The sequence below is a fragment of the Asterias rubens genome, chromosome 11, assembly GCF_902459465.1.
Source record: "Asterias rubens chromosome 11, eAstRub1.3, whole genome shotgun sequence".
NCBI classification, from domain to species: Eukaryota; Metazoa; Echinodermata; class Asteroidea; order Forcipulatida; family Asteriidae; genus Asterias; species Asterias rubens.
Window position 1 is genome coordinate 13,726,116 of NC_047072.1, and position 133,960 is coordinate 13,860,075.

At 36.9% G+C, this 133,960-nt stretch overlaps 4 protein-coding genes and 2 long non-coding RNA genes across 8 annotated transcripts; 2 read left to right on the forward strand and 4 right to left on the reverse strand.

The window, feature by feature from the left end:
- Positions 1–2,609: 2,609 nt before the first annotated feature.
- LOC117296762 lies at positions 2,610–4,469 on the reverse strand. The gene is made up of 3 exons (XM_033779806.1): positions 4,403–4,469; positions 3,680–4,102; positions 2,610–3,551 (listed from the first exon to the last, which is right to left on the reverse strand). Exons 2-3 carry the CDS (start codon positions 4,095–4,097, stop codon positions 2,971–2,973), a joined length of 999 nt encoding a protein of 332 aa, XP_033635697.1. The 5' UTR covers positions 4,098–4,102; positions 4,403–4,469; the 3' UTR covers positions 2,610–2,970.
- A 322-nt stretch (positions 4,470–4,791) lies between these two features.
- On the forward strand, positions 4,792–48,202 carry LOC117296435 (putative glutamate synthase [NADPH]). Its single transcript, XM_033779358.1, has 37 exons — positions 4,792–5,036; positions 6,071–6,251; positions 6,568–6,698; positions 7,042–7,168; positions 9,980–10,105; positions 10,631–10,726; positions 16,339–16,475; positions 17,085–17,289; positions 18,795–18,906; positions 19,201–19,355; positions 20,390–20,667; positions 21,599–21,749; positions 23,317–23,451; positions 24,051–24,211; positions 24,891–25,200; positions 26,328–26,438; positions 27,138–27,335; positions 27,762–27,934; positions 28,265–28,478; positions 28,989–29,189; positions 30,303–30,483; positions 31,835–31,968; positions 32,156–32,440; positions 33,149–33,273; positions 34,343–34,481; positions 35,007–35,192; positions 35,683–35,798; positions 36,892–37,069; positions 37,658–37,899; positions 39,307–39,429; positions 40,387–40,564; positions 41,003–41,278; positions 42,066–42,225; positions 42,821–42,984; positions 43,737–43,904; positions 44,410–44,680; positions 45,439–48,202. The coding sequence occupies exons 2-37, from the start codon at positions 6,111–6,113 to the stop codon at positions 45,639–45,641; spliced, it is 6,291 nt and encodes a 2,096-aa protein (XP_033635249.1). The 5' UTR covers positions 4,792–5,036; positions 6,071–6,110; the 3' UTR covers positions 45,642–48,202.
- A 1,029-nt stretch (positions 48,203–49,231) lies between these two features.
- On the forward strand, positions 49,232–54,971 carry LOC117296934. The gene is made up of 5 exons (XR_004519824.1): positions 49,232–49,375; positions 52,102–52,178; positions 52,827–52,914; positions 53,563–53,644; positions 54,208–54,971. It is a non-coding gene; the product is annotated as an uncharacterized LOC117296934 (long non-coding RNA).
- Positions 54,972–56,933: 1,962 nt separating this feature from the next.
- On the reverse strand, positions 56,934–66,114 carry LOC117296676. The gene is made up of 7 exons (XR_004519786.1): positions 65,412–66,114; positions 64,261–64,381; positions 63,368–63,518; positions 62,785–62,865; positions 62,062–62,123; positions 61,649–61,695; positions 56,934–58,262 (listed from the first exon to the last, which is right to left on the reverse strand). It is a non-coding gene; the product is annotated as an uncharacterized LOC117296676 (long non-coding RNA).
- Positions 66,115–66,161: 47 nt separating this feature from the next.
- On the reverse strand, positions 66,162–91,094 carry LOC117296675. Its single transcript, XM_033779705.1, has 26 exons — positions 91,049–91,094; positions 86,816–87,485; positions 85,844–86,040; positions 84,999–85,392; positions 84,288–84,406; positions 83,805–83,959; positions 82,844–82,944; positions 82,273–82,354; positions 81,806–81,914; positions 80,758–80,912; positions 79,859–80,121; positions 79,361–79,560; positions 78,913–79,057; positions 78,216–78,459; positions 77,562–77,639; positions 76,653–76,830; positions 76,131–76,282; positions 75,244–75,382; positions 74,672–74,823; positions 73,866–73,958; positions 72,751–72,993; positions 72,090–72,272; positions 71,474–71,624; positions 70,458–70,587; positions 69,689–69,905; positions 66,162–68,888 (listed from the first exon to the last, which is right to left on the reverse strand). The coding sequence occupies exons 2-26, from the start codon at positions 87,349–87,351 to the stop codon at positions 68,211–68,213; spliced, it is 5,094 nt and encodes a 1,697-aa protein (XP_033635596.1). The 5' UTR covers positions 87,352–87,485; positions 91,049–91,094; the 3' UTR covers positions 66,162–68,210.
- Positions 91,095–94,261: 3,167 nt separating this feature from the next.
- Positions 94,262–120,615, reverse strand: LOC117296432 (four and a half LIM domains protein 2-like). 3 transcript variants are annotated; one of them, XM_033779352.1, is made up of 7 exons: positions 120,345–120,615; positions 103,511–103,711; positions 101,504–101,690; positions 100,893–101,062; positions 99,943–100,129; positions 98,231–98,263; positions 94,262–95,616 (listed from the first exon to the last, which is right to left on the reverse strand). In XM_033779352.1, exons 2-7 carry the CDS (start codon positions 103,679–103,681, stop codon positions 95,468–95,470), a joined length of 897 nt encoding a protein of 298 aa, XP_033635243.1. In that variant the 5' UTR covers positions 103,682–103,711; positions 120,345–120,615; the 3' UTR covers positions 94,262–95,467. The 3 variants fall into 3 exon arrangements, with proteins under 3 accessions (XP_033635243.1, XP_033635244.1, XP_033635245.1); XM_033779353.1 differs by lacking the exon at positions 120,345–120,615 and adding an exon at positions 115,679–115,928; XM_033779354.1 differs by lacking the exon at positions 98,231–98,263.
- Positions 120,616–133,960: the final 13,345 nt, after the last annotated feature.

A 133,960-nucleotide genomic window follows, 5' to 3' on the forward strand; every position in this document is an offset into this window, starting at 1 on the left:
CATCCATAATTTAAAGGAACACGTTGCCTGATCGGTCGAGTTGGTCTTTGAAAAGCGTTTGTAATCGTTTGTGATATAATGCATGTGGTAAGAAAGATGTTTTAAAAGTAGAATGCAATGATCCACACAAATTTGCCTCGAAATTGCGTGGTTTTCCTTTTACTTTGCGAACTAACCCATCGGCCATATATGGGAGTCAATGGCACGAAAACTACGCAATTTCGAGTGATACTTGTGTGGATCATTGTATTCTTCTTTTAAAATATCTTTCTAATCATGCATTTTATAACAAATGGTTTAAAATCATTAAAATTAAATTACCGTCTCATTTTAACCATTCATTTAAAAAGGTAAATAAATCCATACAGAGGGCGCTATATACTTTCACCGTCGGATTCAGGGGTACATGTAAGGCACTATAATTAATACATGCAAACTAAAATTAATAAACAAAATAAAGCTAAATATTCAAAAATACTTAACAAATACTTAAAGTCTCACAGCTTCTTTACTAAACTTCAGATTTCCTTTTAAATTTTGGTAGGTCAGCCGTTTTGAATTGCCCTAGAAAAAATACCCAATGTGCATTTTCCCAAACCAACTTGCTGCATTCCTCCCATTAAAAAAGAATGCAGTACGCCTACCAACTTTAAAGCCTAAATTTGAAGCAGATAGCCCCAGTACGTTGTTGTCTTTAAAGCCATTAGTGTATACACTTTCGGTAAACAGTATTGTCCAAGTCCCACACTTCGTGTATCACAACTTATATATAAAACAACAAACCTATGAAAATTTAGGCTCAATCGATCATCGGAGTCGGGAGAAAAAAAACGGGAATACCCACTCTTGTTTCCGCGCGTTTCGCCGTGTCATGACATGTGTTTAAAATAAATCCGTAATTCTCGCTAACGAGAGTTTATATTGTTTTACCGTTTTCTCAAAAAGTAAAGCATTTCATGGACTAATATTTCAAGAGTAGTCTTTCACCATTACCTTCTGTAAACCCTGTAAATTATTTGTAAATCTGTGAACTTTTTTTGTTTTTTCTGTACCGAAAGGGTCCAATGGCTTTAATATACAATTATTTTAATAATTGCATGACTCCAAAACGTTATTATTCAAAAGACTTTGAGTGGTAAAAATTATGGCGCATGAATTTTTGCCTATTAAGTGTGCTATGTGGATGGATGACGCACCAATACACCTAACCCTATAACCCTAAACCTGAAGGCGAGTGTCCCGCGCACAGGGAGGGTGCAGCAATAAACCACCGTCCTGTTTGCAATTTTTTCTTCACTTAAAATTGCCATCTTAAAAACAATTCCTGATTTCATTTTTAAGGATTCCTTTTTTAATCGATTTAGAAGGAAAAAAATCGAGAAATATTATTTCCCCGTCGAGAAGCACTGCGACAGCGGCATTTGTTGATGTGCCAAGTACGCATGTACTGACAAAAAAAAAGCGTCCGGTTGGGGAAAGTTTTTAGCGGAGGCCATGCTTTAAAAAAAAAACTTTATCATCGAAACTGTAAAAGCATGGGGGTAGGATTATTGAATAATTGTATATTGGTTGTGCAGAATAGGGGCAAATGTAAAATATTACGGCCTTGGTGACATTATTTTTACGGAAGGATGCACATTTTTGCGACATCCCCAAATTTTGCAATTAGTTAGAAGTAATTAACGTGGGCCCAACATTTTGCAATTAGTTAGAAGAAATAAACGTGGGCCTACGCCCGAAAGCTGCCCTATAAAATAAACGAACTATATTTGACTATTTTTAAATTTCTCAAATCACAATAATCATCATTTCAATACATGTCGAGTTTAACTCGGTTTATTGAGCAACGATTATCTTGAACCTTGTATTTGTTTTTTTAAAATTCACATACAGTTCACATTCAAGTTGTTTCGAAGTGAGTAATTCTAATCCATTTTTACATTCCTTTCTTTGTTAAAGACACTGGACACTATTGGTAATTGTCAAAGACCAGTCTTCTCACTTGCTGTATCTCAACACATGCATCAAATAACAAACCTGTGAAAATTTGAGATCAATCGGTCGTCGAAGTTGCGAGATATTTATGAAAGAAAAAACCCTTGTCACACTAAGTTGTGTGCTTTCAGATTTAGGTTTATTTCGAGACCTCAAAATCTCATTCTGAGGTCTCGAAATCAAATTCGTGGAAAACTACCTCACTTCAGAGGGAGCTGTTTCTCACAATGTTTTATACTATCAACCTCTCCCCGTTACTCGTAATCAAGAAAGGTTTTATGATAATAATTATTTGAGTAACTACCAATAGTGTCCAAACCAAACTTTTTGCATTGATAGCTTTTTATAAAGATGTGTGATATGTACAGGTTTTTATACTATGCTTTAAATATACATGTACCTATTTTCGATCAATAAATATTTTATGACGAAATTGTGGGCTTAAAATGTAATTTTCCTCCACTTGGAACTTCATATATCAATTAATAAAACCACAGGGGAAATTGACTGGATAAAAGTGAAATAATTTAGAGTTGAATTGAATAAATCAAAACTGACTAGAGCGGAATTCAACCAACTACCTCTGGATAAACATTTCACATTGACACTGCATGTACTGATAACATTTTCTATTCTTTGTAATTTCTCTCTTTGGTACTGGTTTGGCCTAAACAAAAATCAGATACCACATTGCATTCAAATATATAATTATCTTATTCATAACAATACATGTATATATCTGTATATAATATTTAGCAAGGATTACCTTTAACAGAATTTCTTAGTATGGAATCGGGTATTTTTATTTTTAGGTGCAATAATTTATAGATTTGACCAGGGAGAGGAAAACAACACTCAGCAGCAAGAGGAACATTAGAGCTTGACGATTTTTTAACTTTTTTGGCTGAAATTAAATGAAGGGGCAAGCTTTTTCTGTTGTCAGCTGCAAACGTTTTCAATTTGTTTTTGTTGAAATCATAACATGTAAAGCATACATTCTCCCTGGATAGGAAGTTCAATCTGTTCAATACATTTAGTAAAAGCTTGGCTCTTCCCAGCATGTTTAACAACCCTTGCTACTCCTCGTACAATCACAGTCTCATTGGCGCGAATGGATCGCATCCCATGCCTCTCACAAGAGTATCTTAGAAGCACTTTCATGATCACAGAAATGCGTTTGATGATTGTTTTGTCCTTGGTTATCTCAGTACCGAGTTCAGTTTGACATGGGCCGACTTCTTCAACAGTCCCCCGTCCGATGGGTCGTCGTGCTAGATCGGTCAGCACCATCTGATCGCCTGCATCCACTGCCACCATGCTGAAGGCATAACCGGACGGGTCGCTGTCCGACCAGAAGAAATTTGGATTGTCATTTAGGCTACCGGTAAATGTTAACCTTCGGCCATAGCCCTGACCTATGCGGAGGAGATGGAGGGCCTGTCCATTGAATTGGTGACGTGCTGGTGACGATGTCTGCTGGGCAATGTTGCTGGACGTGTTCAGAACACGGACTCTGTATTTGAAGCCTGGCATGATGCGTTGATCAACGTGGAATCCTGCACAAATACAACAAAAACATAGAGAATTTGTTTGTTAATTAAGTAATCCAAAATGATTAAATCAGCTTATTTATTTTGTTTCACTGATATTTTAATTGACTTATTTAAACGAAAAAAACTCTTACCAATGACGGGCATTTCGTGCTGTTTCAACCCATGAACTTGGTAGGAAACTGGAACATCCACGCTCTCACACACAACTGGGCCTTGTTTCTCGATGTTATTATTTTGGCTGGATGGTGATGAACATTTAGTCCTTTCTGACTCCAAAAAGTCAGCACTGGCAGAAAACTTCTCAAGCCGAAATTCATCTTCTTGAAATTGATTTTTCACCGAACAGAGCTCTGATTCCGCCGCATGGTCAAACGGCCCGTTGTATGCCCTGTCCTGACGGAATAGCCCGCCCTCGAAGTCTGCGTTATTTTCAAGGCTCGATATTTTTCTTGAGTCGGGTATATTCCTCACCGCATCATCGTCTGGCATGTTGAAGGAACAGATATTTTGAAGCTGAGAATCGTAAAAGTGTGTGTCTACTTCAGTCATTGTGTCTGTAAATGGGAAAAAAGATGTGGAATAACACTTATGTTTAGTAAATCTTATCTTTTTATTTGAGTCATACATAACGTGTACAAAAATTGTGCTGTGGAAATTTCCTAAACGTCGGTCAGCGCATGGAGGGAGCATGGAGGGAGGAGGCAGACTGTTTCCAAGAGACAGTTTCGCTGCAAACCACGAGGCAAATACGTGAACATTTACCTAATCTCAAAACATCAATTCGTTGATAATATTTTGCTTGTTGTCCAAAGTTGATCCCGTCGTGAATAAATAACATAAAACGATCAACTTACCTTGTTTTTCCTCCGTATTTATAACAGAAAACTGAAATTCTGAGCGAATTCCCGCCGATACTGAAATATTCTGCGCGATGATGAGTAGTAGGCCTTCACACAATTTGTCAACACTAACCCAGCGCATGTGAGCTTGCCAATTCATTCACAAATTTTGATACCCCTCTATACCAAATACGGAATTGCAATCGCCATATACGGGAAACAAGGCTCCGCCTACAATTAATACTACACGTTGATTGGTTAATACCCACTTTGCCAAATTATTAACTACGTTGTGATTGGGTCATAATAAATAAGGAACCTGCATGCCTGGTGCATGCTCAACGAGTGTGAACCGCATGCGTTGTTCGGCTGCGGTCTGCAGTCTTGTTTTTGTTTGGCAAAAACCCACGTGTGCAAGCAGTTTCTCTCCCAGGATTGACCCGTGTCGCTTTGGTCCATGCGCGCGCTCCCGAGACTGATGCACGAAGCCCGTCCGTGCACACACGAAGCATATGCACGAAGCAAGTCAAATTAATACGCATTTCGTTACTAAAATGGCAGTTTTGTGGAACAGCTGTGAGTAAATGCTGAAAACTAAAAAGCCGGGGACAATTTTCGACTCCTGAAGGACTTATTTTCTGAGCTGCTGGTAAGTAAGAGCATCAGAGAATGAACTGACTCGATGCAGACTTGATGCACATTCAGCCTCGCCTGTATTAATTTACGTACGGGATCAGTGGCTTGCTCAGCAGCGTGGTAAATGCGGTTGACCTGCGGTTGACCTGTCACTGCTCATGCTCTCAATTCTCGTGCATGTGTGTTTGTTTATAAAATTATTTCGAAATCATCCACAGTCTTACCATACTCTATGGTCTTACTTAACCTTTTTTCATGCAATGCCATTGTATTTAAAGTGATTGCAATCAAGTAAAATATCAGCTTGCACGAGTTATCCACTCGGCTAGCTCGTGTGTGTCTGTCAAAAAATCATCACAGAGCTAGAGGGACACACGGTCAATGTCATGACCGATCACGCTGCCTAAACATGCAATAATAATAAAAATTTGCTTCAACCATTAATAATAGTAATACTCAGCGTCAGACCACAACAAAATAACATAAAATTGTCAGTTTGTATTTTTGTTGTCAATGGGTGACTACAGGTAAGTCTGTAATGTTAAAAGTGCATCATCTTTTATTTTAATATTCCTTGTTATTTATGCCTCAGTCACGTCAGTCAGAACATCAGAACAAGGTCAGAAAATGGTTTTAACAATTTTGTTTAAACTTTGCGGATTATTTTTGCACAGTTTCTCTTGTTGTTAATGTCACTTACTTTTTTTGAAATTTGCTCAGCTCTGTGTTACAGCAGTGAACGGTTTCCCTTGTATAGCAGAACAAGATTCTACATAAAATGTATCAGTTGCTACTCAACATTGGCATTCACTGTGCACAAAATCAGTTCAGTCTTGCTACACAAAATTGTTGGACGATATTGTTCCCTGCATTATTACAGTCAGACAGTGAGCATGATATTGCCTACTCCTAGACCTATAAGTACGAGATTCGCCCATAGCGCTCTAGGAGAAGATATTGCTAATCTTGAGTGACTTTGATGCTAAATGATCTCTATGCTACACCATGGAATTATGAAGATTTTGCAATGCTCTTTTTCACTTTCAGAACTGAAGTTTCACCTCACTTGCGGGAATATCAATTGACCATGGCAGAGAGTTGTCCATTACCAGCGATGGACCTGCAGACTGGCCTGCCATTGGCCCAGGGGTTATATTCAGCAGAGATGGAGAAGGATGCATGCGGTGTTGGATTTATCGTCAACATTCATGGAATCAAGTCTAAGAAGGTATTTCCACCATTGAATTTGATTGCAAAAGAAATCAAAGCACTTTCAAGGTCTTGACTCAAGTGTGTGCCATATTGTCCATATGGTACGGTTTGTTTATTCTTAAACACCCATTGCAGTCTGTGACTCAGTGAATGGAACTTCACACACCGTGTAGATGTCAAATAGTCTTTGAAATAAATAAATCTGTTCCATTGCTTATTTTTGTTCTGAGTGTATTAAATCGGTTAACTGGTATCAGCACATTGTATCCTCCCCACCCCCAAAAAATATCCAAATCAGAAGTTAAGCTGCTATATTTTGACTGTGTGTTTAGATCCTTGAAGATGCATCTGTGATGTTGTGTAGGATGAAGCATAGAGGTGCGTGTAGTGGCGATAATGACACAGGGGATGGAGCAGGTGTTATGACATCGATTCCACATCAGCTATATGCACGTGTCTTGAGGTAAGATTTCAATTTAATAGACTGTGCAATTCTTGCTCCTATTTGAACATTGGGACCTGTTGTGCCTCAGTGAACTGTTACTCCTTGCTATACATTATGCCAAAAGTTTTCATATTTTTTGGCCCATATCAGAGTTAATTATTTGCGAATGATAGCCATGGTATTTAATTTGAATATAACAGCATTTATCCAAAATCGTCATTCCGGTTTGATGGATTCACTTCTACATGCTTCTTCTACTCAGTCAACAACCAGTCTTCATTTTTAAAGACTTGAGCTCAAAAGCCTATTGATGGTAAAGTCAAGGCACTTCATGGTTTCTATTTTCAATTTATTTCTGCAGAGATGAACTTGATATAAACCTGCCCGGACCATCCCATTATGCCACAGGGATGATCTTTTTGGACAGAGACACTGCACCACAATGCAAAAAGTTATTCACAGATTTAGCCACACAGTGTAAACTGAAGGTAATTTATTCAACATATTATATGTAATTTTTTTGTTGCATATTATTCTAATTTGATAGCAAATTTTCTCATATATTTTCAGGAAATTTTGAATTTTTTCAAGAGAATGATTTTAAAATGAAATTATTTATCGACCATTTAAATATATGTTTTAGTTATATGTTTACATTATTGTTCACAAAATTTATTTTAAAACTAAGAACTTTAATATTTGCATTGCCCCCTCTGTTTAGAGAAATTCTTAAGTATGGTCTGGTATGATTGTGTTTTTGTATTGTATTTTAGAATCGACTCCGGACAGTCGGGGGAATTTAACTCTAGCAGTGCATTGTACAGTCGACTCCCGTTATTACGAGCTCGCATGTAACGAGGTTCCGGTTATAACGAGGTTTTTTGCCGGTCCCGAACTGCCCCGTGCGTGTTTCAATGCATTAAAATATGGATAATACGAGCACGGAAGTAGCGAGAACACGGTTATAACGAGGTAATTTTGCGGTCCCTTGGAGACAAAATGTATTGTTTTCAGACGTTTGTAGCGAGGGCCTGGAATAAGTGTGTAAAAAAAGCTTACCTTCGTCAAGGTTGAGAAATGACATGAAGCCCTTAAACCCCATGATCAATACAATAGAGGTGATAATTGCATGGTGCTCGTAGAGTGCCACCAGTCTATTCAACGGACTGGTTTACCCAAGCAGACAATAGAATGGCTTAAATCACGCGCGTGGCTCAAAACCACCAACGGTTTAGTCACTGACGACAATCCTTCTCAATTTCAAAAACATGCCGCTTACTTAATAAATTCATGTCGGCGAACGCACTCGGCAGTATTTGGGGGTTCTAATGATTATTCCTTGCTCGTATCATCCATGCAAAACTTCAAAAACGTCACCGCTGTTCGAGTTTTTTTTTTTAGTAGAGCCCCTTTTTCAATTAAAAATATTATTATTAATTCAATAATAACAATTCAATGAATGAAGATTCCCCCGTTTCCAAAAATGTTTTTTTTTAAGAAAAGAAAGAAAAAAACAAAGGTTGCCCGTCCGGAATATTTAATTCAATCACATCAAAAGATAGAGATGGTTTAAAAGACACAGATACGCAAAGATTTTATTAAATCAATAATATAAATCAAATAGAAAATTATTTTAAAAGACACAGATACACAAAGATTTAATGAATTAAATACTGTTACAAGAATTAAAAGGAGAAATTGAAAAATGAAACAAAACAACTGGATCGGAACAGCCAAAAAAGGAAACGGCAAACAACTGAAACAAGCTCCTTTATACAATCATCACTCCCTTCAGTCCATGTGCAACGGAACTCCAGAAACATCTCGCTGGTGTCCCACGCTTGACATGCTGTTATCATGATACTCCATGTCGATCACCAACGAAAATGAACGTTCAGTGCATGCATCATGTTCATACCATGCGCTACGCGGCAGAATCCACTCGCTCTGAACGGCAAGTTGACATCTCTTTGCTATATTGTTATCATAAATTGTACAAAATATTACATTTCCCTGATTAATCACTCAATAAAAGACATTTAGCAATGATATTCTTGTGTACAAGATGCTCGTAATAGCTGTTCTGATAAGCAAACAGCTCCGTGCAGGCTAACACAAGTGTATATGCACGTACACGTGTTGTGTACAATGTGTATGCACGTACACGTGTTGTGTGCATGCACAATGATGACGTGTGTATCTATATTAAGCGCGCTGCGTTTATAACGAGGTTCGGATAATACGAGGAAAATGGGCCAGTCCGGCGGACCTCGTTATAACGGGAGTCGACTGTAATAAATTCCTGTTATGCGTTGCATTTTGAGCTGTGAATTATTCCTTTTTCAGAAATTGAAAATAATTTGCTGGGAATCAAAACTGATTTCAGTTGAGGGAAACTCAAGTTCCAACTTTATTGTGGTCACAACTTTAGTTTTGACATAGTAGTTTTATGGTGACATTGATATGTTTACCAATACAAATGCATTATAATAGAACCTTTTTTAAATGGCCTTGCCATTTATCCGATTTAAAAGCGAGATATTTGTTCTGTAACACAGGTCTGGAATTATTTTTATCTTTGAGAGGGCAAGGCCATTTTCATATCACAAATGCACTACTTCCATTGGACACATTTTATAAAGTCTATAGGAAACTTTAGAAGTTGCTTTGGCCTCCCTGGCTTCAGTGTAAAAAACTCCTTCATTGGCTGCCATTGATTGCTGAGGTCAGACAATTGAAAAATGTTTCATAAAGCCTGTAGTGTAAGCACAAAAGTTAGCTAAGCACAGAATAGTATCGCTTAGCAGAAACAGGTTACCAGCCAAAATTACATTGAATTTGCATTGTTGCGGCTGGTATCCCACTCAATTTTTGCTTACCAAAGAAATTTGTCAAGCAGTATTTTCACCTTAACATTTTTATGAATGTGGGCCCTGGCCACATACATCTCCCAGCCAATGATAGGTCTTTATAAATCTCAGTTAGGGTGCTGTTTGGGTCTTTCGTCATCATGTGCAAGGGTTCTATTTGAGGCCTTCTGTTAGTGCTTTGTTATTTCTGATTGTCCAGATACCTGGGCCCAATTTCATATAGCTGCTTCAGCAGAAAATACTGACTTCAAAAATCCCTGCTAGGCAATAATGAGCAGGATACCAGTCACAAGTTTTACTTGGGCATGATATTTTGGTTGGTAAGTTTATTCTGGTTAGCATAATTTTTTTTGCTTAGCTTGTTTCTGTGCTTTAGGGGCTCTATGAAATTGTGCCCTGACTTTGTTCCCTTGTCCCTTTTATGTGTAGATTCTGTGTTGGCGTACTGTCCCCCATGATAGTACTGTCATTGGTGAGATTGCTAAGTCCAGGGAGCCTTTCATTCAGCAGGTTTTCATCACTGGAGACTTTGAAGGAGATGAGCTGAAAAGACAGGTACGTGGTTAAGGCCATATCTGAGTTGGTGGCTATGAATGTGGCTATTGCTACAACTATTGCTATGGTTTTGCGAAGGATGTCCTGATGGCATGGCGATCTTCGTAGCCGTTGCTCCCTAATATATCAATGGGTGCAATAAATGAAAGAGATAGGTTGGGTTGTAACTGACTGAAAAAGTAGAGCTCTTCCTGATTCTGCAGAGTTTCCTGAAAACCCCCCCCCCCCAAATCTTTCCATGTTCTGATGAACACATTTGAAAATCTCCCTATTGTGGAAGCTATTTCCCTATCATCTTGGAATGTAATTCTACATTCTTCCCTGAAATCTCCATGATTGGAAGATGCTAACATTTGCAGCTCTAGAAAGTGTGAAAGTGGAAAGACGTTACATTTATGCATGCTTAGCAGCTCAGCTGTAAATGACATGTTATAGGAAATTAATGTTTGTCGTTATTTACATGGTTTCCATATTGTTAAGTATGTCCCTGTCTGACCTTCATATTTTCATGAATTTTAAAAACAGGTGTTTTCTTTACGCAAGCAAGCAACTCACACAATTCCTAAGCATGGATACCGATTCTACATCTGCAATCTGTCTGTGGACACTGTCATTTACAAGGTAAGAATTTTTTCTATAGGAACATTCATCATATCGGTTTAAATGCCGTTAAAGAATTGGTTCGAAAAAAATGTGTCTAAGATCACAGATTTACATGAAACTTAACCCAGTCTAATGATGATAGTAGAAAACATCTCTTGGAATATTTCTGTCTGAGTGTCATATTTGAGGCCATTAAACTCATTGGACACTTTCGGTAAGCAGTATTTTCCAAAGGCCCACACTTCGTAGAAACCTGTGAAAATTAAGGCTCAATCGGTCATCGGAGTCGGGAGAAAATAACGGGAAATCCACCCTTGGTTTTGCACGTTTCGCCGTGTCATGACATGTGTTAAAAATAAATCTGTAATTCTCGATATCGCGAATTGATAATTGTTTTAATGTTTTCTCAAAAAGTAAAGCATTTCATGGAATAATATTTCAAGAGAAGTCTTTCACCATTACCTTCTGTAAACCCTGTAAGTTATTTGTAAATCTGTGAATTTTTATATATTTTTTCTGTTCTGAAAGTGTCCAATGGCTTTAAGCCTCCATGTAGTTTGGGGGATATTCTTACAAAATCAGATGAAATGGTGTGAGGTTGGGGTGTGGTTCTCTTATGAATGGTTATTGGATTCTGAAAGTTTCTTCTGCTTCATTGATGGAAAATCATAAGACCAAGTAAATATTTGATCTGCATCTGCACGTGTATACCTGCAATTACCTTCCAGACAGGTGTAAAGTCCATTTAGGTACTTCCAATAAAAAGGTCAAAATTTAAATTCACTATTGACTTAGCCATACCCTGAACTTTGTGATAAAAAAGAAATTAAAAAATTTCCATTTCAGGCATGATATTCTTACTGCTTTAGTCTGATTTCTGGTTTGTTTACCTGTGAAAAAATCAGAAAAACTTTGATTAAAGACTCTGGACACTGTTGGTAGTTGTCAAAGACCAGTCTTCTCACTTGGTGTATCTCAACATAATGCATAAAATAATAAACCTGTGAAAGTTTGAGCTCAATCGGTCGTTGAAGTTGCGAGATAATAATGAAAGAAAAGAACACCCTTGTCACACGAAGTTGTGTGCTTTCAGATGCATGATTTTGAGACCTCAAATTCAAAATCTGAGGTTTTGGAATCAAATTTATGGAAAATTACTTCTTTCTCGAAAACTTTGCACTTCACAGGGAGCTGTTTCTCACAATGTTTTATACCATCAACCTCTCCCTATTACTCGTTATGCTAAAAATTATTTTGAGTAATTACCAAGTGTGTCCACTGCCTTAAAATAGCCTGAATAGTATATCAAACCATATGAGCCAAAAGGAAAAAAGAAAATTTCCAAGGACCAAAATTCCATGCTTGAATACCAAATGTGAATATGGTATATCAAAGGTACAATTTACTCTGAGATAATTTGCAATATGTTTTCAATGCGACAAAAGAATATAATTTCTACACAACCCATAGGCCTATAGTGTACAAAAATGAAAGCACAATGTACAAATCCTCTTGGATAACCTTTGCTCCATCATGTTTATTTCATCCTTAGACAAGTCCCTAGTTAATCGTTATAATTCTGCCATGCTTGAGCCATTGACTACGTCAATTCTTCATCTAATATAATTACCTCGCTCCTTGGGAATGCAGTACAAAAACATGGCCTCATTATGTAAACATTGTCTTATGCTATTTCACTCCGCAGTTATTCATTTGTACTTATATGATATGCATCACCTTACCTTTAATTTGGTTAAGTAAGAAAATTAATTTATTAACCTAACACAATGTTGATAAAATGTTCTTAATTCCTCAGTTGTGTGGGTTTGTCACAAAAAGAATTATTTATTATATGTAGAAGCATACTAAAAGATTGAACAAAAGGTGTAGCTGAAAAAACACTGTATGTCATTAATGTCTTATTGATTGTAGAATTAAATATTTCTTGGTATACGGCGAGGCCTGCAAAAAGGGGAGGGGGGGCCTTGGGGCAGATTGTCTTGGATGATTTTGATTTGAGGAATATATCAAAGTACTAATTCCAGAGGATTAAAATGTGTATTGAAAAGTAACAACTATTAAAATAAATTGTGGATGAATGATAATGGAAACAATTAAGGGTTTAAATTTTATTTAGATAATTGCTGTATTTTTTCACGAAAATGTGGGTTTTGTTGGGTAGGATATAATATGAAATGTCATTCCTAAGTCCTGGTTACATTTGTCTGCAAATGGTGACACTCTAAAACTGTTGGACACATCTTGATGTATCAAAACTCGCACGTTCAAATGATGATCAGTCAGCCATTGTCTTAAAATTATACAGCATGCATTCGTCTTTAAAATGAAGCAACGTTTGGCAAAACAATTTTACTGGATACTTAGAAATAATTTGTACTCTTAGTCCAGTATGTTATTTTGTAGTACTTTGGGAACACAATTGATTTTTTACTTCAAATGGTGATGCAAGAAAACTTTCTTGCTCAATCAAGCAATGTTATAAAATATAATTTAGTTGAGTTTTAACTTTCTGGCATTCAAATAACTCATTTTATGTTTCTGAGTTTAGCCATTCTCAAAATGGTCTACGTGACTAGTTAATAGTGTAAATAAGCGTTATATTTGATTGACTTTACTGACACCCCAAGTTGTAAAAGGATGAAAGGATGGAATTTGTTCTGTTTGATTTGGTTTTGTGTGAATGTTTTCGTACGGTGATAAAGATCCCTTTGATGGCTTTGTGGAGGTTAGGTAGAGAGATGTTTTTAATGACAAACAAGAAACCATTTAAACCTTCAGTTTGTTGGGGTTTTAAGGCTAGTCTTTACGCGGTTTTTAGTCCAAACTTAACCTACATAATATGTTATGGTAATCCCCTTAACAAATTTCCACTCCATTTCTGAGCTACTGCAACAGTCGATTGTTTCGATTGAGAAATTTGCATAATCATTGCGTTTAAAATCAACAGAATTGGTTTTCCCTGGTGAGAGCGTGGGAACTTAAACAATTTTGTTTTTGATTTTTTAATCCAGAAATACCCTTTACAAAAGATTTCATTTTGGCTGGTGACTTCATAATAAGACTTGGCCTAAGAGTTCACTCCTTTTGCGAGTTTCCTTTCTCCTTACTGTACCTTTTAGTAAACTAGTTCATACTCTCCTTAATGCACTATTTTTGTTTAGGTACATGTTGTATCTCAATCACTTCGCCCTCTTTCTTGTATCGGTTTATCTGTAACTATAGAGCAACCACTATCTCTTCTATTGATCTGATTACATTATAAGCCAGTGATAGACCTTTAATCGGCATCTTTTCCCCTCCCAGCTACATTTTCTCCTGTCTTAAATAATGGTAATGTCAATCTGTGCATCTACCTCCATGATCTGTGTAAATAAAGCGGACCTCATTTCCTGTATTATAAGCGTTAAGCAAATCTCCTTGATGTGTTTCTGACGTCATATCACCGCCCACTCTCTTTTGGGTGTAGTATGTTTTGATGGATGCTCCTTTTGCTGTAGGCATTGATCCCTACCCTAGGCACTGAAGTAACACTTTGGGAGATTTCCCCAGAGGAGTCTTTGTGAAAGTAGAATTCCTTCTCCATCAGAATGTAAAAATATGATTATAATGCATAGTACAATACAGGTGAAAATGCGATTGCCTCCATGCCCCCAGGTCATTGCATTGGTGCCCTTAAAATGATCCAGTGGAAATTTACAAGTTCTTCATAGGGTGCCCTTCACCATAGAGAAAATGCATTGGTGCCCGGCCTTGCCATTAAAGAAACGAAGCATACAGGCCTGCAGTTTAATTATAATGCACCTTTGCTGTGTACATTATTTATGGAGGCCCTAATCCATGGTTTGTAGGCACTCTTCTGGCGCTACAGTAGATACATCTATTGCTGAACCCTTGAACTTGAAGGGTTCTTGATAGATGAGAAAACAAATCTATAGACATTCAATCATTTGGAATAATCCTGGCAGGTTTGGTTTGTGGCTTTTTCTTAAATTTTATAATCAGGCATGTCTGGATTTCAAAGGATTTTTTTTTCTGAAAAGTTCCTCGAGCCTTTAATGTTTTCTTGAAGTAAAGTAGAACAAACCCCAGAAGGGAGAAATGAATAGCCAACATTGTGTCCAAATATATTTCTGGCGATGCACAGAGTCTGTAACCTTCCCTGAATTATAAACATCTTAGAAATGTCGATTTTGGGTTACTATGAATAAAGGGGGACTCGGACCATTTTCCAGGAATGTTCACATCCTAGTCTTACATGTATGTCTTGCTTCAAAATAAACATCAAAATAGCAAATAATTTATATAACATTTCAATCCTTTTATACATGATATTGTAGATCTGTTTACTGAATTGCTTTCCTGTTTCACATCATCACTCATCTAATGCCTACACAAATAGCCCATGGGAACCTCTTGTAAATATCCTGTGTGACGTCAAGATTAAAAACATGACGTCTTGACAGCTGAAGCTATGTATGAGGGTAATTAACCAAAGTGCTATGAATGAATTATAAGACACTATCGAGCTTAAAACGGAAGTCCATTACCCCGATGATCAATTCCATCACATGCTTTAATTTGATTGTGGAATACTTTCGCTGTGCGCTATTAAGTGTTGTCGGGGTAGGGCAGACGACTTGAGAATTTATGCTTTTTGCGTTCTTGATGCAGAAATCGGTTGAGTGGGTTTTCAAAATAGATTAGGTGTGCGTGGGCGTGGAATGTGATAAACAACCCTTTTAAAAACACTTACATATTGTCTGATTTGATTTAGTATAAAATTGAGTTACTTGTACCGTGCTTTGTATGTATTGAAGCTGGTCAGGGAATCTTTCAAGGGTATGGTTGAAAAAGTTGATCATGAAGGAGGGATGGTTTACAATTTGCAAGACATAATATTCAACACTAGAAGACATGATGCCTGTTTGTTTGGTTACATAATGACTTCCTTATTTCAAAGTTCCATCTATTAAATTTCCATTTATGAGTTCCTTATGGTTTTAATTACTTAATAACTTCCATTTATGAGTTAAATTATTGATAAAGAATCTGGTTGAGGTGGTTGAGAATGATTGTATGAGATAAAGCAACCATAATACAACACTTTGAAATTGATACAAGGTGGGGTGGCACTTTTTTGCTGCCTGAACCTGCCAGAAACACCATGGCAAACCCCTTTTTTATGCTAAATGCACTTGGTTCTTGCACTGGTTTTTGTTACGTCACAACACATGACCTATGGCTCTACGTCCTATTTGAGGTATGAAGCAATGTGTCTTGCTTAAAAACTCAAGTATCAAGACCGGGACTCGAACCCCCACTCTGCTGGTCAGAAACACCAGAGGCTGGTGTGCTTGACTGCTCAGAGGCTGGTGTGCTTGACTGCTCAGAGGCTGGTGTGCTTGACTGCTCAGAGGCTGATGTGCTTGACTGCTCAGCCACGAGACACCACTATAGTCTTGGACGCAATTGCCTTGGTGCCCTTTTGAATGTTCTTATCAAAAAATTTAAATTGTTTTTTGTGGCCTTTGTAAAGGAAAAATATGAAGCATCGCGCCTAAACACAACATCTATATTTTCTCTCCCTGTTTCTATCTTTGTAACTCTAGGGGATGTTAACTCCAAGTCAGCTGTTTGAGTACTTCACTGATTTTAAGGAGCCTGACTATGAAACACACTTTGCCCATGTTCACAGTCGATTCTCTACAAATACATTCCCTAGTTGGGAAAGAGCACATCCAATGCGGTAGGTTTACTTTTTTATTTCCCTGTCTCCTTGTATTTCTTAGTGAGTGATAACTCCGTTGCCTGGAATTTCATCTTGGAGGGGGGGGGGGGGAAGGCCATTTTATTTTACTAAGAGCGCTTCCACAGGAAAAACTCAAATACTATCTGAACATTTTGAAGGGTCCCTTCTGAAATTAGGAATTAGTGCTTACTCAATTTACTCCCATTAATAAATATGTTTTGGATCAAAGAAATTGTAAAAATGTTCTGAATTTGTTACTTTTCTTTTGATGATGGTTTTGGACCCACTTTTTCAGGTTTAAGGGCCATATCTGTTCAGTTATTTAGTGCACTGCCTAATCTCTTATACAAATGTGTATATCCTTAGTAACTGTGCGCCATAAATATTAACAATCCCATATGGAAATACTTTTGTTGGGTGCTCAGTTTTATTCTTCCTACTAATACTTAAGTCTGATTTCCTCAAAAGTATAAAAGAGCATACACCATGCATACATATTGGTCAGCCCTTGCACTCCATCAAGTTTTCCTACTGTTTTTTTAAATTAAATGTCTTGCCTGTTTTTTTTTTACTTCATTTACACTTTTGCCTGTTTTAAACACTCAGATACATATCCCACAATGGGGAAATTAACTCCCTACGTGGGAACAGTAACCTGATGCATGCTCGTGAGGGTGTTATGAATAGTGCAGTGTATGGAGACAAGCTGAAACGTCTCTACCCTGTGGTTGAAGAGAAGATGTCGGACTCTGGGCAGTTTGATAATGTCCTGGAGTTCTTGATCATGGCAGGTGGAAGAACACTTCCAGAGGTACAGTTTCAATTAACTTACAGGCAGGCAACTTATCAGCTGATTCCCTCTTTTCAAAACAGTGCCAAAGAAAACTGAAAAAACACTCCACAAAAGTTCAGTGTGATCAGCCATATCCTCTTTTTTTTTGCAATTAGAAAGTTGCATGTCTGAAATTATTTGTATCACAATTTACAACTAATGGTAGAATTACTGTGTTTATTCACAAAGTTTTGAAATTGCTCAGAAACAAAGTTTGTGTGCACAGTATCAACAGGGCATGAAATTTACACTGGACTGCAGGCCTGAGGTCAGTGATTTTTAGCATCAGGCCAGTAAAATCAAGACTGGACAAGTTGCAGGCCTGAGGTCAGTGATTTTTAGCATCAGGCCAGTAAAATCAAGACTGGACAAATCCATCTTGTGTTTTTGAGTTGATTGGTAATACCTTACTGTGTTTGTCTGTAATTTAACCAAAACTGATGTTCAAATGTTGGCTTTGAGTCTGATAAAATAATCATTGAATTTGGTTAAGTACTTCAAGGAACGTTACAGAATTGGTAGAAACAAAAATTGTGAAGATCACAGATTTACATAAAACTTAAAACGGTCTAATGATGATGATAGTTGAAAACATCCCTTGAAATATTACTGTATGAAATATCATAATTTGATGAGAAATTAGTAATCTAACTTCGCGTTTGGAGTTTATCGCTCAGTGAGCGTTTTATTCATTTTTATTTTGGCATCGATGCAATGCAAAATTTGAAATCGGTTTTTCACTATTCTCTCATGACCCAGATGGCCGATCGATCTCAAACATCTACAGGTTTGTCAGTTTATGTAAATGGTTGATTACATAAAGTGCTTACACTACCAACAACTGTTTTGTTAGCAAAAACCAATTCTGTAATGTTCCTTTAAGTATATTTACCCAAAGAAAAAAGATAAATCTTCTCTTAGTGCTTGTTTCACAACATTGAGCAGTTTATATGGGAACCGTCTCGGAAGTCTTGTCTCATTTTCACTCTGGTCTTGTGCCAAAAATTCCTGCCCTGTAAAATATTGAGCTACAAGGTCCTCAGATCAAAACAGGAAACTCATCCTGAGAAGGCAAAGCCATTTTCATTTTGCAAAGGGCACATTTTACTTGAAGACCTTATAGTTTATCACCCTTTTCATTTAAGGATCAGTCAGTTAGTTTGGAAACATTCTCTTTCAGTACAGGACTCGAAACAGGCAGACCGAGTCTCAGCCATAGCCTAAGCTCAGGCCATACTTTCACAAAGGGCAGATTTTAAATTTTTTGAAGGGGCACCAAAGCCAAGACCATGGCAACAGACCTCCATGTAGTTTGAGGCCTGCTGTACAATTTACTAGTTCACTTAGCTTAGAAGATGTTCCATATACCGCCTACCTAATTGTCTTCAGACATCCATGTAGGAGTCATATATACATTTAGTATCTTAATATGGATCGTGCAAGCCTCTTAATAATAACAACCCACATTTATGGTTTGATTTTAGGCCATAATGACTATGGTTCCTGAGGCATGGCAGAATGATCATCTCATGAACCAAGACAAGAGAGATTTCTACCAGTGGGCTGCGTTTGCCATGGAGCCATGGGATGGACCTGGTATGTTAATACTACCAGGGGAAAGGATTCCAATGAAAACATGTGTTTATTTCCTTTTGACCCAATTCACCTGTCTATCATCATAATCTGGGTTGTCCCTTAGTTTTATACATTGTAGTGTGCATTTTAAGCGACACAGAATTTACTTGCAAGTGAAAAAAAGGTGGGTGTGTGGCAGATAGTAGCCAGGTGAGATGTTTGCGCAAGGGGGTCAATTTGAGAAAATTTGAAGAAGCTTAGAATATTCAGAAACACAAATTTATTGTTGTTGCTGATTTTCCTCTGTAATTGTAGCTCTCTTCACATTCTCTGATGGTCGTTACATCGGTGCTATTCTGGACAGGAATGGTCTACGTCCATCTCGTTACTGTATTACTAAGTCTGGCTTCATGATTATGGCCAGTGAGGTCGGTGTAGTGGATATCCCAAATGCTGATGTAGCGCAGAAGGTAAGATAGATCAGTAGCTACCAGATTCGCTCAGTACTATGTGAAATGACAGGATACAATGATTGAAAACTGTATCGAACAATGCCATATTAAAGTCACCTGGAAATATTTTTTTCTTTCTTTCAAACATAAGAGTATATGCTTACGAACAATAAAACAATTTTTTTAGTAATTGTTTGTCACGATTTATATGTTTAAAAAATATATAAAGTTGTTTGGGGGGCTGACTCCACCTACCCCTTTTGTGACGTCAATCGAGGCAGACTTTGCCTGCAATGCGTATAGTAAACACACGTGCAAAGTACATGTACGTCCAAGTCGTGAGTTGGTACGTTTCAAAAAGTGTTTTTCTGCATTCAGCAGCAATACACCTGGTCGGCATTGCCGAAAAAAAACTCCCAAAAATCTTTTTTTGAAACGTACAAACTCACGACTTGGTCCGTACATGTACTTTGCAATTGTGTTTACACGACGCATTACAGGCAAAGTCTGCCTTGATTGACGTCACGAACAGCGCCCTCTCGGGTCTGGGTCTACTCTTAAATTTGTAAATAACATAAGAACTGATTTTTTTAAACCTTAGTTAACTGTTCATTCACATTCCACTCATCAAAACACATATATTAGTGACAAAAGCTTTATTTTGAAAAAATACCACTTCCAGGTGACTTTAAAGCAGCTATAGCCGATAATTTTATAACGTTCCTCCAATTCCACTCTGAGCCACTCAATATTTGTGTAATAGCTGAGTTGAGCACCATTTTTTTTACTTTACAGAAATGAGAAACTGAATACATCAAAAGCAAAACAACATTATCTGGATTTGTGGTGGATGTCGGATCAACCAAGTCTGGTTTGGTCTCATACACTTAAACAAGTACCCTAAGTTACCAGTTTCTTAGGAATGGTCTAAAGGTTTAAGTAAATCTTGTTAAAGATAGCATTTCTTATTACTGTGAATCCAGTGTGACTATTATGTCAATTCATACATAATTGTTCTAGAATTATACAAGGTTTGTTGTCTCTCGAACCAGGGTCGGTTGAAGCCTGGTCGTATGCTGTTAGTTGACACTGTCATTGGTGAGGTTACCAAAGATGAGGAGTTAAAAAGAGGAATTGCTCAGCAGCGCCCAGTGAGCAAATGGTTACGAGAGCAGGTCATCACACTGCCAGACCTCTACAATGTACACAAGCCAGAGGTCATGAGTAATGGGGAAGATAGCTTGTCTGTGCAGACGGACCATCGCCTGCCCATGTTTGGCTACAGTGTGGAACACCTTAATATGCTTATCGTTCCTATCATCAAAAATAAGTAAGAATAGCTTTTTAGAAGTGTTTTTTTTTTTTAATAGTAGCTTTGCATCCAACTTGTTGAAGTCTTGTTGGAGATCATTTGCAGTAGGATGATGACATCCTAAACGAAAGATACATGTAATGACATCCTGATGGAGGGGCTTATCTCAGGACGACGACATCTTGAAAGTAGAATGTTGTCTTCCTAATTATCTTGGGTTCTTGACATTTCCAGGATTATCATCCCATGATAGTGGATGTAATCATGATGTCCTCATCCTGAGATGAATTATTTTGGGCTCTTAAAGGCCGAGTCACACTGCAGCGATAACGAAGACGATAACGATCACGACGCAAAGAGAACGCATTCTATTGGTTAAGTGCTCCACGCAGAATGCGCACACGCGCATTCAACCAATAGAATGCGTTCTCTTTGCGTCATGATCGTTTTCATTATCGCTGCAGTGTGACTCGGCCTGAACACTTCCAGGTTATCATCACATGATGAATTATATTGGCAAGTCAACGTCTTATATCTCATCCTGAGATATTTCATATCGGATGTCAACATCTTACTCATGCTGGCAACATCCTAAGTTGAAATATATCAGGAAGCTGCATCTTACTTCAGGATGTTGTCATCCCAAGATATATATCATCTTGGGATGTTGACATCTTACGTCCATTATGTGGTCATGATGCAGTAAATTCTTGCAGTACATGTATCTAAATATGTTGAAAGTATGACACCTCCAGAGCTCAGTAGTTTTCCCTCTGTTCAATGACGTATTGGAGTGTAAAAATGGTGATTATGAACATTTAATTGTATTTAAGGCAATATCAAAAATGATTATCATGGTAGGAAAGAGTCGCATTTGAATCTAATAAAATCACTTTATTTATTTTTCAGAGAATCTCAATGTTAACGCTTGATTTATTTGTTACTTCAGGAAAGAGCCCCTTGGATCCATGGGAAATGACATTCCCCTAGCCTGTCTGTCTGAGCGGAATCCTCTGGTGTTTGAGTACTTCAAGCAACTGTTTGCCCAGGTTACCAACCCGCCCATTGATCCCATCAGGGAACACATTGTCATGTCACTGGTATGTTGTATATTAGATAGCACATTAACGGCACTGGACACTATTGGTAATTACTCAAAATAATTATTAGCATAAAAACTTACTTGGTAACAAGCAATGGAGAGCTGTTGTTAGTGTCAAACATTGTGAGAAACTGCTCCCTCAGAAGTAACATAGTTTTTGAGAAAGAAGTAATGTCTCCATCAAATAATAAAAGACTTTAGCTGAAGCCTTTTATTAAGCATCTGAAAGCGCACACATTTGTGCAACAAGGGTGTTTTTTTGTTTATTTTTCTCTTGCAACTTCGATGACCAATCAAGTCAAACTTTCACAGGTTTGCCATTTGATGCATATGTTGGGATACACCAAGTGTGAATACTGGTCTTTGACAATTACCAAAGGTGTCCAGTGCCTTTAAATGGTCTGAAGATGGACAGTCGATGCTGAGGTACTGGATGTGTGCCTCAGGATCTAATTTGTCAACTTTCAATACTTAATCCGATTCCACATTAGATTGCTTTACTATACCTCATACAGCAGATTGACATTTACGTGTTCTATCTTTTCATGTATTTGTATTGCTAGAGCAATATATGTGGGCATGTGTACTACACCGCTGTGACAGTTCCACGACTGCTTCGTAAAGTGCATGCATAGTAGACTAGCATGTGCCACTTAGGCCTACTACATGTATGTATGAATATTAACCCTGTGCATGAATGCTTGTTTGCGCGGGTTGAAAAGCAAAAATAGCATCTGGAACATAATGGTAAACAGACTATCAAGCAAATGGCTCTCAAGCATAAATATGTATAAGGTTTATTAACTCACACTGTGGTATAAATTAAACACTTCATTCTCAAAACTGGAATGCTGTATGAAATTGTTTTTAAACTGTATTCACTACTTGGGTTGGACTTTGATCTGTAAAAGCACACAGACAAAACGAACACCATTCTTCTCATACAAACAATTTTTAATGTCAAGATAATATCTGCAAATAATGTTCTTTAGTTGATGTGAATTCAGCGGGAGCAGTTCACATGCAGGTCATCAATCCCAGGGACTTTTACCCAAACCTAATAGTGTCATAGGGCTGTGTCCACCATACATCAAAATGCCAATCAGCACAATACACACAAATTGCTTGAGGTCAGTTTGTAGGTTTAAAAAAATCAGACAAACAAATAATGTTTGGCATTGGCCTACTTATCTAATGCCACCTTTTAAATGGTTTGAATCAACCATATACAAGTAAAAAAAACTGTGAAATTTGGGGAAAAACCTTGAAAAAAACCCACAACTTTCAGCCTGTAAACACATTGTCATTGATTTTGGTTGTGACAACTGAAATCAGCTGTTTTTTTTTTTTTAGGTTAATGAATTCATTTCAGAGGAAAATATTTCACAATTTTTTGTTATTTAAAGGGGAATTTTGAACAGAAAAAAATGATTCAATTATGAACTTCATAACCAGTTTCGCTTTCGAGTGAAATTAACAATGATTTTTGTTATCCTTGCCAATCGTGTATATTATCTTTAATAGTTTCTGTAATTTTAAGATTGTCTGTATACTCTTGTTTCTAGGCATGTCCCATTGGCCCAGAGAGTAATATTCTTGAGCCAAGTGAGCTCCAATGCAAGAGGCTGCTCTTGGACACGCCCATCCTTTCTCTAGATGACCTCCTAGTTATCAAGGCAACAACATTCAGAGGATGGAAGGTGAGGGTTTGTGTGTCCAGCTTGGCTATCTATTCTGGAATAGTCTGGATGACTCTTTTAAATCATTTACAACTTTATAATTTCACTAAAAAACTTAAAACTCAATTTTTAAATCAATGCTAAGATACTGTATGTAATTATGATGGGAATAACAACTGCCTTATTTTCAGTCTTACAGCCGTTTATGTCACTGTCTTTTCATGTGAGTCTGTCATTTTGTCTGTCGGTTCATAGGCTGGGGAACAAAAGCTGTTGCTTCACCCTGGATGTTGCCATTTGTTTAAAGTTCACTTTTGTATCACTTTTATGAAATGTAGATCTAGACTATTATAGAATTTGTTGTATTCGTTTTGAATTAATGTGATTTTTGCAACATTGAACAAACGTATTGTGTTTGATTACTGTATTATTTAAAATGGGCATCTAACTAAGGCCATCATATAAAATAACAATCTTAACAGTTGAATGATTATTTTGTCTAATACTTTGAAACCATTCTCAATTGGTTGTCACTCATATTGAGGTTTGCTTTATCCATCTTGAATAATATATTAATATATTAATATATAAGTAATTCTTATTTCCCTTTTGATCACCAGACTAAAACAATTGACATAACTTTCCCCATCACATCTGGTTGCTCTGGTCTTGTACCTGCGCTTGAGCGAGTGTGTAGTGAGTGTTCTAAAGCTGTAGATGATGGCTATACACTGCTGGTGCTGTCTGATAGAAACGCTGGCAGAGAACATGTTCCAGTCAGGTAGGTATCTTTTTATTAAATTTCCCCTAAATTTACTAAATAATTTACCATTATAGACATGATATTCTTCTAACTTGAGTCTGATTTCTGATTTGGTTGCCCTTGGAAAAATCACTAAAACTGTGGTTTTTAGACTTAAAAATTTATTTTATCCTACCATATGAACAAGTATGTCAGCCCTTGAACTAACAATATTTTTCCGAATTCTTTCCAAGGACCAACTATCATGATTGATTGCAGCTTGCTTTGTTTTGTTATTTTGAAAGTTTCAAACATCCACTACCCCTTTATTGGCCGTGCCTGAATGAGCAGCTGTGGCTATTGCATTGAAGTATTCGCTTCCTTAGGAACACACTTAGCAACAGCTGTAGCTTTTTGATCATCTATCTTCTCTCAGCAAAGCTCTTTCATTTTGTTACAATTGTCTAGTGATTTGGACCTACATTTAACTTAATTTTTGCAAACAAGATGACTTTTTCAAAGAAACCTGCTTTTGAAGTTTTGTAACAATTTTGGGTTTTACATTCATTTTGGTTTTACGAATACACCGATGTATCTTATACTCACTGTATGCTCACAGATAAAAATCACAGGCATATTACTTGGGTGGGATTCAAACCCATGAGCTTTGCAATACTAGAGCAGTGTCTTACCAATGTTGGGTTTTGTTGTTGTTTAGTTCCGCGTTGGCTCTTGGAGCAACCCATCACCATCTGATCAAGACTCGACAACGTCTCCGCGTCGGCCTGATCGTAGAGACGGGTGAAGCCAGAGAGATGCACCACATGTGTTTGCTCCTTGGCTATGGTGCCGATGCCATCTGCCCATACCTGGTCTATGAGAGTGTACAGAGTCTAAGGGATCAGAACCTACTAGGTGAAGAGGTCTTCACTGATGAAGAGATTGCTTTGAGATTCAAGAGTGCTACAGCTAAGGGGATTGCTAAGGTCATGGCTAAGATGGGAATCTCCACACTACAAAGCTATAAGGTAATAGTTCTGTCTCCTCAAAATGATCACATAAGAATATTATACAAACATCGGGTACATAAATATGTGTTTAATGGCGCAAAATATAACCACAAGATCAAATCTGGAGGCGAAAGGTGATGTAAAATGGAAAACAAAATATGAGTGATTATTCTGTGACAATGAACAAATAAAAGGCATTCAATACTTGTTATATTTAACTCATACATAGATCCTTGTCATTTGACATTTTTTCACAAAAAACACAACATAAACACGGAAACTTCACACTCTGCAAATCCCTTTGAAAACCTTCTAAATCTTCTTGCACATATTTGTATTTTTGTAAATATTTTTGCACCCAAGTACACAAACCGTCCACCGTCAGCAGCCGCACTCTTGTCTAGATGCTGAACAGGCTTTGACAAGTAGCTGAAAAGATGTAGATTAGAACAACTTTGACGACTCCATGTAGACACCAACCCTTACCTTACCTGGGCCCAATTTCATGGCTCCGCTTACCGCCGCATTCTGCGCTTACGATCACGATTCCCCGCTTACGTGCAAGCACCAAATTTCTGCGCTAGCCTTGTTAGCGTAGAATGCCTAGTAACGTGGAGTACGCACGCGCAGAAGCCAAAATTCAACCCGTGAAATACGCTTGCCGTAAGCACAGAATTCCCTGTTTCCGTAAGCGTCGATTCTGTGCTTGCGATAAGCAGAGCCATGAAATTGGGCCCTGTCATGTTCGGGCCAAGTGAACCATAACTGTCCAGTTCTGTTTGTGGTTGCAGCTTTGTCTTCATTCCAAGACCTTGATACTAGATGTTTTCTTTCCTGTCTTACCAGTGTGCCTTCACATTGTTCCCTGGGTCCAATTTAACAGAGCTGCTTAAAAAGCACAACAAACAGCTAAGCACAACAAAATGATGCTTACCAGAATAAAGTCACCAGCCAAACTACCATGTCACACATTAGCAGAAACATGTTAAGCTCAATATTCTGCTTAAGCAGCTCTATGAAATCGGGCCCAGTTTTCCCACTTCCCCCTGCTGTCAGGAACTCCTGTCAATACTGTCATACAGATTGGAGTTGTCTTGAGTTGAATCTACTGATTCTTTACCACCATATATTGTATCCTTCTTTAGGGAGCTCAAATATTTGAAGCTGTAGGCCTTGGTCAAGAAGTGGTTGATAAATGTTTTCTCGGTACTGCATCTAGATTGGGCGGTGCTACGTTTCAAGTGTTGGCTGAAGAGGTGAGCTTTGTTTGTCTAGTTTTGTAACAGGTATACATGAGATCCAGTAATAACTGTCATGTGCCTAGCAGGTACTACTTACTGCTCAAGTTTTTTGGGTGGTCTCAAAGACAAACATATTTTACTGAAATTGTTCTAAAATGATCATGAAGCAGGAAAATAAGGGCATCAAATAGCTTGGTTAACTTGGTTTTTCACTATATATATTGCTAAAAACAAACCTGATCTATTTTGCGATTGTTTTTTTTTTTGAATTATTAGTTTCTGCTAATAAAACGAAGGGTGCCTCAAAAGTGAACTTAATCAATAACTCGGAAGCCTGAGGAAGCCTGTAGACAAGGGTGCTTACAAGGAACCAGAAACACTGAGGTTAAACTCCTACTCTTCCATGATAAGTGTTGTGGGTTCTTCTACATACATTACAAAACACAAGGGATGGGTTCACGCCTTATCCAGAAGGACAAATCAATTAGGATAAAGTATCTTGCATAAGAACATAGGCATTAGGACCTGCTTGGCCGGGATTCAAACCCATGCTCTCCGAGTGACAGAACTTGATTATGGTGCATAAAAACAATAAGATGCACTCACTAGACTGCTCGATCACAACTCTCTTCTTTATGGAGCCAGTCACTTTTCTTTTCGTGAAATAAAAAAAAATTATGGCAAACTTGCTCATGAATGTATTTTATCCATCAGGCTCTGCAACGTCACTTCATAGCCTACTCAGATCGGGATGGTGACATCATCACAAGTTTGGAGCCTGGACAGTACCATTGGCGCAGTGGGGGTGAAAAGCACATCAATGACCCCACTAGTGTGGCTAATCTACAAGAAGCTACCCGCAACAAGAGTCAAACGGCCTATGATAAATTTAGGGAGTCCCAGGAAGCTGTGGTAAACCATACTGTCTTTTTTTAGCCGAATAAAAACAAACTAGTCTCGGGCAATCACATTCAAAATAGCAATCAAACACATAAAAAGAAAATAGCATAAGCAATCAAAAGGCGGAGGTAAGTGAACTAGCTGGGGCCCGTTAGATTGCCTAAAAGAAATAGAGCTTTTGTCTAGAGGCACTATTCAAGAAGAACAAAAGTCTAACCTCTCTTTAAGTACTCTGATTCGGAAAATTACCTTGTTTGTACAGTTGTAAGATTCATTTTTCCCATTTCACCTACTGTCATCCCCTGTATCTAAATATGCATTTCCCCTTGCATCATATTGTTTCATTTTTGTAAAAAGATTATGGCCCAATTTCTTGACTATAAACTTAAAGTTTAACATTTTATTATTGGACTTAATGTACTCTGAATCACTCCCCAGATCAGAGACTGTACCCTTAGGGGTCAGCTTGACCTTCAGATGGCCTCTACTCCTCTTGATCTCTCTCTGGTTGAAGATGCTACCAGCATCGTCAAACGATTCGTCACTGGTGCTATGAGCTTTGGAAGTCTGTCTATTGAGACACACACAACACTTGCACGTGCCATGAACAAGTAAGAGACGAGCCTCGCTGGTTATTCCAGCTGCATAATGATACAATTTGGTAAACAAGAGTACTTGCTATGTGAACTACTACTCTTTCACAATAACTGGTTTCTTTTAGGGGCACTTGCAATCCTAGTAGACCCACAGCTTTACTTACAACCCATCGTAAGGACGAAGCAATTGTGGTTAATTGTCTTGCTTGAGGACACATATGTCAAGACAAGGACTCCAACCCACACTCTGCTAATCAGAAACACCATAGCTTAAAACCAGTGCTAATAACCGCTCGGCTACAACACGCTATTATTGATTACTTGCTTGTTTTTTTGTTTACTAAGAATTGGGGGTAAGAGCAATACAGGAGAAGGTGGCGAGTCTGAAAACCGCTACATCAGCAATGATCCTAGCAACAGCACACGATCAGCCATCAAGCAGGTTGCTTCAGGTCGGTTTGGAGTCACTAGCTCCTACCTGGCACATGCTGATGAGTTACAGATCAAGATGGCGCAGGGAGCAAAGCCAGGTGAAGGGGGAGAGCTCCCGGGATATAAGGTACTTTCTAGATTTCAATCGCTCTTATTAACAAGCCTGGATCATACTTTGAGGAAAAGCCAATGTCTGTGAAATTCATGTGCTGTTTTCCAATTGTTATGCAGGGGAGTTCGCTTCACTTTCACAATTCACAAGAAGTATGAACTGGCTAGAACTGTTTTAATATTCCTTATTTCTTATGTCACACGGATGATATGTGGCTAGGAATGCAAGAATAAAGTTCTACTTTTACGCTTTAGTTAACAAAACAAATTGATTTGGACATTCCTCACTGGTAAACCAGGATGATTCTGAAATAAAAATGATAAAGGTAGCAAGTACAGGTTTGGGAAAGCACACTGTTTATCTTCTCCCTATGTCATGTCATAAATAACATCACAAGGTTTCTGGCATCGTCTCATTTCAGATAGAAATAAGAATTAACTATACAAAAATAGTGAACTTTATGGTGCAACCATGTAGTAGAAATAATTCACTCTTAATTAACTGCTACTTTAATGATTTATCAAGGTGTCTGAAGACATTGCCAAGACTCGATCATCCATCCCAGGTGTAGGGCTAGTCTCCCCACCTCCTCATCATGACATTTACTCCATTGAGGACCTTGCAGAGCTCATCTACAACTTGAAGTGTTCCAACCCTGAGGCTAGGATCAGTGTCAAGCTAGTGTCAGAGGTCGGTGTTGGGGTCATCGCTGCCGGAGTTGCCAAGGTATGTATGTCGGAACATTAGGAAATCAAACCTTATGGAAGTTGAGATTTTGCACCGTGGGATATAAAACATAGACCTAGACTGGGCAGTGCATACTATGGTGAAGAATCAAATGTGATTTTGCTTTTCGAAAGATCATGGACTCCATTTAAGAGTTTTAAACTCCCTTGTTTTGTTTTTATGTTGTGTCCACAAATCCCCCCTCATGTCCATAGCTGTTTTCCCAATTCCTGTTTGTCTGTTCAACTATAGTAATATTTTTAAAAATAATTATTGTTTTATCATGTAAACTTGTACTTGTAACTTGTTAACCAAATGCCATTAGTCTATGACTTTTTATTTGGTCTTGTATTTTTATATGAAAATAAACCAATATTGAATTGAAAAAATACCTTTGTGTGTCTTTTGGCCCATCCCTTATGGCCATTTTTGATTGCCCTTCAACTGAAGGACCACAGACCAGGTGACTAGAATGTTATTAGTCTATGTGCTGTACTTTTTCTAGACTTTGCTTTGCAGGAATTTTTTGTGCAAAATGTTTGGAGCTCATAATCATTCAAATCTCAGCAGCACATTTCTTTAATTAAACTCAGAAAGGAGTGATATAACAAACCTGTAATAAAAGGTCTTTGACAAAAGGCTCTGTTATGGTCCAAATGTCAGACCACTTTCTATTTTTTGCATTTATACCATTCACAGGATGGTAAGCAGTTTTTCAGGCATGCAACTCTTCTGCGTTTCCGCGGCATTCTGTGTTTTTTGTTTTTTTTTAATGTGAAAAAAGAAAAAGAAAAAAAAAAAAAAAAAAAAATTATTTTGTGTGTGTGCCTAATATATGCCTGGCAACAACAGTGTACAACTACAATCATGTAAAATAGGCCTGGTACATGCCAACAATGCACCTAAGAGCATAATAAACCTCAACATTTTCTAGGGTACCATTGTGGGTATCATGTTCCGTGGCATTTCAGCTGCCTCGCTCCGCGCTTGCGTTGTGCCTTTGAAAATGTTCCTCTTTTTTTTTCAACGGGCAGTTGCATGCCTGGTTTTTATCAAATTACTTTTGATGTAATACTAGAATTAACAGGATTGTGCCCTTATTGATTTGCACAGGGTTTAGCTGAACACATTACCATCTCTGGCCATGATGGTGGCACAGGAGCTAGCACCTGGACAGGGATCAAGCATGCAGGGCTACCGTGGGAACTAGGTCTCTCAGAAACACACCAGACGCTGGTACTGAATGACCTCAGGTCAAGGGTCAAAGTGCAGACTGATGGGCAGCTCCGAACTGGTAGGGACAATACAAACGTCTAATAATATTAAGTAGGATTTGAAACTTTGCATGGTGGAAATACGATATAGAAAGGTTTGCGGTAACACCATGTAATGACTATCTCTAAGAGAGATACCAAGCTAATGCGCCTCCACAGTACTTAAGCAGCATGCAGCATCAGAGTCCAGCTTTCTCCAGAAGACAATTAGAGCATACTGATTGAAACGTCGAGTTGAAACCAACGGTTCTTTTCAGAACCACTCCAACTCATTAGAGATAGTCATTACATGGTGTTACTGCAAACCTTTCTATATCTAATAATATTGTTTAATTCACAACTAAATTTTAAAAATAAACGACAAGCGAAACTGACAGTGTAAATATAATTCAATTTTTGGGTGAACAAGGAAGAGTTTCCCGCAGCTTCTGGAATAATGAGCTGATGTTCTACCAACTAAGCCATATAGCTCTAATGCTGCTTGTCCTCCCTAGTGTGTCAATATCTTTGTTCCCGGGCTGCCAGTCAGACGCCATTCAACCTTTAACTGACGTGTAGCCACGGATCTTGTCCAAGTTCACAATTCAACCTGGGAAGCGGCAAGAGAGGGATCACCTTATAAGGGGATGCAACTTTTTATTTCAAATGTCAGTAATAAATTACAAGGGACACTGACTTGGTAAATTAATATCTATTACTTCGTTGCGGTACTCGCTGCTAAAAGAATAGAAATAAAAGAACTCTGTAATCTAGAACTGCCTCTAGCTACTTCGCAATCTCGGCGGTCTAGTTGGTATGACACTGCTCTGGAGTTGTAAAGGTCGTGGGTTCGAATCCCACCCAAGTTATATGGCGAGAATTTTTTTCACAGGACCCTGGAAAGCAAAGCGTGTGTATAATGTTCAAACCAAAATGAAGCGTCTTTATCCCTGATGCAAATTTAACATCTATTAAAGCCATTGGGCACTTTCGGAACAGAATAAAAAATTAAAGTTCACAGATTTACAATTAACTTACAGGGTTTACAGAAGGTAATGGTGAAAGACTTCTCTTGAAATATTATTCCATGAAATGCTTTACTTTTTGAGAAAACATTAAAACAATGATCAATTCTCGATATCGAGAATACAGATCTGTTTTAAACACATGTCATGACACGGTGAAACGTGCAAAAACGAGGGTGGGTTTTCCCGTTATTTTCTCCCGACTCCGATGACCGATTGAGCCTAAATTTTCACAGGTTTGTTATTTTTTATATAAGTTGTGATACACAAAGTGCGGGCCTTTGGACAATACTGTTTACTAGTCCTACTGTTTACCAACAGTGTCCAATGGCTTTAAAAATAACTTGGTTGTATATTTTGTGTGTAGGTCGTGATGTGGTAATAGCAGCTCTCCTTGGTGCTGATGAGTTTGCTTTCTCTACAACACCTCTCATTGCCCTTGGATGCATCATGATGAGAAAATGCCATCTTAATACTTGCCCTGTGGGTGTGGCAACGCAGGTTAGAAAATTTGTTGGGGTTGATATGTTTGGGAGCATTGCTAGTGAGGTCTGGATCGAACATAACACATTGCCCAGCTTTTTGTAACTATGAAATGTTGTACTGGTATCAGAAATATATCAAAACGAAGAAAGAAATGCTTGCAATCAGCAGAAAGATAACCCTTAATATCTGTATGTGATTCAAGGATCCAGAATTGCGAAAGAAGTTTGACGGTGAGCCAGAACACGTCATCAACTACTTCTTCATGCTCGCCGAGGAGGTTCGTCAACTCATGGCCCAGCTGGGCTTCCGTAGCTTCCAGGAGATGATCGGACGCACAGACAAACTCAAGGCATCGGAGCAGCCAGCCAATGAGAAGTGTCGTATGCTGGATTTCAGCAGGATCTTACAGCGAGCTGATGAGATGAGGGTAGGGGTGAATATCATCGGAGGGAGTAAAGAGCAAAATTTTAATCTGGGAAACAGATTGGTAAGTTAACTTGTGTTCATTGTTTGTTGATTGGTTCATATGTGTAGTGCCCCTCTTTTAGAGACTCCTTATAAGGAGTTAGAAAATGCCGCACCCTAACATGAATCGAGTTCACATTTTCAAATTTTTAAGACTACAATTTTGCGATCCTGCAATATTGTCCATGTGGCACACTTGCTAGTCAGGACAGCTGATTGGCTGGCGTGTGATCTGGTTGCCATGGTTATGTCTTTCTGATTGGGTAAGGTACTCAGTAGGTGTGACTAAGTTTGTTTGCAGCATTCTTATGTGAGCAGCGAAGTAATAAAAAACTGTATCCACTTCTCCAGCCAACAAGCTGATGTCGTGTTCTCATTTTTGCTGCTTTTAAACAGCCTTCTGGCTAGCCCTACATATCACATATATATACAGTGATGTGAAAGTGGAGATTTGCAATCAGAGTTCACACTGAACAGTTTCCTCTAAGTATATTTGGCTTGCAGGGGACTTCAGTCATCTCAACAATACTATATGTCCATTTTTTTTTATGTTTCAGGGCTCCATTTTCAAGGGGGTAAAATCCAATCGCAAGACAACTGGTCCGATGCTAAAATCACTGGCCTTCCTCGGGCCAGTGGTCAGGTGTAAATTTTGAGCCATGGTCTGTCTTGTTTTACTACCAACTTGTTACATCTTAATTAATTGATTTACCAAACTTATTTTGGACAGGACAATAAATTGATAGAGGCAGCCCAAGATGTATTGGACGGCAAGAAGGATAGTGTATCTCTAGAGATGGACATTACTAGTCAGAGCAGAGCGTTTGCCACAACTCTCAGCTTCGAAATCGCTAAGTAAGAGATCAAATCACCAACTACATTCTAGGACAAATAATTATTATCCTTTGGTACTCATTAATGGTCTCCAATTTTAGAAGTGAGAAAAATGAGTCAAAGGGCCAGACTTCAAGATATCAAGAAGAAAAAATTACATTTTAATTTAATTTTCTTGGTGATGGTTTGAAAAATTGACTTACGTGCTACTCAAGTGTTAATTTTGCATCCACTGAAGTTGGTTACCTACAAGTTGTCTCATACGACACAGCCCTTAAGTCAACATATTTAAACTCTAAATGTTGAACCCCCAAACACAAAGCAAAAAGTAGTCAATGATTATTAATTTTTAAATGATTTTAAGTTTGAAGCCAAACAAACTTTGTATTTGATAACATCTGGAAATCAACAATGTTTTACCCAAAGTAGAAATCAATATTCACTAGATCTTTACATGTGTTTAAATTTCAGCAATTTTAAAGGCACCGGACACATTTGGTAATTGTCAAAGACCAGTATTCTCACTTGGTGTATCCCAACATATGCATAAAACAACAAACCTGTGAAAATTTTGACTCAAATGGTCACCAAAGTTGCAAGAGAATAATGAAAGGAAAAAAAAGCCACAACTTCGTGTGCTTTCAAATGCATAATAAAAGGCTTTAGCTTATTTGATTGAGATTAACTCTCTCTCAAAAACTACGTTAGTTCAGAGGGAGCTGTTTCTCACAATGTTTTATACCATCAACAGCTCTCCGTTGCTCGTCACCAAGTAAGTTTTTGTGCTAACAATTATTTTGAGTAATTACCAGAAGTGTCCAGTGCTTTTAAAAGGAATCTTATGTAAGAAGCTATATAAAAAGTTGTTTTAATTTGTATTATTGCAAGGGAGACTATATTTACAGTATGGAAAGGTTTGCGGTAACACCATGTAATGACTATCTGTAATGAGTTGGGGGTGGTTCTGAAAAGAATCGATGGTTTCAACTCGACGATTCGATCAGTATGTTCTTATCGTCTGATACTTACAGTGTTTGTATTACCCCTAAACAATCTTCTATTTCTTTGTTTTAATCATGTGTTGTATTAGGAGGTTCTGTGAGACTGGTTTACCAGAGAAATCAATCCAGATTAAGTTGAAAGGTTCTGGAGGTCAGAGTTTCTGCGCTTTTCTCTCCCATGGTGTCTATGTTGAACTAGAAGGAGATTCTAATGACTATGTTGGCAAGGTAATTCACAAATAAATGTTGTTTTGCCATCTAATCCTTTAATGAGCAGTCCCCGGAGTGCCTACTTAAAGGAAAATCACAGACTTGGTTTTGCTAGCAAAAAAGTTGCTGGCAGTGTAAGCACTTAATGCAATCCACCATATACATAAACTGACAAACCCGTAGAAGTTCGAGATTGATCGGCCATCAGGATCACAAAGAATTTTGAAAATCGATTACAAATTTTGCATTGCATCGATGCCAAAACAAAAATGAATAAAACGCTCCTTGAGCGATAAACTCCAAACGCGAAATTAGATTATTTATTTCTCATAAAATTTGAAATTTCAGACAGAAATATTTCAAGGGAAGTTTTCTACTATCATCATTAGACCGTGTAAGACCGTTAATAATTAATAATAATACTATGATAATAAATAGTAGTGCGCACATATCCACCCTGCTGGGTGTTCAAGGCGCAGATTTAGTAAGAAGAAAACAAATATAACTAAATCTGCTGCACTTCTGTGATTGAATTCTCTGAAGGGTCTATCTGGAGGCACAGTTATCGTCTATCCACCCAAAGATTTACCCTCGGACTTCAAAACGGAAGATAACATCATCGTAGGCAATGTGTGTCTGTATGGAGCCACTAGGGGGACGGCTTACTTTAGAGGTGTGGCTGCTGAGAGATTCTGTGTACGCAACTCTGGAGCTACTGCTGTGTGTGAAGTAAGGGACATATCATTATTTCAACCAATTTAATTCACAATGTTTTTAATTTAACTGCTGTAGCCATTTTTATCATGACATTAAATGATGATACTTCAGTTGGTAACAATGGTTAACTTGCATCAAAACAAGCATGATTTGTTCCATTGTTCAATTTTATTTAGCTTTATTAGGTAAAATTATTGGTCAATTAATAATGAGTAGTTATTGATATGAGTATTTAGTCAGCGTAATTAAATGTATCATTGGTGGTCAGTTGGTATGACACTGCGCTACAATTGCAAAGATCGTGGGTTCAAATCCCACCTGAGTAATATGTGTTTTTTGTTTTCACAGAACTCGGGGGGAGGGGGGGGGAAGTACTGAGTATGACAGTGCTGACACACATCCATGTATACACACATCAGTGTATATGGGTAAAACCAAAATGAATGTTCTTATCCCCGATGCAAATTTAACATCTATCATTGGTTTATTTGTTTATGTGTAGGGTGTTGGTAACCATGGTTGTGAATACATGACGGGTGGGCGGGCCATCATTCTTGGACCCACTGGATGTAACTTTGCTGCTGGCATGTCTGGAGGTGTTGCTTATGTCTTGGATAGGTAAAGGGCTTGAGTGCATTTTCAACCTTTTGAATAATAATAATAACGCAGCGTTTGTAAAGGCATAGTTTAATCCGTAGAAAACCACTCGAAGGCGCTGGTCAAGATGGAACAAGAGGGAATTCTCAAATGGTAGGGAAAGCAAGTATGAACAGGCGTGTCTTCAGTTGCTGCTGAAAGAGGGAGATGTGTATTTCTATGAGGTTTCCAGGAAGTGAATTCCAGAACCTGTGTGCTATGCTATGCTGGGCAAAACCCCTGACTTCACAAAATGGCAGACTATGTTTGTTTGCGACGTTTAAGAAAAACCGTGCAATTTCGAGGCATGTTTGTGTGGATTATTATATTCTACTTTAAAAACCATATGCATTTCATAACAAACAGCTCAACGCTTTTCAAAGACCAACTCGACCGATCCAAGGCATTGTGTTCCTTTAAAGCCATTGGACACTTGTGGTAAACAGTATTGTCCAAGGCCACACTTCGTGTATCACAACTTCAATTTAAAATAACAAACCTGTGAAAATTTAGGCTCAATCGGTCTTCGGAGTCTGGAGAAAATAACGGGAAAACCAACCCTTATATCTGCACGTTTCGCCGTGTCATGACATGTGTTTAAAATAAGTCCGTAATTCTCGATATTGTTTTAATGTTTTCTCAATAAGTAAAGCATTTCATGGACTAAAATTTCAAGAGAAGTCTTTCACCATTACCTTCTGTAAACCCTGTAAGTTATTTGTAAATCTGTTAACTTTTTTGTTTCTATACCGAAAGAGTGCAATGGCTTTAAGTAGCACAGATCAGGGCCCAGTTTTATAAAGCCTGTAAGCACAAAAACTTGCTAAGCACAGAAAAGTATTGCTTACCATTCAAAATAAAATTTAGTTTACATTGTTGTGACTGGTGCCCCACTCAATTTTGCTCTGCAAAGAAATTTGTAAAGCTTTAATTTTCTGCTTCCCGACTTTATGAAATTGGGCCCAGATAATATGCTAGTTTTTCTCGCACACCTGAAGGTGTTTGAACACACAGCTAAAAAGCTTTGGTCAAGAAATGCTTCTTTGTTAAAGGGTTTTATTTCCATTTTCTGTAGATCGGGAAACTTTCCCATTCTGTGCAACAAGGAATCAGTAACGCTCCGACCTGTCTGCAAGACCATTGATGTTACATTCATTAAGGAGCAGCTCAAGAACTTTGTTGAATTGACGGGGTCTGAGGTAGCCTCAAGAATACTCGCAAACTGGGAGGAAGAAGTGAAATATTTTGTGAAGGTAAGTTTTCTTCCCTATTTCGGATTTGGTCTAAGAAATATTTGCAGAGTGTTACGTCAGCTTCAGTAAGACCTGATTGTTTTGCACATTTTTGGAGTGGCTTACATTGTCTTCTAGGGAAGGTAGGGTTTACCTTAGGTAATCACATAACAAAACTTATTTGTAAGAAGCACTGCAGTTGTCGATAAGGTATAACATTTTGAGAAATGATTCCCTTCTAGAGAATGTGGTCTCGGAAAAACATCAATATGAGAAAAGTTTCATGTAGGAACATTTATCAGATTTTGTATACCTACATGTATTACGATTATACTTCATGTGTGGATGAAACCTGGATTTATGTCAATATCTCAAAAATATTACCTTTTGATTTGAAGTTTTCACAGGTAACATTTATTAGGTACATATCCACAATTATATATTATGAAAACAATCGAATGGTTGCAAAAACCAATGGTGTACTTTGCCGTCAACACATTTATTCATTACCACATCTCTTAGACATCTCTGTTTGCGATATAAAAACTACAGATATTTGAAAAACAAACCATATAAAAAGTGTTACTTTTCTCCAAATGTTGCATTTAGGTCTTCCCCAATGAGTACAGATGGGCCCTGATCAAGATCAAAGATGAAACTCTTGCCAAGCAGATGGCGTCATCAGACCAAGTGGTTCCCAATGGATTGACCAATCATACTGACCCAATTGAGTTGAATGAAGGGAAACCAACCAATGGGAAGACAGAACCCAAAGTGATTGACATTGAAGATGCTGTACCTGATGCTGAAGTGGATAAAAGAAACATGGACAAGATTCTGGACAAAACAAGGTGGGACTTTATCCCCTTCTACTATTCATGGAATGGGAACAAATTTAACATTTTAGTCTAGACCAGGGGTCGATTTCACAAAGAGTTAGGACTAGTCCTAACTTGAAGTCACCTGGAAGTGGTATTTTGTCAAAATCAAGCTTTTGTCACTAAAATATGTGTTTTGATGAGTGGAATATGAATAAACAACTAACTAAGGTTTACATAAATTAGTTTCCATGTTATTTACAAATTGGAAAAAAAGCCCGACCCGAGAGGGCGCTGTTCGTGACGTCAATCGAGGCGCGATGAATCGCATGCAGTGCCAACACAGCATAGTGACGCTTGCCGCAAGCTAAAAACATGCCCTCAAAGTTGAAACAATACCTGATTTTTTTCACGTTAGGCAAATGCTCCTTTAGGTTTACACGTCTTTCAGGTACCTTCTTCGACTTCCCCACTAGCTGGAAAAATTATTGGGATGGCGTCATGTTTTAGAAAAGAACTTTTCTCTTCATGTCAAAATGTGTAGTGTATTCCGTATTCTCGAAGCACGACGGCTCGAAGTGTTTGCCGCACAGCGCTGGAAAAGACGTCGGACCGGACAACTTGGCAAACTGACACCATCTTTAGTTGTTTTGCTGCATCCAGCAGCAATACACCTGGTTGACATTGCCGGAAAAATGCAAGAAAAAAAACTTTTTTAAACGTACAAACTCACGTCCAGGACTTGAATGTACTTGCACGTACGTGTGTTCGATGTTCGATCGGGGCAAAGTCCTCCTCGATTGACGTCACAAAAGGGGTAGGCGGAGTCACCCCCCACACAACTTTATTTAATTTGTTAAACATATAAATCGTCAAAAACAATTACTCAAAAACTTATTTTATTGTTCAGGAACATATACTCTAATGTTTGAAGGAAAAAAAAAAAATATTTCCAGGTGCCTTTAATAGGACTAGTCCTAGGAGGAGATAATAGAAACATATGGCTAGTCCTAAGTTAGGACAAGTAACTCGTCCTTACTCGAGATAAGACTAGTCTTAACTCTTTGTGAAATCCCCCCCAGATTTTAAAAAAGGGCTCTACTGAAGGGGTGGCTTCTATCGAATCCTGACAACATCTAAATGGAAATACAGCAGAACCTGACTATTTTTGCATGTAAAGTACTGTCGTCGGCTAGGTTTTCCGTGCTTTTTTTAAATGTGTTTTTTCAGGGACACCGAGTAAAAATTAGGCTTGGTATCCATCATTTTCGGATTCAGCACCCCCAAATTAGGTAAAGAAGGTTTGTTATCAACTTTTACTCAAAAATGCCGCTCAAAGTTCCTTTTTTTAAATCTGGTCTAGACTATTTGAGTAAACAACAGCAAACTGACCAGATTTGACAGGATTTGAAACCTATTTCCATTAATATTTCTTTGCAGGGGATTTGTGAAATACAAGAGGAACAATCAGCAATATCGGAAGGTGTCTGTTCGTATGAAGGACTGGAATGAGATTTATGATCATAAAGGCGTCAGGAAGGAACTTCGCACTCAGGCAGCAAGGTACAGAACTCATCGTGTATCTATCATTGCTTTGAACAAACCAAGAGTTTACCAAAGGATTTGCTCTGGTCTTACCCTACCTTTCTAACATAACTGTGAGTTCCTTTGTGAATTCTACTTAGCTGGCTTTATCTTGATGGAAGCAAACAACATGACTAGTTTGTATCCCCTTGGTTGGCGAGGCCACCAAAGGGGCAAACTGTTTTGGACATGTCTCTGACATTCAAATTAGGGACCTTAAAAAAAAAAAGGACAAAAGGGTCCCCGGAAGGGTGGAGGTACCTAGTGGGTACAAAACCAATGGCAGCTGTTGCCAAAATGTAAGAGTACAAACAAGAGGGGGACAATAAGCCTTTTTGAGGTATGGCGGACATGATAGGAGAGGAGTGTACTGTTTGGGTTGCGTGTCTACAGACAAATTTACCCAAACCTTACAGTGATGAAGCGTTGTATCCGCCATTCTTAAAAAGGCTTATACATGTAGGAGGTCCCCGACTGCAGGTGTTTACACACTAGTGTGTGTGTGGGTTTGTATCCACATTCAAACCGGGGACCTATAACAAAAGGGACAATGGGTCCACGGTTGCTATCACAAAGAAATACAATGGGGTGTACGGTTGCTATCACAAAGAGTTGAACAAAGGAGGGTCCACGATTGCAGGTGTTTACACACTTGTGTGTGTGTACAATTATTGTCTGAACAAATAATAAATCAAGCCTCGGATGCTTTATCAACAAAAAATCAGACGAAATAACTGCAGCAAATGGTATTTTTGGTTTGAACTTTATACCTAAGAAGACCCTTCATGTTTTCTATCAACAGATGTTAGTCAACACATATTTGTTAGTGACTTAGCAGAACTTTATTTTAATGGTTTAAGTTCACCCACTCAACAACTTTACCCTTCTACGGAAAAATTGTTATTGATCCAAATGTACATGTATTATCTTTTGTAGATGTATGGACTGTGGCACCCCCTTCTGCCAGGGTCATACAGGCTGCCCACTTGGTAATATCATCCCATCTTGGAATGACCTCATATTCAAAGGTCAATGGAGGGATGCCCTGGAGAGGTTAGAGGTCACCAATAACTTTCCTGAGTTTACTGGAAGGTGTTGCCCTGCACCATGTGAGGTAGGATTACTATCATAACACATGTAAGATTCTCTAATACCATTGAAGAGGCTTGTAACTACACATTCAATTCAATTTAAGTCAACATCTTTAGATATGAGTATTGCTGTTGGCAGCAACGACAATATGAAGAATAGGGTTTTTCAGCAATTTGGCCATAGCCACTGCCGAAGCTGTCATTTTGACATGTCATGTTTAATAACTTAAACATGTTTAAGCCCGGTTCATACTTCCTGCGAATGCGATACAAATTTTGACAAGTTCACAATGAACAATTTGCAACAGTTCAACTGTATTCAACTCCTGCGAAACATTCGCTTTGAAAACGTTAAAATTCGCTTCCCATTTGCAGGAAGTATAAACTGAGCTTTAATGTCAATTGAAAGGCTTTCATGTTTTTTATTTTTATTTTTTCTTTGTTCCATTTCCATATATCAGGGAGCCTGCGTCTTGGGTATCAATGCACCTGCAGTAACAATCAAGAACATTGAGAATGCCATTATTGACCATGCGTTTGAGCAAGGGTGGATGAAGCCTCGTCCACCAGCGTTCCGCACTGGGAAGATAGTAGCTGTGATTGGGAGCGGTCCAGCTGGCCTTGCAGCAGCAGCTCAGCTTAATAAAGCTGGTCACCTTGTGACAGTGTATGAGAGAAGTGATCGGATTGGTGGATTGTTGATGTATGGGATTCCATCAATGAAACTAAGTAAAGCGGTAAGTTCATCCGATTGTAACACCCGTTTCAGACGCGCCAAATAGATTAGGAGCGACTCTAGTCGTTCCGAACGACTGCAAAAGTCAATCTTTTGACTTCAAGTGCTTAACTGTTTCAGATGTCAAACTTTTCATGTTCTAGCCTAAGATTAGTTTTCTAGATAGATGGCGCGCTATAAATGCTTATTAATGATAATAGAATTTGGTTTTGCGCGACTCTGAAACGCCTGTCTGAAATGCGTGTAAAACTATGATGATTTGTGTATTGGTGATAGATATTTGTTTGTATGCTATGATCAATCAGATTACACTCATAAGACCTTGTTTGGTACAAAATGTATATTTGGATCCAAAGAAATTGTTGGTTGAGGTCTTATTGTGAGTTTTCCCTTTAACCTACATCTTAGAGACGCATACAGTCTATGAAGTGTCTTTCGCAACTCTGGTTTTAATATTGCAGTATTATGGAGTTCTAAACATGATAATCAGGAAAACTGTTTATTGGAATTGTGTGTGTAGCAACTTGCTTAATGCCCTTGTCTATTCAGAAAGAAAGACAAATTCCTTGTTTCCCTTTCCAGATAAAATGTATCAGGTTCGCTGATCTTCTTATTTAGCATACTGTTCCTGCTCCTTTAAAAATCTACAACTCACGGGGTTATTGAAAATTTAAAATGCCATTATTTCAAAGTACCTTCTAAGATCTGGACTCCAGGTTACGACTTGCTTTGCTAGCAGTGACTCTTATCCCTATTAAAGGTTCACAAATGTCTGTTTTATGCATCAGGTTGTACAGCGTCGTGTTGATCTAATGCGTGATGAAGGTGTTGTGTTTGTCACTAATGCAAATGTGGGGGACACAGTTAGCCCAAAACAGCTACTGGAAAATCTTGATGCATTGCTGCTCTGTACGGGATCAACGCGTCCTAGAGATCTACCAATAAAAGGTAATAACATTTTTTAAATAATGGGCCATAAAAAACATATCTTTAGCAATTTGTTTTTTTAATTACTTGCATACACAGTAAAGTTAACTGTGTTGTTGAGTGATGGCTTTTTCAGATTTGTTGTTGGAGGTTGGCAAACATTTGGGAATTAAAGGTGATCTTGGTCTGCCTCTCAATTCTTTCTTGAACAGAAATTAAATTGGATTCTAAAAAAGTGAAAAGATCCCGGCAATGTTTTCTGTAGCATTAAGACCTAGATGTTTCAGAAGTTCTTACGGTCATTGGGGAGTCGAACTCAAGCTCTGGTGTTTCTGATCAGCAGAGTGTGGGTTCAAGTTTCAGTTTTGGCATTTGTGTTTGTTTGCGGCTTGCTAGACAAATAGAAAACATAGTTAGAATTATCATAAATAGAGACATGGTTTGTTCCTATGTTTCTTACATGGCACCGCAACACCTTGTAAATTCTTTGTAAGGTGTCACATAAATGTACATGAAGGTGCCATACTTCACAGGCTTAGCCAACACTGCTATAAACATTTCTACATCCGAATATTGGCACATAATAAATGTTTCATGGTATTGTCATTTTGATCAGGTCGCAATCTTGATGGAATCCACTTTGCCATGGATTTCTTAGGGGCATGGCAGAAGCGTCAGATGGGCAACGATAATGTCTTCTTAGATGCCAAAGACAAGGACATCATCATTATAGGGGGAGGTGACACTGGCGTTGACTGCATAGGAACCTCACTGCGTATGGTAAGCTACCCTCAAAAGTTTAGTACCGAATTAGTTTCATCGTCAAGTCGTTTTGCTATATGTGCACACCAAAATGTGGATTTCCACTTAGATTGCTTTTAATTCTGTGAAGATGACGATCAAATCAAAATAAGGAACTATTTAAAAACAGTTTCCACAAAAAATGAACATACAATTTTAAATCTTCACAAGTCCCTTGGTTATTTTGTTCATTGGAACATGATTATTGGAATGAATGCATTTCTCCCAAAAGCTATGCTTAGATGTACATATACTTTTTGATAAAGAGGTTCATTTTTTGATTTGGTATACATGTATATCTTTCAAAATAAATCTTTTAAAGCCATTGGACACTTTCGGTAAACAGTATTTTCCAAAGGCCCACACTACGTGTATCACAACTTATATATAAAATAACAAACCTGTGAAAATTTAGGCTCAATCGGTCATCAGAGTAGGGAGAAAATAACGGGAAAACCCACCCTTGTTTACGCACGTTTCGCCGTGTCATGACATGTGTTTAAAATAAATCCGTAATTCTCGATATCAAGAATTGATAATTGTTTTAATGTTTTCTCAAAAAGTAAAGCATTTCATGGAATAATATTTCAAGAGAAATCTTTCACCACTACAATCTGTAAACCCTGTAGGTTATTTGTAAATCTGTGTCTTTTTATTTATTTTTTCTGTTCCGAAAGTGTCCAATGGCTTTAAGTCAACATTTATTTTGATGTGTATATTTCTGTCCTTAGAATGCAAGAAGTATAACTACTTTTGAGATACTCTCCGAGCCACCGCCCACAAGGGCCAAGAGCAATCCTTGGCCAACATGGCCTCGTGTCCTGAGGTTTGACTATGGTCATGATGAGGTGAAGCTCAAACACGGACATGACCCAAGGAACTTTGATATTCTTAGTGAGGTAAGAAAGTGTTTCACTTTCAGAACTGTTATCAGTTATCATGGCCAGAGTGGTTGCAAGCGCAAAATAGTTTAACCACCAGAAATCAAGGTGAATGTAGGAACTTTGTCTTACTTCATTTAAAGGCACTGGACACTTAAAATTACTCAAAATAATTGTTAGCATAAAAACTTACTTGGTAACGCACAATGGAGAGCTGTTGACTGTACAAAACATTGTGAGAAACAGCTCCCTCTGATGTAACTTAGTTTTTGAGAAAGAGGTAAAATTTCTCACTCAAATAATAAACGACTTCAGCTGAAGCCTTTTATTATGCATCTGAAAGCACACAAAGTAATGCAACAAGGGCGTTTTTTCTTTCATTATTCTCTTGCAAGTACAATGACCAAATTCGTTGACAATTACAAAACGTGTCCAGTGCCTTTAAAGAAGTTATGACAAAGATAAGCTCTTGTTGTTTTTAAGTCCAATGAAACTCACTGATTTCACTTTCCGTGTTGTGTAGGAATTTCTTGATGATGGCAATGGTAATGTCTCTGGCATCCGTACCTGCAAAGTGGAATGGAAACGTGACCCAACTGGCCGCTATACCATGGAGAAGATTCCAGGCTCAGAAAAGACATTTAAGGCAGACTTGGTTTTCTTAGCCATGGGTTTCCTTGGACCTGAAGACAGGGTCGTCACTCAGCTTGGTTTGGATCAGGATCCAAGAGCCAATATTGCATCACAACCTGGTAAATATAGGACCAGTAGCCCACGGATTTATACAGCTGGAGGTAAGATTGATTTTATAATATTGAAGCTACCCTTTTCTCTTTAAAGGCAGTGGACACTATTGGTAATTACTCAAAATAATTATTAGCATAAAACCTTACTTGGTGACGAGTAATGGGGAGAGGTTGATAGTATAAAACATTGTGAGAAACAGCTCCCTTTGAAGTGGCGTGGTTTTCGAGAAAGAAGTAATTTTCCACGAATTTGATTTCGAGACCTCAGATTTAGAACTTGAGGTCTTGAAATCAAGCATCTGAAAGCACACAACTCCTTGTGACAAGGGTGTTTTTGCTTTCATTGTTATCTCGCAACTTCGATGACCGATTGAGCTCAAATTTTCACAAGTTTGTTATTGTATGCATATGTTGAGATACACCAAGTGAGAAGACTGGTCTTTGACAATTACCAATAGTGTCCAGTGTCTGTAAAGCATGCAAAGGTAAAACATTGAAAGCTAAATGTTTTTATGTTATTTATTTCTAATTAGCGGGAGGGCCGCGCAGATCGGGCCCGGGAGATTCAGCGCGGCCGGCGCGGTGCCCATCGGGTCCCCGCACGCACTCGAGGCGGGAGGACAAATACTATGGACAAAGTTGCCATTATGCTCTTATAACAAAAAACTATGAATAACAAAATATATTTTTGTACATTTCTGTAAGTTCAAAACATTGATAGAGTCAGGAATAAAAGTGTTGCTGTAAGGAGGTTATAATTTTATGAACAAATTCATATATATTTTTTTTCCTCATCCGTTTGTCAGATTGTCACCGTGGTCAGTCCCTTGTCGTCCATGCAATCAATGAGGGCCGGCAAGCTGCTCGTGAGGTCGATTTGGATCTGATGGGTCACACCTCCCTCGCTGGACCCGGAGGGGTGGTGTTCACCCCTGGTGTAAAAATGGGTAAGCCCAAGTCTGGAGCGGGAATCAAAAACCAGCAGCAGGTTGTTGAATGTGTCGCTTGAAGGGGTGTGTGTACCTCTAGGGGGTATAGACTAGGTCAGATTATGTTTCCTATTAAAGGAATGTTACAGTTTAATGGGGTTTTGGGGGATTTTCGTGCAAATGTATTAAGAAAGTCATATAGTTATGGCCACAAAAAAGAGAAATCTGTTTGGTTTTGTAATTTTGTTTAAGGTTATTTTCTGTCAAACAGCATAGGCCTAGTCCTTGTTGTTGTAAATTGTATATTTTCAGAATTGAAAAGGCCAAAGGTCATGGAAACATACTTTTAAACCATTGATCATTGACTGATTGTAAACAAATTTATACTCCGGCCAAAAAACTATTTGTTTTCTCATAAAAATGTTTTATCAACTAAAGGAATCCACCTTGAAAAGGCACAACTAATTGTTTAAAGGATTTTGAGATGAAGGATACAAAATAAACGCATTGTTGGCAATAATTAATATTTTCATTTTATAAATTGTAATTGTCTTGTTCTACATTTGAACATGTTGAATATGTGATCATTATATTCTTTGAGAGCTTTCTACTTTAGCAAATGTAAGCAAATATTGTGTGTGAGTGATTTGACCATTTATCTTAAACTGAACTGACAGTTTTTGTCTCGTTTTCCATGTGAAGAAAAAAGACCGACAAGTATTCAGAGTACCCCATGTCACATCACATACACGTCATTTTCTGGTTGTCTATAATTAAAAATCTTTATCCGAGGGTAAACAAAGTACAGAAATAGTGTTAAACCATGTTAGCCATTTAATATTATGATATCAGTGGTATTGGTAATTTCATTGTATTTTGTCTCATGTACATTTTCTTGACTGTATATTAAACATGAATATTTCACATATTACAAAAGGGTTAATATTGATTAATTTTGATGTGTTAATATTTACCAGTTGATACATAACAATTATGACACAATTAAAAACAATTTTCTTTTTCAACCAGATTTGAATAAGTGAACTTTTCATTTGTATTGCAATATCATGGTGTACACAACTTGGAGTATACATTGGATTGCTTAATATTGTAAGCCTGTGTGCCACATTCTCAAAAGTGTGCTTGAAACTCTAGTAGTATGAACTTCAAAACATTTGCTTGCATAGATTTCAGAGGTACGACCATAGAGCAAGGGTTGAACAGTTTTCCTTAGTTTGATTAAGTCGAACTTGTATGAAAAGCTACATCCTTGGAGTTGAGTTAATACCTTATAGTCAGTAATCATTGTGTTAGAAATACATTTTTCTGATAGACGTTTTTCTGCACAAATATCTTTTCTTATATGTGTGTATAATACGACCAATTGATATATTTTTGGGAAGTTGGTGTAGTTAATGGTTGGTGTTCAATATATTCTACTTATAAACTGTTGTGAAATATTTCATATTGTTGTACGTAACAATATAGGTAAAGATGATTATTTATGATGAGATGCTCATAGAGAAAGCTCTGGTAGAACAAAAAAGGTCAGAGGTTAATAGACCACCTTGCTTTGGCCTGTCATCATTCAGGTCAAACAATGAAAACGTGCACAAGTCTAAAGACCCGGTCACACAGGCCCTGAAAACAAGAACGAAAACGATAAAAATGCTTGTCCTCGATTGGTTGAAATGCTCCACGCAGAATCCACGCTCATTCAACTAATCGAGGTCGTGCATTTTTATCATTATCATTTTCGTTCTCATTATCGGGGCCTGTGTGACCGGCCCGTAAGTGCTACACATGACTCAATAGCTCTTCAATGACCTCGGTGCGGGGGGCTGGTTTTAGGCTTGTTTTGTCATATGCATGGGGTCTATAGCACTCCGCACTAATTGCTTAAAAGAACCCGGATCTCAGACAAGCGTGCCAAATTGCATTAAAACATACTCATATGTACTTGTCCTAACTATACTACTTGTGCCATTTGGCGTGTCGATGATGTGTAGATGGCATTAGTTGTGGAATGTTTGTTTGTTGGGTATTTTGAGCAAAAGAGATATACTATTGATGAGTGCTTTTCTATGGAGTTGCTGAAGACAGCTTATGTGGTTCTAAATTTACTACATGCACATTTATCAATGCATGATAACTGGGTTGCTGGTTTATCTAATACTGACTGCGAAACTTTGTAAGAATATTAAGAGAATGCTGCAATGATTGACAAAACATTGCAGAATATTTATTATCCATGTGCTATTGTGGATTACTATAAACTAGAGTAAATTTCTTTTTTTAAAGTTCAGTTGCATCATGTAGGGTTGAAATATTAGATCACATTCTGCATTTAATCCCATTTGTATCACATATCATTTTGGTTGGTTTTTAGAAATTTGCAACAGCTATTTGTTTCCTGTGTTAGCTATTTCTTTCCAAACCAATGTCAAAACAAATATATTGTGACACTAAATACTCTCCATGTACATGCACATGTAATTTGAGTAGCTAGTCTTAAAAACAGCATGTAATATAGTTGGAGTGTAATTCATGCCTTGTAAATATTACCACTTTTATCCTTGGTGAGAAATTAAAGGTGCTAACTGTCTTGTGCTAAATCAGAACAAAAAGCAAGTGTTTTGTTCGGTAGGTTCATATTATTATGCAGTTAATTTGTTTTAAGTTCAAGATGTTTTGTTGCCCCCTTCATGTTTGGGGTTAAATTACCAAGCGATATAGAGCGTTAAAGGGAGCGGACACAATTGGTAATTACTCAAAATAATTGTTAGCAAAAAAACTTGCTTGGTAACGAGCAATGGAGAGCTGCTGATAGTATGAACCTTTATGAGAAACGGCTCCATCAGTAGTAAAGTGTTTCGAGAAAGAAGTAATTTTCCACGAATTTGATTATGAGACCTCAGAATTCGAATTTGAGGTCCCGAAATCAAGCATCTGAAAGCACACAATCTTGTGTTACAAGGGTGTTTTTTTCTTCCAATTTTATCGCGCATCTTCGACGACCAATTGAGCTCAAATGTTCACAGGTTTGTTATTTTGTGCATATGTTGAGATACACCAAGTGAGATTACTGGTCTTCAACAATTACCAAACGTGTCCAGTGCATTTAAGTCAAGTGACACAACACTAAATGTTTATTTGAAGAACAATTGTTTTTTTAATTAACTTAAAATTATACTGATTTAGCTTCACTAATCACCCATGGTCCTAAAAGAGTATGTGAACCATTTTGATATAGGTCATCCTTTTCCTCAATTTAATAGGGTGAATGTGTGCCTGGTAAGTGGTATAAAGAGGCTAGTTTGAATCATAAACTTAAAAAAGTTACAATTACATGTACAATGTACATAATTGTGTTTGATGAACACACTGCATAGCTTATAGTTTTAGGTAGGAGAGTGCCTTGGCAATTCAACGGCGCGTACAAGTGATTTTCTACCCCTGGTAATCCAATGGCGTTACTGTGTGTTTACGACATGCAAAACTTTGTGCACCCTTGCCAATCACGTGTTCTCATTTTTCTGACGTCCTGCCCCTTTTGACAATACGCCAATGTGATTGACAACAAAATGTAGCTTGAGGCTTGCCGGTCTTAGTCTGGTACCGATAGCCTTTCCCCTAATTTTCCATGCGTTATAACCATGAGAGTCGGGGCATCTGGTAGCAGGATATGTGCGTACGCGGCCTTTCTGAATCTTCTGTACAACCACGAGTCGTGTCCAAATCTTCGTCAGAAATATCGAAAAGCATCATGCAAAATAATAAATGTACCTAAAAACTGACGAAACAACAATGAAAGGTAAGTTTTCATGCATCCATTTTGTGTAGAACTACAAATTAGTTCAGTCTGGAAAATGAGTTATCTACCAAAAGAGTGTTTTGAAATTGTCACCTTTTCCAAACGTCTGCCCATCATTGTCATATAGGGATGGCGACGTTCTCCAATTTGTTAACGAAAAAAAACCAAGTTTGGTACTATTAGAAAGCTTATCTCAAACGAAATCTATGGTAGTAAAATCAATCGTTTATCTGTAAAGGTTGCGGAAATATTATATTTTAATGTATTTTTGTACTTGGTTTTTGTCTGTCAGACCATTCTCAAAATCATGTCAATTGTCAAACAAATGTCCCCATGTGGACAGCTTCAATACACGTAAGTCCGTAGGCTGCAAAAAAAAAATCTGTTGGGACCCCCTCTAAATCTTAAATGCGCAACTATGAGCAGCTACCTAGCAAAAAAAACAAAGATATGCACATGATCACGAAGGTATAAGCTTTCAGAAAATATGAGTTTTGTATAGGTTTTGTAGTTTCCTTATTTGAGAAATTGAGGATTTTTGACGTAAATTTATGTGTAAAACCTCAACTTTTTGTAACAAAATAAAATGAACGATATCAAAACAGTATAACAGTAAAAAATATCAATCAATTTCTATCAAATTTGGCACCTATCAATTGCTCGGACCTTCCTCTACTCAAATATCAACATATCCCACGTGACCTTAGGCTATCGAGGCCACAAGAGGGCTCACTTTAAAAAAAAACATTTTCGACACAAAATCGATTGAGTTTTCCCGCGACCAAAAATGGGCTCTCTGTTACGCGCTAATTTTCTTATTTTCAACTCTGTGTTTTTCATTTAAAATTCCAATCAATCGAGAAAAAACTGCTTAATTGTGAAACTAAATGTCTTCAGCTAACCACAGATGATTTTGTACATCAAAATTCGCACTTAAAATTTAAGTTAAATGATGTCTTTTGCTTTGGGTGAGTTTTCACAAGCACTTTTCGTGTACAAACAGATACAAATCACGATTGAGGCCTTTCCATCGACCTCCCTACATCATATGCTGTTACACAAAAGTGCAAGTGTAACTAATGCAATGTGTCGACCTAACCAAAGAGTAGGACCAAAGTTCTTTGCTCTATGACCTAACCAACCGTAACATACATGTACGCATTATTTATTTATGCCATTGAGTAGAAACCATAGTATAGTGCACAGCACCAAGTGAACGGTAATTTTTCTTGCAGCCCTTTTGTAACACTGACGTATTCCATTCTCGTGTGAGAGGTCCCTAAGCATATGGCAACTTCTCCTATCAAACAAACCGTAGCATACAGTACAGTGTGTGCTCGCCAACAAATTGTGGTCACGAGAATGGGACTTAACGAGGTCGTTTCTTACTCTGCACGTTGTTATTGGAAAACCAATGGGAGCGTGGAACCGCTGCCCAGCCGGTAAAATATTCATTATACTCTGTTAGGAAAAGTTTCCGTATGGCGCCACCACTTTTTCATTCGAAATAAAATAGCATAGTATCTAATTTACCTGATTGATATATCCCTTTTTGTAAAAATGAGTGAAAAAGTGGTGGCGCCATACGGAAAGTTATCCCTCTGGGACATCACAGTTACGGTGCAAGACATTGTAGGGCACGCGTCTAGACGTGGGGCGGGCAAACTCATCAGCAGGCAGGGGGGTGTTGGTATTTATACATGTAAGTCGTTGATTTGCACTTCCCAAAATTCAAATTAACCAAACCGACCCTAACGTATGTTACAACGTATCAATCGTCAACTAAGTACTTAACCCACAAAAATAACAAATGAAATAGTCTTCTTTTTGAGTGCGTTTGATTGGTCAACATGTAACACACATCTGCTACATATTCATATATGAATACATTTACATATCAGGCGACTGCGACATCGTCAAGTCCCTGTCCCGCGTGCGGAACAAGTTTGGGAATGCAGAGCATCACAAAACAGTAGTTTTCTGGCGGTGGCACGGGATTGGGACTTGAGTCAAGTCTACGATTGACGGAAACAACAGGTCAACGCGTACCTAATTAATTCAATTCGTACTTAACTGATCATGCTCGGGTCTCGTACCCAATTTACCCTAGTCAACTCGCACCTGGGTCAACTGGGGGGGGGGGGAGGCATTGCTCCAAAAGGTGGGGGGGGGGCCTAGGGAAATGAGTCTGTGTGGGGGGGGGGTCATGAATGCTTTAATTGGATGATTACGCTGCAGGTTATGATTTTGTCGCAGATTGAGATCTATTCAGGACACATTTGGTTTGTAAAAAAAAATGTATTTCCCTTTTCGAGGGGAACACCTGGGGGGGGGGAAGGTGCTCGCTCTGGTCTATAGCAATTTCTTAAATAAGGTCGATAGATCGGGAATTTTGTATACTTTTTTATTTTTCTAAGTTTGACAAGTGTCTACATTTCACTAATCTCTCATCTTTAACCAGAAATTGTAAGTTTACCTCTGTAATCAATCAGTCATATAAGAAACTTCATTATTTTTCAAAGATTTTACAACCGACTCACTTTTGGACCCAAACAATGACCCAAGTCTGATAAAGACGCTAGACTTATATCCCTTGTATTGTTTTCAGATTTTGACCCAAACTTGTTTACTTTTGCAATTTTTATTCAAATTTTGGAGGCACCCAATGAAACTGTTTCATTCATTTCAGATAATTAATGTTGTCTATTTATTATGTTTTCCTGCAGTATGGTACAGCTTCCAGTGATAACCCATACTCAGAATAAGAGTTCCAGCTCCCATCTAAAAAGTAATCTTTTAAAAGGTATGTACAAGATAAATGTTTAATAGTTAAGACAGGTGCAGCGATTATTCTGTAGTGTCACAATTTTTGTGATTCTGGTGGTCTTTATGCTAAGAATCAAATAAGGTTTAACAATTGGTACAATTGGCTAAAATAAAACGCTAAATACTGATATGCTTTGAATCAAGATAAGGTAGAACATTTGAATTGATGAAAAAAAAATTGACAAATTTGATCAAAATATTGGACTTGACCATTTTTTTTTTTTTTTTTTTTTTTTTTTAAAAAGTGATTTAAAAAAATGCTGGACTTGTGATTTTGTTAATAATTGTATAACTAAACATAGACTTAAGTTTAATTAAAATGTTTTACCCAAATTTGATTAAAATGCTGGACTTGCTTGCCCTTTGTAAGATGTGATGTGTGGTGTGTGTAGCATCCTGCTCATCTCAAGTACCCACTTGTTTCGACAAGCCTACCCTTTGTGAGTTTTGACCAAAATTTGATTAAAATGCTGGACTCTCCTCTAGTTTTGTGATGTTTTAAACAAAATGCTGCATTAAGGCCTACCAGTGGTAAATTTTTGTTTAAATTGACCCAAATTTGACACTTACTGTTGTTGTCATGGAGTACATGTATTCATGTGTATAGTTTTGTGTTTTCCTGCAGTATGGTTTGGCTTCCGGTGAAATCACCCATCTTCGCACAGTTCCCAGGATGAGTTCCAATGCCCATCTCAAAAGTCATCATTTAAAAGGTATGTTCAAGAAAGGCCCAAGTGTTTGTTAATGTTAAGACAAGGACCAGCGTTTATTCTTAACGTCACAACTTGTGATTCTTATGATATGCTTAGAATCAAGTATGGTTTAACAACTGGTACAATTGGCTAAAATAAAACGTCAAATTCTGATAGACTTTGAATCAAGATAAGGTAGAATATTTGAATTGATGACGAAATTTTTGTTAATATTTCGACCAATTTGATTAAAACATTGGATTTACCCATTGTGGTTTTTCAATTTTGTCCCAAAGTGATTAAAATTCTGGACTTAATGTAATTTTTGTAATTGTATAACTCAACATTGACCCAAGTTTAATTCAAATGCTGGACTTACTGAACCCCTTCGTGATTTTTAATTTTTTGTTTTACCCAAATTTGATTAAAATGCTGGACTTGCCTTTTGTAAGATGTGATGTGTGGTGTGTGTAGCATCCTGCTCATCTCAAGTACCCACTTGTTTCGACAAGCCTACCCTTTGTGAGTTTTGACAAAATAAAATGCTGGATAAAATGCTGGATTAAGTCCTACCAGTGGTAATTTTTTGTTTAAATTGACCCAAATTTGACACTTACTGTTGTCATGGAGTACATGTATTCATGTGTATAGTTTTGTGTTTTCCTGCAGTATGGTTTGTTGGCTTTCGGTGAAATCACCCATCTTCCAAGGATGAGTTCCAATGCCCATCTCAAAAGCCATCGTTTAAAAGGTATGTTCAAGAAAGGCCCAAGTGTTTGTTAATGTTAAGACAAGGAGCAGAGTTTGTTCTTAACTTCACATTTTGTGATTCTTATGGTCTTTATGCTTAAAATCAAGTATTGTTTAACAACTGGTACAATTGGCTAAAATAAAACTTCAAATACTGATAGGCTTTGAATCAAGATAAAAAGAAAGAACATTTTAGTGGTGACAAAACTCTCTGTGAACCACTCGGAGAAATTGACATTTTTGGACTCATTTATGGTTTACAATTCTACCCATTTGGTTTAAATATTGGAGTTACTCCTTGTGGTTTTTGTTCAATCTAACCCAAACTTTTCGACCAAAATTTGATTAAAATGCTGAACTCGGGCCTATCCATTGTGATTTTTGTTTTAAATTAACAAAAAGTTTGATTAAATTGCAGAACCTAAGCCAGCCCTACCCCTTGTATTTTTTGCAATTTTCGATCCAAATTTTGGAGGCACTCAATATAACTGATATGTGTCATTCAGATAAGTCCTTGTCCTCAAGAACATGTATTCATGTGTATTTTTGTGTGTTTTCCTGCAGTGTGGTACGGATTCCAGTGAGATCACCCATCTACCTAGAATAAGAGTTCCAACGCCCATCCCAAAAGTAGTCTTTTATGCAGAAGATGAGTGTTTAATAATAGTTAAGACAAAGTGAAATACCGATGGGAAATCAATCAAAATATCAATGGGTAACGAGCGATAAAGAAAAAGGCAATTCCTAACTTTGAAGGGGCTTGGACACATGAGACCAAGCCATGTGGAACTTGTACTTCCTGCTAGGGTCACAACAGGTTGTTGATCTTAAAGGAACATGTTGTCTTGGTTTGGTCGAGTTAAAGCGTTTAAAAAAGTTTGTATTGTTATGAAATCGTTATGATTAGAAAGAGTTTTTAAAAGTTATGATCCACTCAAATATACCTCGAAATTGCGTGGTTTTCCTTTTAACTTGCAAACTGACAAGGGTGGCCATTTTATAGAGTCAAAATTCAAAACCTTGACTCCACAAAATGGCGTGCCGTGTTAAATTCACGATGTATAAGGAAAACCATTCAATTTCGAGGCATATTTGTGTGAATCATTATATTATCCTTTTTCTAGACCAACCTGCACGCTCCAAGGCAACGTGTCCTTTTAAAGGTGCATCAGGCTCTCCTAAGTGAGATGGTTCTGGCATATTACCACAAATGGCAAACGGAAATAGTCCCTGTAAAGTGAGGAGTAGAGGACTGCCCTGGGCCCAATTTCATAGAGCTGCTAAGCAAACAATTTCTTCCTTGATAAAAACAGGATTACCAACCAAAGTTCCACATTTTCAGAATAAGCAAACAACAGCTGAATACCAGTAAATAAGCAATAAGCAACAAAAAGAAAATTGGTTGGTAATCCTGTTTTTATCAAGGAGGAAATTTTATGCTAAGCAAATTTAAGTGCTTAGCAGCTCTATGAAATTGGGCCATAGTAATTGGGGTGGCTGACTAAACTCTTCCGAAATGGAGGTGCAATGACCTTGACGATCTCTGAGTATGTGATGGGGCTGGTGCTAAGACTAACCTTACCAGAATAAAATTAGAAAATTTATACACACAATCAGGACAACACTAAACATTATTTTGTTCCTATGTTTCTTGTTTATTTAATGATCAGATTTACAGTTAATGTTGAAAAGAGTGGATGCAGAATAAATCACAAGTAATACAGATTAAATTAAACAGAACTTTGTTTATTTGTGTCCGAGTTTGTATTTGAAGTAATAGTACAAAATTACTAGTTAATAAAAAAAATCCTTAATTTATGAAATAGGTAATGCCAAAATGTTTGCTCAAAAAGGCCCATTTTTAAAATTTGGACCAAAAATAGAATGGTCCGAAATCACTCAAAAGGAAGAACAAGTTTAACCCCTTGCAGTTTTTTTCACTAAAAATCTTGGCTCAAAAAGGCCTATTTTTAAAATTTTGCCCCAAAATAGAATGGTCCGAAATCACTCAAACGGAAGAACAAGTTTAACCCCTTGCAGTTTTTTTCACTAAAAATGTTGGCTCAAAAAGGCCCATTTTTAAAATTTGACCCCAAACTAGAGTGGTCCGAAATCACTCAAAAGAACAAGTTTAACCCCTTGCAGTTTTTTTCTCTCAAAATCTTGGCTCAAAAAGGCCCATTTTTAAAATTTGGGCCAAAAATAGAATGGTCCGAAATCACTCGAAAGAACAAGTTTAACCCCTTGCAGTTTTTTTCACTCAAAATCTTGGCTCAAAAAGGCCCATTTTTAAAATTTGGGCCAAAAATAGAATGGTCCGAAATCACTCGAAAGAACAAGTTTAACCCCTTGCAGTTTTTTTCACTCAAAATCTTGGCTCAAAAAGGCCCATTTTTAAAATTTGGGCCAAAAATAGAATGGTCCGAAATCACTCGAAAGAACAAGTTTAACCCCTTGCAGTTTTTTTCACTCAAAATCTTGGCTCAAAAAGGCCCATTTTTAAAATTTGGGCCAAAAATAGAATGGTCCGAAATCACTCGAAAGAACAAGTTTAACCCCTTGCAGTTTTTTTCGCTCAAAATCTTGGCTCAAAAAGGCAAATTTTTAAAATTTGGGCCAAAAATAGATTGGTCCGAAATCACTCAAAAGAACAAGTTTAACCCCTTGCATTTTTTTTCGCTCAAACTCTTGGCACAAAAAGGCCCATTTTAAGAATTTGGGCCAAAAATAGAATGGTCCGAAATCACTCAAAAGGAAGAACAAGTTTAACCCCTTGCAGTTTTTTTCACTAAAAATCGTGGCTCAAAAAGGCCTATTTTTAAAATTTGGCCCCAAAATAGAATGGTCCGAAATCACTCAAACGGAAGAACAAGTTTAACCCCTTGCAGTTTTTTTCACTAAAAATGTTGGCTCAAAAAGGCCCATTTTTAAAATTTGACCCCAAACTAGAGTGGTCCGAAATCACTCAAAAGAACAAGTTTAACCCCTTGCAGTTTTTTTCTCTCAAAATCTTGGCTCAAAAAGGCCCATTTTTAAAATTTGGGCCAAAAATAGAATGGTCCGAAATCACTCGAAGAACAAGTTTAACCCCTTGCAGTTTTTTTCACTCAAAATCTTGGCTCAAAAAGGCCCATTTTTAAAATTTGGGCCAAAAATAGAATGGTCCGAAATCACTCGAAAGAACAAGTTTAACCCCTTGCATTTTTTTTCGCTCAAAATCTTGGCTCAAAAAGGCAAATTTTTAAAATTTGGGCCAAAAATAGATTGGTCCGAAATCACTCAAAAGAACAAGTTTAACCCCTTGCATTTTTTTTCGCTCAAACTCTTGGCACAAAAAGGCCCATTTTAAGAATTTGGGCCAAAAATAGAATGGTCCGAAATCACTCAAACGGAAGAACAAGTTGCAGTTTTTTTCACTACAAATGTTGGCTCAAAAAGGCCCCTTTTTTCAAATTTGACCCCAAAATAGAATGGTCCGAAACCACTCGAAAGAACAAGTTAAACCCCTTGCATTTTTTTTCACTCAAAATCTTGGCTCAAAAAGGCCCATTTTTAAAATTTGGGCCAAAAATAGAATGGTCCGAAGTCACTCGAAAGAACAAGTTTAACCCCTTGCAGTTTTTTTCGCGCAAAATCTTGGCACAAAAAGGCCCATTTTTAAAATATGGGCCAAAAATAGAATGGTCCGAAACCACTCGAAAGAACAAGTTAAACCCCTTGCATCTTTTTTCACTCAAATCTTGGCTCAAAAAGGCCCATTTTTAAAATTTGGGCCAAAAAAAGAATGGTCTGAAATCACTCAAAAGAACAAGTTTAACCCCTTGCAGTTTTTTTCTCACAAAATCTTGGCTCAAAAAGGCCCGTTTTTAAAATTTGGGCCAAAAATAGAATGGTCCTAAATCACTCGAAAGAACAAGTTAAACCCCTTGCAGTTTTTTTTGCTCAAAATCTTGGCACAAAAAGGCCCATTTTAAAAATTTGGGCCAAAAATAGAATGGTCCGAAATTACTCAAACGGAAGAACAAGTTTAACCCCTTGCAGTTTTTTTCACTAAAAATGTTGGCTCAAAAAGGCCCATTTTTAAAAGGTGGCCCAAAAATAGAATGGTCAGAAATCACACAAAAGAACAAGTTTAACCCCTTGCAGTTTTTTTCACTCAAAATCTTGGCTCAAAAAGGCCCATTTTTTAAATTTTTGCCAAAAATAGAATGGTCCGAAATCACTCGAAAGAACAAGTTTTGGCCCTTGCAGTTTTTTTCGCTCAAAATCTTGGCTCAAAAAGGCCCATTTTTAAAATGTGGCCCAAAAGCAGAATGGTCCGAAATCACTCAAAAGAACAAGTTTATCCCCTTGCAGTTTTTTTGCTCAAATTCTTGGCTCAAAAAGGCCCAACTTTGGCAAAAAATATAACAGAATGGTTCAAAAATTCTGAATCCAACAGTACAAACAGGTTTAGTGTCACCTAAATTCAATTAGCTTCAATTACTCCAAGACAAGTATTCCTCAGAAGCTGCAAATGTGGTGCTTACCACTGTGTTGACAAGGCCGAGTTCTCTAGGATGGATTATCAGATTGATGTCCAGTTAATCAATGCTCAACATGGTTTCATGAGTGGGTTTCTGTAACAGCAGACAAAAATACAAGAAAAATGTATACCAGGTTATTGTGATTCTGAATAATAATGTAACACATGTCACTCACAGCAAAACCCAATGTCATGGTCCTGCTTACCATTGGAGTACATGCTTACAGCCTGCTGTAAATGTGTCAATCTATGACCTGAACACACAAACAAGTAGTGCTACAACTATCCCACAAACCAGAATAACAGAATCTGAAAGCACTTTAAGTAATAACTGAAGCAGATTCTAATTGAAAGACCCACTTTGGTCCCAAGGGTTCAATTCCTACTGTGTACAGTTTTAAGATTTCCTTTGAACATTCTAATGATTGTGGATATTATCCTGGGTTGTGGGTTCAACTCACATCATGTGTTATTCATGCTGTATTGCCTAATGGTTAATTTTCTTACACCTGGGGTTCACACAGGCAGACGATATCAGCTAATAAAGAAGAGTTGGAGGTGCAGAGTATTAAAATAAATTGCGACTGTGGCTCTCTGCTTTTCCGTTAATAATAATAACATCAAAGTCTCATATAGTGCACGTATCTACCAAACAAGGTACTCGAGGCGAGTACAAACTTTTTCTTTTTCATTGCCTGTGTCCATTCGAAGGGTTTTAATAAATGAAGATGCAAGTTTCTTAAGAAGAGTTGGTGGTCCAGTGGAAGGACTCATTGACTCCAGATGCTATGGTCTTTGGTTCAATACCCCTTGTGTTTTCTTTTTCTTTTCAGTGCCTGTGTCCATTCTAAGGGTTTTAATTAATGTCAGAAGAGGTTCCTTAAGAGGAGTTTGTGGTCCAGTGGAAGGACTCAGTGACTCCAGATGCTATGGTCCAGGGTTCAATTCCCACTCTGTTCCTTTTCTTTTTCATTGCCTGTGTCCATTTTAAGGGTTTTAATTAACGTCAGATGCAAGTTTCTTAAGAGGAGTTTGTGGTCCAGTGGAAGGACTCAGTGACACCAGATGCTATGGTCCTGGGTTCATTTCTCACTCTGTTCCTTTTCTTTTTCATTGCCCGTGTCCATTCTAAGGGTTTTAATTAACGTCAGATGCAAGTTCCTTAAGAGGAGTTTGTGGTCCAGTGGAAGGACTCACTGACTCCAGATGCTGTGGTCCTGGGTTTAATTCCCCCAGTGTTCCTTTTCTTTTTCATTGCCTGTGTCCATTTTAAGGGTTTTAATTAACGTCAGATGCAAGTTTCTTAAGAGGAGTTTGTGGTCCAGTGGAAGGACTCAGTGACTCCAGATGCTATGATCCTGGGTTCAATTCCCACTCTGTTCCTTTTCTTTTTCATTGCCCGTGTCCATTCTAAGGGTTTTAATTAACGTCAGATGCAAGTTTCTTAAGAGGAGTTTGTGGTCCAGTGGAAGGACTCAGTGACTCCGGGCGCTATGGTCATGGGTTCAATTCCCACAGTGTGTAACTTTGGCCTTTTTAATAAAAACAAATTTACTTTTAAAATGCAAACTGTAGCAAAAGTAGGTTAGTCTAGAGTCTAGAGTCTAGAGTCTAGAGTCTAGAGTCTAGAGTCTAGAGTCTAGAGTCTAGAGTCTAGAGTCTAGAGTCTAGAGTCTAGAGTCTAGAGTCTAGAGTCTAGAGTCTAGAGTCTAGAGTCTAGAGTCTAGAGTCTAGAGTCTAGAGTCTAGAGTCTAGAGTCTAGAGTCTAGAGTCTAGAGTCTAGAGTCTAGAGCACGGACCTCAGGTTCGGCGTACACGCACAGGATTTGAACCGGGGTTAGTCACTTCCTAACGCATGGTCTACCCAGTTGAGCAATCGGGTCCCCCCGTTAAAATGTACAGCAGGCACAGGAGTAAAATTACTAGGTATTGAGACTAGACACTGTAAGGCCAATGGGGGAAGTTTGTAGTTTGTAAATTTCAAGGTAACCAACAGGGTGAAAAGACTGCAGACTTTGGATGGGAACTAGGTAGTGTCTTCTATGGGGAAGTTTGTACTTGGTAAATTTCACTCATTCAGCTCAATAGTAAGTAATGGGATGAAGTGACTGGACATTGGATGAGGTTTGGGTAGTGTCTTTTCAGGGGCAGTTTGTACTTGGTAAATTTCAGTCATTCAGTTCAATAGTAAGTAATGGGATGAAGTGACTGGATATTGGATGGGGTTTTGGGTAGTGTCTTCTAAGGGGAAGTTTGTACTTGGTAAATTTCACTCATTCAGCTCAATAGTAAGTTATGGAGTGAGATGACTTGCCCATTGGATGTGGACTAGGTAGTGTTTTCTAAGGGTTAGGGGAACTTAGTAATTGGTAAATTTTACTCACTCAGTTCAAAAGGGAATAAGTGAGATGCTTGGACATAGGATGGGGTTTGGGTAGGCTTAGAGTTTGTATTTATAGTACCTCGGCTTAATATCATTAGATACTGTAGTTCTAGACAAGTTGGCCATGGACACAGGCAGCTAAACTATTCTAGTAGACTTTGACACCAGGTACATATATAAGAAAAAGTATGGTTGTTTATTTTACAAACATATTAAACAAATTAAATAAAATTGCAATGAGTGATAAATAAAGGTTCTCTTAAAGACACTGGACACCTTTCGTAATTGTCAAAGACCAGTCTTCCCACTTGGTGTATCTCAACATGCATAAAATAACAAACCTGAGCAAGTTTGAGCACAATTGGTCGTCGAAGTTGCGAGATGACAATGAATGAAAAAACGCCCTTGTCACACAGAGTTTTGTGCTTTTAGATTGATTTCGAGACTTTAAATTCTAAATCTGAGGTCTCGAAATCAAATTCGTGGAAAATTACTTCTTTCTCGAAAATTCTGTTCCTTCAGAGGGAGCCATTTCTCACAATGTTTTATACTATCAACAGCTCTCCATTACTCATTACCAAGTAAGGTTTTATGCTAATAATTATTTTGAGTAATTACAAATAGTGTCCAATGCCTTTAAGTATATGTAATAACACTTATTATTGCAGAAAAATGAAATTTTCTGTCCCGCATGCCTAAATACCGTCCCTTGTACCACGAAGTGACTTATCTTGTCCATAGTGATAAAAATAGAGATTGCTGCTATTTTTCAAAATGCTATTTTGGGGGTATGCTTACCATTTTGAATTTTTGTTTGACAAAAGTGTTTTCACTGTACTACAACTATTTTATATAACAAACTGGTATTTTATTAAATTTTCAAAGTTGTATAGGTAGTATAGAACTAGTCTGAACTAGATTTGTTCAGACCACCCAAGTCAACACCTTTCAAAACATTTTCAGACATTTATTTATATAAATGTTCTAGAACAAAATGGTTTGTAAATACATTGTGGCCCTGTCCTTTTGTGTTCCATGTACTACTATAACAACACCGACAATTATGGATGACCAACCCCTGATAACATTAGTCTTACCAGCTCTTGAGATGATTTGAGTCAACGATAGTCAGGCGATCAGCTTTCTGAAGAAAACAAACCAGATGGACTAATTAAAAAAAAACTAATAAAAAGACAAGGGTTGCACCTAAAAAATAAAATTTTAAAGGTTAATTATGTTATGATTTGTCAAAATGAAAAATATTTGAGTTCAATAAAACTGTGTCAGCTGTGTCCTTTTTAATTTGTCCACAAAATTAATAAACCTGTGCCAATCTCCCAGCCAAAGAGATTAAGCTTAGAAAAAATCCTAATTATTTGTCAAGCAAATCTTACATAGCTCAGTACCCTCAACCAAAATTAAAAGCCTTTTAAAGATATTTATTTTATGAGCTTTAGGCTATCAAAAACAAAATTCAAAGCCTTAAATGATGTTTTAATTCAAGTCTTACCTCTTGCAATATGAAGCAGGGCTGATATTCTTGGATTGGTTAACATTTCCAACAAGGTATTTCTGAAACGCAATGAACATAGTGTTACTTATGAAAATAATACCCACACAAAAAGCTGAAAGTTTGTAGTCCATGTGTTGAATTATCAACAATTAAATGCCCAGGTAATTTTTATCTAAGTGACCTTGTCTTTCCCTTTTTCTTTCTTTCTGCAAGCTGTAAATTGATTCATATCACAATCCCAGGTGTTTAACATAAATATTGTCCTTTTTATTGTTCAAATTTGGCAAATCTGGTTGCTAGTTTCATAGGAATTGGCTGAATTGCAGAAATGTTCCATCCGAGGGTTAGCACAAGAGACGGTTGCAATTACTGCGACCCTGTTTTAAGGTGTTTAACAAAATTCCACTGTGAGAGAGATAAATACTGGCAGGATTTAAGACATGGGAGATAAGGGTGTCTAGACTGGTCAATGGGCCATTTTTTTGAACGCGTGAGGGCGCTCTCAATCACTTCTGGGGTTATATTCATTCATACCCAAAAATGTTGTTAAAGATTGGAACACATTACCACCACAGACATCTAAACCATCACAGACAATAAGACTTTTAAAGGAGCCGTTATAATCCACCTCTAAAGCAAATTGAAACTAGGGCGCAACAAAAGTGACAGGACGCCTATTAATCTGTGCAGGGCGGGCGCGTTTACCCCCGGAAGTTATACCTTTGATCAGTAGACTGTATCCATCTGTAATTCCAGCTCCCCAGAATGTGATGCTTTGCCATTCAGACCAAGTTGCATTATCTATAAAAGATTATACAAATAGAATTATGACTACCTTGTTCCCTCTCTAAACAATTGCACTGTCTGTGAGACAAAGAGATTCAATTCATGAAGAGTTTCTTTCCACAAAGAGAGAATTATACACTGCTTTTTCTAGGGAGTGACACAATAAATATTTTCTCAAAAAAAAATGTTTTTCTTATTTCAAGAATACCACTTTTAGCAGTTTAGGCAGTGAAATACCAGACATAAAACTTTATTGTTGAGGTAAGGCTTCCTGAAAACAAAACTCTGCATAAGTTTTTTCCCGGTTTTCTACTAAACTGAAAAAAGAAAAGAAATCAGCATCAATTTTCAAAAGAATGCAAAGCGGTGTGCCAGGTTTGTTTTTTAAAATGTTGTAGAACAATGGGAAAAGAGAGAAGGTGATTTGGGACAAGGAGGAGTCACTAATACTCTGCACTAAAAGAAACAAAATGTCACATGAAAGCTATAATTGCTCATCAACAGAAAACTAATTTACCTTTGTATTGACTGACTTCTGTCTTGGGAGGTCATGCTGTTTGCCTGCCTTTGACTAAGCTGTACAATAATTTGTTGTGAGGAACCAGATTGGAATGATGAATGTTTGTTGCTGTATAGGCAGATGGAGGTTGACACCAATGAGGAACCATCTAATACAAACAAATGATTTATGCAAACAATTAATGTTTAACTTTTTAGACCAAACACTATAGTCAGCACAACATACAGATAGAAATGATGTATGTATTGTAAACAGAAATCAGTTTAGAACCATTTCTTGTGGTTGTTTTAAACAAATGCAAAGTTTTTATTAATCAACAGAAGAAAACTTGGTAAATGACCAAGGGCTAACTAAAGGAAAACATTTGATGGCAGAGTTGGGAGAAAAACCCATAAGAAATTATTGCTCAACATGATGAATGGAACAGACAGGTTCCCATGAAGGCTAGATTCAAAATAAGAGACAAGTTCCCGAGTCCTGACAACATTCATTTTTAATTATTCAAATCACAAGACATCTGGGCTTGTTCGGATAAGTTTACTGGCCCCAACACTGAAACCACTGGCCTCGTGGCCTGCAGTCCAGTGTACAATGTGTGTCCTGAATGGTGGTGTGATCCAGTTGCAGGGCAGCAACTTTCCTTATACTGGACAAAATACTAAAATTTCCCTTTTGTTGTACATGTAAATAACACTGAAAATATTATCTACTCTAGCTCACAAAGTTGTGTTGAGGTTCATTAAAAACACACAATGTTTGTTTAAAGCCATTGGACACTTTCGGTAAACAGTATTGTTCAAAGGCCCACACTTCGTGAACTGTTTTTTTTTTCTGTGCCGAAAGTGTATAATGGCATTAAAGAACGGTGTTTAAATATTATAATTTCTTACATTTTCTCTCTCCCGTCTGTTAATGTCAATCCCCCTCATGAGATGAGGTGAAAAGGATTCTACTGAATTATCAGGAAACATCTCGGTGACCATGGTGGCATGAAAAGCCAATATGTATCAGCTGTAAAATATAATAAAAAACAAGTCATTGTCATAAATTTATTGAAAACAATTGAATGCCACCTGAAAAGGAAGAGAGACAGACATTGTTCACTCTTTAAAAAATACAACAGTTGTTTGACCAATTTTGAATTCACATTGTTTTTTATCGCAAGTCTCTTTGATATCTTAATTTTGTTTAAACATAAATTAGTAAGTCGCAAATTTTGAAGGGGAGAAGTTTTTAAAAGCGTTTTTCACCGGAAATTTCTTTTAAAAGTGATGATCAATAATCGCAAGCAAACTTTAGAAAATTTGATGACGTTTGGCACCTTAATTGTGGTTTGTTGGTTTATTGGAACTTATTCTGCATGAAATTAGCTTGAGAAGTAATTTATTTACGTGTGATTAACTTATTGCAAAGTTAAAGTGATCCAGCTGGTAAATGATCCCGAACTGGCATGACTGGTCAAATGACATACCATTCAAAACAACGTCAGTTTTGACTCCTGTTAATGTCTTAATGTCAAATAACATGAGCCTAAAAGAACGTCTATTTCTGTAACTGTATAGTTGAGCTGGCAAAAAAATGTCTAAAGTCTCGATTTTAGAAACAAACAAAAAAGATGCCAACAAACAATTTTAGTCAAACTTTAACTGCATGCCAACCACCGCTTAGCCCGCTGAAACCCATTTCCCTCACCCCGGCCATGCCGGTGGGCGGAGAAAATGAAACAAATTTGTTTTAAAAAAGGAGAACATTTTTGCCTCAAACTCCTATTACTATTAGAGAGCACTGTCGACAATGATTACGCCGTGCAACTAAATAGGCATCTAAAGCTTAGCTGCATAGTGTAATTTTATCCAAATAAATTCAATCAATCAATAAATAGTAATACATCGTTTAACTTTCTGTACCCAGAGGCTAGTTTGTTTATTTTGGAACAGCAGAGAGTGTGACATTTTTGTCTAAACCAATCTTCCGTCTTCAGGGCGAACTATTGTTCAAAATGACCAGGAAATTGACAAAGAAAGAAGGTATTTTTACTCACCAATTAAAATAACTTCCGTTTTCTAACTTAGCGTCGATGAATTTGTGGATGTATTTTGATTTAGATAACTATACGACTTCAAAGAACCAAGATTTGTAAATGGCCGCCAGGCCCGCCCAGGCACCAGCCCAATAGCCTCACGTGGTGGTGGTGGTAGAACCCGACCTCGGAACCGGTTCAAGGCAGTGCAGTGGCTAGCTCTAGGGCCGGACTACACATGCGCACAGCCATCGGCTTCCAAAATAAGTGCGAAACTGAGAAAGTGTCGTCTGCTCGAGAGTTGTGTGTTTCGGAGAAAATTATTAATATTATGACTTGGGCCTAGCCTACATCTCATAATTATGACGGCTTTGTATAAGTAATAATTATACATACATAGGCCTATCTCATAAATATGATTTGTGTCACCAATTACAAGTTATAATTGTGAGGTAAAAATCATGAGATGTATAAGTCATAATACATGTAGTTTTCTTTGTCAATGTCCTTACTGCTTCCGAAACACAGACGACACCTCATCACTTTAGCACTTACTTTAGAAGCTGGTGGCTGGGTGCATGTGTAGTCCCGACTCAACCCTAAATAGTAAAGCTAAGTCATAATTATGACATTCCTTTTCTATCTCTCTCTCAGTTTCCCTATAATGCTTCCACAGTAAACACTTACACAATTTAATTTATTTACAATTTAAAAGCGAATCGTTTTTGTACAAAATACAATTTAATCGTTTATGAAAGGAGGGGGGGGGGGTTGTAATCTTAAAAAAGAGTTTAAAATGTAAAAGAGAAATAGAAATTTAGTGATGGTGGGACACATTTCTTTATAGTATACTTGCACAATTGGTACAATCCTAAAGAAATTATTCAATATCACTACACATAAAAAATTGTCCCCTCTGTAAAAATAATAAATATTCAATTCTTTATACTAAAGATTTCAAACCTCACAATTTTGAGTATCTCTGTTTCGTATTGAACACCCCAAACATGATTGTTGCAACCAGTACTACAAAAACTAAAAATACATTTAAAAAAAGAATGGACGGATTTTAGAATATCGCAATTTAGCACATTTCAATTCATATTGAACAACACAAACTTGATCATTTCAAGCAGTACTAAAAATTGTAATGTGACCTTGAAGTCTTTGTAACATACAGTCTTGAAAAACCAGGGAACATTCTTAGATTTTTTTATTTGTGTGAAAATCACTTTCGAGTAGTGTTGGTCCTGGAAATAAATCAATGACAACTCAATGAGGTCGATCAGTGTTTTATGATCATCTTCAGGACAAACACTACTCAAAACTCCAAGAGATTTTCTCATGGTGTATAAAGCAAACGTATTACTGTTATACAGATAGACATTATATATACAAAATAACATTTTAATGAATACTGATTAACAATAAGGCCTCAGTTAGTTAAACACACACAACCCACACTCTACATGTGGTTTTTGTCACGATAATGGCATGCAAAAGATAAAGGCAAGTTAGAAAAAGTATATGACAAAATAATTAGGGTGAATTTCTAAAGAAGTAGTTTTGCTCAGAGAGTGAGACCAAATCCAGTCAACATTTTTAAACGGTGTTTATTGAACAGGTAATTAAAATAATCCCAAGAATATTTTATGCTTTTACTGGAAATGGCCCAATCCCAGATGCATTGTTCCTGCTAGTGAAGCCCAGGCATGCATGGTATATGATACTAATACAAGTTTATTGACCCTGTGACGTGAAGATAATATTTGTGAAAGAAAAAAAATAGTGTAAAGCAATGACAACATTTTATATACAACAAACAATGTATTTTTTTCTAAGAATTCATGGCTTTTACCTGATAATTATTCCCCTTGAAAAAAAAATCAAGATAAAATTAGTAACATGATTCCCTTTAAAATAAGCTAGTATTACACTGAATTGTAAAAAATGAATGGCTGCTCATTTCCTGTACACAACAAAATTATGCTTGCCAGAATAAAAATGGCTGCCAAAATTGCATTTTGCATGTTCATCTATGACTGATCTTTTCTCGTTTCTCTTAGCCAATATTTTCTTATTAAGAAGCTCAAACAAATTGGGCGAAGCTGATCTCATGTCAAGACATTTGGGTACCTAGAAGAGTGGCTTACATATTCCTACATTTTTGACAAGTACCAATACCTTACTGAAAATCTATTCAAAATACTTTATCATTAATACATTAACATTAAACACCTGTACATTTCAATATTCCCTGATCATTGTCATCATGATGAATTCAAAACCAAGTAAATGTACACAAGAAACCATAGCACACAAGAAAGAAAGCAGAGCAAATCATAAACTGTACAAAACAATAAGTAAAAAAAACAAGCCACTATGATCAATATTAAATACTTGATAAATAATGTAAGTGCACTTATAATGTCATTAACTTGTATTAAACTTGAGTGACAACACTTTGGTATTTCTTTCATTTTTTACATTACAAATAAATATTTATATATCAATACAAGTACCGGTAGTAGATGATTAATGCCCAAAATACAACTAAGTTTTTATAGCTGCTTCATTGTTGGGGTGAATTGCAATATTATGAATGTGAACTAGCTTGACATTTTCTGACAATATAAGCGCCGGAAATTTGTTCAATTGCAAGAGAAGAGGAGCTCTTTGAGCTAATAAAGAGTACAATCTAAAGCACTGCCATTTGCTTCAATCATTAAAGATAATTCAGAATCTTTAAAGAGATTGTACTTTTAGACAACAAAGTAAATTTGACATGGAAATTTGAGTGGAAAACATTTTTGTGTTGACTTATTTGTAATAATTATTTCCAACTGCATTATACATCCTGAGGAAGTGGACATAGCCGGTGTCAAACCCAACCATAGCACTTTGATTATCAGGTGAGAAATCAAAGGATGTCACTTTGGCTAGTGGTAGCATAAAAGTCCCTACAGGTTGATTCAAGCCTACCTTTGAGGAATGCAATGCACCATCAGAGATGTGATTTGCAATGACTCCTTCTAACTGTTTTAAGAGAGGTTTGTTTGGGTTGATGTAGCCCTGTGCTGGGGCCAGTATCCCACTGTAAGACCCAGGCATACTTATTGTCTCTAATGGACCCTCAAGATGCTTGTTGAAGACATCAATGACACCACTAAAGGTTTTTTCCTCAGATTGGTGACCTTTCCCGCGAAGCATTTGTCTGGTTTTCATGGAGGCATCGGTGCGCCTGCTACATCTCTGATAAAACACCACACATTTATCCATTAAAAATTCAACTTGGTGTAATCGACATTCAGAAGTTGGCATATTGAACTTCCTCAGGACGCGTTGGCGGTGGACATCCCATAGTTGGAGCAGTGCTGAGGACCGGTAGAATTCCAACTTGTCAAATTTGATAATAGATGCTCTCTTCTGTTCATCAGTCATTTGGAAGGAGAGAGTGACCAGCATAGTGCTTTCTGCATCAAGGGCGGCAGAAGTAATCTATCGGCAAGGAAGAGATGAGAGAAGCAAATCAAACAATGTTCTGTAAGGCAGTTTTCCAAAGTAATGCAAGATCGAATTAGAATGTGAACAGATGAGAACGAAGTAATGCATTATGTTATAACTAACATTAGAACCATCTCTTCCGGCTCTCTGCTCCAACTTAATACTTCCAACCTTTCTTCTTCTGATTATTGTTACGTGTTCTGATATTGAAACCAAGGATGCCTCATAAGTGAACTTTGTCATGCTTACAAGCCTGAGGAAAACTGTAAAAAAAAAAGGCGCTTGCTGGGTTATTTTACATGCACTATGGACTAATGTTCCATTGGAAAGACAGAGGAATTATGACATAGCACCTTGCTCTAGGACACAAGTGCCATGACAGGGACTCAAACCCACACTCTGCTGATCAAATACACCAGAGCTTGAGTCTAGTGCTCTTAAACCTTTGGCATCACAGATCTAACAAACTACTAATTGACAAGGTAGAAACTCATGTAAGCAATGATGTTATCCAGGGAAGAAAGCACATCAAGATTGGTCCTACAAAAGAGATGGGAATTATTTTAAAGATCTTCTCACAACCAAGAGTGCGTTTTGGCGACCCCAACCAAAAACTGTTTCTGACGTCATAACCAATACGGTAACCGAGCTCACAACTCGGTTATCGTTCACTCTGAACAGCAGAACCAACGACCAACAACCGAAACAGTTCTTGGTTGGGGTCGCCAAAACGCACTCCAAGGGTGGTTTCGTACAGCGCCCATTGTTGACAACATAGATCTACATGTACATACCAATAAATCTGGACTATGCTTGAACTCCTTCACATCTTGGGGATAGTCCTGGATGCCTGGTACGATAAGTGGGTTAAGTTTCCAATCCTGGATGGCCCTTTCTGGCAACACCTCATACAGGTACAACATGCCTGGACGGTTGGAGGTGGTAAAGCAAGTCAAAAGCGCCTCTCGGAAAATAGTGAAGATGTAGTGTGGGTTCACATAGGGAATCAGCCTGAGCAGAAAGAAATAATATAATAATAATATAATATCGAAGTCTTATATAGCGCAAGTATCTACCAAACAAGGTACTCAAGGCGCTGAGTATATACAAACTTTCAGAAAGATAGGTAACTGCAGTGATGAAGAACAAAAAGAGGAAGAATGTTAACTCTTCATCTTGGTTGACTTTACTAAATGCCAATGTTTTTCAACCATCTGCCTATTTTTTTCAACAAGAGTTTTACTGAAAAATACGTTTCAATATCAAAGTAAATTTTTGGGTGAGCAATTCTTCAAAGCTATGCTCACGATCTTGAAGAAGTAATGGACAAAAACGGAAGTTTAAAAAAAAAATCATTTCGAAAGCTAAACTTGGTGTGAATCCTATCCTAGCCATAACCATCACACTTGCATTATGCTGATTCGTAAGTCTGAGTTCTCCAAGGCTCTTTAAAAAAAATTGCCTTTACCAAGATCTGTACATAATATCTGCTGCAATGAGCAACATTCATACATCTGACTATCAGCCATTTCTTCTCCCTTAATATTGGCTTAGTTCCGTTACCTGTGCATTCCCTTGATGACTCTGTTGTTTATAGCAAGACGGGGGCTGTTAATATTCCAGATGTCAAAATCACTTCCATTACAACAGCTGGCCACAAAATCATCAGACATACATAACAGTTTCCCAGGTCCTTCGAGCATAACATGAATGAAAAGAAAAACATATTGAATGTATATTTCATCTATAGTTATTAGATTGGTTTAGTAGAGCAAAGAAGAGTATTGTCACTTTTCATCAACAATCTGTCAACAATTATTCATGTTTACCACAAACCTAGGAAGAAACTATCAATAAATAGTGAACTTGTGGGTACAACCATGTGTATATCTTTTTTGTGGGAGTGTTGGTTCTGAAAAGTGGAAGTGTCGTGGCCGATCGGTTAAGAGCACCGAATTCAAACTCTGGTGTTTCTGATCAGCAGAGTGTGGGTTCGAATCCCCAGGCGTGACAGTTGTGTCCTTAAGCAAGACACTTAACCATTGCTTCGCCTTTCAGATGGGACGTAGAGCCGTTGGTCCCATGTGTTGTGTAATGCATGTAAAAGAACCCAGTGCACTTATCGAAAAGAGAAGGGGTTCGCCCCGGTGTTCCTGGGGGTGGCTGCTGAATGCACCGTAGCACCTTGTTAAAACCATTACATGGTGTGCTAAGGATTAGGTCTCATAATTTCAAAATCTTCGTCCCACTCACCTTGAAGTAAAAAAGATTGGCGCTTTGTATCCTTTGGAAAAGGCGCGTTATAAATCGGTATTGACGTTTCGAACAGTATAGTCTGCTCGCCTTTTTGATTGAGCCTCAATCTCTATACACAGTATAGTGGGCTTAGCACTTGATCTTAGCTCAAATTATAGCACTGTATCGATTTACAACTTCTCTTTTGTATTGTAATACAAATTTTATGTATCAAAAGCTACTCACAAGCTTAGCAATTGATAAAAAAGTCAAAAATTTGAGCAGTTATTGTTCATTTAATAATGAGGAAAGATTAGACAAGATAACCTCAAATTTAGACTTACTGCAAGATTCTCCAGATCGAAGTTGGAGTGCTACATCAGGTGGTGTTTTAGTGACGCTCCATAACCAGTGGTCCTCATTTTGTTCACATGAAGTCACAGCATGACGACCGTCTGATGAATACACACAGCTCTGAACAGGCCCATCATGATTCTATAGAAAACAAGATTAAAGCAGAACATTGAATGAACAATGAAATAGATTCAACATGCTGATTGTGCATTCATTACACTACCAATCAAATTGCAGGCAAGTTCAAACATGTACATTATCCAGGGATGTGATAGGCTGTTAAAAAAAAAATGTTAACGTTGAGCGCAAAGAGAGAAAGCTTGCGAGCACAAAGCGTGAAAGCTTGTGAGCCCGAAAACTTGCGGGTACGAAGCCTGCTTACATACATTTATCTTTGGGTTTGAAAGTCCTACTCTGCAACCTGGGGGATCTATATGGTTGTATCTTCATTTTCTTATGAATTTGATCCAAGTTATAAAACAAAATTAACTTTTTGATTAATTATTTTGATTACATTTTCATTTATTTATTAAATTATTTTATTTAATTTTTCCATGATTATTATCGATTATTTTCATTTCCATTCCAACCAGGCACATTTCTTACCAGATCTTTATCAGTGACGCTTCCAGTCATATTAGCTGTGTCCCAGATCCTAACAGATTTGTCTTGACTCCCTGTAGCAAGCAACAAATCGTCACTCATCGTCTCTCCAAAGTCTGCTGACAAGACAGGCCCGATGTGGCCCTGTAACAAGCACCATTCCACGGTAGGGTAGAGACGCAGTACCTTCAGAAAATACCAAGAAGATTTGTTCAATAGAAAGAAAATCTAACATACAGTTTATACAAAGAAGTAATCTGTAACATTTTTGCTCAAATATACATGTAGCTTCTCATCTTACCGATAAGGGACCAAACAAATTTTCTCTTCTAGACTTGGTTTGTAGGATTTGAAACTTTGCACGGGGGAAATACGATATGGAAAGGTTTGAGTTAACACCATGTTACCGCAAACCTTTCCAGACTTGGTTTGGTCACACCGATTTATTTTGAGATTAATTGGAAAAGCACAACCAGACTGCAACACAAAATATTAAGAAGGTTACACGTACTAACTAATATTTGATCACAAATAAAGTCAAACTACATGTCATTGATCGAGCTGTGAGTTAGCCTAATAAGGCTTCACAAAAATATCGATCATCAAAGCATTATAACAAAAATTAGGATTGCCAAAAATAAACGAGTTACACTATTTAACATACCTTTAAATCACTGTCCCCAACCAAATTAGCAATGAACTCCAAGTTATGAGAGATGACATTAGTGGCTCCCTGGCTGTGTAGGGACAATTTATGGCCCTCAGTTTTGGTCTTGTTCCCCTTAACAACCCAGCGATATGTGCCGTTTGGAAGCACCCCCAGCAGTTTGCGGCCATCTTGGGAAAAGCGTAGACTGGTGTTGTTCAACTGCGCTTTAAGATTTTCAGTTTCAAAATGTTTGGTGTCCTATGAATGGGGAAATGGAAAAACAAATTAGATTACATTGAAAACTATTTAAGAAAATATGAAAAAAGCTCTTGATTATTGTCATTACAGAAATAGTGGCCTACAGTAGAATTCTATTCAGTAAAATATTAAGTTTGCCTTAATATCAATGGCATTTTTAAGCCACGACAAAGTTGTGAAATTCCTGCATTTATGTTTGGTTCCATCATAGCAATGAAGTAAAGATTAAAAGTGTTGGTAGTTCTTGAGCAAAAAGCAAGGTCAACATTACATAGGACGGCGAGACGGCTTTGTAGAGGTGCTGGTCACCTGTTCCTCCTCGCCACTCACTGGCTTAGTATTTTAGCTCTTTTGCTTCTTTGTTTCTTTATGTATCGATTTGTATGTATATTTTTATGCCTGTGTAAAGTCTAATAAAATTAAACTAAAACATAGAATAAGGAGAGGTTGTCCTTCGGTTATTTGGGTTTCAAATAAAATGTGAAATTTTCTGACTGATGTGCTGGTTGAAAACTAAAGGTTTGAAATAATGTACATTCCTAATGTATTATCTTAAACTGAACAAAATGGACAGCTCATGCGTAAACAGATAAGGCAGTTTAAGTGTCATCAACGTATCAGTTTATTTTCAGCTTTTGATGTTGCAACAAAACTTATCAGGCCTGGTACTTCACGGAGGCAACGCAGGCGATTGCCTCCATGCCCCCCTGGCCTTGTTGCCCTTAAAATGCTCCAGTAGAATTTTACAATTTCCTCATAGGGTGCCCTTTATCAATGAGAAATGCCTTAGTGCCTTGCCCTTTCAAGAATGGAGCATACAGGTCTGCTATTAGGATTTAATATTTCAGTGTGTGGAGGATCTTGTTACTTACTGTCTCTTTGGCAATGTCCCATAGATAAACATCCTTGTATGCAATGGCTATCATCTTACCACTTGGCATGAAGGTGACTGCTTTTGGGCGACACTGTAATTCAAGAAAAATGCATATTAAAACAACATCCAGATATAGCTGCAAGGCAACTCATTCTCTGGGAACTCTCACATGGAGCAGCCCCTCGAGGAGGGCAGACGCTAACCTGGACCAGTTGCATTGTCATACTGAGCTAACCTTTGCAGCTGAGATCAGAACAGCCATGGGAGATTATGAGTGGCGTGCTCCTGTTGCAGTCCGACAAGAGTTGACTTGATGATGATGACATTATAACAAAGGGTGATTTAAGGATTTGCAGGTTTAACAAATTTTGGTGTATTGTCAGTAGAACATTCATGCTTCATACTTTAAACCCAGAAATGTTTTATTTGATTAATAAAATAAATTAATTCATATGCAGTTTAACAATGCCCCACTCCCATTATTTATTAAATTCTGAAACAAAATGATGTTTTCCAAGTGTGTTTTGTTGTGTGTCCTACAATAAAATTGAAACCATTTTCCATGCATATGAGCGCAGCGAAGGAGCATGAAATTGAAAATTCTGTTCGACAAAACAACTATCAGACCATAACAAAAACAAATTTTTTGAGAAAAAAAACCCACAGCTAAATCCAAGCAGTTGACTATTATGAGTACAAACCCTTTCAAATGAAAATCATGGATGTGATTAATGAGTGGATAGAGCAGTAGAGGATTGTAAAGAACTAAGGAGGGATTAAGTGGAGGGGGAGTCCATTACGTACCTTGAGTTCTTTTCTTTGGATCAGCTTTCCATCGTGAGTGCCGTAGACATAGAGACGACCAAAAGTCACTATGTAGATATGTCTGTTAGTCTTGGGTATAAAGACAGTCACTTGGGTGTCGATCTCCAAAGGAATATTAACGGAAAACTTACCTAAAGGAACAGACAAACCATTGAATGAAAACTGTGTAGTTTTGTACTTTTGTTGTTGTTGTTGCTTTTGTATTTCAAAGCGCTTTGTATAGAATTTGTAAAAAACGCTTTATAAGTAAACTTATATGATTATTATATTGTGCATAATGATGGCCTTAGCTTTCAATCTAAACCAGACCTTCTTCAGAGGCATAAACCAAGTACAAAAAAATACATCTATTTATAGAAAAAAAAGAAGGGAAAAGGATTTAAGGGAAGATCCAGAAAACAAAACAGGAAAATTATAGCCAATCATAGTTTCTACTTCAGAAACAATTGGTGGCTATGAACCAATAGGAGTGGTGAGGACAAAGGATGTGCAGTATGTTCTATCATTATAATATGCAATATAAAATGTAACCTACATGTGAGCCATCATACCTTTAGCATATCCTCCCTGTCCGAGACCCAAGAGTTTTACTCCAGTCTTTTCTAGAACAGCCAGCCAATAACAATGACCTGCAAACTCCATCTTGATTGGCTCACCTTCAACTGTTACTTCTAGGGCTCCACTTGCAACCTGAAATAACACAACCTCTTTTATTAAAATGAGCGTACTGAATGAGTCGTTGAAAGTTAAATGACGTGATTATGACTATGACTGACAGGCTATATGTTTTCCCAATAAGCCATTTGCGAGTAAGATTTGAATAATGTCTGGTACATTGACTTGCTTAGTCACAATGTACTGCTTACATTTGAATTCCTCAGACTATAGAGACAGTTGCTATGTCAAACTGTTTGGGGCAAGCCTTTGCATAGCAACCTCTAGATGAGCAAACCCTGGTACCATTGTGCCATACACATCCATTCAAAATAGTGTATGGGTGTTAACCGTCTCTTATGTAACTAAGCAAAAGTTTGCCCCTAATCATGTCACATAATAACTGTCTTGATAGTCTGAGGATTAGAATTAAAATTTAAGTGGTAACTTGTGATCAAGCACATCAATGTACCAGACAATATTCAAATCTAACACACAAATAGCTTAAAGATATATGAATTAACATAATTGATGTCTACTTGCATGCTAGTCCAAAGCAATGCTGATGAATTGTAGAATATCATCTTTGCAACACATTAGATCCTGTTGAAATGTTTTGTGCTCTTTAGGCTGATCTTAAATGAAAAGGTCAATAATTCTTGGTAAAAATGGAGCATGATTTAATGAAAAGAAGATTCAGTGTTTCCTTGTTCACATTTTAAACTTTGCTTTTCCCTAATACTTTCAAACACTCTCTGCTTTATGTTATTGTGTAGTTTCTTACCCGCCAAACTCTGATGGTGTTATCTTGGCAGAAAGTTGCCAAATACTTGCAATTCTTGGAGAATTGACACAGGGCAACAGGAGCTGTATGGGTCAATGTCATGATCTCTGCCCCGTGACACTGCTCCTTGGACAAGTCTAACCAAGTAAACACTGGGGACAAATTGGGATAGATAACAAAATGAGAAAATAGATGTAGCTGTTGCAAACAACTTACCAACCAAGAGGACCGAAGGTATAAATGCAAAAATAGTGGAATGGCCTGACGTTTTGACCCTTTTGACCTTCTCCGGAGAAAGACTCTGCTAGGGTCAAAACGTTGGTCGAAACGTCAGGCCATTAACTATTTTTTGATTTTGATAACTTACTGACAGTGAAGAGAATCTATTACTTTTTTATTGTAAATAAAAAGTTATTATAATAATAATAATATAGACGTAAATAAAAAGTAATAATAATAATAATAATGAAGACGTTTAATGTGCACAAAACTAGGCGCAGTAAAAAAAAAAAAAAAACTCACTATTTTTTCCATGAACAGTCAGATAGTCCTTGGCATATGCAGAGCAAGACGATGAATCAGGTTCATTTAATGCTTGTTGACAAATCAGCTGTGGGTATTTCTGGATCATAGAAGCATTGGAACGTACCATGCGGTAAAAGTCCTTCAATTTACCCCCAAACTCACACTTATCAGCAGCCTGCAGAATACAGAAAGGAAATCTAGTTGTTTGAAACTTTTCTAAACCATGGTTTTACCCACATACACCGACATGTGTTAGTACTTTACACTGTGTACTTTCCCGAGCTCTGTCAAAATAATCACAGGCATATTACTCGGGTGGCATATTACTCACAGGTATATTATTTATCCCCGATGCAAATTTCCATCTACTAATAGAATTGTTTCTTTTATGGGTAATGTGAGCACAAGAAAATGTTAAACTATTAAAAGTTTACAACTTTGAGTAGCATGAGTTGTATCAACTGTTGAGTACTGTTTTAAATATAGGCATAGATGTTAATCAACGAATGTCGATGGACAATGCGCTCCAGAAGGCAAGCAGACTTTTAACAAAAATACTCCCAAACTATTAAATTTAAAAAAGCGAATAAAGAAATCACCAACATTCTGTACTGCTACAGGAACCCTGCAATATAATTTTGCATAAATGGTGGACACAGGTTTTGTCTATCATTTGTTGGACATAAGGAAGCTACACAATTAACCCATGTGCACAAGCTGTATTGACCCATTTCACCTGACAATAATCTTTGATGAGGCATACTGGTCACTGTGCGTTATTCAGTGAAGTGCGCATTTTAGGCGACGCAGCGTTTACACGTAAACTCATTGCCAACCAAAATGGTGAGCGTGGCGCAGTCGCCGTGTGTGATGTGCGTGCAAGAGGTCAATAGTAAAAGTACTTACCTCAGCCAACTCTAGAAGAAGTTTATAAATACGCCCAGTCCTGCACTTAGCCTCCAGCCACGGTATTGCACACATTTCCTGTAGAATGAGTTAAACAGCATAAGGGACAACATTTAAAAAACAATATTCCTCCATGAAAGCTCAAGCACCCCTTAATTGTGGCCGAAAGCTGCAGGTGATGAAGATCTAGTCAGCTGTAGACATTGTGGCATTGATTATTCGACAAGAAAACAGTTTGAAAGAAAAGACAACAGTTTGAAAGAAACAAACACAGCTACTAAAACTGCCACATTATTGTACAGGATATAAATAAGTTAATACTGTAAATAATAGACCATTTAATTTTTAAGTTTCTGACTAGGATACCATAGGTCTAAAGAAGTAGTCATCTACGGAAGTTGTGGAGTTGATTTATAAAGCAAAATCTGAAGAAAAACCCCAAACAATTTCCACTTAACATCATTGTACAGCATTTAACGCATTTAATTAATTTAAATCCTTTAAACAATAAAAATTAAGACTTGTCTTTTGGTTTACACTTGTGTTGTAATATCACTTCATTAAATGCGTTAAATATAGGACCCTTTCCTTTTTAGATCATGCATCAAAATAAAAAAATAGAACAAACAGGACAAGATCAGAGAGATTTCTCACCCTATCTGCATCTTCCCACAAGTTTCCACGGATGATGTGGCGTGGTAGCTCCGTTAGTTTCCTAAGGTTCCAGTGTATCTTCTTAGGAGACTTTGAGGTCTTGAGACTATCAATGTCTGCCACAGAGTTATGACGTGTTGCTGATCCTGAACTTATCACCAAGGGTTGAGACTGAACACCACGGTGGGTCACTGCCATGTTACCTGAACCTTTCTCCCTGTAGGGCTTTGGGGTATCAGCCCACCTATAAGAAGTAATAATATTTATAAGCCCTGCATGTCATATCAGTCATGATGATTTGCAGTCATTAATAACTGTCATGGGTGCAGTGCGAACCCCGTAGTGGTTTTTTTAAGGACTAGTCTATTCATCTGCTTTGAATAGGCCATTTTTGAATGGGTAGCTGAGGCTACTATGTAAGCTGGTTGTGTGGTTGCCCAGGTTGTATACTCCCAAGAAAGTTGAGAATGATTAAAGGAATGTTATTGGCCCAATGGCACTAATGTAAAGCGCATTGAAATGGTTATTTTGAAATGCACTATAAGAACTTGTTTTCATTATTATGTTATGATACGTTGAAGTATAGGATGTCCTTTGCAACAGTCGTAGCCATAGCCAAAGCTGCCAATTCGGATACGGCTTGAGATCGAAAGACAAAGGATGATAAAGGTGTCTTTAGTTGTCGCTAAATGCCTACCTTCCAAGGAAGTACATAGCAAGAGCTTGGTGTAGTAGTGCTGCTGAATCACTCAGATATAGCTGCCGAGCTTTCTCATAGAATAGTCTGTGATACCAACGGTAGACCACAACATTATCCACACCTCCTTCCACTAAGTAGTCACCTTCAGACGGGAAATACAAGAACAATCCTTAAAGACACTGGACACTATTGGTAATTACTCAAAATGATTGTTAACATCATTACTTGGTAACGAGCAACAAAGAGCTGTTGATAGTATAAAACATTGTGAGAAACGGCTCCCTCTGAAGTTTTGGACTCTAAAGTTCTGGAACAAACAATTCTGGATCGTAAAGCCCAGATTGAACTGGTTATAAAAGAATTTTTAAAAGCACTGTTTTCTGATAATGCGATTCAAGTTAAAGAAAAATTTCATGAAGCAGATCAAATAGATCATTTAACTCACCTAAGTCTAGCCGCAGTCTAGTCCACAGCAGAGGAGGCAATCGTCTGATTGGTGGGATATGAAACTCAAAGACGTCATCCAGGACTACGTCATCACATGACAGCACGTCAATCAGTTCATTGGCTGACAGCCCTGTGGCAGATGCAGTAAGGTAGCCCAAAGCATGGCGAACAAATATCTCACCATGCTTCACCTCTAGCCTGTGAAAAATAAAATAAGCAATGATGGTGAAATCATCTTCACATAGAAGTAAATGAACTTACAATGTATAATGGTAAAAGAAAAAGAAACTATCAGCTTCTTGTTGAGCATGTTCGATGAACATTTGTAACTGTCAAAATGCAATTTTATGGTAATTGTTCAAAGAAAACAACCTAAAACAGGGACATTGAACAGTTTACTTTTGCTTTATCACTTACAAACAAAAGCAGGCTTTTATAGGGCGGTCGCAAAACATTGATAATTCTTTAGAACAACAAAACCGAAAAAAAGACATACTCGTTGAAAAGCTGTTCAATAAGTCCTGGTGTGCTATCAGCAAGTTTGCATTCTTTCAGCGGTGTGTAGGACTTCCACTTCTTTGCAATGTCACAAGCCAAACGCATGAAGAGGGGTGTTGGAGTTTCATCATGGTGGGCATGCAGCACAATTTGCTTCTGGTCTGGGGTTAGACTCCTGCCTGATTTACTTAACATTAAATCAATGATATGATGCTGGTCTTGCTCATCTAGTCTCACTATCTCAAAGTAGGAATCCTCATTCTATGTAAGCAAACATAACGAAGAAACCATATTTTTAGGCAATCTAAGGCATTGGATTCAAGGTGCTGTCAGAGGGAGAATTTAAGGTTCCAGTCATGGCCCACATGTCCTTAGCAAGACATTCAAGCGTTAACGCTTTGACCTTCGGATGGAGTGTAAAGCCGTAGTTCCCATGTTTTCCTTATTGTATGTAAAAGAACCCAGTACACTTACTGTTAAGAGAAGGGGTTTGCCTCAAGTGTTTCTGGCATAACAGGCAGCAGATTGCATGCATCACCTTGTAAACCTTTACAAGGTGCTTCATAAAAGGGTCTCATAATAGACCGATCCATTAGGCTCTGCCCACAACGCGTGTTTGTGCAAGAACACGTGAGCCTCTCCAATGCCTTTCTGCACAACTCTGCCGCACGCACCAAGCATACACGCACGCATGTCGGACTTGATTTGTCGGACCTTCGTTGCGTTGTGTATGGTCAATACGCCATGGGGCGGAGCTAAATGGATCTATTGAAAAACTTAGCCTACCTGTTAATAATGAGATGCCAACAGTCAAAGCGCTACACAAGAACCGAGTGTTGTTATTATTATTATTGACAGAAACAACCGCATACACAACCATAATTCTGTCCTACATACCTTCACTAAGTTTCTCATTGCAGAAAGGGCACCCCCAGCACTGGGTCGTATAGTAACGATGAGATGAACATGTTTTGGGAGCACAGGACAAAGCCAATGGAGGTCACGACCTTCATTCTCATTGGTCAGCTGATCCAGCGAATCAAGGAAGATCACTACCAAAAAAATACGAAGACATTTTGTTTAATATCAAATACAGGAATTTTGAGGGCATATAATCAACCTTGAAATCATCAACATACTTGGCCAGCTAAGCATCTTGTATGTACTTTCAGCTTTTATACTTTTATATAGAGCATTGTGGCTTGTAGTGTTTTTTGTTCGTTATTGTAAAACCTTACTTTTATGTAATTTTTGTAAATTTGATGTGAAGGCCGAAATGAATTTCCAATCGGGATAATAAAGTGAAATTGAATTGAATATTTCCAGATAAGTCAGTGCTATAAATCTGATAAGACTACAATATACTTGATAATCGTCAATATTTTGTGCTCTGTGCTCTGCTGAAATGACTAGTGATTCAAAATTACTAATGAAACAAACCAGCTTGGTCAACATCACATTCATAAAAAAAAATGTTTTCGAGTGTCAACAAATATCTTGTTTATTCAAGCATTAAAGACAGTGGACACTATTGGTAATTGTCAAAGATTAGTCCTCACAGTTGGTGTATCTCAACATATGCATAAAATAACAAACCTATGAAAATTTGAGCTCAATCGGTCGTCGAAGTTGCGAGATAATAATGAAAGAAAAAAACACCCCTGTCACACGAAGTTGTGTGCTTTCTGATGCTTGATTTCGAGACCTCAAATTCTAAACTTGAGGTCTTGAAATCAAATTCGTGGAAAATGACTTCTTTCTCGAAAACTACGTCACTTCAGAGGGAGCTGTTTCTCACAATGTTTTATACTATCAACCTCTCCCCATTACTTGTAATCAAGAAAGGTTTTATGATGATCATTATTTTGAGTAATAACCAATAGTGTCCACTGCCTTTAAAGCAAATGCATGACACTAGTCAAGTTTAATACATGTTTGGACTTACTGATAGGTTTCTCTGCAGTAGCTTTGCCGAGCAGCTCCACAAATCTTCTTGTGAGTAGTTTGTACTCTGTTGGCACTTTAGAAAGGTCAAGATTCAAGCAATAACTCAGCTGTAAATAAAAACAGATAAAATCAAAATCAAGAATTGACCCCTTGCACGCACGTCACACTGTGCTATGCTCACCATTTTGGTGGTGAAGGGCGTTTACGTGTAGACGCTGCGTCGCCTAAAATCTGCACTTCACTGAATAATGCACCTAGGCATTGACCTCCAAATTGGCGCATCCAAGATTATTCTGATGACAGCAGGTGAATTGGGTCAATAGCAATATTTTTCCCACATGAGATCATTTCATGTATGTTCAATCGGACAGGTATATATTTTTTTGTCATGGCTGGTTAAAGGGTTAATACTTGAGCCTAAGCAAAAAAGCAAGGCCATAGGTTTGACCATAGTGCTAAACTTACCTGTAAGCAGATGAAGTACAGTAGATCTCTAATGTTGGAGGAGTTTGGTGTGATAGCAATGAAGCGCATGACATGGATTGGTCTAAGAAACAATAATTTTAATTTTTATTCACAATTATTTTGATTGGGAAAGCAGGAATAATAAAATATATAGAAGGGACATCATTTACCCAAGATTTTACACCAAAAACTTAAATGAACATTACAGAATAGGTAAGAAAAAACACATCTAAGATCACAGATTTACATAAAACAGTATCAAATTCAACCTATGTCAATTAGTGAATTAGTGGCAGAATACAAATCATTAATTAAACTGAATGAAAACTATTTCCAACTGAATGATAATAATAAGCACTGTAGAAAGCAACAAAGAAATAAACATTGTTGTAAATTAAAATAGAAATGAGTTTTTAACATGGCTTTGAAAAAATTCAAGAGATGATGCCAGTCGGATGTGAGAAGGAAAAATGTTAGTGCACCGACTGTGAAGCTTGTTAGCCATACTGGATGTAAGTGTGGGGTGCAGCGGACAAGCGCCAATCACAAATCCCTAATTGTTTGGACCTACCTTCCAACATTACAGCCTTCCCATGAATCAAGAGACTGACTAATCACTTTGGCTAGCAGTGATGTCTTGCCACATCCACCACAACCATGAACCACAAATGGCTATAAAACACAAACAAAAAAATTACATTTGTCAGAAATTTCTCAGTGTATTTCATCTGAATTTATCATGGAGAAGTTACCTGGGCAGTTGCTATCAGCAGGCCAATTAAAGTGTCAACAATTGAATCAGTAATATCTAAAAAATATACGTAACTTTTAAAATTGTGCAGGTAAAAAGAGAATATTTTCAAAGAGAAAGATTTTGAGACTTTTTGGGGATGATACGAACAACATTATTCTCTACTGTATACTGGGCCTTTTACTCAAAGACTACTTCTTTGGATTATCCAGCCATAGACTGGGTCTATGAGAAAGATGGACTGAATCCTTTCTCTATGATACAGCCATGCACAAAACACTATCAAACTGTTTTCACCTGGAAAAATAAAACCATTCTGCCCAATACATACATGTAATAATAATAATGGGTTCTTGTAAGCACCTCATAACATCCCTAGGTATCAAAGCACTCACTATTTGTTTTTCAACAACAGAGCTGTGTTGTGAATCATAAGACCCATGTACAGTATGTAGCAGCTTCTATTGGTTTACAATGTGCTGGCGCTTTCAGCTGGGGCAAACCCCTTCTCTTCGCGGTAAGAGTAACTGGGTTCTTTTAAGTGCATTACACGTCACAAGGGATCTACAGCTGTACGCCTTATCTTACGGATGAAGCAATAATGGTGCAGTGTCTTGCTTTTAAGGACACCAGTGTCAAGGCCAAGACTCAAACCCAGAGTCTGCTGATCAAAAACACCAGGACAAGAGTCTGGTACGCTTGCAGGCTCGGCCATGACGCACCATCAAAAGAGTAACATTTGAAACTTTATAGTTACACATCAGGTGAATTATGAACTTACCCTTAATCCATGTGGTAGTTTCAAGTAAGCACTAATGCCCCTGATGAGGTTCTCTCGTCCAGCAAACAGGTCTGCTCTCTCACGGCAGAATATACTATGACTGATCACTTCTGAGAACAGAGGGTTATCCATTGAACTCATCAAAGATAAGGCACCTGTGCAAGGGGTCAGACACAACAGCCAAATTAAACAACTGTAGATCTCTTTTTGTGTGTCTCAAGGAAAGTGAAATCTGTTGATAATCAAAGCTTCCCCAACAGGAATACTGCTGAACAATATTGGAATGAATTTGTTAAAAGGACAACAAGTTTTGATGCTATATAAACAGGGATGTAAATAGGCTATTAAAAAAAAAAACATGAACTATGAGCGCAAAACGTGAAAGCTTCGGGCACAACACTTGCATATTCTCATTGTTTGACCCCTGTGAAAGCGGCCTACGAGTAGAATCACTTTGGGTTCCATGAAGGAGATGGATTTTACCTTTGTGGACGGATTTCACAAGATAATCACAGAAATTATCCAGGAAACTTTTCAGCTTTTCTCTATTTTGACTATCGTTGTACATGGCATCACTATCTGGGTAAAACCGGAGACTGTACCTGAAAAGACAAATTGTAAAATGTGGTGAGAATAGGTACAAGGAGTCTCCCATAACCTTTTAAGAAGCTCACATCCAAAAAGAGTTGATAGTGGCTTCTTATATAGCGCGCATATTCCTCACTCAGTGACGCTCAAGGCGCTTTAACACACAGTATTTTCCCGCAAGGTATGTGGGACTACACTTGAACTACGAGTTCTACTCCTTTTACATAGCACCATGTAATGTTTACAAGGTGTTGTGGCGCAATATGCTGCCAATTAAACCAGGAACAACGGGGCAAACCCCTTCTCTTTTCGGTAAGTGCACTGGGTTCTTTTATGTGCGTTACAAAACACACAAAACCAACAGCTTTATGTCTCATCTGAAGTACAAAGCAATGTTTAAGTGTCTTGCTTAAGTGTCATGACTGGGACTCAAACCCACTTTCTACTGATCAGAAACATCAGAGTTTGAATTCGATGCTCTTAACTACTCAGCCACGACACTGCCACATTACACACACCACACATTAAAAAAAGTTTTAAACATTTTGTTCTTCTTTTATCACAGAGAAGTTTTTACATTTCTTTGTGGTCTCACCACATACTCACTTCTGAATTCGATCTGCACTTATGGTGTCACTGATGTTCGTCATGAGATTCTCAAGTTTCATCTGAGCCTCGCTGTCCAACTGCCCGTCTGCCTGATCAATGTAGTACTGAGTCCCCGTATTCTTCAAGTCAAAGTTGGTGAAATTCCTCTTGAAAAAATGAAAACGGTTGTGGTCCGTCTCATGATTCCCCTCGATTGCCTCTGAGATTTCACCCTCTGTTATCGAGCGTAAGATTTCCTCTTTGATTTTGGGGTTTAAAGACATGTTCTTGACGGCAGCAAAGATGGCACTTCTCATTGTTGTGAATAAAGTCCACCAATCGTCTCTCTGTTTAGCATCATTTTTCTGGTTGGGAAATTTCCATGTGATGGGCTGCAGTACATATTCTGCTTCTGTAAAGTAAATTTTGAAGACAGGAAAACAATGAGAAAATGTAGAATGAGAGCAGTATGTTAGTTTTGCAATGAAGATATTCACCACCTTATTAAGGTGCTTCTAACAAGATGATCCTGTAATAGAGCACTTTGTATCCAAAGGAAACATAGCCACTTTTGTTGAATAAAAAGTTCTTTCCTTATCAAATAATAAACCACAAGGGAAATTGACTAAGTAAATTTAAAATAATTTGGGGTTGAACAAAGAAAATTTGACTAGGGCGGATTTAGAACCAGCAACCTCCGGCACATTCAACTGGATGTCTATGGTTCTAGTAAATTTTTCTTTGTTCAATTCCCAAATCTTTATAATGTATTATAACATTTTATCCCCAACATTTTCTCCTGATATGATTCTTGTGTAAAGCACGTCCACGAACATTTTCTTTACATGCCTGAAATTTTTTACCGATAGAATTTGTGTCCAGAAGAAACCATTGTCTGATGTGTTTCAGTGCTTCTCTTTGCTGTTTGTCTGTATCAGCTTTTTGTCGCATGTATTCAATCAATGGCTCTAGTATAACTTGTGGGATGCGATACTGGATTGGACGGAAACCATATTTCTGACCCAGGATACACACAAAAAACGGTCCAACTGAGTTTTCCCTGCGTAAATAAAGATAAAAACAAAATTATATCAAAATGAAATGTAGACTACAAGCAACGGAGAAAGCAGTTAAAGACTTGAACCAATGACATTCCATGGAAGAATTTCTATTTAACTAAACTTTAGTTGTGAAATGACAACAATAAAGCAAGATAAAAAGTCCTGATTTATCAGAAAGAATTTTGGTCCAATATGATACAAGCACTGCGTAAGAAATGAGTGTCATTTATGAGGGTTGACTCTTTGTAGAGCACCCAAATTTGATTTACTTTTGCAAGCAGAAAATGCTGCTCATAAAATATGTATCATGGACTATAAAATACAAGGATACATAAATTCTTATTATGTATTTGTGTCAAGTCAATTCTTAAACCAGCTTAGCCCATTTCCCAAAGATAAGTCCATCGTAATCCTAAAGAGTTTATTTCAAATGACATTGTTCCTTTTAACCTTGCAAAAATTGTTAAATGGCTTCACATTTCAATCCTAGAAGATTCTTTTTTAATGAATACAATTATTTAGCCTTATAAAAAGATTCTGCGAGAGTAAAAATTGTGAGATCATTACAATTCAATTGATGTTAAATTGCCTGTGTTTTTTTCACAGACCTCTAATAAGTACTGAGAATACAGTGCTAACAAACATTGGTGTACGTGATGGGTAAACCCAAAATAAACACCATTACAACTGTGTTGCATTCATACTACAGGTCGTTTTGGTTAGTAAGTAGTTTGCAACAGCTGATATTTGTTTCTTCCATTTATCTTTAATTACCTGCATCTAGCTACCTCCTCTAGGCATATATCACTGGCCATGTGAGCATCACACACTGTCTGTCGTATACCCCATCTCATGTCTACAGCATTGAACTCCATCCCAATCTGCCGTGTGTAATCTCTAACATAGGGGTACACATCCTCCATCAGAAGGTTCCTCTCCAGCTTCATGTCAGTGAAAGTAGAACTGATGAAAACCCACACCTCACGGGCGTTTCTTTTGAGGTGTGCTGGTGCGACTTCCCCACGCATGGCTGAGAGAAACTCCGCCGAAGCCTCCCCGTCATTCATAGCATCTTGAATTCTCTCACGTTCTATTTCAAATTTATCTCTCGCTTCATTGAGGATCGTTTTCCATGGTTCCCGTTCCCTGCGGTCGGTATTCCAGAGTCGGTTTCCTGATCCGCCTTGCATGCGAATCATAGCAATGTGGGACAATTTCATGGGTTTTAATTTTTGCCATGTTATGAACTTGCGATTTCCTGCAGGAAGAGTAAGGCCACTTTGACCCATTGTCCCTGCACCGTTACCCATTTTAGTGTCTAAAATAATAAAATATATCCACAAAAATAAAGAGTTGAGGAGGAGTAGTTGCTCAGGTTACATTTTTCTTTCAAGATGTTTGCGCTCCAATGTTGAACATAAAATTGAAGCAGTTATTATTCCAGCTGGTAAAAACAAAAGGGCAAAAGGTAAAAGATATGAGTAAACTTCATACAAATTTTCACAAATCAGGACATCTAGTGTGCATTAGTTGGGGGCCAAAAGGACAGAAGACGTCAAATACATAATTTTGCCGACTAGTAAATTTTTCAAGTTGCAAAGAGAAATGCTTTCAAATAAATAATAATATTAATCCAAGCGCAGTCGTTTCTTCCTAATGAGTAATGCTGTGCAAAAATTATTAAGTACATTGTATGATCAAACAATTGTGTGACGGCGTTTGTAGTGAAACCAATATAAGAAGGGTGGGGGGGGAGGTGTTTTTTGTCCCTTCATATTTATGAGACAAAAAACCCCAAAACAAGAGGTGTTCCGAGCCTTAACACCTAAAATAAGAAAATACCAGAATTAAAATGAGAATAAAGTTTATGTTAAACCTGATTTAAGATGTGAACAAACACTAGAAAAGGTTCATTTCATTTGTCGTATTAGTTTAGTGATTCAGTACACAACAAAGTTGTACGATTTTATCAGACTCAAAGTCAACACACAGTGAGCTGAAAAACATAAACACCACAATACTTGTCCAGTTGTGAATTTACATAAAATCAATGGTAAAACCACTGGTGTGAGCATGTGGTCCAGTGTTAAGCCCTGAGTGTTCAACCAAGTTCTAGACGTTGTTCCTACCTAAAAATTGTCATCACAGCAGTTTAACTTGCCGTTACTGGTCTTTAAAAGTATTGTATATGTAGCATTTGAACCTTGTACCTAAGGTATCTCATATCAGACCATGGAGCTATTTTATAGCTCCATGATCATACCTGCAACTGCCTCTAAACAACCTTTTAAGTAATGCCCAGACTACTGCAGTGTTGTTATATTTATTTAGTCTGGTACTTGAGTGAGATCAAACAAGAATCATGTACTCAGTCGCTTAAAGGGAAGGTTCACGTTTGGTTATTACTCAAAACCGACTTGATAAAAGTATATAAAACATTGTGAGAAACGGCTCCCTCAGAACACCTCCATGCTCTGAAGTAGCGTAGATTTTGAGAAAGAGGTAATTTCACACTAAAATATTAAAAAACTTCCAAGCCAGAAGTCTTTTATTCCTATCTGAAAGCACACAAATTCATTCAACAAGGGTGGTTTATCTTTCATTATTTTCTCGCAACTTCGGTGACCAATTGAGTTCAACTTTTCACAGGCTTGTTATTTCATGCTTGTTGGGATATACCAAGTGAGAAGACTGGTCTTTGGTAACCAAACATGTTCAGTGCCTTTAATAGTATCTGCAGCCAACTTTTATTGCCGAGAATAAAAACCCTTATCAAATATACTACAAATAGTTTTGACAAGATTTGATTAACAAGAATAACCCATAGAGCTCAGTTTCAGTATGTTTGTAGCCTAATATTTTGATAAGATTTTTTTGTGAGTTTTAATGATTCATTCAAGATCTCATATTGTGCAAATAATGTTGGCAAAACAAGAAAAAGTAAACGTGTCCTCTTGTCCATTTCGATCACTAAGTAAATAATCTGAAATTTGTGAACTGTTTACCTGTGAGTCATACATGTAGCTCTAGACGTCCCTTAGACATAAGAGCAATGCTCAATACGGTACAAGACAATCCCAAAACAGGACCGGTCCCTTCAGCTGGAAAATGCTAACAGGATTTGCAAACTTTGAACTCTATAATGTAATGAACTTTTCTGGTTTCTGTTGTTGTTTTGGGTTTTTTTTTTTTTTTTTTTTGGGGGGGGGGTACTTTTTCGATGTTTCTACACTTGTTGTGTGATAGTGACTGTGCAACTATATTTTAATTGTTGAAAAACGTTGAACATTTAATGGTCAGCCGCAGCTCTTTACTTTGAGGGATGTAACCAAGAGAGCGATTACGATAAACTATGGTTAGGCCAAATAAAAAAAAAAACAGTTGATCGTCCCCGCGCGCATCCTTTTTGGGGGCCGCATGCTTTTTGTCCTCTTTTTTTTCGATTTTTGTAAAAAAAAAAGAAAAAAAAAAAGAAAAAAAATTATTTTTATTTTTTAAATCCATCTTTTCAAAAGGACTGGACTAGGAGCTTTCCCCAAATCTAACGTGATGCTCTCGAACACTTGTAATAAAACAATATTAGGGAATGCCTACCAGCAAATCTCGTTAGTGTTATATCCGACCTTGTTAGTGTTAGTGTTAACACAGGTGGTCCTCATGATGCAACTAAAAGGTATAAAATAAGTTTTAGAATTGATGGCCTTTTTTATTTGAAATACTAAGCGCCCATCTTGAATTTTTTTTAGTAAATAGTAAATAATAAGGCCCTCATCCTCCTCTTTCAAGAAAAATCCGGACAATCAACTGGTATTTTTTATTATTTGGCCTTATGTTATCCTTGCTTTTGATTGCCTGACAGAGATAACAAGGGATTATAAATATCAGGAAGTGAAGTACGATTACATTAATATTATAGTAGGCTCATCTAACATGAAAAAGAAACCTACTCAAGGCCTGTTGTAAATGTACAACATGCAAAGAGACTCAAGCAGGTCAAACAGAGTGTCGGTCTGAATTATAATAGTTGGCAGAAAAACTTTCCGTATCCTGCCACCACATTTTCATTAGTTTAAAAAAAAAAAAATAGCCTGTATGAGATTTCGATACTCCTTTTTGTAAAAATTAGGTGGAAAAAGTGGTGGCAGGATACGGAAAGTTTTCCTAGTCGGCAAATCATCCTTCATAATACAAATATCTGTCTAGTTTTAGATTTAAATATAAATAATTATTTGAGAAGAACACCCCTTACGGAAAACCCATGCATTCAGCCAGGGGAAAAGTTTTCGTATGGCTCCACCACTTTTTCATTCGATATGAAATAATATAGTATTTAATTTACCTCAATGAGATATCCCTTTCTGTAAAAGTGAGTGAAAAAGTGGTGGCGCCATACGGAAAGTTACCCCAGCCGGGGGCTTAGGAAGGACTGAAAACCCAATCAATATGCGAAGGCTCCAACATGTACACCTGCCTGGAACTATGAAGAGGTCATCATTGCAACGAATTAGAAATCCACATTTATTTTGAAAGGTTAGTTGAGAAAGATGATAGTGTACACACATTTGTCTGAATTTTAGCTTCGAAAATACTTAATCTATTTAGCTAGCAATTGTGAATCATTGGCCAGGCCAGGCAATATAATATAACATGAAATTTACCTCGTAAACGGCAGTGCTTGGGCCTTGGTCAGTATTCATATGAATCAATTAAATATTAAGCATGATAGCAGAAAGCGCGGAGTACAAACTAATTAATTGCCATGTCATTTCTGTCAATCCATTCCATGTTTATTTATTGTTACATAATCCACTGGTTGCCAATGTGCAATTTCCGCTACGCACTGTGCCGGCCGGAGATTTGTGCTCTGCTCTGCATGCATGACGTTAAATGATCACAAGCTACATCAAGGATGTTCTCCAAACATTTAGGATGCTTGGCTTTATAAATCTGTTTGGCTTTGGACGGAAAATTAGTCCAACTAATAAAATATTAATCACACATGCATACCTCACCAAATCAAGCGTAGCTTTGCCATGGATCCATGATGCGTGTGCAGAAAAGATAGCAGACAATATGCCGTCTCTATGATAGCGGTCACAGGTCAAACCTTGTAAACAACAGCAACGGAGAACTGCGCGTGCGCCAATCAATTAGCACCCCCCCCCCCCTCACAAAAGGGGGAGGGGTGGGAGGGGTAAGTTTTGGTGGTTTAGGGGGGGGGGGTTGCAGAGTGTGCGATGTAAATGTAATTTTGTCAAGATAACTTCAGCTTTTTTATGTATTCGCCGAGGATCTTATAAAAGTGGAGCTGATCAAAGGTTTAAGTGGAGCTGATCACAGGTTTAAGTGAAGTTACGTTTATTTTCTGTTTTATGGGCATACCTATAATATGATGATGTTTTATAAAACACAGGTGGACCGCATATTGAAGGATTATCTTGTGCAGACCCCCAACCCCCTAAAAATATCAAATGAATAAATGATGCTAATCAATCTTATATAATGATTGTCACTCCATTTTATTCTTTATTGCAATTCCAATTCAGGGAAATATAGTTTTTCACAAAAAAATGTTCTAAATATTCAATCATCTAAACTGAATAAAAATAAATAGAAATAAAGCAGAAAAACTTATTTTTATACCACTCCGAAATGTTCATTTCAAATATTCAAAGTTTGGAGAAATAAGAAATAAAATCCATATGGTGAAACGAACATTTCAGACACTCAGCAATATGCAATTTGACAAAAATTTAAGAATTTTTAAAATCGTCTGTCTTAAAGTTTCAAAAATGCATTCTCCACAATGGATCTCAAGTACTGTTAATTAGAACAGACTAATTACTTCTAATTAATTAAAAAGAATAGCCTACACAGAACATTTCATGCATTTTACACCACATAATTTACATATCTTTTTGTGAAGAATAGGACAGGATTTGTCAGTTTGACTTTTGCTGTGTGTCATAATTTTAATTATTTAAAAATACACGAAAGCCAATCTCTAGTGATTAACAAAATAATCCAAACTTTGAATTTCGCTAAAGATTTAAAACATGTCTTGCCATGAATTCGATGGTGTTTTAAAAAGTTATATCAAAATGAGCTATGGCAGTTTGAAAGCATAAGATGTAATAAAATGGTGCATATAATTTGGCATTGCAAAAAGAAACATGTCTTGTCAATAAGTTTGAAGTTTTCAGCAAGTGAGAATTAACTGCAATTGAAAAGGGATCGTTTATTATGGCTTCACATTACCCAAAACAAATTGTTGTGCCATTTTGTTGTCCTTTTTCAGAAATTTGCAAAAAAGTAAAGATTTCAAATTGTTTGATTTCACTTGATTCCTAGGGCAATACCAAATATAATTTGTTTCAATAAACAAATTGTGCCATGCGATTCAATGCAAAACTCAACTTAACAATGTTAACAAAAGATAAAACAATGCAGAAACAAAGGTTTTTTTAAATTGTTTTTTTCTTGAACTCAAACAAAAAAGTTTAAAACCAAGGTAGGATTTCATTACCTTGAAAGCTATTAAACCAAGTATTTGAACAATTTAAACACCGAATTAACACTATGTCTTCTTTTATGAAATTGTGAAAAAGTAAGATACAAAAGTTCTTTAATTTATCAATGCTAAGCCATTTGTATCATCATTTTTTCACAACTTCAATTCAAGAAAAAAAGAAAATTCAACAAATTTGTGTTTAGTGTAAGGAAATAAAATATAGATACCTGTATCTTGATGTAAATAATCAAACCAAATGCCAAATAAACAATGAAAATATGAGTGATGCAAATTCTTCAAAATGGTCAAAAGTGATCAAAAACTCCAAAAACGGAGAGAAAAGTTTAACATAGGGCAAGTTCAATTAGCGACCATTAATTGTCAACCACTAGTCAATGTTTCATGGTAACCTATGCATTAAATACATCCTTGGTACCAGGAAAATCTCTCAATGGTGGACAATAGTCAATTTATGTAGTCCCTTGATTGAACTAGCTTTTAACTGTCGAGGCAAAACATACCACATGACTTCACCTAGTGCAGTGTGTTTCTGTGGAGAAGAAAAAGGGAACCTTATTGTGACAATCTGCAAAACTAAACTAAAAACCCAAAACAAGCACACCGGCCCCTTAGCTTCATCAAAAACAATTCAAGTGGTTCCATTTGTTTTGTTTCACTGACAAGTTTTTAGTAAGTTTTAAAAGCAAGCAAAAGTAAACCAATCTTAAGTACTGACTCTACCAATATTAAAATGTAAAACTGACAAATGAAAATATGTATTTGTTCACAATTAGTATTTCTTTTTAGAAGTTAGATAAAAATTAGTCACTTAGTTACAACAATGTTTTATTCATTAAGGTTTTTTATCGATTTTTTTTTTTTACATAGTACAGTGGTAGTGCATTTTGATTTTGTTGTTTTTGTAAAATTCTTGAATACTTAATAATGATTATCTTTAGGGGAAAGAAATAGAAAAGGAAACACAATATGCAAATGTGATGATGAATAGTTATTGTAATGGAATCAATATCTAAACACTCATTATCATAAACAGGTCTGGCACATTTTGTTGTTGTGAGCCTGAAGGCCGAGTCACACTGCAGCAATAACGAGAACGATAACGATAACGATCACGACGCACAGAGAACGCATTGTAGGCCCTATTGGTTGAAATGCTCCACGCGGAATACACACACGCTCATTCAACCACTAGAATGCGTTCTCTTTGCATCGTTATCGTTATCGTTCTGGTTATCGCTGCAGTGGGACTGGGCCTTTATACACTAAAATATTTTCTTTTCTTTTAGCATAGTATTATGTTTCAAACAATTATGTTAATACGTTGCAAAGTAAAAATACATGTATTGCATTTGTTTTAAATAAAAAAGGTGTACCACGACGAGAATATTATTTAAACACCTAAAACGTTAACTTCACAACAATATGGCTCCTTTGAACTTCAAGAAAAGCTGTGATTGTCAGAATTACTTTTTGATAATTTAAGGAGTTGCAATGAAAGAAAAGGGATTATTTTCTTTGAATGTGTTATTATAATAAGCATACAACCCTATCAATGGTAGATAACTTAATGGATATGACTGACTTAGACTTCCAGCAGCCGATTTCACGAAATGCTAGGATTAATCCTATCTCGAATTAGGACGAGTGACTCGTCCCAACTTAGGATGGGTTCCATGCGTCCTAACGTCGATGGTTACGGAACTTAACTCATCCTAAGTCCTAAGATTAATACCTAGTTAGGAAGAGTTTGGTGAAATCGACAGCGGGACGAGGTTGCCCCTCGTGATAAATCCAAGGATTAAAAAATTGAATAGAATTGTTTTGCCAACGCCCTCCCAATATGGTACTCTTAAGTTTGAACAATACATTATTTTTTTTCATGATAATGTTTTTTTCTTCTAAATAGAATTCAAGTTTGAAAACACAAATACCACAAGATAAAAATCCATACACAGTAAATTGTAAACTCCTGCATAACGGAAATAAATTTTTGCATAAACGTGTCATAGTTTTAAAATGTTTTTATACAGTATTGTTTACAGCCTACTCTATAATTCTACAATATTTATTCTATTTCAGAAAGCTAGGCAATAAATAGAACAGAACTTTTCTTTAAAATAATCTTACATGAGTCAGGGAGAAAACATTCTAATTCCCAAGTCTGTGAAATATAAAAGAAGTTTTTTTTTGCTTGTTACATTCAACGTGCAATCAGAAAAGAATTGTAAATTCATTCTCCAAAACAAAATCACAATTTCACAGTAAAATTCTATCTTTTAAATTTATCAGGGAAAGGTTGGTGTTTCCACAAGAGATTTATAACAGGTAATCGTTTTGTTTTCATTCTCTTAAATATATGTAAGCAGTATCTTTGCTGGATTTTTCATAGAACACTAAATTCATAGTACAGATTTTAATAACTATTTTGGTTTTATCTTCACAGCATATCAGTGAAATTGAAACAATCAAAGAAAGTGCAGATAAAAAATTAAAGTCTATTCATTTCATTTCTTTAAGATTTGCATTAATTTTTGGGTTCCTCTTTATTTAGATTATTCAAACACTATTATTCTCCCTTTATATATACTACAAGTGCATTAGAGACACATTGTGGAGTTTTATAATACTTCATAATTTTCCCCAAACAAATCTTTTCTTCTTACAAAGGGAAGGAAATATCTGCTCTTTGTAAAAGCCATTTTTCTGCATCCTTTTGAAAGACTCAAAATTTGCTCCCTATGGGATGTTCACACTAGATTGGTATTCTGTTCATTTAGTTATAATAACAAGGTAAAATAAGAGGGCAGGGTCTGAAAGGGGGGGGGCTTAATTCTCCACCCCTCAAGTAGCATCTGCAGCCAGAATTGATTCCGTTTTTGAACTGTATCCTATCATCAGCCTTGAGCACAGTTTGGGCAAACGATGTCCTGGCCATCCATGACAAAGCACTCGTTGACCAGCGACACTTGGCACTTCTGGCATTGGAAGCAGCTGTTGTGCCAGTTACGATCTTCAAAGCAGACGTAGGTCGTGCTTCCTTGGCCTGAAGAAAAGGAACATTAACTTTTCTTAGTTATTGTTACGCAATGTCCCCTCCACACTCAATACAGAATTTATTCCTACTTCACACAATAAGCAAATAAGTCCGACCCCAGAAGCACAATTGACAAAACAACAGAGTTGAAATCTCTCATTGGAGGGCCACCAGCAGGAGTAGGAGAGGCATGCAAGTCAAAAACAGGACGCGTGGGAACAATTTTCACAATTTGTTCTTCACTATGCATCTATTCAAGTTTATCTCTCCCAAAAATCAAGTCATTTCAAAACAAATCCTTGAATTGCGTTTTCGCAACCACCACGCTTCACCAATGGCATTAACAGATTCACATTTTTAATTTCCTTCTATGGCCAAATAAATATTTGTGGGCATCTTGTTATAACTTCTTCATATTCTATGCCACTTATTCCAGTTGTACAAAAAGAATCATGGCACACAGATCGTATCGCATAATCTGATTGGCCAACACGCAATGTAATGGTGCCCACTGTTGCCCAGTCGCGTTTAGGAAATGAGACACTCGACTCAGTATGAAAGTCAGAAATACATACAGCCTTCTTGATTATAAGCACAGGAAAGCTTGCTCGTTGTTAACGATTCAACAGCAACTATAGAACTCCATTTCATCACATACATTGGAGGATGCAGAGGAAGGGATGATAGCAAGAAATACCATAATCACACAGACTCTCAAAATTTAGGGTGAAATCGAAGACCTTTACTTTTACCATCAGTTAGGTTAAAGAGCACGAACAAGTTTTAGTGCTAGGGAAAACTCGGAAAGGTGTCCTTAAGTTTAATTTATGACTAATTTTTGGTTTGACATTTCATAAAACTGTCATTGAGTAGGTCATCTTAAGGCTCTTAGTAGGTCATCTTAAACCTCAAAACCTACTTTTTCAGTCAGCCTCGTCACTAATCCTTTGTTGTTTTGTTTTTCTTGTTTCTTTGCATTGTCCTTGTTTATTTTTCAGCACTTTTGATCTTTGTTAGAGGCACTATACCTGTATATAAGACATCCCTCCCGTTTTTTTGAGGAGGGGGGGGGGGGAGTTCAAGCCCCTTATCTGCCTCCAAATACAAAACATATTTTTACAGGTAAAGTTTTAGCTCCACGACAGCAATTATTGCTGTGAGGTTAGGCAACAGTGGAAGACAGGATAATATTTACAGTGATTAAGTACAATTCACAGTGTGTCAACTTGACCATTCAAAATAGAGAACTTCTTCAATACAAAGACACAAAGCAGGCATTGTGTAGAGGTGCATCCATAGAGCGTTAATACTACATTCAAAATACACAAGATTGTGATCGGTATGCTTGACAAACAATGTTTGGCTCCAAGAAAACATACACAATTTACAATCTTCCCGTCTTGTGTGCAAATGAACTCTGTGCCCAAAGTGCAAGTTAAAATTTGGAACTTGTGTTTAACTGAGGGCATTTTTTTTTAGGGGGGAGGGGTTTCTATGAATTGACGATGTGAATCAGTGGAAATACAATGCTGATTTCATTTAAGTCCCAACACCCTCCCACTGAAAAGAAAACAAGAGTTAAAACTTTGAGGAAAACATGCTTAATTTTCTTGATGACTAAAGTACAATGTGTGGTCAAAATAATATCCACTGGTGCATAAGATTCACAATGTGGCTTTGATACTAAATGCATTTATTTGTTTGGATTAACTAGTGACTAATGAAGTTAAAACTCAATGATGATGTGGTGAAAACAGTGACAAAGTTGTTTAACAACTACGACATAAAATATACAACATGGTGTAACTATAACCACCACTAATGGTGTTGATGCATGCAGAGCTGGGGTTAGACCATCACTGCACAATAAACAAAGCGATTCCATTTTAATCCTTAAGCCCAGTGAGATGTTCATACAATTTGGTTATGGATCTCTTAAGAGTATCATACTCATCAAACTGATTTTCTGAAGCATTAAAGGAACACGTTACCTTGGATCGGTCGAGTTGGTCTTTGAAATGCGTTTGTAACCGTTTGTTATAAAATGCATATGATTAGAAAGATATTTTAAAAGTAGAATATAATGGTCCACACAAGTATCACTCGAAATTGCGTGGTTTTCTTTTTACCTCATCGACAAACATGGTCGGCCATTTGTATTGGCTGACCGTGTTAGTTCGCAAAGTAAAAGGAAAACCACGCAATTTTGAGGCAAATGTGTGTGGATCATTGTATTCTACTTTTTAAACATCTTTGTAATCATACGCATTTTATATCAAACGGTTAAAAACGCTTTTCAAAGACCAACTCGACCGATCCAAGGCAATGTGTTCCTTTAACAAAGCAACATGAGCGTTTAGTTTTTAGGCAAAGTTGATCAGCTTCAAACTGCTGTTCTGATATGTAACTCAGTTACAACATTTTTTACCTTTTATTTCTCACTGCATTTTCCCACAACAAAACATAAATTTTAAAATGTGATTTAAGTTATGTTTTTTTAAAGGGCTGGATTAAAAGGGTTTGAAGCATTTACTGAGCTGACCAAACAAAACAGAGGAGATTATCTATTAGAATACAACGGCTTGTTGTGTATTTGTGGCATAAAAATGACAGTCCTTCTTACCAGTATTGGCGCCAGGGGGAGTCGGCCCGCCAACTGAAGAAAAATTGGGAAAATTTTAGGTTGGACATGCAACATGCACATACAACAAGACTCGATGAATGAATGAATGAATGAATGTACTGCCAGAATGTAGCAAAGATGCATTTTGTTCACAGAACTTACAGGTTGTCTCCCATCTAGCTGTTGTTTTTTAAGGTTATGTCATGGTGGAAGACTAAGCAAGCCATGATAATAAATTTAAACCCAAGTCATCATCTTGTCCTTTAAGATGGAAGACAACCTAACAAAGATCTTTATCAGAGATGTCTCAAAGAAGTGATTATTATTACTCAGACACAAAAGTGTAAACCAAAAATCCAGGATATAAGATTTGATAATACTACAGAGAACAGCTAACCAATGCTCTTTACAGATGCTTAATATTTAAATGTTAGCTATAATTGGTGACATCTCTGACATACACAAGTACATCTTATGAACATTCCGATGATGATGTAGACAAGATGAAACACTTTTCTGATATTTGTTCACATCATTATAAACTGTAATATCTATGGCCACATTTTATCACTGAATACTAAGTTTGTAGTGAACAAACTGTGATTAAAAGTTGATTTTGCTTTGGTTTCTCATTTTTTACATGCTTTTAGTGTTGATGACCAGCCGGTTAGCTATCCCGCAAAAAGCTTATTCTGCTTCAAAGGGACTAAACTGCAACTAGATATATCACATATAGGATTTGAGGCATTGCATGGTGAGGTATCAATATATATTTGGTTTGCGGTAACACCATGTGTGTATCTACTTTCCAGGTAGAGTTTGTTCAGTCTCCTGACGATGACTAGAGCAAGCTAGTCAAAACGTTGAGACCAACCCAAGAACTGACTCCGCGGTAGTACAGTTAATTACGATCCTATAAGCTAAAGTAGTAGTTCCAGCCTATTTCTATACCATCCGCCCCGGTAATAGTTAATAAGCAGGACAGTTCTTTTCAGAACTGAGAAGTCTCCCGAACACCCAAACAATCTACTCCGCAGTAGTAGAATTAAGCAAGACAGTTCTCTAAGAACAAACTCAACCTGGCAAGTAGATACACACATGGTGTTACCACAAACCAAATATATATAGATATATCACCTTTAACAAATCTACAAAGTTTTTATTTTTTCCCTCTAGCTCTGGTTAATACCATGGGGGCAATATGCGGGGATATGACAACAAAGTTTTTTACCCTCAATCCTTTCAAATTAGTTGTAAAAGTCAAAAGGAAGTTTGTGTTAGGGAGGGAAACCTTAAGAACCCAAAAAGCGAATTTGTAAACAAAAGACAAGAACTGAGAACTCCAAGGGAAGGTGCACAAAACTATAAGACTATCAACCCGGCTGGTAGGTTTTATTTAAGATGTTCCACAAGTGGCTGAGAGAAATACAAATAGATGTAGGACAACTAGAGAATGACACGTGGAAAAGAAAAGGTTGAGATACATGAAGTAGGAAATACAGATATATCCTTGAGAGATAATGACAGATGCAGATGAAGAAACAGAAAAAGTGAAAAGGAAAACAAACATCAATGGAAGGGGAACATTAAAGTTATGAGGAGGGAGTCTGCAAGTAGGCCTTCAGTAAGTTTAGATTCCCTCTCGGAGTTCATTGTGTATATATTTATTGTTATCCCTCAATCCTACACTTTTTAGCTCCACCTCAACTTACCAACAATAGGCTTTTGGCATGCTGAACACCTGCGTGCAAACTTCTCCCCATAGCAATCAGCACAGTAGCGTTTCTCATCACGCAGTGTGAAGCGTTGATTCCACAGGGACTTTGAGCAGCCTGAGCAGCAGAAACAATCCCTGTGCCATGGCTTCTTCTGATAGGAGAGACCTCCACTTGAGATGATCTGAGAGAAAATGGTAGGTAACTCATCAATTCAAAATTGTTCCTGTAACTAATTAGCTGTGGCCAATTAGTGGTCAGTCCAGCACATCATTCCTGAGTTGCGATGGTTTAGTTAATAAAAAATGGATTTGAATTTGAATCCTAACCTAGCTGGTTTTGGCACTTGATCAGCATGCAGTCTTAACAGTGGACCACTGGCCAGATGCTAGTTAAAACGCATGAGGACCAGTCAAAATTTTCTCCAACTGATCTGACTGGTAAGTTCAGTATTAAAAAAGCATCCCTATTTAATGTAACAAACGACATGTAAAAAAGCTAGCAGATTAATGAAATGACAGGCTAACTCGGCTCAATTTCATATAGAGCTGCTAAGCACAAACATTTGCTTAGCATGAAATTTCTTCCTTGATAAAAACAGGATTACCAACTAAATTTCCATTTGTTGCATATTGCTTGTTACTGGTATTCAGCTGTTGTTTGCTTATCCTGAAAATCATGTGGAAATTTGGTTGGTAATCCTGTTTTTATCAAGAAACAAATTTCATGCTAAGCCAATTTGTGTGCTTAGCAGCTCTATGAAATTGGGCCCTGGTCACCCTAGTTGGTCACAGAAAAGGTTATGGGCAAACCCTGTTGATCCTTTTTAATGCAAGGGAACAAATAATTAGCTACAAGTGAGGCTCTCTCAGACCAGACACAAGGTGGCAGCAGATAAACCAGTTAGTTTTCCTTTGGTGGGTTTCAGTGATTTAAACATGTCCTACCTCTCCACAGCCAGTGCACTTAATACCAAAGGTGTCCTCATAGCATTTTGTGCAGTAGACTGAAGACTCCTTGGGTACAAAGCTGCCTGTACCAATCTGTTTCTCACAGACTTTACAACGGAAGCACTTGTCATGCCATTCTTTGCCTTGGAAGCCGAGTCTTGTCACACCTGGGTCAAAATAATAAGGGTAAATGTCAGTCTTGAACAAGGAATTAACATTCAGGAAACTTATGTAGGCCTTACACATGCAGAAAATGAGAATCACAGGGGGTACAATTTGTACACTTTCTTATTACAATTTCTCTCCAGGCTCCTTAATTAAAATGTTGGGAAGTGGACCAAACACCAATGAAGTTTATGGACTATCTGTGTGTATTACACAACTATTTTGATTTAACTTTTTTAAGACTGAAAAAAACAAAACTTTAAAAAGAATTCAAAGATCGGAAGAGTTAAAAAAAAAAAAAAAAAAAAAAAAACCTTCAGAATTGCCATTTTCAAATTTGCATTGATTGGTATTCCATGCTAATATTAATAATCAAACAAGAATAATTTCCATTTGTTAATGGTTACAGCCAGTGAAAGTAAAGGCAGGACGAGGGGCCATACCAGGTTTGAGAATCTCCCCACAGGCCTGGCATTTGTTGGCCAGATGTTTCTCATAGCAGCTAGAGCAGCACATCTTGCTGTCCCAGTTACCGAAAGCTTTATCAGCCAGGGATTCCTTGCAGAAATGGCACGTGTAACGAGCCTCAAAGCAGGTTTCATGGTAATGCTGATTCTTGAAGGAAAGATCCTATCCAAAAGAAAGCAAGAAACAAATTTCATCAATATGGAAAGGTTTGCGGTAACACCATGTAATTCTCTAATGAGTTGGGGTGGTTCTGAAATGAACCGTTGGTCTTAACTCAACGTTTCGATCAGTAATTTCATCAATATTACGATAATGTAAATGTTCCATTCGACATTTGTTTTACAAAGGTGATGCTATGATATTTTGTAGTTTTGTTGATGGCCCAAAAATATGTGTGTATTTAGCTGACATGTCCTGTAACTTATTCAGATAAGAAATCATTTATTACACGTTTGTTGACGCAAATAAATAGTAAGTGGCCTGACGTTTTGACTTTAGCAGAGTCTTTCTCCAAGGCTAAATGACAACACAACAAACACCCCTAACTTGCCTTGTATGTACATTTTATTTGGGGTTTTTGTGTTTTTCTTTTTACAATTTCACAAGCAAAAACACCTTAAGTTCCCTGATCAGCCAGTTGAAGTATTACTATATAGAGCTCTTACATTTTGACCACTTTTTTGTTTCAATCAAAGTTGAAGGAACACGTTGCCTTGGATCGGTCGAGTTGGTCTTTGAAAACAATTGTAACAGTTTGTTATAAAATACATATGGTTAGAAAGTTGTTATAAAAGTAGAATACATGATCCACACACATTGTGGTTTTCCTTTTACTTTGCGAACTAACACGGTCGGAACTAACACGGTCGGCCATTTATGGGAGTCAAAATTTTGACTCCCGTAAATGGCCGACTGTATTTGTCGACATGGTAAAAGGAAAACCACGCAATTCGAGTGATACTTGGATCATTATATTCTACTTTTAAAATATCTTTCTAATCATAAACAGTTAAAAATGCTTTTCAAAGACCAACTCGACTGATCAAAGGCAACGTTTTCCTTTAATTTACTCTGCCGCTGTGTACCATTAAGCTCATCAGGAAATCTATAACTATAACTCACAATCACATCATCTGATTTGTCTTGGGGGTGGAAGCTTAAAATAGAGTATGTTACTCTATAATACTCAAACTTCACAGTTTTTAGTATAGTTACTACTGATTTCCCATGGTACATCCACTGTCAAGGAAAGGCGATACTATAGACTACATGTTCTTTTATTTAATATGAACAATATCAGTCTGTGTACCCTAAGGATAGAATTATGGATTGGTGACGTAAGCATCAACTTTTGAACAGCACTCCGTGGACCTGGCACACTTTGCATTGAATAATGGGATTTTTGGTTTTGTTTTACAAATGTAATTACTTCCTCAGTAACCAATACAATTAGAACTTTGACCATGGGGTGATTTTCTTCTTTTATTTTTTGGAGGGAGATTAAAATTCAGTTGCACAAGTGGTGCTTTTTTACTCCAAAACAAAATAAAAGTATTTCCTTGTTTCATACTAAAAAACTTTAATGATCTCTCATATTTTTTTCGTTCTCAGAAGGTTAGTTCTAAACCTATAGAATGGTTTTTAACCAGCAATGATTTGACTCCATCTCAAAGTGGGTTAAAATATTTATCTCACATATTCCAAAATATGTGTGTATCATTATGAACCCTCTGCAGCTAAGATTCTTGGGGGAAAATACATGCGGAACTGTCATTGAATCAAAGAAAAAGAAAAAGTTAGTTACTACATCTTAGTGTATACACACTTTCACTCAGTCTCCTTGTTCCTTTTATACTTTGAATAAACCTTCTTTAATAAACTATAAAGTGATATCCAGAAACACTATTTAGGGTTGTCAAAGTTGTCATGTATAATTTTGAAAGTTTGAAACTTTTCTATGTTTTCTCTGTAACAGTTCTCACCTTAGAATCATGTCCAATCTTCTGATTGCATTCGGCACAAGTGTTGGCAAACAGGTCATTGTAGCATGGGATACAGTGAGGATTATTCTCCCTTAGGATGTAACTCATTCCACTCAGTGACTTGTCACAGTGGAAGCAGCAGAAGTGCCCGGGATGGAAAGACCCGTCCATGGCGCGAACGTACTCTTGAGAAAAGATCAGCTGTAGGATGAACAGAAAGTGACTGATAAATCATCCAAGTATTTAAATTCACTATATGTTAAATTTGCATCGGGTGGGATTCGAATCCATGACCTTTGCAATTCTAGAATTGGTCAGACACTACTCTATAATTGCAATGGTCTTGGGTTTGAATCCCACCCGAGTAATATGCCTGTGATTTTTGTCACAGAATTCGGGAAAGTACACAGTGCCAACACACATCGGTGTAAAGATAAAACAAAAAATTAATAGTTAAATGCAGCATTACCGTGTAGGAAGGGAATGGTCTGCTGAGTGCAGTGGTAAGCAGCACTCTCAGATAAAACTCACAGGTTATATGAGTTTTGAGTCAAAACAATGTTCTTCGATATGAAGAGACAAGTCACACTAAGAAACCAACATCACAAAATAGTTATAAAGCCCTTCGATAAACCCTGTACCTGCCAAGGTTCAAGTCCCCGATAGTACATGACTTTAGGGAGCTTCCCTTAAGAAATACTTCTGAAGGGTAGAAAGGATATCCTTACTGAACGAAATTAAAAATTTATGAACTTCTACCCAGATTTTCTGTTGTATTTAACTATGTTTTACCATAAACATTTTATCAAATGAATTAAAACATTAGACGAGGTAAATTTTATGTCAGCAGAGTCTCAACATTTAAATGGAGAAGAATCTTTATTAGCCTGGTTTCTGCAAGTTACCCTTGATTTCTTTAAAAGTTTGGATAAAAGGGTTTTCTTACCAACATCCAAAGACTAATCTTTCCCCTTTGATAGTAATATAAAAGTCATATAGTAAAAACTTGATATATCTTGATGCACCCCTTTATGGAACGTGGGACCAGGTGCTGTGACTTATCTCGAATTATCCCTGGTGTTAGAAGTATTAAGAATTATAACACATGAACTGGATGGCTCAAGGTTCTCACATTGACGAGGTGAGGCAGCTTTTCAAAATGTTAATGCATTATTTGTTTAAGCATTACGTGTTTTACTCTAACAAAATCCTGACAAGATGGCGGCTTTTAACTTATGGACGGTTTTAAATATTTCAAACTGGTGGAACAGAGTAGATTTTTTTTTCTTAGTTGGAGAGTGTCAAGACCACAAACTTGGGGGTCTGAATTGAAGGTGTTTGGATAATTTGGGAATGCAGTTAAAATGTTTGTATACATACTCCAATAAATATAGCCCATCATCGACAATTACAACAGTTCTTTTAAAAATATCACTTCAAATGTTGGCCATACAAAAACCAGAACAATCTTCCATGGTTCTTCCAACTAAAAAGGTCAGAATTTTCCAGCACCAATGTTCCTTAAACATCAGTCTTTTAAAATAATTTTTTAATTGAACAAGGTATTTTTGAATAGCCATTCCTACCCTCATTTTTCATGACTTTAGGTGATGCAGTAATGCAGTTTACAAGATACATGTTTGGTATTTGTCTCAATTCCCTTGTGAGCCAGGCTTCACATCTGGCACTCACACTTTTCAGTCAATGAACATGTCTGGTTTGAGATGTGGGCCAGCGAAAAGTTGAGCCAAAGGGGGAAAATGTCCCTGTACATGGTGTTGCCGCCAGCTCAGTGTGATGCTGGAGTAGAGATTTAAAGGGGTTGTACAACATCAGTAATCAAATACATATTTAAAAGTTCATGTATGTTTCTTGGTTGGAATGAATTTTTACTTAAAAAAACAACAAAATATAATGTACCTTTAATTGGATTTTAACCTAGAAGGTGAGTTTAAGGTTAAATTTAGAATACAAACAGTACACACAATTTGCATGATAAATCAAACCAATGGGCTATGTTGAGAGTTTGGGGCAAACAACAGCCCAGCAAATCCAATGATTCACAGTTGGTAAGCACTGTCCATGTGAACAAACTTGTACAGGTATAGACATTGAATAGCTTACGACTGGGATCCCAGCCAAGTTTCAATTCTCAAGTACAAAATAAACAACCATGTTAGTATATAAGTTGAAACCAGTTGAAATATCATTTCCCATTCATGGTGTTCTTTTTATATTTGTATAAAGTGCTCATTTTGTGTAGATACTTGGAAATGAAAACTTGATGCTTGAGGCAGGATAACAAGATAAAGCAGACATTCATGCACCTTTCACTTTTGTTTCTCATCATTTATGACACACTCAAGACAAGAAATTGTTCCCTGTATTTAATAAGATACAGCGATGATTTCCAATGTCTACAACCACACCTCCAAACAGACTATCCTAAGGCAAAATTTACCAAAAAATTATAACTTATCATTTGTGCTCACACCCACCCCCACTATAGACACACCCTCAGCAGTTTATCGCAACCACGTCAGAGAAATTGAAAATGGTAAGCTTATGGGGAGATAGCCAGGGGACACCCTATCCATACACACTTTGGAACCTTACAAAATATTGCAATTTCTGTACTTTTCTAAAAAAATATGATTGCGACAGAAATGTAAACACACATACCTTTCAATCAAAAACAAATTGAGATGTACTAATAACAACCTCATGACCAATCAATGTTTTGCATGGGAGTACAATGGACAGAAATAATAAATCATCAATATTTCAGTTCAGTTAATCAATAGACATACTTTGCACCAGGAATAAAATTAATAATAAATATGTCCTTAAAAAAATAACATCCATCCATTGGCCTGTTGGTGAAAAACTCATATGCTAGAAAGTAACACCATAAACTAGATCAACAGCTGGGATCCCTTTTCAGCATCACTGATTTGGAAATAATTTCAATGTCACGATTTAACAATCCTGGAGAAAATAGCTTAAATAGGTTCTTGTTCAATTTTAAATATCACCATCAACTCAAGTTTGTTTTGAAAACCTGAGTAGTTACCTCTGTGTTCAATAAGATCTCAAGATGTGATCATTCTGTGTTTTTCTTCTTACAAGAAAGCAAAATTAGATTCTTGATTATACACAAATTTGTTACTTGTTTTTTCAATGGCACAACACTTAATCAATCCAAAACGTTAGTTTAAAGATAGGCTTATGTAAAAAATAATATATATATAAAAAAATGGAATGACATTCAAATAGGTTTTGTGAGTTTCTTTTGCTCATGAGAAGGATTATCCCTGTCATAGGGACAGGAAACAATTATTTCAACAATAAGATTTATACATTGAAGAGAAGCAAGTAATTAATCAATACAACATAAAACTCTGCCCATAGTTTGGGTAAAACACCCATTTGCATGTAAGTAAATGAGCCTGTGACATGAATCCCCTATGAGTGAAACCAGGTTCAACCTGTGTTATGGTTACTTTGTATTCCTACCCATGAAACAATACAAAAACCCAATCTTAACACTACTGACCTTGAGTTTCAGGTCCAGGGCTGTCTAGACAAACTGTGGTTTAAAAGTGCACTCATGACCTTTCAGTCATTTCACTGTTTGCCTTGCACAGGAGGTGTCGGTCTAACCTGAAATATCCCTAATTAGGAACCACTCATACCCCCTTTCAGACTAAATCATCCCAACAGCGTACAAATATATACCCTAATGGGGATATCTCATATTGTGACAATTGTGTCAACTTTTCAAAGCTGTATACATTTTTACAAATTTGTGCAGTTTCATATAAAACCTAAATTGATTAGTGATCCTAAAACAAAACCTAAATTGATTGATAAATAACATTAAAACCATTCTATTTACAGATGGCATTCATTCATCCAAACAACTCAAATATTCATTTTGATTATTAGGGGAATTTTATTTGAAACCCCCAAGGACCAACTGCTACCGTTGTTTGTAACATATGGGTTTAATATTTCCCAAAAAGGTGAGATATCAGAAAGGTCCACACAAAGCCTAAGATGGCAATTGACTACTGCAGAATCAAATGTCATAAGATATTTTAATCAAAATATATATATTTTTTTGTGCTAAATTCTTTGATGTACAATTAAACATTCCATAGCTGAATGACCCTAGAAGAATTTGTTTTACACAAACTACCACCACTTATGGATGAAATCAGATCCATCTGTAAATCACTCAACGACCCTTTAACCACAGAACATTGCAAATTCAGGGCAACTGTATCAGTCCTAGGTTTGGAGAACACATTACATAGTTATTTACTCTACGGCATTCAGTGCGAAGTGAAAAGATATGTCTGAAATTTAAATGATGCAATTTTTTTTCTTTGTGGTGTTGAAAACGAGAGCTGTTGGTGGTCTTGAAATTATCTTTAAAACATATGTCGTTTTGGAAGTATTAGCTGCATACTTGAATTAAACCATTCCTAGAACTTCCTCAACTCCATGAGGAGCAACTTTTAATTAGTGCTGTGAAGTAATTAAAACACCATCCTTTCTCAGCCTTAACCAGGGGTCAACGTATACACCAAAGGATGAAGAGATGGTTAGGTATTTAACTCCCAGTTGCCAACATACTGCCCAGCATGGTCAAGTTTCAAACATAACTTGGCCTTAAGAAATCAAGTCCATTCAACCACAAAGCAAAATTCCTTTGTGCAAAGCTGTGTGTAAAACCTACCAATGCCTTGTTTCAAGTTTGTACATCCCATGGAACTGTCACTAGCTCATTTGGATGAATAGAAATTGCGCTTTCTTAAATATTATCCTTGACAAAGTGCTTCCCTGAGCTCATCATACAATGACGTTATGCTACATTCTACCATAGCTCCATGATTCTATCATAGAGTAAGCTATGTCCTTACTCTATGATTCTACTACATAGCTTTGACACATTTAGGATGTCCACCATCTGTTGAACAAAATTCATCAATCTCAGATAAGAAAGTAGAGGAAACTCCCATGATTGCTGAACTTAACTTCCTCTATAGTAGTATCACAGGTACTTGTGAAGGTCAAAAACCCTAAATCAAATAGTTTGAATTGTTTCCGGAAATGCCGTTGTCTGTGATTGGAAGCTGTTAAGCAAAGTAGAATTTCATTTACCCTTAGATATCCCCAAACTCCTCCTACCCCCCCCCCCGCAAGAAAGTCACCATAGGGACTTGAAAGGGTCATTACCAGACAGACAAGCCAACAAAGACTATCATTGACCACTGCACATCTTTAAAAGCGACATGAGTTTAAAAAATACTAAAGGATTTTGACAAAATTGAAAACTTTGGATGCCAGTTATTTTTTTTTTTAAAGCAAAAACACAGTTTTTAGTAGAGAATCTGTATCTTCCCACAAAGACACCGTTTTCCTATTAGCTTATCCAACACAGGAAATTCCACCAGTAATTTACTACAGTGACTCAAATGTCTGTACTTGGGAAGTCTTGCCAATCAAAGTTCCCCTGTCTTGATTTACATTGACAACATGTCAAACCTTTTAGTGTAATGTGTAAAAGAAGAACTGTCAAATGGCATTACCATCTTGGATTTCTGACATCTTGGTAAGCACTACAATGAACTCTCCACTTACTTTCCACAAACTTATTTTAAAACTTGTGCATTTGTTTATTACTCATTGTTAAAAACAACTATGCTCGAAATGTCGCTGGACCTGCAGGTCCCAGGTCAGTAAACTTACGACCATACATGTGCAGTGTTTTTTTTTTTTCTTTTCTTTTTTTAACACTAAACCCTTGTTGTTGTCTTTGATTAATAAATATGTTCAATGTAATTTGCATCTATGATGCCAACGTGCATATTTTGAAAAGGTCGCTACAGTGCTGAGAGAAACTAGTCCATTTCTTGCCAGCCTCTTTCCACTGGGTAAATTCACTGGCAATCCTGACATTCCCCTCATCCCAACCTGTCTCGTTCAACGAGACATCTTCGTAAGAAACATCAGCAACCAAGAGAGGATGAACCGAAAAAATATGGAGGCTCTGATGTAAACTAAACACCAAGTATGCCGTGCACAGCACGCACCGGGCACACAGCCAAATATAGTCAGATCTAAATGGTCCAGGCACGTTGTAGTGTTGTAACCCCCACTTTATGATGTCACTGCATTTGCCAATGAACTGTGAGTATAACAGGAATATAAAGCACTGACCCAAGTTTAAAGGAACTCTTCTTTAGTTTACGTTAAGTAATATTTGAAATGATTTTTTGGGGGTACAACTATACATGATCAAAACTCTAATTGCTATGTAACGTATGTGTTTGATATTGTTAAAATCTGAGTTTAAAAAGCATTTGTGAAGTTCATAAGATTGTTTATCTATGAAGTTCAACATGACATCTCAAATCAAATCACAATAAGACTTCAGGGAAATCAAGTCTTTACGAGTGTCAATCATTATCCTCTTTCATGACCCAAAGTGACTCGGTCTGAGTTTCAGAAGGAAACTCTTAGTGATTTGATATAAAATTTGAGCTAGAATCCAAGTAATGATTTATGCAAGCTATTGCTTAGCAATTAACAGTTCCAGAGAAAAATAGCAAACTGGTCCTTTAAAGAAACCCCTGCTGGTTGGCATGCAAGGTTATTGGATACTAGCCTTGGTTCAAGGGTGTTGTAATGAGAAGAATAAAACACCACAGAGAATGTGTTTATGAGTTTCGCAAGTCAGTACTGATGGCTGACGATTCATTAAATGTAATACTCACATCAAAATAACCGTATAAAATATAATTAGCAAGGTAATGATGACAGCTCAAAAAATAGCAAGCCTATTTATTTGGAAAGGGCAATTTGAATGCTTTATTATTTTGATGTTAGTATAAATAAATTATGGTGTCTGGTAGTAATGACAATTGTTCTATAGATTTTGAAGTGTAAATTGCATAAAGTTTTAAATAAAACCACAGTTAGATGGTGAGACTTTTTGTGCTTCTAAGATGACAAAACAAGTAACGAAACACCCCCAAAATCACATAAATCTTACTGTATAATTCATATGTAATGATTTAAATCATGCTGGTACAAACAACTCTGCAGTTTGCTTTGTGAACTCAGCATAAAAGGGGCAGTGAGCCAGTGGATTCAGGTTCATGTGATATTTAGTTTAATCATATAAGATCTCCTGGTCGAGAGTCGACCAACTCAGACAACACTCAATGCCAGCCAGCAAGGACTCAGTTGGCGCCAAATTAAACTAAGAGCAGAATTCACTCCCTCCGAAGAATAACTGTTTCCCCCTCCCCAGGATAGAAGAACTTTGACATATGAGAGAAAATAATAACCTGAAATAAAACAAGAAGTATGATGAAAAGAGATGTGTTGCCTTGAGCCACCGAAACAAAATAGACACTGTGAATCGTCTGGAGTTGAGAAACGCAGCTAGTTTGGGGCGATATGATTAGTCGGGGCTTTGATGGTTTTTTTGTTCTGGTTGCCCTAGCAGGAAGTGAGGAGGGACTCTCTATTGTTAAAGTTAATTTGTGAGAAATTAATCTTGACGGCGATGGTGGTACTTTGGCGTTAATGAAGGATTTGATGGTGAAAAATAGCCGCTGGGTGACACAGTTTTGATTTGGGGAAATCAGAGGAGATAGAACTTTCAAGAATTTGTTTGTACGTTGGAATTTATCAGTAGGTATTATCGAAAGGTTACAGTTCTTTTTATTGAGAGAAGAGTTATACTTGCACTCACTAACTAGTTTAAGAATTCAAATTCCATCTTAATTTATCCCGAATGGATGATGTAAACTAATAAAACTGGTGCAAACCATGCCTTGGGCTTAATGGTATGGGGAAGGCGACAGTTGCCTGTAAATGCCAACATATGAGTACACACAACAGTCAATATTGCAGTGGGCGGATCATTTGCATAATTGGTCTGATACCGTGTTACAGTCTCCACTTCTATCACAATGCATTTATTACATTGCTGAGTTGTTTTTTAATATTTCTAATTGAGTTGGAAAAAGGAAAACCTCCATAAAGCAATGCATCATTCGATAATTGGGGGGGGGGGGGCTGGGGGGTTATTTTCAACATAAAATTCTGCATAATGATAAGTTTAGATACATAATATGAGAAATGCCAAACTCACAGTTTGCTAATTTGACTAAGACGACTGCAGGCATACATGTGATGTTTTATACTATCAACCTCTCCCCATTACTCGTTATCAAGAAAGGTTTTATGATAATAATTATTTTGAGTAATTACCAATAGTGTCCACTGCCTTTAAAGCTAACTAGAAATTACTCAGAAACTTTCAAGAATGCAAATAATACAACAGTGACCAGTATCTTGATTTTTAATTAGCTATGATTCTTGAGATGCTAATTACCAAAAGGCCAACATACAACAGAAGCCTGTGCCTGCCAATTAAAGCAACAGTTTGCCCTGAGGCATTTATTGTTGGTGACAGATAACTGAAGATCAGAATCTCAAAGTTATCAGGCAAAAAGCTCCACTCTGTTTAGGATCATTACATTACTCTTTGCTTTATCGTTCCAGTTATTTTTGTTTCAAATTTGTCAATATTTTGAACATCTGTCATCCTGCTGCATGTCGGTCAACTATCTCAAAGACACCATCAATGGTTGAATTAAAACTTGGCACTACTTCCGTTCAATGTGATAAAAGGTTTCTATTGATGGACCGAAACATGGTACAAATAAATTAAGGTGGTTTAGCTACTACTCTAAAAAAAAAAAAAAAAACCTGCAAATTAACAATTGACTACCGAAGAAAAATCAATGTTACACATAAAAACATTGGGCCTCTCCCAAATACATCACTTATTTTTGTTACTGTGACAACAAAAATAACCATCAAAAAAGCTCCCATCAATTTGTCTGAAATAAAAAGAATAGTTTATTTGTCGCTAACTACCGGGCAATCTCTGTGGTCAAGTATGGTACGACATCTGCTTTAGATTGTCAAATGTCATGGGTTCGAATCCAGCCTGAGTAAGCTTATGCTTTTGGATTTTATCCACAGGAATTAGAAAAATACTAAGTAAACAATGCTTTGCACACATCCGTGTATGGGCATACTCTTTATCCCGATGCAAATTTATCTATTAAATAATTTATCTTGTAATGAAGCCCCCCTCTGACCAAAGGAAATTGTAAAATAATATGTTTATCTGAAATATTGACAAACAATATAGATTCTGATTAGAATTCCAGATCTTGGATGGTTATATCAGACATGTATGAAGTCCTTTCTCAGCTAAACAAGAGCTTAATAAAAACTTTACGTGGCCGGGTTTACATATGATTATTTGTTTGTTTCGGCATGTGAAACACTATCTCCGACCATACAGAATCAATTGTATATCTTGTACATGATGGAATCTGATGTTGCTGTTTGCACTTTGAAGGATTTGACTGTGAAGTAATATGAGCACACAAAATAAATTAAGTCATTCACTTTCACTCTCAACAAGGAACTGAATATATTATATTTCTCTGAACGAAGGTGGAAGACATGAGTCAAAAAAAAATCTCACAAAACTGACTTGTGTTTGACAAGTATTTGAAGTGACAAACAATATAGATGACTAGAATTCCCGATCTTTGATGCGAATATCGTACATCCTTTCTCAGATACATGGTAAACCATTTTTAAAAAAGGATTACAAAGTTCTATGATATCAAACTGGCATCACCCATAAATACCCCTTATTTTCCCATTCAAGAAAGTATGTTTGGTTCTTTATATGAGACAGAAGACATGGGACTTCTTTACATACATGTCTATGTTCATCACAGAAAAAGTGTCTCTTTCAGTCACACCCATCCCTCCAACAAGTTATCTGTATATTCTGCCTTTTGAAAACCAAGCATTACGCTTTAAAGAAAAACTAAACATTTGAAAGATTCCAACTCCATAAAAGTTTGAAAATGACTTGTAAATTATTCCCGTCCCTATTGTGAGTATAGAGCAATGAGGTTTAAACTATCAGGCATTAGTATTATTAGCACACTATCATATTCAAGGTCTATCCCTCAGACTTGGATTTCAGTTACAATTATATTTTAGCGTTTCTTAGTGGCCTTAAAAAAAAAGCAACTGTGCACAATATACTCAAGTTGCATTAAAATCGAATGGGGTAGACAGTTACAAAATTAAGGGGGGGGGGGGGCATTTTTAAGTAACCTTTTTTATATAGACAATTTTTGTTGGTAAGACCTTGCTATAAGCCACATCGTCATCACAAACTTCCATCCTTCTCATCAAGGCAAGTTAAATTGATGAGCTCCAAGGCCACACAGTTCGAAGTTGATATCTCAACACATGGTTTATTTATTTTCATTATACCGATTACTTTCTGCTCAACATGGATGTAAACAAATTCTTCTAAAGTGCAGCTGGAGGTACATGTAGGATTGTTTCTGAGCAAAGATATTGGGTAGATGTGTAATCCAAGGAATTACACACACAAATAATTATCTAAATCTGGAAACTCACCTTAAGGGTTCATCCCAAAATAATTTAATTGTTTTTGTATAGTTAGTGTTTTGATTGTTTGACAAACAAAATTCATCTGTTATATCTATATATTTTTATTTATATGTATTCACTTGTCTATAATTGCTGTGGCTTCAACCATTTGTACAAATCTGCTTTGTCATTTTTTCAAGTAATCTTTATATTTTTAAATTCTTGTATATTGTATATTTCTCTTAATATTTTAAAATAATCTCTTAATATTTTTATATGGAGCTGGTCTACTGTTGTAATTGCCTGCAAAGGATGATTAAAGTTGTTTAAATTGAATTGAATTGAATTGAGTATATATGATGTGCTTTTTAGTCTTATATAAATATTCAAGCGATTGTATTAAGGAAGCTCCAAAAATAGGGCCTTGTATATTTTATTTGACCAAAAATAATTTCTTTAATTGTATACAAGAAAATGACCAACACTTTTAAATTAAATTGGCTTTACAAAAGCTTATTGTATAAAACTAAAACAAATGAATATTAATTATCAAAGTATTTTTTCAAAACTGAATTTGTTTGAGTTCTTGGGTTACCCCAGCATGGGGAGAAAGCCTTACTGACCGCTGAGGTCTTGCAATGGGGAACAAAATTGTTGTTGAAAAAGAAATATTACTCTGCAGGATTGGTATTGATATGAACGTCATACTCAGTGAGCTCTAAATTCCAAATGATCTTGACTTCAAACAATTGTACATGATACATTTGACCAATATATTCATCTGTCTACCCAAACATTCCTCATCTGCCCATAGTGCCAAACATCTGCACAGATCTCTAAGTGCAAAGATTGCATCAATAAGGATGAAGACCTTCCCTGGCATCTCCAACAGTCGGACTGATTTTAACAGGCATGAGTTTGCTAATGGTTCCTAATAGAGCCAACTGTGCAGTATCTTTATTTAATAATGACAGCTGCATGAGATGTGCTACCTCTGTCTGGTCATTGCACATGATGTTATAACTAACCAGCCAAAAGAGATTTGTTCTATGGCGAAGGTACGGGACTTTAAGTTAAGTTTAAGACGAAACATTGGTTTAAAAAACAAAAACAATTGTCAATCACTAATTAGAAGAATCATCAAATGTGTGTTTCAAATTAAAGTGGAAAACTTCAGGTAACCTTGTGATAAAATAAATATCCATGTAAGTATGATGTATGCCTAAAGCTCTTGAAAACTTGATATAAACTTGTCAAATAAAGATGTGTTATGTTCCCTACAGTCTGCTCTTATCATACCACATTCAGTGATGAGGAAATAGTAGTTGAATAACCACACTAAAGAAGCAAATGACAATTCAACAGCCTTCACATACTCGACCCTTGAATAGTATCACTAAGACTGGAAGTTGCTACGTCTGATTAGGGCGAAGGTACTTGATAGTGTATTAACACTAGCGATATTACAAACACGCTTTACCACCAAAAATAATGTGCTCGACATTGGGACACAAAATATCAGTTTGCTCTTAAACTATTCTTGTTGTACACACACTTTCAAAGGCACAGGTATATTTTTGCAAGGAGGCACATGCTATTGTTCAATAATATGCAATGTTCAAAGTATTCAAATCAAGTTATATTTACCTTGAATTTTACCACATTAATCTTGAAAATTCCACAGCTGACAAAATAACTCCAGAGCTATCCAGCCTGTCAAACCGCACACTCCTGACTGAACAACCTAACCCCTCAAATGAACTAGTTTAGTTCTTCTTCCCAACACACATTCCTACGTTTATGAAAGGCGGTATCAGTTGCATGATGTTTGTATTATCACAAATCTTCAAATAAGAATGATTCCTGCGCACCATTCAAATCAATTCTACGTGAAAACCCTAATAAGCACTTGTTGAGTATGGTAGGTTTATTGGGGCTAAGCTACAAAGGAAGTTTTTGACAAATGGGTATATTACAATGAGGGTTGGCCAAGGATGGTGGAAGTGTTCAAAGGTTATTCATGCAATGATAACAAGAGGATACCATTGAATGGACTTAAAATAAACACAAGCCCTGTATTTCCTTGATCCTTCTTTCTTTAGGAGTCTTTCCTGTAATGTAATAAGGCTCCATAACTTTTGGACAATTGGTACAATCAATATGTTGTTAGTCACCCACAACAAGAAAATGAACCATGAAATCTCCAACACACTTTTGTCAATAGGTATTTAAAAAGTACATTGTAAGACTTTACAGGATGGTTTAACAGATTTTAGGCATATTTGTTCGAAGTGACTGTGGTATTTTCAGTAACACTCAAAGTATCGAGCCATCATCAGCCAAGAAGGTCTCAAAAACCTGAAGATTTGTAATCAAATGCAGTTATCTTAATTTCTGTTACTTTCCATGAATTTCTGAGAACACAGACACACACAGATGTTCTTCGCAGCACATCTTCAAACTACAACATCCCTGAACTTCCGTAATAATGACAATTCCTCATCCATCCAGAGACCACAATTGTGGTTTTGTTTACCCCACTTAACTGCTTGCTCATCTTGACCTCCTCTTATATAAGATAACTTTAAGGAAGTGGACAAATAATCTATAATCTCAGTTTCCTTGCTTGAAAAAAACACTATTCAAGTATGACAAACTTCATTCTCGTAAGCAGCTTTTTTGTTCTGGATTTTTTCTTCAGGGTTTGCCTTAACCTTTTTTAGTGACTAAACACCTAACAGTATAGCTGCCCATTTCACTAGTCCACCAGTTTTTCACAAGGAAATTTTTCGAATGAAATGGTGATGATCCTTTACAACACTGAACTAGCCAGCCGGACCACATAGAGTGAATTTTGACAGGTCCTCGGGTATTTTAACAAGCATTTGGCCAGCAGACCACTGTTAAAGCCATTGGACCCTTTCGGTTCAGAAAAAAAAATAAAAGTTCACAGATTTACAAATAACTTACAGGGTTTACAGAAGGCAAGGGTGAAAGACTTCCCTTGAAATATTATTCCATGAAATGCTTTACTTTTTTAGAAAACAGAAAAACAATATAAATTCTCGTTAACGAGAATTACAGATTTATTTTAAACACATGTCATGACACGGCGAAAAGCGCGGAAACAAGGGTGGGATTTTCCGTTGTTTTCTCCTGACTCCGATGACCGATTGAGCCTAAATTTTCACAGGTTTGTTATTTGATATAGAAGTTGTGGTACACAAAGTGTGGGCCTTGGACAATACTGTTTACCGAAAGTGTCCAATGGCTTTAAGGGAGAACACAGTCCAATACTTTGAATAGATTGCCTTTGATCTTTTTCCTTATCTACTGTCTCATAGTTTCATTATACAGCATCCTTTCACAAATCTTCAGTCAAAATGGTATACATTAATTTGGAGGAACTAATAAAGGTAGTGGACACTATTGGTTATTACTCAAAATAATTATTAGCATAAACCTTACTTGGTAACGAGTAATGGGGAGAGGTTGATAGAATAAAACATTGTGAGAAATGGCTCCCTCAGATAAAGAAGTAATTATCCACGAATTTGATTTTGAGACTACAGAATTAGATGAGGTCTCAAAATCAACTTGCATCTGAAAGCACACAACTTCGTGTGACAAGGTTGTCTTTTCTTTCATTATTATCTGGCAACTGCGACGACCAATTGAGCTCAAATTTTCACAGGTTTGTTGTTTTTATGTATATGTTGAGATACACCGAGTGAGAAGACTGGTCTTTGACAATTACCAATAGTGTCCAGGGTCTTTAAGAACTTTTAATATATATTTGGAATCTTGAGATACACAAAGTTAGAAGACTGGTCTGTGACAATTACCAATAGTGTCCAGGGTCTTTAAGAACTTTTAATAAATATTTGGAATCTTTGAATTTCACTAACTATCCCACTTAACATGTAACCTGTGAACGCTGAGTGGAGAGTTTTTCCATTCATACTGTCTGACTGCAACATCTTTTTTCATCTCATCTGTCATCCATACCATACAAGGATCTACTCAGCCGTCCCTGCTTACTGCATCCATCCAATGGTATGCCATACAATGTTTCTCCTGGGGTGATGTGGTTTATAAGAATTTCTTAGCTCATGTTGTTGGCATTGGAACTTTAAACGACATATTGGATTACTCTTAGGGATTAACGACATCGCTCTGGGTTTTTGAATACAATTATTGTGAATATAAATCTTCTTGAGTATTCATGAGGTTGAAACTTACAAATTGATTCTGGCCCAAGACTGATTTCTGGGTTTTTCTTTAATTGGCACAGCTGCTGCAAAGCTGAGGGTGTTGTCTTCTTTTTAACTAGTTTTTGTTGTTGTAATTTTGATGTTTTCTTTGTATTTATACATCTTGAAGTTTTTCGTCAGTCTTTTGGTTGTTTCAGTATTCAAATTTAGTTTGAATATCATTGTTTTCATAATCAAAACAAACAATGAGGCAGCAGTAACTTGACTGTTTAAAAGATTATGTATGGGTTGCTTTAAAAAAAAACTTAAAATCAATATCAATACTATTTTCAAGATCAAGCATGCTAAGGGTTCTAACAAACACCTTCAGAGAATGCAGATCTAAAAACTGAATGAAAAAAGTGTAACTTTACCATCTTGACAGCATTAATTAGGGTTATAAATGGTAATGATTTTCTTTACAATGGACTTTGTACAAAGGAATTCCATTCCCGCTCTATGAAGCATAATGAATAGTCACAGCAATAGCCGTCTGGTACGTAAACACGAGAAATACCAAATAGTCGTTGAACAACAAGTATATCATTCACATTGGTTGACCCTGCAATATTTTCTCCTTTTCCTGTTGTGCCTGTTATTGACACTGCACTAGAGTCAACATCAAAGTGGTCTGCTAGAATAGAAAGGTATTGCATTCCATCTTTTACGTGATTGTGCGTTTAGGAAATCCGACAAGAGCATGAACTTCACAATGGGGTAATTTTGATCATGCAAAGCAACTTAGCATACACAAATTTTTGCTGAGGTGACAAAGGATGTATCTCAATTCTGACTTTAAGCCCAGCAAATAAAAGCATTTTTAATTGCCCCAAGATTGGTGAAATAATATGTAAAATAAGACGATTTTTTGGGAAGTGCATTTCTCATTTTTTAAAAGCTCAGTTGGTAGAGTGCCGGAACGTTAATCTGGAGGACAATGGTTCAAATCCCGCTCTAGTAAATTAGTCTTAGCTTAAGGCCTAAATTGAAGAACCAAATGAAGGAAGCCAAAAGCAAATCTGAAAAAAAGTTGAACTGCATATGAACTTTCTATAACAAATGTCGAGAAAAGAGTAAAAAAAATCACTTACCAAAAATATTGATACTAACTTAGATGAAACCAAGAGCAATTTTGCACACGAGGTAACGTGTTACTAACACTTGCCAGAAGAAAAAACAAATAATGAATTACCTTGACTTTGACACCACAAGAAAAGGAGTTTATTTGTTTAAGGGTAGGTTCCTATGGAAATCTAACCCCTACTGTCTGATGCGTATCCTGCACACGGTGGTTTCAGCTTTGTGGGCTGCCAAAATGTTTACAAGGGATGTGAGGTGAAATTTTGGTGTCAAAATGGGTAAGGATTGGAAACATTAAAACCTGTGCTTCAAGTTTTCTCAACAATAGCTACGTTCAGTGTTTGTTGTTGGTAAATGGTATTCAATTAGAAGCAAATGCTGACCTGTCAATGTTTAACCAAATGAAAGGAATGATGTAAATGGGTAAATCAGGAGAAACTACACATGAGGCCTAATGCTCAATTTATGACAAATTACAAATAACGTTTAAAGCCAAATAAGATTAGTGCTATCTAGTCTGAAGGTATAATAATATTCTCTTCCAGAATTTAAAGAAAATACAACAACTTGACGAATCGATATGACATATATAATACACAAAATTGTTAGACCCATTTTGAAAGGCATCCACAGTTTACTTGTTACTATTCTCCATTATTTGTTAATATGACTACTTTACGTCCACAAACAAATAAGCAATAAAAGCAATTGCAAAGATCACACCACTTAATCAAAGTCAAAGACAGTCCTGGAATTAAAAGCAGACAAAGCACCAACAAAAACAACACACCTTTGGACCAATATAGATTCCACGATCAAAGCATTTCAACCAATTAATCAAAACTTTCATTAATTAGTTGTCAGTAGTGCATAAGTCATCCTTCTTGCTAGTACCCCAAGAAGCATAAATATATTGTCACCCTCTCTGCAGAATGCATAAAGTTAAAAAAAAGTTGAAAACATCTCATCAAGTCGTTTACCTGTCAAGAGGAGGCCCAGTGCTGTTAGATACTCCACACTCTCACAGATGTCTTCTGTTCCTACCACAGACGTATGTCCCCCCTCAGAATCGATGGATCGATTGGTCTGCAATGAGCAATCAGCGACTGTGTCTGTGGTATGCGCAGTTTACTTGCCTCACCTTCCAGACAACACCATAGTAAAGTTTAACTCTGCGCTCTCGTAACACACATCCAATGAGCATGAAAAACCAGGCCTTACACACGCCTCAGTACCACTTCAATTCAATCGCACTATACCAGCAAACCTTATGTGTGCGTAAGTCAGGCTGAGGTTATGTACTCTTCAGACTTAGTGGTGAAACTTTACGGGCTCCCTCTATCACGCTGATATTAGATAGTCTGTGTACATTAAAGGTGCTCCTCTCCTATAAACAACTCTTATAAGAAAATCACCATACCCATTTTCACAAAACAAGTTCACAACCTTCAGGGTATTAAATGAATACAAAGAGTGAGGTAATGGTGCAATGATTTTGACATGTTTTCTTCACAAAGCTACCGGCAAGCATTGGGGTCAACTTGCTACAAACGACTCCTTTAACATACCATTAGAGCCATTTCCTGCAGCAGGGGTTCCATGAACAGAATGTCTGGGGTATGGATTCTAGTTCAATGGAATCTAGTACCGTGCACGTTTTGAATGCCATCAAGGTTTGGTTTTTTTTCACCTTAAAAATGTAAATGTATCACAAATGTTTACAGTCGTTATGTTTACCGGTACAAATGTTTTACAAAATGTAATTAGTCGTCCGTCTTTTCTTTACAGCAGGTTAGAAACAGTTTTTTAACACAGTAACATCAGAATGTTGAAATGAAGTATATAAGTGAATGCATTATCTAACTTTTATCTTGATCTAAAACATTCACATGAATAATGGCTAAACCTTATCAGAAACCCGTGTTTAATGACCAGTGACTAACAGTAAGACATACCAACCATATTTTACTGCTGTTTGTTTTGCTGCCCTCTATTGCAGCAATAGAGACAGCTGGATTTAAAACAAATATAACACACCCGACTGCTCCATAGTTTATATAGCCTGCATAAAATGTGGTGGGTGACAGTTTAGTCCTTGTTAAAATGTACATAAGAAAATAAAGATGACACATTTTGTTTCATGGACAATCTGTACTTCTTGTTTAAAGACACTAGTCACTATTGATAATTTCCAAAGACCAGTCTTCTCACTTGATGTATCTCATCATATGCATAAAATAACAAGCCTGTGAAAATTTGAGCTCAATTGGGCATCAAAGTTGCGAGATAACTATGAAAGAAAAAATGCCCTTGTCACACGAAGTTGTGTGCTTTCAGAGGCTTGATTTCGAGACCTCAAATTCTAAATCTGAGGTCTCTAAATCAAATTCGTGGATAATTACTTCTGTATCAGAGGGAGCCGTTTCTCACAATGTTTTATACTATCATCCTCTCCCCATTACTCGTTACCAAGTAAGGTTTTATGCTAATAATTATTTTGAGTATTTACCAATAGTGTCCACTGCCTTGAATGTTAAATACCACAAGAAAGAAACTGTAGCTTCAAATGATAGCCACACAAAGTCATCACCAACATAGTTAAATCACCCTGGCATAATTATGATTACATGCCAGGTAACAAAATGACGGAGTGGTTGCTAAGGAACTGTTGTTTACAAAATTAAAGGGCTAGGATAACCCATTACTAAGTTTGTTGGTACGATCTTTAGCAGAGATGTTTATCAGAATCAGCTAACATCAAGTAATTTTAATTGATTATACTAATTTTGTTTCTGGAAATGAAAAAAGTTGGTTGTACTTCAAACAAGAATAAACATGTACATTGATAGACCTTAAGTACATGTATATAGGAGCTTTGTTCCTGCTACTCCACAAGTACAATTTAAAATTGAGTCCAAAAATAAAACAATTAAAGGCCTACATCTAAATATAACACATAGTTCATTCAACTGAGGGAAGAAACACTGCACAAAATAGAGGGTGTAATTCACTATTTGCCATACTCTAGTTCTTATGATTGAGGCAATATTCATTTACGATACCCGCCAAAATCTAATTTGAGGGACGGAATGCAGGAGTGAGGTCCCTGGGCTTTTGAAGTCCAAGCCGGCTGGCAAAGGACTAGGGCCATGTTCACTGCAGAGAAGAAACAGCTAATGCGTGGATTGCCTCAAGCATTGGCCATTTCATCTTGTATCCCTTAGTTGTTATCACTCTCTCTTCATAACTCAGTTGACATTTAGTTTTATGGTCGGACTGAACCCTACAAAGGTTAACCACGAGCTTTTATATAATAAAGTAAAGCTATTTTTAGGTGTTCTTTGTATATTTTATCCTTGTCATTATTCACTTATTCCTTAAGTGTATCTTTCTCTCAGGTAATCAGTCAACTTTAGCCCCTGTGGATACAAAGGACATTTTTGGAAGTTCTTTTCCAATTACCAACAAGTTATTTTGAAATACTTCTCAGTAAGCTGTGTGTAATCAAGTTGAGCTCTCCAAACTTCAAATCAACTTGAAATTCCAATTTCAAAAACATATCAAGAACTACGAGTCCCATCCTGAACAATTGACTGGAGCGGAATTTGAACATGTGTCCTCCGGATTAACATGCTGGCGCTCTACCAACTGAGCTACATTGTATCTAGCCCTAATGTTGGCGGTCTTCCTATTTGGTCAATATCTTTGTTGAGGTGCTAGTCAAACTGTAGTGTAACCTCATTTCTGAGGGCAATTAGATCACTTATTGCATACAAATTGGCAATTACACAAGGACCTCCACTTATAAATAATACTTCAATTATCTTGACTCTTGGAATATAGGGGAACTTTGATCACTTTAGGGCAAAATGAAAATAAAAAAATTGGTCGTCACACCTGAAACACGATTTATAATTTTGCTTCTGCTTATAAACTTTTACCAGGACTATAAAATGGAATGTCACGTAATCCACTTAATTTTAATAGCACAAAACGTGTCATAATAATACAAAAAACTATATGCCTGATGGTGTGACAGGGGGCGGGGAACAATTTCAGTGTGATGTGCGTCAATCGCTCGATAGATCACCAATGATTTAAGTAACACCATCATATGACGTAGGTGGGGTACAGCCTTCCTTTCTTTTCTTAAGCTTATTATAGAGATTCACACACTAAGTGGGCAAAAATAACGCTCGAGGGTCAAGTGACTGTGAATGCAAAATAATGGACCATTCACAACAGCCCACTGTCTGGGGTAGGTTTGTAGCACAATACTTTAATCATAGAGCATAATGGTGTGGCATTCCACATTACTATTACAGAAGTTACACCAGGTTTTTAATGAACTAACATGGCACGCCGAATTTGTGGAGTCAAATTCTTTACTCCATAAAATGGCCGACCGTGTTAGTTCACGACGTATAAGGAAAACCATGCATTTTTGAGTCATGCTTGTGTGGATCATTATATTCTACTTTTAAAACATCTTTCTAACCATATGATTTTCATAACAAACGGTTTCAACTTGACCAATCCAAGGCAACGTGTCCCTTTAATGTGGGTGCAATGATTTTGGGTTCAACTCAACCATCAGGGAAACAATTGAGGTGGTATGATGGACAAAGAAAGAAACAAGGGGAGAGGGGTATCTTCTCCCACCTCTGGTGTCGCACGTTGGGGAGAATAAGTGTTACCTATTCCTCTGAGCAAGGCATGGCCGAGTGAGTGTGCAAATATGGCTCCAATGTAAATGTGAACTCATTTTTCACTGGTTTTCAATCTGTTGTTTATATTTGAACATCACTTAAATGGTGCACTCAATGACTTGAGTACTTGGCTGAAACACATCATCCACATCCAACACATTGTAACATTCCTGCTTTGTAAGATTACAAATGTATCAGAGACAAATGTTTTCTGACAAAGCCTAGTATTATTTTGAAGAATAAATTTCTCATAATTATTAAAAGCAGTGTCCAGTAACTGGTAGACAGATATCAAACCCTAAAGTGCTTACCACAAATAAAGTGTTAAGCTAAAGTCATAGAAGTTGTGAAAGTAATGTTGATTGTTGTGACCGAGCGGTTTAGAGTACTGAACTCAAGCTCTTGTGTTTCTACTCAGCAGAGTGTTGGAATGAGTCCCTGTTGTGGCACAAAGCTCAGAAATATATAATATTAATATTATAATATTAATATTCTGCTGATGGGTGCCTTATGGTATGAAATAGTCTCTCCAGAAGAGAGATTATCAAACTTTGATTAGCTCTAATTCTGAAATTATTGTAATATTAATATTACATTAAAAAAAATAGTAGATAAAAAATTACATTATGGCAAATAATATGAACCCCTTCATGCACTCCACAATACAATAATCTTAGAACTGTTACATACCACAATAATTCTTTCTCAGTTTTCTTAAATAGTTTCTTTTTCTTCATCACTGGACAAACTGATTCTCTTTAATCAGTTGGGCCATCTGCTCTGCATCCAAAAATATGAGTTGAGTTGTAAACAATGTGACAGCACCAAAGATGGTCACCCCATCAAAATAAACATTGGCATATTTCAGTGATTTCTGTAATATGTTCCCACGGTCAAAAATTACTTTTCATTTAGCAATTTTTGATTAAAGATGCGATGTCAGATTTTTGGCCGATTTGACCTAAAAAATTTGATTTAAAATTCAATAGGTACTTTGATGGGCGTTGAGAAAGTTACAAGCTTTCATTTGAGCCATTGCTTGAAAAAGGCCGCCGTTTTTTGTTGGGATCCCGACCATATATCACGTGACCATTTCTTATGTGTTTTATAAGAAACGTTTACAATTTTTGTTCATGGTTCCTGACCATTAAAAGACTCAACAAATAAATTTGTTAATGTTTGGGGCCAAAAATCTGACATAGCATCTTTAAGTCTATGTAGAGACTCAAAATACAGTAATCATATTAAACATTCAACACTATGCTGCATTTTAAAACTTAAGAACTCAAATTAATAACTTTTCCACAAATTCTTTGATAATGCTTCTGGCTCATTGATCATAAAAATGGCATCATTTTAGAAAACACCAGTATATCATCTGATAACAATGATTGTAATTTGGGGTATGCATAGCAGCAAAAACTCTGGTGTTAATTTTATACTTTTTGATATCTACATGTAACAACACTCACTCAAAGTTAATTCAACAAAAAGCTTAAATTTATTTATTTAAATACAAACCCTGGATGGGTGTGTGCCTTTGATACTAAACTCTCAGTCTTGATCAGATTTTGTTGCAGATGGCAAGATTTCAAATATTTCAATCAATTATAAGTTAGGTCATAATTTTCGGGATGAGTACACTCAAATATGCCACTTTGCCAGAAATCGTTCAATTTACCAACAAGTTTTGCCAATGAAATCATTCTAATTTCTCTGATATCTGACAGGCAATACATCAACTCATTTTTCAAGCTGTTACATTTCCCTGTGGCTGAGCCCAATTAAGCTTGGGCGATATCACGAATATCGCGATATTAATTTGGAAACGATTTCGATATCGGATGGATTTGGTTTTAATCGAAATATCAATATATTGCGATATATCGCGATAATCGCGATATATCGCGATATCGATTAAATATCGCGATGTATTTGCTAGCTGAGACATCTTGCACCCCATAGGTTTGGAGTAAAACCAGAAGAATAGGTCATTAGAACACCTCTCTTATGCTATGACTGTCTCTTCTACAACTTTCACTTGGAGTTTGAAGACTGATGATGTCAAATTTAATTAATCGCGATTATATCGAATATCGCGATATATTGTCGGCGATATATCGTGAATAAAATAAATCGATATCGCCCAAGCTTAAGCCCAATACCATCTTGTACCAATTAGGCCTATATCCCTTTGCTCGTTAGCTTTAAAAGTTAACACAATACTACATGGTGCCTTTAAGATTGAACTGCGAACGAAAAACTTCACTCATCCCACAAAAAGGAGCAATAATAAATTTAGTAACCCAAGGAATTTAGGAACCAGATAATGAATTGGAATCAAATGACAGGATTACGCGTGTAGCATTTGCAGGACGTGGGGAAAAATAACCCAGACTTATAACAGATGTTCTTGGCAATGTTCTTTATGTAACCAATGAACTGATGTAATTTGATTAGCTTTGCAATTACTTCCCAACAAATCAACCGGAAAATCTTACCTTGGTGGGTTTCTAAGCGTGTCTGTAACTAGAGTACAAGTAGTGAAGGTTGGAGTAAAAAGAATACACATTTGACAATACATTCTGTTAAAAACCAAGGGGTGAAATTAACCAGGGCTTCAAGTATACTATTAATGTACCTGTATAACCTACTTTTGTCCAGTAAGACTGTTTGGTTTTTGGCATTGCTGTTACCTCTGATTAGAATATGCGCAATGTATACAATATTTTTCTAACTGGTTTTCTATAAAGTTACAGTGGAACAAAAAGCTTGGCGAAGAGTGTTATTATACATACATACCTACATACATATAAGGCATTCATAAAGCGCCACTACATCAAGAACCCAGCGCATTAGATTGGGTATAAATACCGTTTGATACACTTATCAGTATACCGAAGTATACCGGTATCAGATAGTTCTTATTAGATACATTCCACCGTTAACTTCGTTTCTTCTGTTTACTCAAATGTAATGGCCTCAAGGCATGAAGAGCATAACATTGTTCAAATCCATCGCCATCTGAATATGATATATAATTACATGAATACTTTAACTTTGAGTGCATTAAAGGAACCTGTTGCTATGGATCGGACGAGTTTGTAACCGTTTTTATAAAATGCATATATGGTTAGAAAGATGTTTTGAAAGTAGAATACAATGATCCATACAAATTTGCTTTAGAGTTGCGTGGTTTTCCTTTTACTGTGCGAACTAACACGGTCGGCCATTTATGGGAGTCAAAAATTTGACTCCCATAAATGGCCGACCGTGTTAGTCGACGAGGTAAAAGAAAACCGTGTAATTTAGAGGCATGTTTGTGTGGATCATTGCATTCTACTTTTACAACATCTTTCTACCCATATGCATTTTATAACAAACGGTTAACAAACGCTTTTCAAAGACCAACTCGACCGATCCAAGGCAGCGCGTTCCTTTAAGTCTAAGTGTGTTGTATTAAGAAAACTCAACTTAAGTAATCTTACAAACATTTTTGTGACGCTATTGAGTTTACTATTTAGGAAAAAATTTAAAACAATTTTTCCTTGCTTTGTTTTTCAAACCATCATTCACTCATTCATTTTTCTTGAAGTATAATTGGATTGTGCAAACATGTTCTTTTGGGAATTGATTGATACCAATGCTTTAATGTATCAACTTTTGCTGGCGTGCCTTCACTTGGCATTCTGAACTCTCAGTCATTAGCGGCCATACCCTTTTATCACAACACAAATCCATTCTGGGACTGCTCAGTGTATTGAATTTCACCCGGGTCTAGACGCCAATAATAAAACTGAATATTCCCCTGATATTTCAACCATCTGTGAATTCAAGGAGATTATGTTTTTGTAATTGCTTTTAAGGAATCGGTGAATTTATTTGTAATTGTTAAAGATTATATGGCCATTCACTGTCTTGAAGTTAATTTAGACCTAATAGAAGATGTATTAGGCTTTAATATTATTTTTAAATGGTTTAATTGTTGTCAATGCCTCATCAAACATTACCAAAATATTTTAAAAAGTGCAGAACATGTCCAGTCACTGATAACCATTTAATAAAAAATAATGCACTTTTCAGCAGACTCTAAGTTGAACTACCTTTGGTTTAACCACGCCAGTTTTAACTAAATCTTTACAGTGCAATTACGCAGAATTAGTTATCAGAACTTTTTGGAGCTTTCAAAGTATTTTTTTGCTGTTGTTGAGAATACCATATAATTGCAACAATGAAACCCTGTCTGAACAAAGCAAAGACATCAAACTTTCTCATGAAAAGCATCAGTATTCTCTTTGCAAAAACATGTGATGAGTTCACTGTGAATAGCAACAGCTTGGTTCGATATGAGCTGAATACAAGATCAAACAATGATGACAGGCTATCAATCTCTTGTGATCCTAATTACATATTAGCCTCAAGAAAGGGAAAATTTTGAGAATGAATTCCAGTACACTTTGTCCCTCTCTGTACAGGGGAAACACGGTAGATGCATGCTACAAAATGGATTGTCCACGGGCATACTACCAGCTAGTCAACTGACCACAAACAAAAAAGGACGCTCCAAAGTTGTTCTTGGCCCTTAAAAACATCAACTGTTATTCGGTTTTGAGGAAATTGTATAGAGTGGTTAAACAGTTTTGGAGGAGAATAAACTGACACAATTTTGTTTAAAGCTTTCGGAATAATAACATTTAAGAGTGCTGTATCTAGTGGCAAACTTTTGAAGCAGTATGAGACTTGAAGAACAGCAATACAAAGAAAACATTATGACTTCAATCCCACAAATCTTCAATATGGGAAACATTCTTCACAATTCTACAGCTGTGAGGACAATAAATTTTGCACTTGACTTACTTTTCCTGATTCGGCAGCAATCCTACGTTTCCCACGTCCCCCAGATCCAGTCCGGGTTACAGGCAGATGAGCAGGAACTTTCTCAGTTGTAGACATTTCTCTCCCCAAACCTCAAAACCAGAGTCAAACTATTCTTACAGTGTCGTTTTAGCCTGTCTTGAAGGCAATGTAATCCAGCAGCTGATGTCCTAACAGATGATGGCAGCTCAGCCTCTTTTACTACTGTATCCTAAGTTTCTTGTTCATCTAACAAAATTACAAAGAACCCAAATACTGTACCAGCTGGCCCTACTCCTTCCTCACTCCTCAATCCCGGAACAAATCTGTGTAACAGCAGGACTCACATTTATTGAGAGTGACCTTAATGGAATCAGCTCATGCCCCTCTTTCTCTCCAAGACACTCAAATCTCCAGAGCCAAATCTCCAGAGCCAAATCTCCGGGTTTTATTTAACAGGCAGGACTGCAAATAGTTCCCTGCTGTGTGATATTTGAGACCCTCTTGGTTTCACTCCCTAAGCGTTGTGTCCCTCAGTGAGCAAAAACCCATACGCTCCCAAAGAAAAACTTGTTTTAATACTTGGTGCGTTCTATGTCAATACTCAGTGGCTCATCAAGACAAATAAACTCACGACTTTGGTACTGACCGTAGCACTTTCTTCTTAAACTATCTCCAACGACATCCTGCTCAATAACAACAACCCTGCAACCCTTGTAATACCAATCTTTTCATCCAGGGATGTCCGATCCAATCAAAATCTCCCAGGTCACATTGTCTCTCTTTATAATTTCACTTCTCCAGCTTTTTTATATCATTATTTATTTATTTATAGAGGCTACCCTGGCGGACCAATCAGTGAGTGGAATGTCCTTTTTTGGGAAGTGAGCAGAGTTTATGGGAAAACTTCCTGGCGTCCCTGACATAGTGAATTATTTTGCTCTCATTTTTAGACGACCCTGATTTCTAGGGTTGTTAACAATTTGAATCACAATCACATATCCCTCCCATACCCTGCTTGCTGTACCTGGTCAGTCTGGTAACAGAATACTTCCAGACAAACATTCTTCCAAACATCAGGACTAGATTGAAGCTAATTAATTCCATTTCTGCATCTGATTACATTTGAAGTCCCTCAGATAAAGTGTAAGAGTATGTGATAGTCATCTGCATGTGTGGCAGGGGGGGGGGGTAACTTGTTGCATATCTTGTAGACTAAAAGGAGAAGGTGAAACTGAACAGTAACTCATTCCACTCTCTCAATGTGTGGATTCATTCAATCAAAGAAGAGGTTCACACACTAAGTGATTTCATAAATACGAAATGGTGAAGATATTACCTTGAAATTTGTATGTATAAATGCTGCAAATAATGTTTGTTAAATTCAGTTGTCTTGATCATATCAACAGACTGGTTAAAAAAGATGCTTCTAAATGTACTCCTTTTTCATTACACAGAGTCTACCTAGAACTACTGCAGCAAGATAAAGGTTGAATAAGCATCATATAAAAGAGAATCAGGGAGGGTCTTATGAAATAAAAAGGGAGACAGTTTAGAAGTTTCTTTTTGGCTTTTATGTTATGATCCCATCTATAACTGCCAGCAACGATGTCTTCAAGGTAAGGTCAAATAAAGTGTTAATAAGTAAAACATCAATGTCTGCTTATTTGAAACACTCCCTTACCTTAGCCTTGGAGTACTTTACCAGAACTCATTTTCATTTCTCAAGCATTCCACATTTTCTCCTCATCGTTCAAAAATGTGGAGACATATCTTTTTTGTTAAAGCTACTTGATTTGAATTTGCACTGCTGCAACACTCCGCAATTCAATATTGGAGTCCAATGTGGACAATTATTGGATACTTCGTAGCGTTGTTTTCAAATTAATTGCTCCCTACCCATTTGTCCAAACGAGGCAAGGTTGGTGTCAACATAGAGTCATCCACGTTGTTCAGAAAGGGGCTTTTAGAATTTCATGTGCTGGGTGGACAAGTGTCTGTGTCTACTTTGTGTTCATTATGAAAATAATTCATATGACTAGTAGGATCTAAGGATTTATCAAACAAATATTTAATGCATTTTGATGAAATCTGGTTTTTCAATTTCGTTTTGCTTCTCCTCATGAAATGGAATAGTCAAGATTACTCTTGCGATTATATTATGTGACAACGTATTCATATATATCCAATATTTGTATTATATCTCATGATAGTTTGGCCCCTCAAAAAGTTTATAATACTAACAAAATTTAAATAAATAAAAAAAAAATTAAATGATTTTTGTTTTTACTTATCTTTCCCTGAATAATGTAGCTGTTTTGACATAACCATTTTCTACTCCCCTTTTTCCCCTTTGTGAGTGTTGCTGAAACACTTTCATTATCTCTTAAACGATCTTTCAAACACAGTCTCTAAACTCATCCTCCAACTAGTAATCCTGCCACACGGACACGTTTAATCTTCTCACAACCCCATTGAATCTTAAACTGTCTTTTACCAAAGCTTAACTTTTTAAAATTTTCTTTTTAAGAATCACACAACTGCAGGTACAGATTCAGTGTTGAAAGAGTTCTTTCTAAAAATACCTGATCCACCTATAAATCATCCCTTTTCAGGAATTCTTCACTTGACTGAAATAACAGAGCGATAAACAAGGTGCCGAGTCCTTTCACTTTAAGAAGATTGATCAGTCATTAACATGCCCCTACATTATGTCATAAATCCAAGACATCAAGAAAATTTGAGCTTGGTGTGATCACTTCCTTCCTCAATGGTTTGTCTTACCCTAAAATATTACTCATGACACTGTGATGTTCCAGATTATAATAAAACTATTTCTAACATAGAGAACATCATAATCATCGTTTCCCATCATAATCATCGTTCGTGGACAAAAGAAATTTAAGAAAAATTCCTTGACTTTAAGATGAGAACTTGGACTTAAAGAAGAAAACTTGCAAAAGGAGCTGTTACCAGTAAGCAAATCTTTGTGCTTCCCATAGCAGAAAATATGTGCAAGCAGAAGAGTATTTCAATAATGATCAAAAAGATTTGACATTGATTATCTTAAATTGATAAGGCGTTTCATAGATGACCTGCATATATGAGGGTTGCAGCGATACTCATTAGGGAGAAACATTGAGGCATGACAGTAAAAGGGAATCGGTTAAATAAAACCATACTGGCTGGTCCTTGCTCTATTGTTGATTTAGCCAAAAGAAGCACAGATCCAAATAACAATGTCACTAGTATAATTCATCACCGTTTTACCAAAGAGATTCTAAAACTAAAAAGAGCATACATTTCACAAGTTTTTGTGATGTTTCTGAACAAGAACCAAATATGAATAAGTACATTAGAAAATGTAAGCTCATGAAAAATTCTCACACAAAAAAAATACTTAAAAAATACTGAATGACTTTAAGGGTAATGCTTAACCATGCCTCAAGGAAAATGAAGAATTCTTTGAAATTACCTTCCACAGAGCCAGCTGGAACAAGTCATTACCAGTAAATGCTGGTCTGAGTTTTGACAGTTTCCTTGTAAATGTTTTAAGGAAACACAAAAATGTAAAATAAATGCAATTTTTCCAAGGCTATATGAATCTATGTTCAAATCTCCATAGGAATTGGAATGTTAATGATCACGGTGAAATGAACCTGGATGCTGAGGTCGGTCATGGCAACTTTTGACTAGTTGTGACCGGCCATAACCGGTTGTGACCGGCCATAACTGCCTAAAAGCTGCCATTTGCAAAAGCAAATAGGTTCTATGTTTACCTAGCTCTATGGTTTACCAGAATATTACACTGTATGTTTAATACACATAAATGTAATAAGACTGTTTGAGCTCAATCGGTCGTCGAAGTTGCGAGATAATAATGAAAGAAAAAACACCCTTGTCACACGAAGTTGTGTGCTTTCAGATGCTTGATTTCGAGACCTCAAATTGTAATTCTGAGGTCTCAAAATCAAATTCGCAGAAAATTACTTCCGTCTCGAAAACTACGTCACTTCAGAGGAAGCCGTTTCTCACAATGTTTTATACTATCAACCTTTCCGAATTACTCGTTACTAAGTAAGGTTTTATGCTAATAATTATTTTGAGTAGGCCCAATTACCAATAGTGTCCACTGCCTTTAAATGATGAATGAGTCTTTCCAATTATTACTACATACAAAATAAAACTAATATTAGTTTAGTTTCCCAAATAATATTAAAGCCATGTCCAGATCTTCATGCTCTACTTGCTACAAAGAATGTTAATGGTCACAGTATAAAATAACCTATGCAATCTGTGGGAGCGATGATGAGTGGGTATACTGGCTCTATGTTCATGTAATAAAGTGGAACATTCTTGGGGTTCTTGAAATCCCAGGACTGTAAACTTATCAAGGAGTTGGAAAGGGGGGGGGTAGGGAATGGAGAGAAAAATTCAAAGATGATTTGTCATCTTGTTGTTGATTCAAACAAGATGCAGAGATTATAAGCCGATGTTGGCGCCATGAAACAAAATCATGGCACTGGCGTCTTTCTGGCTGCAATGATTTTCATTTTTATACAAATAATTTTGTTGTTAAAACTTCAGGAAATGTTCTAGAAAGCCACAATATCAATGTAGGGGACAGACTAATTATTACATCATGTATGAGCAGTACTTTCATCATGAGTGTTAATGGGTACATACATCCCATGGCTTTGCAGAGTATGGATAGTGACTATACTTATAAAACTTAATCACTAAATGGTAACCATCTATCTAAAACCTGCTAATAACTTTCAGACCTTGTGATACATAGCATCTGAGAAGTATTTCTTTTCAATACTGGATGCGGGAGCACCAAGAGTAGAATTAGGACTGAGCAATTTTAATATTAAGACAGGTGTGGTTCAAAATGCAGAAAATGTTTGAATTGCTTATGTTTGTTTTATGTTGCTGTTTCATAATTCAAGACCAACGCCCAATTCCATAGAGCTGCTAAGCACAAAAATTTGCTTAGCATGACATTTCTTCCTTGATAAAAACAGGGTTAC

What these genes read in the sequence shown, in the direction of transcription:
- LOC117296762 (XM_033779806.1), bottom strand. Translation starts at nt 4,097, where the DNA reads ATGACTGAAGTAGACACACACTTTTACGATTCTCAGCTTCAAAATATC. An exon ending in GCACGAAATGCCCGTCATTG is followed by an intron (nt 3,552 to 3,679) that starts GTAAGAGTTTTT and finishes GTATTTGTGCAG; the next exon opens with GATTCCACGTTGATCAACGC.
- LOC117296435 (XM_033779358.1), top strand. Translation starts at nt 6,111, where the DNA reads ATGGCAGAGAGTTGTCCATTACCAGCGATGGACCTGCAGACTGGCCTG. An exon ending in ATGCTGATGTAGCGCAGAAG is followed by an intron (nt 19,356 to 20,389) that starts GTAAGATAGATC and finishes CTCTCGAACCAG; the next exon opens with GGTCGGTTGAAGCCTGGTCG. An exon ending in CTAATGACTATGTTGGCAAG is followed by an intron (nt 34,482 to 35,006) that starts GTAATTCACAAA and finishes AATTCTCTGAAG; the next exon opens with GGTCTATCTGGAGGCACAGT.
- LOC117296675 (XM_033779705.1), bottom strand. Translation starts at nt 87,351, where the DNA reads ATGGGTAACGGTGCAGGGACAATGGGTCAAAGTGGCCTTACTCTTCCT. An exon ending in GAAGGCTGTAATGTTGGAAG is followed by an intron (nt 82,355 to 82,843) that starts GTAGGTCCAAAC and finishes ATTGTTTCTTAG; the next exon opens with ACCAATCCATGTCATGCGCT. An exon ending in TACTGCAGAGAAACCTATCA is followed by an intron (nt 80,913 to 81,805) that starts GTAAGTCCAAAC and finishes TTTTTTTGGTAG; the next exon opens with TGATCTTCCTTGATTCGCTG.
- LOC117296432 (XM_033779352.1), bottom strand. Translation starts at nt 103,681, where the DNA reads ATGGACGGGTCTTTCCATCCCGGGCACTTCTGCTGCTTCCACTGTGAC. An exon ending in AGTGCACTGGCTGTGGAGAG is followed by an intron (nt 100,130 to 100,892) that starts GTAGGACATGTT and finishes ATTTTCTCTCAG; the next exon opens with ATCATCTCAAGTGGAGGTCT. An exon ending in TCCCCCTGGCGCCAATACTG is followed by an intron (nt 95,617 to 98,230) that starts GTAAGAAGGACT and finishes CCTTTTCTTCAG; the next exon opens with GCCAAGGAAGCACGACCTAC.